The sequence below is a fragment of the Ceratotherium simum genome, chromosome 27 (genome assembly GCF_057802395.1).
Source record: "Ceratotherium simum simum isolate JZ-2026a chromosome 27, ASM5780239v1, whole genome shotgun sequence".
NCBI lineage: Eukaryota > Metazoa > Chordata > Mammalia > Perissodactyla > Rhinocerotidae > Ceratotherium > Ceratotherium simum.
The window spans coordinates 4,548,708-4,685,324 of record NC_141926.1 but is presented as its reverse complement, the minus strand read 5'-3'; the positions used below and the strand labels follow the sequence as shown (position 1 = coordinate 4,685,324).

The following is a 136,617-nucleotide window of genomic DNA, read 5'->3' as shown; positions in this document are numbered from 1 at the left end:
GGAGTCAGGATCTGGAACCCTGAGACTGGGAGCTGGCTCATCAAAGGGTCATCAGCCATTGGGGGAAGGGGGACCCAGGGACAGTGCCCCAGGGTGAAGCCCCCACACTGGCATCAAGGTGCAGTCGCCCTGCAGGAGGCTGGAGGAAAGGCTATGTCACAATAGGGACCACCGGGTGTGGCCGGGGCCGGGGGAGGTGCGGTGTTGTTGCCAGGCAACCAGTCCCTGTGTCCCATGCCTCCCCATCCCCAAGCTGGGGTCTTGCACATTGACACATGCTTGAGCTGTAGGGTCCAGCACTGCTTGGGGCTACCACAGTGGGCCTCAGATCATGGTCCAACTGGCAGTAACCCCACGAGGCCTTTGGGAGGCTGATCCTAGCAGAGCAGCCTTGAGCTATTGGCTCTCTGGGCTCAGAGGAGATGGGGATCAGGCAACAGAGAATCAGGAACAAGCAGCCTTGAAATAGAACTGAAAGTGGGGCTGGAATTTCGACAGTGAGAAGAGTGTCCTACCATCTCTCTGATGGTCACAAGGCATGCAGGGCTGGGGCTCAGGCCTGTCTCTCCAGGTTCCCTCCAAGGCCCACAGACAGGCTGAGTTGCCACTAGGCAGTGGCACCCTAGGAGTACTAGTTTTGTATGAAAGGCATCGTGTTTCAGAATTTGTTTCCCGTTCGGTTCAGCCCTAGTGCTTGCCCTTAGGGCCTAGGCTTGTTCTATGCTATTTTACCTGTATTCATTTCCATAGCATCACAGACCAGGCGGCTTAAACAACAGAACCTTATTATCTCACAGTTCCGGAGCCAGAAGCCCAAAATCAAGGTGTCAGCAGGGCAGTGTTCCCTCTGGAGGCTCTAGGGGAGGATCCTTCCTCGCCTCTTCTAGCTTCTGTGGGTGCCAGCTATCCTTGGCTTGCGGCTGCATCACTCCAGTCTCTGCCCCCGTCGTCACATGGCCTCCTCCCTGTGTCTCCTCTGTGTCTTCATCTCTTTCTCTCCTTATAAGGACACCAGTCATTAATTAGACACCACCCTACTCCAGTCTGACCTCAACTTGATGACATCTGCAAAGACCCTATTTCCAAATAAGGTCACATTCACGGGTATGGGGGAGTTAGGACTTCAACATATCTTTTTGGGGAATGCAATCCAACCCACAACAATGTTTCTCCTGAAAACCTCTAAAAATTATAGGGAGGTATTTTCCCTTCGGGCACTTGAAATAATAGATTTTTTAAAAAATGTATTTCACAAATAAGCTTTGGGTGACAACTGAAGCAGGTGTTAAAATAAGTGGAGTGTCGGCCGCGACTGCATGAGGTTTCATTAATAGTTCGGGAGAATGAAGAATTAAAGCCATCTGTATGTGCATAGAAACTTCCGATATTTTGACTTTATGGGACTCATTCATTTGTTCATTCAACAGTATTTATTGCATCCTAGGATCCATGAGAGGTAGAGCGGGATATAAGGACCTGGTCCTCGCCCTGCCATCATCTCCGTGGAATCGCTGGTCCTCGGCCAGCTATGGAATGCTGTTTCCCTGAGCCTCGCCCACTCTTTCCATCTCACTCTGCTCCAGCTTCGGGTCTGGCTTGAACTCGCGCTAAGCTTCTTTCTCCTCTAAACCCCCCATTTTCTGCTCCGAATCAGCATGGCTTCCCACACCCTTCTCCCCATACCCAGGAGGGAGGCCCGCATGATTTGAGCTTCTGTCTGCGTCCTGCTTGTGGCCGAACCTGGCGAAGCCTCCGTGATTATCGATCCCCACTCTGGGTGGACGGGACAGCCGTCCTCAACGTTGTTCCTTGGACATACTCACCGATGGTGGTTACACAAGCTACCCACGCCCACAGGTGACCCAGGTATCGACAAAATTCAAAATCTTTGTGAAGGGAAAAATAGTCAGTGTCATGTGAATAATGAAATGTTAGTCATTTAAAAATCTCAAATGAGTGCCATTTTATAAGAAAAATAATATTAGTCAGGGTTTTCCAGAGAAATAGAATCAACAGGATGTGTGTGTGTGTATATATATATATAGAGAGAGAGAGAGAGAGAGAGACAGAGAGAGACGAAGACATAGAAAGAGAGAGAGAGAGAAATATTTATTTTAAGGAATTATCTTATGCAATTACAGGGGCTGGCAAGTCCAAAATCTGCAGGGTGGGCCAGCAGGCTGGGGACTCAAGGAAGAGTTGCAGTTTGAGCCAAGTCTGCCTTTTGGCAGCATTCCTTCTTCTTCAGGGGAAGTCAGTCTGTTTTCTTTCAGGCCTTCAACTGATTGGATGAGACCCACCCAGGTTATGGAGGGCAATCTGCTTTACTCAAATTCTACTGAGTAAATGTTAATCTCATCTAAAAAATGCCTTCTCAGAAACATGTTGAGTAACAGTTGACCAAATATCTGGGCACCATAGCTTAGCTAAGTTGACACATAAAATCAACCATCTGGCCTGGTGGCGTAGTGGTTCAGTTTGTGCACTCTGCTTCGGCGGCCCAGGGTTCGCAGGTTCGGATCCTGGGGGTGGACCTAGTCACTGTTTATCAAGCCATGCTGTAGCAGTGTCCCATATAAAGTAGAGGAAGATGGGCACAGATATTAGCCCAGGGCCAATCTTCCTCAGCAAAAAGAGGAGAATTGGCAATAGATGTTAGCTCAGGGCTAATCTTCCTCACCAAAAATAAATAAATAAATAAAATTAACCATCACATATGACTAATCTATTTTTTAATGTACTTTCATTTTTAAAAATGAGTTAAGTTTTCATAAGCCTCCAAATTAAAATGAACAATGTGAGAATGAGAATAAATAAACCTTACCATGAAAGACGATGATATGTGGGTTTCTCAGACTTTAAGATGTGGTGACCATGCACTGCACAAGGGTCCCACCAGCCTTTGATGCAGCAGTTGTAAATCTGTGTCATCATCAAGGGCACACTCATGTCTGCAGTCCCTCTTATGTCCAAGTTATTGGGCGTATACGTTATTTATGCCTTCTTCATTTATCTTTGTGTTTTTCCTTACTATTTTTTTCCCTGTTGAGGATAAAAATAAAATGGAATTAATGATAATATCTCAGTTCATAAGCACTGCAATGACTTAAAGTGCCACAGGTGTTAATGACATGCTGGTGCACTGGACATGTCTGCCACTGGGCCGGATGCCCGACAGATCAGAATCAGAGAGCACCTGGGGCTGTTGACTCTGGGGGCTGGAACATCCCTGGGTGTAGGGGGCCGTCCTGTGCATTGTGGGATGTTGAGCAGCATCCCTGGCCCTGGACCCGCTAGATGTCAGTAGCAATCCCCCCTAGTTGTGACAACCAAAATCATCTCCAGACGTAGCCCAATGTCCCCGGTGTGGGAGGTGGAGCAAAGTTGCCCCCAGCTGAGAAGCACTGGCCCAGAGCATGGGATGTGGGCAGCGGGACCCAGGCTGCCTAGGGGGTGGACAGAGCCTGGGGGTCACCCCAGGCTGAAGCTGGAAGGCGGCACAGACTCTGCACAGAGAAAAGACAGCGACCTTGGCAGAGAGTAGCAGCCGCGGCACATGCGGACCGGAGCCTGGGGGCAGTGTGGCGTGTCGCTTTCATGCCGGGAGCCTGTATGCCGTCCCAGAGGTCTGCTGTCGTCCATCTGGGCCCAGCCCGGCACTTCCCGTCCCGCGCCTAAGGCCCAGTTGCCATCACTGCCATAAGAATTTGGTTAAGACCAGCTAAAATCCGGCCACTGCTGAGGGCCCAGCTCCTGGGAGGCTTCAGGTTGGGGGATTCTAAATGTGCTGGCTGCACGGTCACCCCGCTTTCCCAACCCAAGGGAGCAAGTGAAGTCACAATTGGAGAGTTGCTTTACTGAATCCTCCTGCAACGTCGATGAGAGGACTTGACATACCTCACAACTATCCACGCACCCAGAGCACTGGGATCCTTGACTCTAGGAAGCCTTCTCACGCTGGCCGTGTGTGTCCTACTGAAGCTCAGGGCTCCCCGGGGCATCATTAGAGGCCACGGGCAGGAAAATGATTAGAACCCACAGGTGGAGATGCCGCCCACATATGCCCCACCCCCCCACTCATCAGCAGCTGGGATAAGAAAATGCAGACCTGCAGTTTCTAAAAATGAGCTGAGCAGACACTTCACCAAAGAAGAGAGGCAGACCCCACATAAATACGTGAAAAGATGCTCAACATCGTTAGTCCTTGGGGAAATGAAAATTAGAACAATAATGCGATACCACTACACACTTATGAGAATGGCTAAAATTAAAACTACTGACAGCATCAAATGTCAGCAGGGATGCAGAGCAACTGGAACCCTCATCCGCTGCTAGTGGGAATGGAAAATGGTGCAGCCACTTGGGAAGACAGTTTGGCAGTTTCTCATACATATCTTTCCTCCGTGACCCCACAGTGTCGCTCCTAGGTATTTACCCAAGAGAAGAGAAAACATCTAGCAGCTTTATCACCCAAACTGGGAAGAACCCAAATGGCCATCACCTAGTGCTTGGATAAGGAAACAGTACCGTGTGCACACAATGGAATACTTCTCAGCAATAAATTCCTGACACAAGAACGTGGAGGACCTCAGGAGCATTACGCTAAGTTAAAGAAGCCAGACACTAAAAGCGACGTACTGTATGACTGTAGTTATATGACATTCTGGTAAAGGCAAAACTACGGGGCCATAAATCAGGGGTGCTGAGAATGCGGAGGTGGTTGACAGTAAAGGGACGCAAGGGAGCTCTTTGGGGTGATGGGAATGTTCTATATCTGGATGCTGGTGGTGACAATATGACAGACTGTATTCTCAACACTATGGAGCTGTACACCTAAGAAGGGTGAATTTCACCTCCATACACCAGTCTTAAAGAGAAAATCAAAAAGAATGCAAAACAAGCTCTCCTCCAAAATGTTTGCAAGCTCGAGTTCACACGGTCCTGAGGTCTTCTGGAATCTTACTCTGCTCCCCTGAAAAGCCCTAAGGTGGACAGAATTTCAGAGCAATCCCACCTGAATCTTTGTTTCTGATTTTAGTTTTGAGGCATAACCCACGTGATCTCTTTGAAAATAAGAAGTAATACAGTCTCTGTGACTCTGCTGGCTTCCTTCCTGCCAGGATCACTCCTCCAGATCTTTGCTGAAACTTTAGTACAGACACTTTATTTTTCTATAAACAAGGATATTAGGAAACAATATTTTTGGCAAGTGTTGCTTGTGGAGACTTGTTTTCTTTGGAATAGTTCTATAAGCAGAAATGCGAATGGTGAAATCAGTCACTAGTTTTGATGAATACTTTTGAAGTGAAGAGTCACAACTTTGACCAATGCTGTGATATTTATACATCTTGAAATAAAATGTTAGTTAGAAAACTATATCCATTGGGAGACCACATTCAACACTGAGCCCTCAGAACGGGGAGCATCTACTTTTTCTGGGGTCTGCTAGAGTTCCCCATTCTGTGCCTCTGGCCTCTCACTATCACATGGCCCATCCTCAGCCTGTGGCCCTGCAGAACTGCGCTGTACTGTTGTGCAGTCTGTGCACTGCATAAAGGCTCCAAGGGAAGGGCAGCGGCTTTTCCTAATCTGCACAAAGCATCATTATAGGCCAGGAGTGGTCAGTAAACAAAAGTGTTCTAGAAGGTAGGAGTGATCCATAGTGTCCAGTGCTGCAGAATCAAGAAAGAGGCTGACTGAGAATTGAGCACTGCATTAAGCAATGGGGTCGTCCTTAGTGACCTTGAGATTGATTTGGGAGGAGCGGTGGAGGCGGCAGCCTGATTAAGTTGGTTCAAGAATGGGAGGAAAGGAGTTAGGACAGCAAGAATGTGTGTGTGTGTGTGTTGGGCAGGACTGAGAGAGAAAGCAGGACGGTGTCCAGACAGTATGTGAATTCTCAAGTTTTGTGGTTTTACACATGGGAAAGAGTCTAACTTTGGGTGATTATTTTTAAATGAAACAGCACACGAGAAAGCACTTAGGGCTGTGCTGGGCACATCTGAAGGCTCAACTGACATGAGCTATCATTACGATAAGCACACTAGCAGGAATGTGCGCTGCTCCCATCTTGCTTACATGCTGCAGAGAACTAGAAGCCCTCTGCGTTCCTTCTCCACACTCCTTGTCTCTTGCTCTTCCCTTGGGCCCACAGCCATGGGTGTGGCTTTCAGCTTTGAAGAGAGAAACCTCTGTTCTTCCAGAGCCACCTAAGTATGGACTAGGGGAGGCAGAGATCCCAGAACTGGAGGAGGTGGACGGTCTGAGGACTTGGGCGGTCTGACAGGCGGGCTGAGACGCTGTATGAGGCAAGAGAATTCTAGTCCCGCTGGTTTAAGGACGGGACGAAATCTCCCAGGAAGACTAAGTGGGGCACAAGAGACTTGGGCACCCCCATTGATGCAGGACGATTTAAGAGTTCAAGCATTCTGAGAAAGCGCCCATGGTCCTGGCTCATGGACTTCCTCGTCTCCATCCCCCACCCTCGCTTCTTTAGTTACTGGGTATGTGGGGCAACCATGAACTCTGAACACACTATCCCCTGACCCCTTTACAGGTTGAAGACGTCCTTGACGACATTGTCTCCGCTCGCCCTCTGTTTCCAGACATGACGAATGTCCTGTGCACGAGGGTGTGCGATGCACGACTACTGGGATTATTTTTGCCTATTTATTCATCATTAAACATCTTTTACCATTTTAACCGTGCAGGCTTAAAAAATCTTTTTTTATAGAATAATTGTCTGAGCCCAGAAGAGCCAGTGGTGTTACTCATTGTCACCGAAACCCAGATGGTATTTTTGTTCTATGCTCAAATTGGCTTCTGCATTTCTTTCCAGGCCCTGTAAGCGCCTTAAAATTTCCATTTATCGGGTCAAGCTGTTCTGTAATCAACCAGAAAGTGCAGCGCACACGTATTTCTTAGTCTATTCCAAACTGACAGAGATAGAAGATTTTTTAAAGAGGCTATATAAATTTATATATATTTTAAGAAGGGGAAAGAGAGAAACCCTCTGCTGATACTCCCATTATAGCTCATATTTAGTAAATAGTTTGCAGATGGCCGAGGAGAATGGAAGACGCTGTGTCTGGCTAAATCGAGACTAGAGCCGCGAGTCTTGGCCTTCCCTGAGGGCAGGGCAGGGACAGGGCCCTGGGTGGAACACGGTGGGTGTGGACTCCTGGATCAGAAGGGCACAGTTGTACCCCGTAAGGCTGGTTAGCAAATCAGTTCCTCTTGGTTCCCAAGAAGAAGTCATAGGACTTGGGAGACAGAAAGGGACTTAGACCGTCTTCTGGTTCAATCTGTCCACGTTTCAGATGGTGAGCCCAGTGCACACAGCCTGGGGGCAGCGTTAGAATCAGAACTCAGACCTCTGACTCCAGGCTCTGTGCCCCAAGCGTAGGAAAGCCTGGAGAGAGCTCTCTGCCTGTCTCCAGTCTTCTGGGGGACATGCTCTTCTGTCCTGCGATGAAGCAGTCAGTGACAGGTCTGCAGCAGGGCCTTCTCACGGGAAGGTGAACTTGGATGTAGGACCACCGCGCTCCGCGAGCGGGCTGACCTTGTCCTGTAGCTAGCTTTTCCTTCCCCGGCTCTGGATGTCTCTGCAGACACTGGGCCTGGTGCCACCTGGCCCCAAAGTCGTGAAGCGCAGAACATTTTCCCTTACCTACAATACGGCTTCCAACCATTTCCTTCCCACATTTGCAACGCATAGAATGGTAGCATGATTCCATGTTGCAACCTTTGGTTTCCGGTCTCCAGGGCCTGCACAGGTGAGTCGTGTCCCTATTCCTGTCAACTTGGAGGTCAGCTGCTGGCTGGCTTTGTATAAGAAAGCACACAAGATGCAAACTGCTGCAGACCTGGGGCTGCGGCTGATGTGCAAGTCTTACCAGGAAGCTGAAACTCAAGATTGAAACTGAAACTTCAGAATAGATACATGGTCTAAAATGGGAGCTCCCATACTCATCTAGGAAATGACAAATTCTCTAAAACTAGTTCATTTGTTTTTCCAGAAACACCAAAAACCTGGTAGTGGAACGCAGTCACCTTTCGAGGCATTGAAGCTCTGCTTATTACAACTTCCAGGACCAATCATTTGAAACAGATATTAATAGACCTCTACTCTGGTGAAATAGACATGAGTAGAGGAAATGTTTGCAGAAATGTTGAAGGGTAGTCCCATTAAATTATTAGCATTGTCTTAAATAGAGATGGTGACAGTGGTCAGGCTTTGAGAGTATTATAGGCTGAATTATGTCCCCCCCCAATTCATATGTTGAAGCTCCTGACCCCCAATACCTCAGAGTGTGATCTTATTTGGAGATAAGGTCTTTAAAGAGGTGATTAAGTTGAAATGACATCATTAGGGTGGGTCCTACTCCAATCTGACTGCTGTCCTTATGAGAGGAGATCAGGACACAGACACACACAGAGGGACGACCATGTGAGGACACAGGGACGTCTACACACCAAGGAGAGAGGCCTCAGGGGAACCAGCCCTCCCACACCTTGATCTGGGACATCCAGCCTCCAGAACGGTGAGGAAATAAACGTCTGTTTAAGCCACCCAGTGTGTGGTATTTTGTCGCAGCAGCCTGAGCTGACCAATATAGGGGTAAGGCAGTCAGAAGCAGCATTTGACTTCAATTAAAACTCCTAAAAATGCTGCCACCTCCAAGCCCAGGGTGACAAGCACAAAGAGAGTGCTGATGAATGCCTGGTCACTGCTGATTGGTCAACAGGTGGGGCCAGGGATGCAGAAACCACATCACTGCCAGAAAAAGACAAGGTCCACTTTGCAATGCCCCTCCCCGTCTGCCTTGTTCCTATCAACCCCTCCTACGCCCGGGAAACGGCTCTCATCTCCAACCGTGACCTGACTCTCTTCAAACATTAACTGTGGACGTAAAGTGGGAGAACTGCCATGATGATGATGGCCTACAAAGACTTTCTTTCCAACAGGGTGATAAGTACGTGGGAGAGATTGCTGGTACCCACCCCCAACATTCACCATCCCCTTCTTCTGAGTAATAGAACTCCAATTTTATTTGGGGTGGCAACACGTGCAGCTAAAAGATTGCCTTTTCCAGCCACTTGGCCCTCATGTGATGTTTTGCCAAAGAGATGTCCATGGAAATGTGTTGTGAGAATTCTGGAAAGCCTCCTTCAAAGGGAGGAGGCACTTCTCTCACATCCTCCTGCTTTTTTCTTTCCATTGCCTGGAATGTGGCTGCCACAGCTGGAGGTCCAGCAGCCATCTTGTTCCATGAGTAGACTCAGACGAAGCCACACATGGCAAAAGAGAAAAATACAAGAAGGATGGGAGTCTGATGACCTTATGAAGCTGCCATATGTGCCCTGGAATGTTTGCTTTCAGACTTCTTTTATCTGTGAGAACTCAACCTTGATGTGTTTAAGCCACTGTAGTCAGATCTTTGCTATAGTCAGTGGAACCTAATCCTAACATTTTCCATGGATCAAGATCAAATGAAGACACCTTTGTACAAAGAGGTCTAAAAAAGTACATGGGCATACATCTGGTGACACCTGCTTTTCTGCTAGCCCTGTGGGGTCTGAGAAGTGTGGAGCTAAATGGGTCTGGCGAACTCAGATAGACGGGCTGTCCTCCTTGTCCCCACGCTTATGACCTTGCTTTCTCCCCGTCCACAATGGAAACAAAAGCCCTTGGTAAACTCCTCTGTCAGCAACTCTGGAGCCCCCGGCCCCACTGGCATCAGGGGCAGCCCTCCTGAACCCAGGCAGCTGTGGGCCCTGGAAGCGGCGAGGAGGGCTGTGCTGGGGACACGGTGAGCAGCTTTTTCCTCTCCTCTGTGTTTTCTTTTCTAGGCTTTCGCTCCGTCTTAATCCACGTTAGCATTTCCATGTGTTTTCTCTGTAAAACGAGTGACTTTGGAAGTCAGCTGGAGCTTGGCAGATTGGAAGAATAAGTGTGGGGAAGGAAGGGTGAGACCTGGGTCAAACTAGACCTGGGAGGGGCCGGGGTCCAGGGCCTCAGCATGGATTGCGGGTCAGCCTGCGGTGGGGTGGGGTGTCGAAGAGACCCCGAGGGCATCCCAGAGGGTCAGCAGTGCCAGAGCGGTGACCCCAGTGGGCACTCAGGAAGTGTTGCTGATTCACTGAAGGTGCTTGTGGTTGATCCGGACGACCTATTTCAAAATAGCAACCTGACCAGGCGCAGCCCGGCGGCCTCCCGCCGCCCCCAAGGACGCTCCCCTCCCCTCTCTGAGGGGTTGGAACGCTTACACATGCGGCCAGGACCTGGAGGCGGAGTTAACCCAGAGACTGCTCCGGTCTGGCCACGCCCCGGGGCGGGGATTTAAGAGGTGTGGTGCTGGGAGGTAGTTCTCGCCTCAGGGTTTCCTTGGGGGGTCCGTGTCCTGGTTGAGGCTCAGCACTGGGGGACTGGCTCTATCTCCCATCCCATCCAGCCCAGAACAAATCTGATCCCATGCGTGCCCCGGGCTGATCCAAGCGCGAAGCTCTTCGGCTCTCGGGTGTTCCCAGGACTGGTGTAACCTGAAAGGCAGGTGCTCTCCTCCACGGCAGTGGCCCACTCTGAACCTGCCTTCGTCTCCAGGAGGGCGGCTGGGGTGGAACCCTCCTTTACCCAGCCTCTTCCTCGCTCCTGTGTGCGGACCCACGCTGCTTCAGACTCGCCACCTGGGCCTTCGGGTCAAAGCTCATTTTAAAACGCAGAGCCCCACGAATGACCAGATAGCACTGGTTTGCAGAGTTAAAAACTTTTTTTTTTAAATTTATGCATAGTTTATTTTAGCCTGCTGAGCAGTCGCGGGAACGGAGATGGAGCCCGGAACCTCCTCTGCCCTACGGCCAGGGCAGCAGCTCCCTCCTGCAGCCGTTCTCAGTCTCATCTCCGCAGTGATTAGAATCGCCTGGGGAGATTTCCAAAAGCCCGATGCCCAGGCTGCACCCCGGACCAATCTTCACTGTGGGCAGCAGCTCCCAGCGACCCAGGGCTGGGGGCCCCTCCTGGACGGTGGTACAGGGCACAGCCGAGGTGGGTGGGCGTTGGAGCAGCTGCCCCGCTAGCAGCTCGCAAAGCCCTCCCTTTCGAGGGGCCCAGCCTGTGGGCCAATCTGGGGTCTCTGCTGATGAGCAAGCTCGGGCAAGTCCTTGTTCTGAGCGGGGGTCCTCACCTGTCCCCTGGGAAGACAAGAGTCCCTCACAGGCTTACTGTGAAGACCCAGCGCGAGAAGAGCTGGGGGGATGTGCAGATGGTGCGAAGATGCTGCTTCTAGTGTGACCCTGACCTTGCTGCAGGGGGAAGGCAGGGGCATCGGAGAGTGACGCCCCCCGGGCTCCCACCTCCCTCACCCTCCAATCTTCTCATAGACTCTGGCTCCTTGCAGCATGGTTTTTTTCTTCAAAGGATTCTCAATATTATCTCTCTCCAGGTCCCTTTATTCAGGCCGTCGCCTTGCCCCATGAACTTCCCCAAGTCTCTCAGCTCTCTCCTTTCTATGCTCCACCCCCATCTGACATTTCCCATTTCCTGAACTTGGGTTTTCTGCTTTCTTTAGGGCCTTCCCCACAGGCTTTCTTGTCCAGATGAAGTTGCCAGTTCGTTTTAATTACCCTGTTTTTTTCCAGGGTGTTTCTAGTCACTAGAACTTTCTTCCTCCAGTTCCAAACCTCTGCCTGATCTGACTTTGGTTTTCCCCTGCAGGGTTCCATTGGGAGTGCTAAAATACCCACCATGGGCCATGACCTGGTTGGGGCAGTTCACTGAATGGTCCTCAGAACCCACCGTCCGCTGTCCCTTCCTTTCTTCGTAACCCCAGGGGACCTTCGGGGGCCAGACACAGTCAATGCCATGCGTGTGTGTGCATGTCTGTGTGTGCACGTGTGTATCATTTGCACACAGTGAGTTGCTTCTCCTCTTTCATCTGCCAGTGTTTTATTCCCAGTGGGCCGGACGTGGCACAGTTTTAGGTAAGATGCCCACCCATTTCCCAGCGAGAGAACAGAAGAAGGAATATGTTGATTTCAGTGGGATTTGGTCTGAGAAAGCACAAGTGAGAATTTTACATTACTCTGCAGGGAAAGGTTTTGCTCCAAGAATTTTATAATGATAGTGTTTGGGTGTGGGCATTACGCCCAGCAACACAAATCACGGTGCTGGGATCAGGGGTTATGAAAACTGGTTCTTGAGTTTATAGATGCTCGCACTGGTGAATGGCCAGATTCCACGGCACGAGGCAACGAGAGCCTCGCCTTTGTGGTATGAGTTACAGAGTCATGGCACCGTGGAGGCCCGCGGCGGCTGCCGTCCTCCCCCTGGGCCTCTTGCAGTCCTGGGCTGGCGGCTGGCGGTGCGGTGGGCTGGATGGACTCACCCCAGGGTTCTCAGGGCCAGTGAGACAAAGTTCACGGCTTGACCCCCTAGGAAGACTGGACCTGTTGAAACCCTTACACAGGATTTGATGCACAGGCCATCAGCGGTGGGAACTGGGCCCAGCTTCTCTCCTCTCGAGGCCCAGCATGTCCTCAGACCATAGACTAAGCAGGGCACTGCTGCCCATAATTTCCAAAGATGGAAGCCTTGGGGTGCTTCACGGGGAACTCGGGTGCTCACTGCAGCTCCTGCCTGGGAAGACAGAGAAGGGGAACCAATGGCACCACCCTAGAGCTGGTTCATAGTGGGGCAAAGGTCTTTCCGTGCTGCAGCCAAACACAATTCTTTAGTGAGGAAGCAGAACTCTAGAAATGGGGGCTGTAGCCCTCTCCTCAAGAGTTGGGAACAACCCACATGTCCCTCAACAGGTGAATGCGAAAACACAGTGTGCTCCATCCACATGGTGGACTAGTGTCCGTCATACACAGGGACAAAGTACAAGTACCTGCAACACCATGGGTGCACCTTGAAGACATTCTGCTCAGTGAAAGGAGCCAGACACAAAAGGCCACAGACTGTGTGATCCCATTTATGTGAAAGGTCCAGAGTAGGCAAATCCACAGAGACAGAACATAGATTGGTGGTTGCCCGGGGCTGGAGGGGGAAGGGGAGGCTGGGAGGACTGGGGAGGTGATAGCTAAAGGGTACAGGGTATTTTTGGGGGGGATGGTGGAAATGAGTGATCTAAAAATGATTGTGGTAATGGATGCACAACTCTGTGAATACACTAAAAATGATTGGATTTTACATTTTAAGTGGGTGAATTGCATGGCATGTGTGTTATCTTCCAATAAAGCTGTTACAACGACAAAAAAGAAATAAACAAAAGTGAGCCAGCTCAGGTATACTGTCCAGGTGTCGCCAGGCTGACTTCAAAGCCTGCCTGCTTCCTGGACCTCCCACCACCGCCCTCCCTCTCCGCCTCTGTTCTATTTTAGAACATGTTGGCCCTACCGGTTAAATTCTTGTGCTGCTGTTCAGTCTCGAGTCACCCACGAGGCCCGACTGCAAAGCCTCTTCCTGGTCGAAGTGGTGGAGTAGGAGGCCCCGAATCACTGGGAGCAGATCAAAGGTCTGTGAGCAGAGTTGCTGCCAGGTACTTGAGTGTTGCACAACTGAATAAATGAGTAATGGGAACATAAACAGACACAGCAGCTCAGCACCCAGGTTGGTTAGGAACGTGAATCTGCATGCCAACAAGCTTCATCTTGAACTGACATTAAGCGTTGTCAATCACTGCCATTCTCCGCGTAAATCTCATTCTTTCCATTTGGAGCCACGTACTCCGGATCTTAGAGCATGGAAACAGGCGTGATCGCTCTAAATGCTGGTAGGATACTAGAGTCCTCCTCGAATGGGATATTAGTCCTTTCACAATGATATTTGGAGAGATGATGGCCCAGTAGGTTGAGATGACCTTCCAGAATGTGTCTCCAAAATTCTGCCTCTATCCAAACTGGAAAACCCAGGCTATTTGCTGGCTAAACCATGGAGCTGATTCTCAATTCTGCATAGCAACCCACCTACTGTCCCCTTCCTTCCCTCTGGTGTGGGGCTTCCCCCTGCTGAGGCTCTGCTCTGGCTGTGATGACTTGCCTCTCCTTGGGTTCACCTGCCACACCTCCTCTCAGCCCCCTAATATCAGAGCCGGATGCAAGCTTTCCACTGCTTTCTCTGCTCTGCTCTCTTGAGAACAAGGACACACGCCACTTCTCATTCTTAAGGGCTCTGGTGGACAGAATAATGGCTCCCCCAAAAGAGGTTCACGTCCTAATCCCCAGAACCAATGAATATGTTCCCTTCCATGGCAAAAGGGACTTTGCGGATGTGATTAAGTTAAGGATCTTCAGAGGGGAAGATTATCCTGGAGCGTCCAGGTGGGCCCTAAATGTGATCGCTAGGTCCTTACAAGGGAAACAGGGAGGAAGGAGGGTCTGAGAAGGAGATGTATTGACGGAAGCAGAGATCAAGGAGAAGAGGCTGTGCTTGAAGATGGAGAAAGGGCCAGAAACCGAGGAATGCAGACGGCCTCTAGGAGCTGGAAAAGGCAAGGAAATGAATTCTCTCTTAGACCTTCTGGAAGGAATGCAGCCCCACCAACACCTTGATTTTAAACTTCTGACTTCCAGTACTTTAAGATAATAAATTTGTATTGTTTTAAGGCACTAAATTTATGGTAATTGTTACAGCAGTGGCAGGAAACGGATACACAGGTTTTACTATTGGCCAAGGCGGGAAACAGGCAAGACTGAACAAAAAAGGGAGTTGTAAGAAATCCTAAAATTGCTCGTTCTCACGGATGCTGGAATTCTGCAGTATAAACAGGCCCAGGTCTGTTTTCCCATGGCTTCTTCTCTGATTCTTAAAGCTCGTCCAAGGAGTTTCCCAATTCTTGCAGAGCGGTCAGTCTTGCCCAACCCTGGCCAGGTCGGAGCTTGGGCCAGGCGGCCTGAACTTGACCGCAGTGCAGCCTGGACTGGGTGGCCTCGCCACCTCTTCGGGTGGAATTCTCAGGCTCATCATTACCTGTCCTGAGTGTGACACTCCCAGGCCCTGAGACTCTGGGCTCTCCCAAGCCTTCCTAGGGTGTCATAGCTCCAGCCCCTGGAGGCCCGCCTGGTCTTCTGGATTTCCTAGGCAGCCCGGGGCCTCCTCTGTGGGTTTCAGGCAGCTCTGCTGTTACCTGTGGCTCTGGCCTTGGAGAGGGTCCCTCCCTCTGCATGGTTCCATGTGCCTAGAGTACACACATCAGCTGGATAAGGAGGCTGGTCCTTGCCTTAGCTAAGGCTCAGCTTTGCTATCTACGTCCTAAGCCGATATCCTGGCAAAGCATCTCCCTGGCCCGTGGGTGATGGAGCAGGAGACCAGCCGCCTTAAAACTCCCTCCAGCCACCAGACTCCTGCCCCTTCTTGCTTCAAAGCCGACACTTCTGAGTTCTTTTCTCTCTTCACAGTTGCTTTGAGGTCTCAAGTCATTTGACACCCCAGTCTGATGAGTGCGGGACGAAGCCCTCCCGGCTCAGAGGATTAGCAGCGTCTGTGGCCTCACATCCAGTTTGACTCATTCTTGTACCATTCACCAGATGTTTTGTTGACTGCCTGCTTGGTACCAGGGGCGGGGAGTCTGTGGTTGTTCTGGCTTTCAGGAAGTTCCCAGTCTCGTGGAGAAAGATGATTATCAAATATGACATTATGCAAATCTTTAATTCCATTGTGAAGGGGGTATGCTGAGAAAGTTTGAGTTGTTACAGCTGGACCTCATCTGGCCTCAGAGCCAGAGAAAGCATCTGAAAGTAACACTTAGGCTAAGAGTTTAAAGTTGAGTAGCTGTGAAGGGGAGTGTGTGTGTGTGTGTGTGTGTGTGTGTGTGTGTGGAAGGTGGTGGATTCCAAATATGTTTGAAAGGAACAGCATTCGTTCACTCATTCATTTATTCACTTGGGAAATACTTACGGCGCACCTCGATGCCAGGCCAGAGGATGGAGTGTCTGGTGCGTGGAGTAGCCGTGTGCAGCGTGGACCGTGAGGCAGCGGACTTCGGCAAGTGGCCACTCACGTCCAGAGGGGAGGGAAGGTAGGAGCTTGGGTCAGAGTGATGTCGGGGAGAGCAGAGGCCGGGTCAGAAGAGGATTCAGGATGCTGAATCTCCCTGAACTGGAGTCTGATGGAAAATGAGGGATGAAGGCACCTGGAAGGTCATGGTGACCGCTTCCCCATCTCCAGGATGAACACCCAGTGGATTGTAGGGTCCTCTAAGGAGGGGAGTGGGTGCAGAGAAGAGGCGAGTTGTGGGGGGTGGGAACCATGGTTCCACTTTGGACACATGCACACCTGTCCCGGGCACAGGCCCCCAGAGGTGGGATGAGGCCGGGAGGAGAGGGAAAGCAGTAGGGAATGCAAGCCTTTCCGGAGACCCTGATGGGACTGTTTTGCAGTCCCATGAATCTTTAAACCCACACACAAACGAACGCTCTGCAGTTTGCAGAGGACGGAACCAAGTGTTGTTCCTTCTGCTGGAGGCTGTTGGTGCCCCAGCCTTGTCCCCGGGGTCCACTCCCCCAGAAACCCCTGGTTGCTTGGTGGAACTGCGGTGCATGCCAACGGGTTCTGCCTGCGTCTGTCTTCCAAGGTCCAGGACGTTCTCTGGCCTTGGGCATGAGCCTATCCTGCTCATGGGACGGGCTGAAGGACGATGAGGCAAGGTCCCGAGAATGACCCTCAACTGATGGGGACGGGAGTTGGAGAAATGCCTCAGCTCCCTCTTGTCTCATTGGGGCAATTCTGCGGTGTGTTCTGCCTGGTCTCTCAGCGGAGCCCCAGAGGGACTGACCCTCGTTGAAGTCCCTGTCCTCCCCCTCCCCTGTGCTTCCTGGGACCACCACCCAAACCAACTGATTGCATGCAGATCCTTGTCTTTGGGATATATGAGGGAAGACAAACTCAGGTATTAATGAAAGTTCTTGTATACTATGGTCAGTGATGTGTATTTCCTTGGAAAATTGATAAGGGTGCGTTATATCCATTTAACTGAAAAATTAATAAGGGCACATTATTTTTTAGATTGAGAAAATATTATCCGAGGAGTAATGCTCTGTGATACATTTCATTCCATCATAAAGAGTCCAATTTATTCATTGTGATCTTTGGATAATAAAACATCTGCAGCTAGGTTTTCCTGACATTTAAAAACCTGTTTCTAAATTAATTTGCCCTGCAAAATCGACGCATAACTGCCTCTTGCCATCTGACTCTGATTAAGTGTGAGGGGACGGGGGGATCAACCCAGCAGGGCTGCATTTGGGGCGAGGTGATCTTCCTAATGTGTTTTGAATCACTGTGGAGGAACCATCGGGTCGGCAGCGCCTGCTCCAAAAGTCAGCTCTGATCTTCCCACTGGGAACACGACTTTTCCCTCCATCACATCCAGCTGATCTTTCCTGCAGGGTGAGATCCAAAACTGATAAAAACACTTTGGGAGCTGCTGATGTCGCAAAGCAGGTGCCCTTGAGCATCCTGTACCCTTGAGCCCGCAGCTGGGAATCCATATACGATGAGCCTCAGAGTTGTTTCAATGGGCAGCAGTGGTGAAGCCAGAAGGTAGATGCTTTGCTGTGACCCAGCTCAGAGCCAAGGACCGGCGGAGACTCTGTTCTCAGTCAACCTTCCTTCTGACACTCTAGGTTGAGACGTAATTGAAACCCAAAGCAGAATTAAGCATAAGGAGCTGGACGTGCCGTAATTCATTATATATTTCGCCTGGTGTGTTTATTGATTGACCCCGGCTTGCCTGGCTGGCTAGGTGGGTCCCTGCTGGCCCCTTGGTGCTCACTTGTGCTGCCTGAGCACAAGGCAGGAGCTCACCCCACGAGGAGTCCCAAGTGGGCTGTGTGGGTGGCAGTGGAGTCAGGGTTCTAGAAAGCAGTACAATATTTCAGAGCATCAGTTAGGGGACGATCATCCTCATCCTCCTCCCCTCCAAGACTGATCCCTCCCTCAGGTGCTCTGGACTGCTGTGGTCTAAGGGGTCAGAAGACCAGGGTCGTAACCTCCCCGTCCTAGAAACCATGGGCTGCATGGTCTCTTGGGGAAATGTGTGAGTCACGGGACATCCGCCGACAATGGTAGCTGAGGCGCACGTGGCGTTCTAACCTCCCAGCTATCGGTTGTCACCGCGGTATCTACTGTAATACCATCATTAGTATTTCGAACAGCATTAACAATGATAATAATAATGAAAAGCACTTTGCACTTTACAAAGTCTTCTCACATCTGTGGTTTCATTTGATCCTGACAAGGACGTGGGAGTCACGTATTTTTCTTTACCCTCATTTTACCTACGAGGAAGCAGAACTCAGGGAACTTAGGTGCTGCCAACCATGTGGTAAACGATGAAGCTGGGACTCGTCGGACCTTCCAGCGTCAACGTCTGACTCTGGCTGGGTTTGATGACAGTGGCCCAGAGAAGGGGATGCACGGGAAGGTAGGCACACAGGCCAGCCCCAACAGCTCCATTTGTGAGTTCTGTCTGGTCCCTAAGAACCAAGGGCATCATTTATCATACGCCTTGAGATCCCACTGCCTTTTCATTCAAGGCTCAAAAATAGCCCCTTCTATCTCATTCCTTTCAGTAGGGGACTTCCATCCCACCTTTTGTATACTGTTTCACTCTCCTCCCCAGCCAGCCTGCCGCTGCTTGTAGTCTTCTGGGCATCTCCTTCCAACCTCAGCTCAACCCCAGGCATCCCCTGTGTTGTGGCTTTGACCTCCGGAATAGGCTTCTTCAAGAGCAGGCAGTCCCCGACAATGGAAATGCACATAAAGAACTGGACGCCCAAGATTTCGCCATCACACGGATTCTGCCTTCCTGCTATGGTCCAAATGTTTGTGTCCCCCCAAAATTCACGTGTTGAAATCCTAATGCCTGATGTGATGGCATTAGGAGGCAGGGCCTTTGGGAGATGATTAGGTCATGAGAGCAAAGCCTTCGTGAATGGGATTAGTGTCTTTATAGAAGAGACCCCACAGAGCTCCCTGGCCCCTTCCACCATGTGAGCACATGGCAAGAAGACGCCGTCTGTGAACCAGGACCCTCACCAGACACTGAATCTGCTGGTGCCTTGATTCTGGAATTCCAGCCTCCAGAACTGTGAGGAGTAAATGTCTGTTGTTTATAAGCTGCCCTGTCTCTCGTATTTCGTTACAGCAGTCCAAGCGGGCTAAGATGGGCTTGTTTATGTTTTCAGCCTGGCGTGCTTGGTGGGAGAGAGGAGAAAGAATTGATTTCATGCGTTGATAATCCATTGCATAAGATAGCGCTATTTTCTTCTTTTCCTCTCTCTAACTTTAAGGGGCTCTTCTTGGTCTTGAGGCCTGGAATTTGTGTACACACACCTGAGCCCAGCCTTTCTCTGGCTCAACCTCTGCTTTCATTTGCCCTGTGGGCCGTCGGCCCTGGCTTCATCCCCACCCCCATTCCTGTCTCCCTCTGCCGGGGGCTGAGCCACGCAGACCTGTCTCCTGTCCACTTTGGGCCATCTCCATGCTGCCCTGGGCCCTCTGGGGTCTTGGTCCCACCCGTTTCAGGGTTTGTGGGTGCAGAGTCCTCTAGGGGCCTGGCCAGGCAGGGGCAGTGGGAGGGGTGTGGATGGAGTGAAGGAAACGCTGGGAAGACCTTCCCTTGACCTCTCAGTTGTCCAGGCCCTGGGACCGGCCAGCTGGACGTGGATCGACTACCTTTAGTTCCTTTAGCCTCTCGTGAGGGAGGTTATCCCTAAATGATGTGTGTGTGTGTGTATGTGTGTTTGTTTATGTGTGCAAGTACATGTATGCATATTCATGTGCGTATATGTACACGTATGTGTCTGTGTATGCGAGTATATGTGTGTGCATACATAAGTGCACACGGATGTGTTTGTGTATGTACATGCATGTATGTGTACGTGTGTATGTGTGCATGCATGTGTATATGTATATATGTGCGAGTGTGTACGCATACATACATGTATGTGTGTTTGTGTGTGTGTGGCATTACTAAGAATTTTCCCACATTAAGACTTTCAGAATCCGTGGATCCCAAGTGTTCCTGCTTTTATTATCATCCCCTTTCCCTGCCCCCTCATCGCCCCCTCCCCCCCAGAGAAATCCCCTTTCCCTGCCGTCTGTTTCAAGACAACTGAATCCCCGTGGTCCCTGGAGTCCGCCAGTGAGGGCTGGTGTCCGTCATGGCGCAGAATGAACCTCAGGTGCCTCGTAGGAGCACAGGCCTGAACAGGTGGAAGGACTGAGAATTCAAAATCAGCTTTGTTAGTGTTGAAAATGGAATTCAGATACAGCCAGCTCTTCTCAATTGTTGGGATTTGTGGAGAGAGTACGGCCCAGGTACAATACCGACGTGTGTGTGAATGTGGTCTTCTCCCCAGTGGTTCTGCATTTCTAACCATATCTGACGGACGCTGAGACAGCCTCTATTTGTCCTCCCGGAACACCCCAAGAGGGAGGCGCGCACAGGCATACGGAGGCGGGGGACGTTTCTGCTCAATGTGTGACACGGAGGCACAGGGCAGTGTAAGCTGGTTTGGAAGCAGATGGGCCAGAGTTACCTCCTGCAGAGTTATGAATGAGTGAGTACAGTGGCCACTGGTTTCTGGAAGGATCAGAAGTGGCTGTCTCCCCAAGGGAAGTAGGGACACTAACGGATAAGGATTGGAGGTGCTTGCTTCCTATGCAGATCTTGATTTTATTTAGGCAGCATTCTTCATTCCTGCCCCAGCTTCTCAAAGGGTTCAGAGGTGAGGTGGCTCCATTATCGCAGTCGGGTGACTTTAGTAGGTGTGGGGACCCTTTTATTCCTACATGACTGCAGTCTCCAGGTCCACCTTTGCCTAAACCACAGGGAGGCCAGCTGCCCGCCAAGTCTGCAAGTGTTATCTTGTGGGCTTCCTGGTCATTCTTCTAGAACTGAGGCCGACCTCTGCTCAGCATGTACCCCATCTCCCAGCCAGGGACGGGATGGATGGCTCCAGAAGAAACATCTGCTTCCTTAATTCAGCATCATTTTCCGACAGAGATCCTCATCGATGACGGCCTCTCTGTGTGTCCCAAAGCGCAAAGGAAAATGAACAGCAGACTCCAGGACAGGGCAGTCTAGGGGAATCATAGCCTTTAAAATTTGTCTTTAAAACAATAAGGCGGGATTTAGAAATGGGCAATGGACTATTCCATGTTTATTTGAAGTATGACGGAATCTTTAATGGCAGTATTTATTCAAAACCTGTCTCAGTGAAAAAAAATATTTGGTTTACCAGTGGCTGTGCTGGGTGAGGAAGAATTCTGGGAAACCAAAATTGAGTTTAAGCATCTCTAGTCCAAACAGTTGGGGAGCCACTGGTTTCCATGGCTGTCGGGGAACTGGATGACCTCATTGTGTTAAATCCACTGTGACCGTGTGGCAGGATGCTTTCTACGCTGGGGGAGAGATTCTCACAGCTTCTCATCCACAGGAAAGATACCCACTGCCCGTGTTAGAATTTAGAAGGTAAGTAAGCAATATCAAGATATCCTATTAGATCTTGGGAACTTTATTGTGGCTGAATGGAATTTATTTTAAGATTCTGAAGTCATCACCTCCGTTCTTTATTTTCTGAGCAATGTGCCCTGTCCTGGAGACAGAAAAGCCTCCCTCCGGCGTTAGGTCATTACCACAAAGCCCAGATGAAAACCAGGTGCGAGGTCATGGGCTGGAGGCTGCCAAGGGCAGATTCGTAGCCTAGCAGCAGACACTTAGTGGCAGATCCAGCGCCCGGGCTGCACCACTATACTTACTGCTTTACTTGTACTTTAGCATACAAGGTGCTGGGCTGTGAGGGGGTAAGGTCCGGGAGAACAGAGCTATAAAAATGCTCAGGCAGAGAGCAGCCGCTGTGTCCTGTGGGAGTTCGGGGAGACAATCTGATTGTTTTCTTTCTTCCACAGTAACAGTGGGGAGGTCGGGTTGCTCTGGCAACTTGCTTGAGGGTATCTGACTAACCTCTTCTGTAACTGGCCTCTTCCTCCTCGCTGCTTGCCTGATGTCAGAGACAGACAGCAGAGGCGGAGGGAGTGTGCATTGGGAACCTCTGCGTTCAGACCTGTGGCTGACCTTCTCATTAGCAGCGGGCTGATGTCCTTGACTAAAACTTTTGTCACCTTTTTCTTTCTTTCCAAAGCAAGCATACCCTAAACCCACTGCTTCTCAAACATTTGTGCGCACACATGACCCGGAGGACTTGTAAAACCTCGGATTCTGATTCAGTCAGTCTGGGGCCAGCCCAGGAGACAGCGTGACTAACAAGTTCCCTGTGATGCCACTGCCACTGGTCTGGGGACCACACTTTGAGTCGCCAGGCTCTAAGCCTTCTTTGACTCTGAGAGAGACTTGTAGAACTGGCTCCTCCGTAGCACCATATTGCACCCACATTGGGTACTGGGCGCACCCTCATTGGGTACTGGGAAACACTTTTCCACAATCATGATAGGTCAGCATATGACACAACCTCCCTGGCCCAGGTAATGGCATGAACGTGGATGGACGGTGAGGTCCTATTTGTGAGAAGCCCAGGAAAGACCAGCTCACCCATCAGCCAGGAAGATGTGGTTAGGAGATTGTGAGATCCGGGAGAAGAGAAGGCCATGGACAGAAACTGGACTCAGAAGGCAGAATAAGGAGCTCTGTGTATGGAGGGTGGAGGACAGCAGGGTCCAACTCGAAAAGGAAGAGTGATGGGTGGCTTAGGGGAGTGGAGAGGGGCCTGGATGAACTCATGGCTGAGCCCTGAGAACCAGGCAGAGACGACCCTGCTTCCTTGGAGACTCAAGGAGTCTCAATTTGAACTGTCACCACTGTACTCTGGGGCGTAGGATGGGGCTGGTGAAGAATGGAGCAGAAATAGGGCAGGATTATGAAATGAGCAGGCCTGATTAGTGAGTGAAGCTGCGTCAGACTAGTTGGAAGGTGAGTGGGTACCTGTGTTTAGAGGTGGGCCTCGCGACTGGTTTTCCTCATGCTGGAGTTCTGCTTGAGCAGGGTAATTACAGGACAGCTGGCGGGGAGAAGGAGCGTGGAAGATGGGGCTCAGAGCCTGGATCTCTGGAGGAGAAATTCTGGGGGCTTTGTGCAGGGAGCTACCAGCTGTGGAATCCAGGGGAACCCACCGTGGCTTTGGAGGGTTGAACTCCACTGGGCTCCCAACCAAATTTCTATTGTTTATAAGCCAGTCTATGGTATTCTGTTATAACAGCCTGAATGGAGTAAGACACTCTGTCTATATATATCTTCTCATATGTATATATATAATCTCTTTCTGTATATACACCTTTTCATATATATAGTATCTCTGTCTATGTATCTATATTTTCACATATATGCAAGACATCCCCTTACATCACCAGAGTACATTTATCAAAATCAGGAGACTTAACATTACTCTATCTTAGTCTCTACTCCACAGTCCGTATTCAAACATGATGCCCTTTTTTTTTTAAGTTAAAAACATGTAGATCTGGTTAACATTTGTCGTGCATATCTGATACTGTTCAGTTACCACTTCCACCTCAATACTTTTGAGCAAATAAGAATGCTGGTAGGTAGTTCCCATGAGCAGGATGACGTGAATGAGACAGCTGTGTTACCATGTCTTCCCGGTGCTTCAATACTACTGTTTGGTCCATTGTCATCATCCTCACAAGGCCTTCCCCAGGGTGAATAACCGAGGCTCTCTTGGCCTGTTTCTATTCCATTGAAAGGTCTAGAAGGTCTGGGAAACTTTCAGATAATTACCTGTCCAGAGATTACTTCCTTTGGGGAACAGAGGGACACTTTTCTGGGGGAGGTGTAGCCACGGATAATGAGTAAAAATGAAATTCTACCAATGAGCTAAACTTTTTTGTGGTTTATAAAATATATAAGGCCCTTTATTGTTACTTTTTTCCTGGTCCAAGGTCCTCTTCAGGATCACAGGGAATCAATTAGTTGTCATCATCATAATGATATGGGGAAAAGTATTATTTTCACTTTCTTTAGTAAAGAAAAGTATAAAACTAGAGCCAATGGCATAAATGTTGCTTTCATTTAAAGGGTTGGAATCCTCAAATCCTTTCCGTGAATCAGCAAACAAAATCCCCAAAAAATCGACCTGGGCCAACCTCCCGTGCTGACCTCTGGGGAGCAGGGGCCACAGGGGCCTGCCACAGGGCCAGGTGTGCAGCCTACGAAGCACAGTTGTCCTGACCCCGGCCTGTCCTGAGTCTGTTATTTAGACGGCACCGCTTGGTTCTCCACTCTTGAATGTGGTTTTAGACGCTGCTTTTGTGTTAAAAGGTGGTTTTAACATTTCTCAGTTTCAGCATTTCTGGCCACGCTCTTCGATATTGAATTTAATTACAAATTTTGCCCTGGCTGTGAAGGAATGAAAACTTCCCAGCTAAGTTAAAGCCGGGTTTCAACTCGATCAGCCTGCTTTCCCTAAGTGAATAACAATTCTTTGTTCGGAGCGATGTCGGTCACCCCCAGCCTCAAAGCCCTTTTGAGGGTGGCTTTATCTCCGCGGGCCTGAGCGGTGCAGATAAGGGGCGGGAGAGGTGAGGGTGCCATGGTGCCTGGCCACGATCTTTAGGCCCCGAGCCAGGGCGGGATTTAGACCAGAGCTGACCCACCTCAGGCTGAGACCTCCACGTCCCAGCCTCCAGCAGGTGAGACCTGCTAAGGACCACAAGCAAAATGCAGCCACGCTTTTAGCTTCACTTTTATCTGAAAATCTTTTTAATGTTTATTATGCTTTTTACCTAACAGCAAAATGTCCAGGACCCTACTCTCTCAAGTTAACCAAACCTGGCCTGGGTCACACGTTTGATTTTTGACACAGGTGTTGGAGGTGATCTCCCTTCCTAAATGTGCTTTGATAGTGGTGATAAAAGCAAGCATTTCTACAATGCCTGTTCTCATTTGCAGGAGAGGAAGGTGAAGCTCACAGTTTGTCTGAGGTGGCCCAGCTGGTAAGGGGCAGAGCCAGGCTGTTTCAGAGGCCAATTCAGAGGTCAGTTCCTCAGAGATCATCACCTCAGAGATCACCACCTTCGCGGTCACCACTTTTGAGGTCACTGTCTCAGAGCTCATTACCTCAGAGTTCACCACATCGGAGTTCACCACCTTCGAGGTCACTACCTCAGAGGTCATTGGCCCAGATGTTACCACGTCAGAGTTCACCACCTCAGAGGTCATTACCTCAGAGTTCACCACCTCAGAGGTTATCAGCCCAGAGGTCAACAGCTCAGAAGGCCTCACCTCAGTAGTCACCAGCTCAGAGGTCACCACGGTCCGACTGGTTACAGAGGGCTGCCAGGGTGCCGTGTGGACCCCAGAATCGGTTCCTAGCAGGAGCTCTCAGGCAGTGGTGAGTGTCCACACAGCCCTCTGCACTGGGCGACCACCACATCAGCCCTGATCTTCCAGGCGCCATCCTGCTCTGGTCCCTTTGTTGATTAACCACTGACAGCTTCCAAAACAACACTCCCTGGCGTCTACTTTTCTGTAAAAAGCACCCGATTCCCTGTTGAGGCAGGATGGGGGGCTGGAATCAGACGATCTGAGTTTGAACCCTCCTTTTCTACAGGAAACGGGTACAGTAACACCTTTTCCTCTCAGTTCATACAGCTGTTTCCAGAACACTTGAAGTCACGTGTGTAAAGGCAGCAGTCCTACAGCCTGGATCTTAATAGGTGCCCACTAAACCTGATGAAGACATATATGAGAGGAAAATGGAAGCATTTGTAAGCTGTAGAGCTGCCCACGCGAAGGGTTCCTTGTCATTGATACAGGGAGCAATGGCTTCCCAGGAGCCAACATTTTATCCCGAACTTTTTATTATGAAAATTTTCAAGGGCCGGCTCCATGGCTTAGCGGTTAAGTGCACACGCTCCGCTACTGGCGGCCTGGGTTCGGATCACCGACGCGCACTGATGCACCACTTCTCCGGCCATGCTAAGGCCGCGTCCCACATACAGCAACTAGAAGGATGTGCAGCTATGACATACAACTATCTGCTGGGGCTTTGGGGAAAAAAAAAAGGAGGAGGATTGGCAGTAGATGTTAGCTCAGAGCTGGTCTTCCTCAGCAAAAAGAGGAGGATTAGCATGGATGGTTAGCTCAGGGCTGATCTTCCTCACAGAAAAAAAAAAAAAGAAAATTTTCAAACACACAGAAAAGTTGAAACAAATTGCGATAGATCCTGCGAGTGGCATTGGCTGTCCTCACCGTCTCACACGTCCACCCAGCTGTCCGCCCCAGTCCTTCGACTGTGCTACCTTGTTTCTGATGCATCTCAGAGTAACATGCAGACCCCTGTGCATTTCCCCCTAGAGACTTCACCGGGCATGTCATTAGGGTTCAACAGTTGTTTGCAGAGTTGTTTACACTTCTTTTGTGTTTTGAGGTAAAATTCAGATACCGTGAAATACACAGACGTCAAGTGTACATTCACTGAGTTCTGATGAATGTATAAACCTCTATCGAGGGACAGAATGCCAGCAGAGCTCCGGAAAATTCCGTAACACTCCTTCCCAAGTAGAGCCCATGCTCTCCCTTCAGAAGTAACCATGGTGGGCCGGCCCCATGGCTTAGCGGTTAAGTGTGTGCGCTCTGCTACTGGAGGCCCAGGTTCGGATCCCAGGCGCGCACCAACGCACCGCTTCTCTGGCCATGCTGAGGCCGCGTCCCACGTACAGCAACTAGAAGGATGTGCAACTACGACGTACAGCTATCTACTGGGGCTTTGAGGCAAAGAAAAGGAGGAGGATTGGCAATAGATGTTAGCTCAGAGCTGGTCTTCCTCAGCAAAAAAAGAGGAGGATTAGCATGGATGTTAGCTCAGGGCTGATCTTCCTCAAAAAAAAAAAAAAAGAAGTAACCATGCTTTGATTTTTTTATCCATAGATTTGTTTAGCCAGTTCTAGAGCTTTTATATATAAATGGAATCATATGGTGTGTACTATCTGGCTTCTTCCATTCAGCAGCATGTTTTTGATGATTCATTGACAGTTCATTTATTTTTATTACTAAGTAGTATTCCATTATAGAAATACACTACCATTTGCTTATCTACCCCCCTGTTAAGGGACCCTTAGGTTGTTTCCAGTTTTTGGCTATTATGAATACAGCTGCAGTGAACAATCAAGAACACACCTTTTTGTGGACATATGCTTTCATTCATCTTGGATAAATATATGGGATTGGAATTGATTGGAATTGCTGGGTCTCGGGTGGGTGTTTAGTTTTATAAAAATCTTTCAGACGCTTTTCCTAAGTGGTTGCACCATTCTACACTTCCCCAACAATGTTTGTGAGCTCTGGTTGTTCCACATCCCTGTCAGCATTTGGTGCTGTCTTTTTAAACGTTAGCCACTCTGGAGGGCAACTTCAATAACCTTTCAAAAAACCCAATGTCATATTCTGTTTTGTCTCCATCCATATTTGAAGGCCTGTTAAAGTTTATCCAAGTCAATAGATCCGAGCCAGTTCTCCAAAGTCGTGTAGAATCTAACGTTTATCTTTGTTGCTGCTGCGACCCCCGGCTGGCCCTTCTCTGCTTTCAGGCACGGGTTTCGGCTTGTCATCTCCCCGACTGTTTCCAGGAGAGGATCAGGGATCGGGGTTCACATCTCGATGTGAATGAGTTTGCCATTGGCTTGTTTCTCTCGAGAGGAGTGCTGTCAGTGCTTTAGTAAGAATTCCATTAATTCTCCATTTGACAGATTAGGAAACTGAGGCCAGCTGGCTGAGCTGCTAAGCAGCCCAGCCAAGGCTTGAGCCTGAGCTGACTCCAGAGCCTGGCTTCTCCCGTCAAACCATGTGGCCCACAAGCAGTTCTTCTGATAGTTCCTCAGGCCTTGAAGCACCTGGGGTCGGAGGCTTTTATCGAGAACTCCGTGTCTTTCTCTCACTCAGCCCTCAGAAAAACTTCCAAGCAGAGTGGTAGCGTCCTTAGGAAGACGTCAAAGAGAGGTGTCCAAGGGCCACTCCTGACCATCGTGAGCAGATGTCAAGGCAGAAGACCTGCGTGGCTGGTGTGTGGAGGATGCGGGCTCAAATGGAGTACTTACCATGTGTTCACTCTGCCCCTGGCTGGCCCCCAGGCCCCTCTCACATTCTTTAAGGTTCTGGCCTGAAAGGCTTCTGGATGTGGTGGAGCTGTGGAGATAGTCCCAGCCCACCCAGCTCCTTATTCCAGCAGGAGTGGAGGCTCGTGGTGCCTAATAGGCCCGGCCTCTTTCCCAGGCCAAGGCCTGAGCCCAGGCAGCCCTCCTTCCTGAAAGCCAGAGTGGCCACAGGAGGATGTCTTTGACCTCTGTATATTCTTAAGTGATCCGAGTTCAGATTATTGCACTCTTTCCATCCTCTTTTCCTAAACTTCCTTCCCACTCTGTGGACAAATCCACTTTTCCCTTCAGGGACTTTCCCATGGATCAGTCTGCCCCCACTGCCCCAAGCAAGACCTCAGCTTGTCCCAGATAGCACAGGGCCTGCCTTCACAATACTCCAGCTCATAGGACCTACATGGGCCTTTTGTCTGCTTGAACATTCCCGGTGTTAGGGAGCTCGTTACCACACGAGGCAGCCATCTGCCTGTAGTGAGCCGAAATCTACCTGAGGATAACCTCCAGCCATCGTTGCTTGTTCTAATTTTTGGCTTTCTATCAAATAAATATGTGCTTCTTCCTCATGACAGACCTTCAAACACTTGACATTGGCTATCATTCCTGCCTTCAGTCTTCTCTAGGAGAACTATTCCCAGACCTTCTCTGCCCACACTCTCTGCCCTTCACAGCACACACACGTTTCATCAACATTTTCTCTTCCCGTATAGACGTCAAACTGGTGTGGCCCTATGAACCCAAGAGGATCTGAATTCTAGCTGGCGTTGGCCAGAGTAGAAACAGCTAGGAGTGGGCGTCCAGGGTGGAATGGGGGACAGTGTAACGTTTCGGTAGCAGAAGGTGGGCCCGGCCTTATGGTGCCCTCCCCCTACACCACATGTGCACTGAGAGATCTGGCTCTCTTGGGGTGGAATGAGTGGTGAGGGGCCAGTGGGGATTGTGAGCCTGGGCCAGCAGGAGGATGCCAGAGAGCTCAGAACTGAGGGGAGGACCCCCAAGAAAGGGTAGAGAGAGACTTTAGTACCTGCCTCACAGCCCTGCCCAGGGTGTCATGGAACCAGCACACTGAGAGGACTGCCCATGGCACAGATGGAACAACGTGGAACACTCCTGGAGCAGGAAGTCGCATTACTTGGGACTGCAGGGCTGAGGAGGCCACATGCAGCCATGGAAGGGGCCTTGGCCCTGCTTGCCTCTCTTTTGTCTTTGGGGTTTCGGGTTGCAGGTGGTGGGAGGGTCTCATTCTGGCTCCTCCATACAGACAGAGATAAGGCTCGAGGTCAAAGTCACAGACATTCTCTGCTGGAACTCCAAACACACGAGGCTGTGAAACATCTGCGGTCCAAGGCCAGAGTTGGACTCACCAATGAAGCCAGTGGGGGAGGCACTGTGAGGAATAGAGTAAAAGCGTGAGAAGATAGCCCTGACTTTGAGGAAATCACCATCTGAGATTTCTTCCTCCCTCCCTCCCTTACTTCCCTCTTCCCTCCCTTAATCCTTCTCTTCCCTCTTCCCTCCCATGCTTCTAAGAAAGAGTATTTCCAAGAGGATAAGTTGGGTGACCAAAGGCCGTTTTATTCCTATTTACAAAAATTGAGAGAAGGAGAATTTGAAATTTTTGTGCATCACTGGATTCACGGAAGGCCCCGGAGGGTGTGCCTGTATCCCTTGGTTGACAGGTGGACACACAGGCCCTGCGTGGTTGTGTCTCTGATTTAAGCCCCTTCAGGCTGTGGCCAGACCTAGTCTGCCCGGGTTGGTCCTGTCCCCAGGCCATGCTGGCTTGCTCCAGGCACTTATGGATGACACGCTGCTCTCCCCGTTTGGCTCACAGGCTCGGAGAAAGACAGGCCAGAGGGAGAGGAGATACCTCTGGAAGGTATCTGGAAGGAGGCTGGAAGTCCAGTCAGAGCCTGATTTCTGAAGACCTCATACCATCCCCTGTTCCAGCCCAGGCCGGCCCAACTGCTTCCTCATCTAATTTTCTCAAAATACTTTGGGAAATCTTGAGGGCAAATCACATAAAATTTTGCACCGGTTGTCTCTTCTAGATGCTTCATCTTTTGTGAGCAAACAATCTCAGCGGGAGAACAGCTCCCTTCTTTGTGGCTTGCCTCTGCACGAGTATTAAAACAGGCATCCGCATTAAGATGTCTGCAGACGAAGAACAAGTGGAGAATTGGGCACCGGTCCTGCCTGAGGATTTCGTTCTTTTCCATTTGTAATAGTGTCCTGTGGCTACCACACCAAATTACCAAACAATTTGTGGCTTAAAACAAGAGAGATTTATTGTCTCACAGCCTGGCAGTCGGGAGTCTGAAATCAAGATGTCGGCAGAGCCACGCTCCCTCTGAAGGCTCCAGGGGAGGACCGTCCCTGCCTGTTCCAGCTGTTCCAGCTCCCGGTGCTGCCAGCATCCTTGGTGTTCCTTGGCTTGTAGCTGCACCTGTCCAATTCTGCCTCCTCTGTGTATCCTCTTCTGTCCCTTAGAAGGACAATCTCATTGGATCCAGGGCCCACCCTTACCTAAACTATATCTGCAAAGACCCTGCACACGAATTGTGGGGGGACACTATTCCACCTAGGACAACTACTATCTTTGGTGATCATCTCTTCCTTGTCCAAGTGCCCCCAGTTCCTTTGCTTCTCAGTCCCTCTGTTGAGACACTTACATGGGGAGCTGGCCCCAGATGCCACGTATATCGTTTCTCCCTAACTCATTCAGCACATTCCCTGGAAGTCGCGCTGGAAACGCTGCATTGTCTTTTTCCTTCTGGGATGGAAAAACGTTCTCCGTGGCTCCGCCAGCCAGTGAGGCATTCCAAGCTGGTCTTTCCATTTGGGCTTTCTCATCTGTCTATCTTTTATTTATACTAGCCCCAAACCACTGAACGCTGCTCGGTAAACACTCATTCATTTGCTCTGCAAAAGCTGGGATTGGAATCCCAGGCCCTCCCTTCCCAAGAAAAGCCTCAGGAAAGTGCTGGGGCACTGGTGGACTTTCTTCACGTACTTTGAGGTTTTCTGAAAGGGTATGTTTTTCCTAACATCACTTCCAACGTATTTCTTAACACAAACCTCCTAACCTTTGGAAAATAGGACAGAAGTTACTCATCTGGAAGGAAGTTCCCAGTTGTGAGAACCCACTACACACCCTCTGGGGTGATTGTGGTTGCCTTGTTTACAGCCCCCGGGAAGCCATTGCCCGGCTCGGGGCTGAGTTTCCAGCAGAGATTTCTGCATTATGTTATGTTGCTGTTACGGGTTTAAACGCCCGCCACAATATTCCAACAGGTCTTCTTGATTGCCAGAAAAAGCCCCCTTGTAGTGCTCACCCTGACTCAGGGTTCTCACAACGCTGGCCCGTCTGCACCCCTGGAAAATCAGTACAGTAGTGCTGATGAGGCGGAAAGGCCTGATTCCAAGCCACCCTTTGTCCTGTGGTGCAATACTGAGTCTTCTTGGTCAGTGATTTGGAAAGTGGTCGGATTCAGAGGGAACGGCCGCCTCTATAAGAAATTAAATACATAGTGATATTACATATAAATATATTTCTAAGGCCAAGTGCACAACTGGGCGTTAGTTTCTCATCTGGAAACGACTTCCTCCCACTCTTGATTCCTGCTCCAGGAAGCGGGTGAAGAAGGCGGCCGAGAAAGTCACTTTCCCCATTTGTGACCTTCTTGGAAAAGGGGATGCAACCAGCCTGAGCCTTGAACTCCGGAGTGAAGCATTTTCCTGACGGTCTGAACACCAGAGAGGTCGTGTCTATTCTGGGAAGCGTGGCTGTGGTTCTGTTAGGTCGTCTGTTTTACTGAAAATAAGGTGCCCTCGGGGTAGAGTGTGGGGGAAGGCCAGCCGTGGGGACCCCTCTTCAGCGGGCTGGTCTCGGTGATTCCCTAATGTGCCTGTGGGCTGACCCAAGGTCGTTCGGTCAACAAGCACTTATTGAGCACCTACTGTATGCCAGACCCTGGGCTGGGTACCAGGAGGAGGTGGTCTCAGCCATGATTTCTCCTGTTGTGTTGCCCACCGTCTGTCAGGGGAGAGAAGACCTTCACTCACACGGATATAAGGGATAAAGGGGCCAAAAACGCCAGAGGGGAGAGGGATGGGGCAGCGCAGGCAGGAAGGCACGGGAGGAATCAGTGCCGATTGGGCCAATACTTGTTTCCTTGCTGGTCCCACCCTGACCTGATGGCCCTGGTGTCCTTCCCGAGCAATAGCTCTCCAAGCCAGGCCCAACGGTGACACCTGAGCTTGGCCTCTGACCAGTTCCTGTCACCCAGCTCTACCCCCATTTATGTCCTGGTGTGGTGATCTGCTCACGGACCCCCTCTGTCCCACGATGGCCCTTGGTGTTTCTCTTCTAGGGTCAAGAGTCTCTGGGTCCAGGGCCAGCCCTGCCACCCCTGGCAGACCTCCCTGAGGCCACCCACCTGACCCCCTGCCCTGGCTCCCTGTCTGTGGCATCGTGTGCTCATGATCCATGCTGTCCTGGCCACCACAGTCACCTGCTTGCCTCAACCTTGACTGGCTACTGCAGGACCCCCTTGGAAGGCCCAACCTGGCCCAAACTGAGCATTCCCTGTCTACCACTAATGGCGACAGCTTTCCCAGCACCAGCCAGCTCCCATCTGGGTCCAGGGTAGGTCCACCTCTAGGCCAGGCCCTCACTGCCTGCCTGTCTATCCCTAGACAACGGGTGGCAGGAGTCTTTTCGGCCAGCAGGTCCCACGCACGGACAGTGACTGTAGTCGACATTGCACAGCCCTTTCCAGCACACAAGGTCATCTCATGATCACTCTTGTACTTGATCTTCATAAGGAGGAAGCAAGGACACAAGCTCAAGGAAGCACTGATCGTGTGCTAGGGTCTCTGAGCCAGCTGGTTCATAGGGCCACCTGTGAGGAGGTGTATTGCTCCCTGTATGCAGATGAGGACACAGCCCAAGGCCCTCAAGGCTGCTTAGAAAGGGAGTGGTGATGTAGGGTTGGAGCTGGATCCATGAGGCCCACAGGCTCATGGAAGGTTCTTCCTCACCTTCTTCCCTGGTGGCCAGTGGGTCCCACTCTTTCCACATCCTATTCTCCTGTTTACTCCTCAGCTGAAGACACTCACTTACGAAGGGAGCCATGCTCCGAAGCTGTAATCTCAGACACAGAGGCTGGAGGTGTGGCAGTGGGGCTCTGTGGGTGTGGCCCTGGTGGGGTAGATGGGGTGTGGGTGGGGGAGCCCCCCCTGCTTCTGGCAGCTTCACCCAATGCCAGCTTCTCCTCGTCACAGCACTCTAGATAAGGCTTTCTAGGGCTTAACAGCCCTCATTATCTGACCCAAATACCTCCTGCTGAAATTGAAGTCGACCTCTGCGGACTCAGCCCTGAATGATATGGAGACCCCGTCACATACCCCTGTGGGGGTCAGCACCTTGCACGCAGGTACGGGAGGTGACCGAGGCCCGCTCACAGGCGCTCCGCTTCAATGCCCACTTCAAGAGAGGTGCAGCCCTCAGATGCCACTCTGTCCTGGGCTACGGCTGGAAGGATGGAGGGACGTGACTGGGTGGGGCCACATCTTGCACGCTCTGAGCCTCAGGGTCCCTCCCCTCCACCAATTCCTTGGAGGAACCAAACTCCTGCTCCTAGAGCCTTTGCAGGCTGTGCCCTCTCCCTTCTGGTCTCGGCTTTCATCCACGGACCCTATTGTCATGATGTAATTAGCTGTGAAATTACGTTTAATATCAGTCTTCTCCATTGCACTCTCTGTTAGATTTCTAGGGCAGCCGTAACAAAGTACCACAAACTGGGGGGCTTAGAACAACAGAAATTTGTTTTCTCACAGTTCTGGAGGCCAGAAGTCCAAAATGAAGGCGTCGGCAAGGCCGACCCTTCTGGGGCGCCACAATCCGTGGCATCCTGTGGCTGGGGGATGCCAGCACTCCAGCTGTCATCATTCCAGTCTCTGCCTCTGTCGTTACATGCCCTTCTCTCTCTGTGTGTCTCTATCCCGATTCCCTCTATAAGGACAGCAGTCCTATTGGATTTAGGGTCCACTCTAAGCCAGGATAACCTCATCTTAATTAAATTACACCTGCAAAGACCTTATTCCACATGTACCAGGAGGTAGGGCTTGAACATATCTTTTTTTAGGGGGGAGGACATAATTTAACCCACAATAGACTTGAAGGCTTTCTGGGTCAGCTCTGTCCACGGCTGGAACCCCGGGGTGGTCCTGGAAGGCAAGTGTGAATGTCTGTGGAAAGAATGAATGGACAGGCGGAGAGCTGACTCTGTAAACAGGTTGGAAATGAGAAGACCTGGGCATCCCAGGGAAGTCCGATTTGTGCTGACGATTTCTCTCTCTCTTCCTCTCCTTTCTGGTATGTTTGGTTCTTCTCAAACATGAGTTCTCTGTATCAGCATCTCCTCCCCTCCTCCATTCTTACTTCCTGTTTCCTGCCTCTCATCTGAGCTGTTTCAGAGGTTGAAACCGTCAGGGCTGGACATGCCCACTAGAGAAAGCTCACTTCTCCCAAGTAAGAAGCAGCGACGTTGCTGTCTCCTGTGCTCTGACCCCACACATGACCCCAGCAGCTTCCTGTGTCACCCAGGGGCTGCTGGGGATGTGGGCCCTTGAAAACTGCTGGCAGGCGAGCTCCCTGGTTGTGATGCAGACCCGCCTTGCTCCCTTGGAGGCGAGGCAGTGTCTTCTCGTGTCCTGTTTTGTTTCCACTTGTCTGCAGGGCAAAATCCTACGTAATGGCACCTTGAGAGGCTGGCTCTGGCTCTGATCTTGGGGGCTTTCTCCTCCGCCCAGGAGGCTCTGAGCTCATGTCTGACCGTGTCTCAGAGAACCAGCAAGATTGATAGTGCTGGGTGGGTACCATCATCAAGGTTCCTTGAGTTACGCTGTCTCGGTCAGCTGAGGCTGCCGTCACAAAATGTCACAGACCGCAGACTTAAACAACAGACGTTTCTTTTCTCACAGTTCTCGAGGCTAGAAGTCCAAGATCAAGGTCCAGCAGGGTCGGTTTCTGGTGAGGACTCTTCTTAGCTTGCAGACGGCCACCTTCTCGCCGTGTCCTCACGTGGCAGAGAGAGAGCGTGAGAGGGCAAGAGGGAGAGCTCTGGCATCTCTTATAAGGACACTAATCCTATCAGATTAGGACCCTGCTCTTACGACCTCATTAACCTTAATTACTTCCCTACTCCAAACACAGCCACACCGGGGTTAGGGCTTCAACCTATGAATTTTGAGGGGACACAAACATTTAGTCCACAACATACACACTAGTTTTTTCAGGACAAATCTCCTTTTCCCACGTGAAGCCCCAAAAGAAATGCTACCACGTACAACTGGCTGAGGCTGTGACAGGCTGAGAGGCAGAGAGGGCCCTGGACGACCCGATGCTGGGTGCCGGGTGTTCTGGCGCTTTCCCCCTTGGCCCTGCTAAGGCTTCCGTGCTGAACACCAGGACTATCCAGCTGGGATAAAGGGCTCAGGACCAAAACAGTGCTCTCTAAAAACCACTCACTGTAGACGATACAAGAGACAGAGAATGCTGGGAGAATTTCCAAGTGGAAGCGGGAAGCTTTGCGAAGAATCGAGAGAGGGCTGTGCAGGGCCAGCGAGTGCGGGCACCTGGTGGGCAGCCCCTGCAGGGGAACCACCCAGAGGTGGCTGAGATAATACAGCCAAACCCCAAGCACAACTCCCTCATGCAAGAGGAGGGGAAAGGTACTTTTCAGTGGGATGGAAGTGTTAGAGACCTAGTAGATCAAAGGGAGGGACCTTCCTAGGGAGGCTGGCAGAGAAAGGATGTGGGCTGAGCCATCAACGGAACCACCAAGGGATCTGACTTGTCTGTCACCTTTGCAGACATTCCCAAAGGCCTTCCTGGGGCTCAAAAACTGCAGAAACCCCGCCCCCCCCACCCCCCCACCCCCACCCCCCGGCTCAGAAGGCATGGAAACCTGGCCATGTTATTTTACACTGATATGTGCACATCCTCAAAGGACCAATCTACGTGTCCACCCACAGATCCCACATGTACTGAGTGCCTCTCATTGATCATCCCAAATAAACTCTGATGGAACTGGGGGGGCTTGTGGGGAGAAGCAGGGAGGGGCAGAGGACAAAGTGGGTGGTGGGAAGAGCGTCACTGGGGGTCCGATGAAAGGTGAGTGAGTTTCCGCCTCTGACCCACGGGGTATATGTGTGTCCTGGGGCCCTTGTAACCATGCCCCACAGGCTGGGTGGCTTACAACAAATGAAATGTGCTCTCTTGCATTTCTGGAGGCCGGAGTCTGAAGGCAAGATGCTGGCAGGGTTGGTTCCCTCCGGAGGCTCAGAGGGAGAATCCTTCCTTGCCTAGTCTGATTTCTGGAGTTGCTGCCAACCCTCGGGGTTCCTTGGCTTGTAGACACATCGCTCCAATCTCTGCCTCTGTCTTCCCATGGCCTTCCCCTCTGTGTGTCTCCAATTTTCCTCTCCCGTCTCTTATAAGGACACCAATGATTAGAAGCAGGACTCACTCTAAACCAGATGATCTCAATCCAAGATCCTTATGTTAATTACATCTGCGAAGACTCTATTTCCAATAAGGTCACATTCACAGGTACCAGGGGTTAGGGCTTGGACATATCTTTTTAGGGGTTGCCATTGAACCCATTACATGGGGGACCTTGGTTGCAGGCACCTTACTTCCATTTCTTCTTTGGCAAATTGTCCAGGCTCTGGGCTGGTTGAGGGGTTTCAATCTTGTGGCCCCTTGAAATTTCCCCAGGTCCCTTAAAGAAAGAGGGTCCCGATCCTCCTCGAGAGGTTCTAAGTCCCTTTCCTGGGCTGGGGGTGGGCACTGGTATTTCTTAAAGAGCTTCCCAGCAGTTGACAAACTCATCCTGGTTTTCGTGGGACTTTCCTGGTGTTTGTAGTGCAAGTCCCACATCCTGAGAAATGACTCCATCCTGGGCAAACCGGGACAGCTGGTCACTCTCTCCTAAGGGCAGGCAGGGGTGAAAGCCATTGGACTCGACCTCCCTGGAGGGGCCCGTGTGCCTCTGAGGCTCTGGGGGAGGGGCACTGAGGAGCCACGGTGAAGGTCACCCCAACCTGCCACTTGCTTGCTCCTTGCCTCTGCCCCCAGTGGTGGCTTTGCGCAAGGTGGAGGGTGTGTGCACAACCTGCCTCTGAGTGCTGTAATTAAAGCCAGATATCCTTTCAGAGTGGCCTGGTGTGGAGCAGAATGTACCGCCTGGCACAGGACACTTGCCCCCAGACCACCCTTTCTCCTGTGCCCCCTCTTCTCCCCTAGTTTCTGGGCCCCTTCCTCCGTACTCCACTTCCCTGACGGGGTCTGAGATGCTCAGAATGTTCCTCAGCATCTTGAGGGCACAGCCAAGGGCAGCTGTGGGCCACAGCCTATCAAGCTGGGCACAGCGATGAGCTCTGGTCACACTGGCTGAAGCAGTGGTTTCTGGACCCCACTCCCCAGCGCCTAGCCCCGGAGGAGGACAAGGAGAGGGAGGGGCAAACTGTTTCACAGAAGGGGAACTGTGAACGGGAAGAATGAACCACCTAGGAATCCTCTGGAGGGTTACCACAGGGGTCATAAAGGCTGGAGATTTTCGTAGATGGGGTCACTCTGTATAACCGGCTGGGGCTTGCTGCTGTGGAAGTGGGGTCCGACGACCCTCCTGGCTGCCCTCTGAGGCACAGAGGCTGCATAAGGCAGCCTCATTCCTCGGGGCCCAGGATCTTCCAGAAGGCACCGTAAGGACAGCGTGACTCGATTTGTGTCCTGGAAAGAAAGTGTGTCCAGATCAACAGGATTCGGGTTTTGAGGATCATTTACTTCTCCTTGGAGAGAGAATGATGTGGTTTTCTTTCCGTCTTCCTTCCTTCTGTTTTCTGGGATGTACAAGTATGGGGGTGTGGGGTGAGGGGAGAGAGGCACCACCTCCAGGCCAGACCTTCGATTATTCATCTTCCTCACAATTTTTTCCTTTATAATTCACTGCATTCCAAACCAACCATCATCCTTGCTCAGAGACAAACAAATCCGACAGAAGTCGATACACAGAGTCGATGAGAAATCGTGTTTGTGGCCGTATCTATAAGAAAGAGAACACTGTACACCTCTATTCCTCAGTCTCTGATTTTAGAGCTTGGGTCAGTGATAATGTTAATTCTATATGAGAACCACATTTAATTGATAGAATTACGACCCCATGCTTTTCCATCCCTATAAGCAGTTTAGCACAAGGTCTGCCAGCTAAGAAGATGCTGGTGGTCTGGGGTGGAGGGGGGACCCCTGTCCCATTGGATGCAGCAGCCATGCAGGGCCACACCTCCCAAGACATTCTAGATAGTCAACATCTGTTCTCTATTGTCCTTCCTAGGATATTTGTGCTTATCAATTATTCTTGAACAATTCTTGGTTCAGAGAAAAACCATGAGCCATAGCTCGTGTTGGTTTTCACTTCGTTTAGTCTTCCGCATGCTTTCTGAAAGTTTGTACTGACCACTCAAAGCTAAAATTAGGAAATGCAAATGGGTGAGTGTGATGGTGAATGTCATGTTCACCTTGGCGGGGCTATGGGGCGCCCCTTTGGTCAGACATTATTCTGGGTGTGTCTATGAGGGTGTTCCCCGATAAGATTAACATTTGAATCGGAGGACTGAGTAAAGCAGACTGCCCTCCCCGATGGAGGTGCGCCTCGTCCCATTGGTTGAAGACTTGAATAGAACAAAGGCTGACCTTTCCAGAGTAAGAGAGAATTCCTCCTGCCTAACCGCCTTTGGACTGGGACGTCAACTTTTTCCTGCCTTTGGACTCAAACTGGGACTCCTGGGTCTGGAGCCTGCTGGCCTTCAGACTGGAGCTTCACCAGCGACTCTCCTAGTTCTCAGACCTTCACAACCAGACTGGAACCACACCATCGGCTGTTCTGGGTCTGCAACTTGCTGACTCACCTCAAAGATCTCCCATCATTGTGTGAACCAATTCCTCACAATAAATCTCTTCCTATGTATTTATATCCATATATCTCCTATTGCTTCTGTTTCTCTCGAGAACCCTGACAAATAGAGTGTGTCTGAGAATTTAAAAATTATTTATTGTGTTTATTGAACCAATTGTTCCCTAGTCTTAATTTCTAAAATCCTTGGTGGGGAGGGGCTGCACATGTTTTCTCTTTCCCTCTTAGAAATGAAAGCCTGACTCAGATTAGCAATAAATAACTGTTGTGATTCGCTTTTATCTCCAACCCCGACCCTTGGTGGGAAGACGCCCTGCCTTGGGACAATGGTGTTTTCCAGGAGTGACTGCGTTACTGCAGCTGACCTACGATGGGACGGGATAGGCCTGCAAGAGTCCCCTCTGCTTTAGGCATCACTGATGCGGAATCCTCCAGCAGAAAGATTCTTAATATGTCACCCTGTAGACTTGTTCTTATTATTGTGATGTGGTTCAGATTATGCTGATCTTGCTTCATTACTTCAGATCCACATGATGACATCCATCTCGGACAGTCCCGATGGTTCTAGAAGTGCTGTGTTTCAACCTGTCCTGAGAGAGACAATCCAGTCATGATATGTTGGTGCTGATGGGGGACCAAACTCGTCATCTTCCCCCTGTGTGGAGTCAAGGGCCTGAAGTCCAGAGGACTGAGGACTGCCCAACTCACGCAGACAGGCCAGAGTCCAGTCTAGAACCTGGGATACCCTAGTATTCTTTTTGCTAGGCCATGCTGCCCTCCACTACCAGGTTCTAAGACCCTGATTTGAACGTATTTTTTTTCTGCACTTGCATTAGCTTCTCTACGAGAACCACTAATTCTTTATCATAACACTATTTATTAGGACCAGTGTCACGCTTGGTCACGGTCTTTGTGCTCTTGTTAATAGATTCTAAAACTCATCCGTAGTGCTCAGAAGCTCAGGAAGGCTTCCAGTCCAGTCTTATCCGGATAAGCCCCCTGCAGACTACTTCATGACATTTGTACTGTAAAGACAAATACAAATTAAAAATAAGAGGTGTAATTCTCCCTATGGAAAATCAGGGAAGAGATTTCCCTCCCCTCTTTTTTTCTAACATATACTTTAGAAAACTTGCAATTGTAAGTACTTTCTCCTCTCTTTGCAATGTATGTAAATCCTTTTGAAGACTAAGTTGGCATTTTGTTGGCTTTATGACCTAAGAGTGTCTTTCTCAAGGCTCCCGGGAGCATCTCTTTGCAATGCAGACATCAAAGGAGATGGCGCCCCATCTCCCAGTTTCTGTGGGAGGGTGGGAGCCTAACTTAGGTAGGCACCTTGCTCTAATTTGCCAAACTACCTTCTGTCATAGAGATATGAGAAGTTTATTTTTCCTGTGGATAAAGCCCATAAACTAACCCAATGGTCATCCTGATACAGGGTGAGTTTAGGATGAACTGTGTGTGACCAGCAGTGTTGGCAAGTCCTCTTACTTGGACACTGGTTATCATTTATCTCGAGAGACTGTATGTAATGGGTGGTGTCTGCTTGGTTATAGAAAAGGTGAGATTTCTGTCTATAATCTCTTAGCGGGTTGCCTGTGGTGCACATCACATTCTGGTTTAATGCTCATTCCATGATAAAAGTGTTTTCTTTCTCTTCTACCTCTGTTGAGTGGTTTTCTGGGGTGGGAGAAGATTTTGTGTTTCATTAAATTTCGCCAATAATACCTTTTCTACATTTAATGATGATAGAAGATGGATATCTTAAAAGTGCTCTGTAGTTCTAGAAGGCTTTCCCATACATCGTTTTATTTGGTTCTCACAAAATCAGGAGGCATCAACACACTACTACATTAGAAGGCACAAATATTCCCATTCTTTAGATTGAGAAACTGAGGCACAGAGAGGTGCAGTGTTGCCCCTGGTAACCCATCTGTTTGTTGGCAGAGCGAGGAGGGACCCAGGACGTCTGGCTTCTCGTCCAGGGCTTTTCTCAGGACCCCATTGCGAGTGGCACAGCATATAAGAACAAGCTAGGATATGCATGGTCATCTGTCCTCCCAGTCTCCGAGGCACCTGTGGCATAGCAGAGGCCTGGGCCCCTGCAACCCCGCCTAGCAGCCCTCCTGATGCAAGTGTACCTCTGGCTGCCCAGGGCACCTGTGCAGGAAAGTCTCACTTCTCCTCACCATCCAGCCTGCTCTGGCTTGAACTCGAGGAGGCAGAGTGTCCAGCACGCTCCTCGGGGCTTGGAGACAACATCCCGACACAGCGCTACACCCTCTCTTTCCGTCCAGCCTCGCTTGGAGGACAAGTTTTCAGAGTGGAATGTGATAAAAGGGTGGAAAAAATCATCTATGCTGTGATTTTATAATGGTGAGGATTTGCACAGCTAAACATAAAAAGAAAAAAGACAAGGATAAAAAGTGTGTGTGTTGGGGGGGGAGATGAGTGTGGGGAAGGACGATGAAGAACCACCACACCGAAAGACAGAAAAAAGGAGCCCTGAGAACTGTCCGGAGGAGTTTGAGGGGCTGTCAGTGGAAGCATGATGCAACTTGGTTGTCTAGTTGGAGAGAGGACCAGGACCCATGGCATGGTGGTTCCAGCAGGGAGGTCAACCTGGATTTGCTGTCAGGAGGAATTTTCTGGCAGCATCCACCGTGCAGAGGGCTGCTTCACACAAGATCACATCCTCCGGTATCTACAAGGATTTCGTCAGTGTCCTCAAGCTTCTGTGTGCATCTGAGCAAACTCCCTGGGGCCCATCCCCTAGCAGCCTAAGAAGTTTGGGGTGAGGCTGGGAAGGGACCTGCATTTCCAATAAGCGCCCTCCCAATGATTCCAATGCGAGCGGTCCTCACCACACCTGAGAAACCCTGCTTCAGGTAACCGCAGCTGTTGGAGAGACGCCTGGATCGGGTCAGAAGCTGGACCAGGTTACTTAAGTTATCTTCCAAACCCAACACTTTTACTACTTTATAAAGCTCCTCTCAGCATGACATCCATCACAGCTAGTGCACCCTGGGAATAACCCCGGCCCTGCCGGCTCATTAGAGATAGGCACCTCCCTATCCCATCTCCAGCATCGTCCTCACCAATTGGCAGTGAACAGAGCAGTCAGCAGACCCCACGCTGCCCTGTCCAGAGCCCCCCAGTTCCCACATGCACCTGCAGCCAGGACACCAGGTGGAGGTCTCACTGTGGGTCCCCACTCCCCCAGGACAGCCCTCGGATGTGTGTTTCTGCCACCCACGCCAATTCCTGTGCTATCCTCCCCCAGCCTGAGGCCAGGTAAGGCAGAAGAGCGCACAGCCCCTCCCAGCCCGCTCTATGCAAGTGTATGTGAATGTCTGCACGTATACACGCACATATAAGTGTGAGTGTGCATATGTGAGTGAATGTGTGAGTGTGCACGTGTGAGTGTGGACACGTGTGAGCATGTGTGAATGTGTATCCATATGAGAGTGTGCATGCATACATGAGTGTGTGTGAATGAGTGCGTGTCCGTGTATCCTTAAATCCAGCACTGCACTCCGGTGGCTTCCCTGCATCCCCAGTTTGGGCACCGTGTTGGGCAAGACGCTGGATTTTCTGCAGAGGTCTGCTCTCCTGGGGCTCTCTGCTGGATGGACCTGTGGCTGGCCACTCCCTGGAAGTCACGGACACATGAACCCCCACTGAGTTATAGCGCATGGTTACTTTCTCCTCAAAGTGTTTACATGGAAAATGCAAATGTGGAAAATCCCTGTGGCTGTCATGCAGAAAAATATGCATAAATAATAACAGGAGGAAAATACCTCACTGTGGATTAAATTGAAAAGACACACATGGTTATTCTTCTTGTGCCTGCATGAAAGGGAGGTTGAGAGAGGACCAAGCTAGAAACAAACTGTCGACTTTGAAGCTTTTTTTTTATCACATGAGTTTTAACATTAAAAGAGAAAGCATGTTATGACAATATTTTATGGACAATTCCAAATTAGCATGAAGCTCTCAGCTGGTAAAATGTCTTGACTTTGCTCCCCTCTTTTGGAGCCTGTGGCTGGATGTTCTCCTGGTTGGGACTGTGACCAGAGAGGGAGTGGATTGGAGTTCGAAGAACGTGGGCCTCAAGGTTGAGTCTCCCACAAACTGGCTGTGTGGCCTCTCTGACCCTCAGTTTCTTTATCTGTACTATGGGGATAAGGGACCTACATCAGAGGGTGGTTGTGAGGATGATAGAAAATGGTGCACAGGGCCAATTTTGAGTTTTAAAATGTAATATTGTCCTTGATTTCACCTTCATATTTTATAGAAAAGTTCATACATTATAGTAGCAAAAGTTCTAAGAGATGAAATAATAGAAAGTTATAATACATCTTGCGTTTTTAAATGTTCAGATTTACTTAAACCATAATGCTTTTTCTATCTATTCTGTTTGTGCCAATTAAATTTTATTTTCCTGAATACTATATTATAGCTTTAAAATGTATTCTTTTCTTATTGAAACTTTATTTTTTATCTATATTTTTAACTTTATTTTATTTTTATACAGCACAGTTGATGAGTTAATCCTGCACTATCGATTTTCTGTAACGGGTGCTGTCTTGCAGGAGACTCACGTCGAGCCCCTTAACTGCGTGATTATTTCCAGCTCCTTTTTCTGTATTCTTGTCCTGGCATCTGTCGTTTAGTCATTAGCCATGTGAACACAGCAGTGAATCATCTTAGCGGTAATCTACCGAGAATAAAGGATGTCTCAACGTTGATGCGAGCGTTAGGCTAGAAGGTCCCTTCTGGGAGAACTGTTTTGTATTTCAAACACAAGGGAATTGTACTTCTGAACATACAGCCAAGGTGGGTCTTTGTTACCCTATTTGAAAATTTTCTCAGTCAAACCAATGAGATCTTCATCTAATGTTAAAAATTGTTGTGTTGAACAAAGACAACCCAACAGAAGCCTAAGAAGGGATCGTCAACTAGAAAGTATTTGATACAAAATTTAAAAATTCATTTCACATACAGTATGATGGCTACCGAAATAAACATAAACCGGCTATCATCTACCACCCCTACAATGTTTTCTCTTATTCCCGTGGCCCTTTCCCGATAGGGCCCGCTTTTATATAACTGTACAGCGTCGTCGTCTTCACGGAGAAGGAACTGCCTGAGGGCTGTTGCGACTTCACGTTGTGAAGTATTGTTTCACACTGCTAAAAGTCTTCATGGAGAGCACGTCAATGTCTGTGTGATGTTCCATCCAGATGCTCTGAACTATTTATTTCCCATTCTCCCATGATGGTTAGCTTCTATGCTCCTCCATTTTAAATCCTGACAGGTAATGAACATCTCTGAGACTGCGGCTTCATGGCCTCGGACCCATGCTCAGGAGGGGTCACTGGTCAAGGTGTCTGAACATTTCTGTGGCTTTTGATCTCCATTGTTCGATTGTGTGAGGGATGCTTTTCTGAATCTGAGTGTCTCTTTGACTTGCCGCTGTCTTCCCCTGCCAGTTCGGAACGATAAGGTAAGAGAATACTCTGTACTTGATGGAGGACGTCAGATTCGGGTCTGAAATGTGTTTTCTGCGTAACAACCAGATGGAACCCAGCGATGCGGGCTGGCCACTGGGGGTTCACCTTTCCTGAAAGATGCCATCTGCTTGGAGCAAGAATGGGCTGTGACACGTGGGTGCCCCGAGGGATACCGCTGTGGCAATGACGGGCGTTAACGAGCAGGCATAAGGGACTGCTCCCAGCCAGCGCTCCTTCTGAAGCCATTGCCACCGTGAGCGGCACAGGGAACAGAAGGGCCCTTTCTCCGGGCCCAGGCGGCCCAGGCTCCTTTGTGCTGGTGCTCAGGAGAGACCCAGAGCTGCACCGCCACCGCCCGACCATGCTCAGGACCCTTGGGCTGGCCCTGCTGGCTCTGGTCAGCGCCATGGGCCCGAGCCAGGCCAGTGGCTTCACAGGTGAGGGGTCTGGGCTCGGCGTGGGCGATGTTGGAGGAGCAGGGGGCTCCCTGGGAGCGGGTCTCATGAGAGACGGCAGCTGCCCCGCCGAGACCTGGGCAGGCAGAGCCGTACCTGCTTTGAGAGGTGGCATCTGTTGCTTCTGGGCCAAACTTTCTCATAACCACAAAAGAGGTGGTATGTGTGCCTCTGATCACCTGGGGGTCGATGGGGTTCAGATATAGATTCTGAGTTGGCAGATCTGGGGTGGGGCCTAGACTCTGCATTTCTGCTGCGGGTGTGGTTGCTGCAGGTCCACAGGCCACACCGAGAGCCGAGGGCTCCCCAAACCTTGGCGCAGTCGAGTCCTCAACTTACAGATAAGGAGAGGGAGGCCGGGAGCGGTCAGGGACTCATCCATAGCCACACAGCTGGCCAAGGGCAGAGTTACCACCAGGGCGACGCCTGCTGTTGCCCCTGGCCAGGCAGGCAGCTTTCCCTCACCTGGGGCTCTGCCAGGCCCCGGTTCCCTCATCAGTAAACGAGGGTGAAAGCAGCCAATAGGGAGTGAGGGACCGAGCGAGGGCACCTGTCCAAAGCCTTCGAGAGACACATGGCCAGCTGCCAAAATCACCATGGATTTCAGAGAATTGAGATTGCAAACCTTTTTAATCATTTTCCTCTTAAAATCTGTCTTATTCAGTTGGGAATTTAAACAAATTCCTTCTGTTCCTCCAATCAACCTCAGTTTTGTACTGGCTTAAAGTTTTTTTCACCTATCAGTGGGATTTTGGTTTAATTGTGATTTTTTTTTTTACTTGATTTTTCCTTCGGAACGGGTAATGTGTAAATCTCACAGCTCAGTCACAGAAAGAATGGGAAGATGGCGAAGCTAGAGGAGAGCACAGGAGGTATTTCATGAGCCCCGCCGTCGTACACCTGAGGACATGGGGAACAGAATCTCTGTGATTCGTCAGGGCTGCACATCTCCTTGCTCTCATGTGCCAGGAACTGTGTTTACAGGCATAACGTCATTGTATCCTCCACAACCCCAGGGCACAGCCAGTATTTTATAAATGGCAAGACAGGGGCACTGAGAGGCAGGAAACATGCTCAGAATCACACAGCTGGGGTTTGTGAAGCTGCTGTGACCGTGGGTCTGCCTGACCCCAAAACCCATGCTCCCTCCAGGACGTTAAGATTTCCCACCTCTGGGACTAGAACCCAGGACCCCTGACTCCCATGCTGACGGCTCTTGAAAGGATTTGTTGAGTGGCAGGATCTGCTAAAAGGTTTCTACTCTGGGCTCTGCCAAGGAGCCAGGCTCGGAGAGGAGCCAGTGGCCCCCAGTAGAGTGGAAAAACAAAGCAAAACGAGCAGATCCCAAGAGCAGTTTCAGGGGAGATGTGCGTGTGTGTGCGGTGTGTGTGCAGGCGGGCTCTGCTAATGACCAGTGGGACCTTGTCACCATCAGATGGAGCCCGGGGGCTCTCTAGAGACAGGGAAGTGTAACCTTTGTTAACGTGGCTCGCATCTCATCTTAGGTTAAAACGAAAAACAAAACCTAGATCCACCTCTCCAAATTCCCAGTGCAGGAGTCCTCGGGCTGGTCTAGATCACTCCCCTAGGGATCACGTTCACTGTGGCCGTTTTCTCCGGCCCCTCACCCAAGTCACCTCTAAGGTCTGGGCCAAGCTACCCTGGCCTCAGAATCTTGCCCCATCCCACATAACCAGGGGCCTCCCATTCCTTTCCAAGGCTTATGTAACCCACGTCTTTGGTGAAGATGGGCAGCAGGTTGTCCCCATTCCCAGAGGCCCTGCTGCCCTACAGTGGTGACAGGGAGGCAGCCAGGGGCTCTCGTGGCTGTGGAGTGGGCTCACTCTGGGGTGGTGGGATTCAGCACCGTACTCTACCCAGAGGAAGGCTGCGGGCTTTCCTGTCAGCCTGGGCTTGAGGGCTGGCTCTGCCCCGTTTCTTCCTGGTTGGGGGGATGGAGGTCACCAGCCCCCTGAGTCTCGCTGTCTGCACACTTGTGGGGTGCTGTGAGGCCAAAGCAAGGAATTTTGAGGGGTGCTGTCCTGGTGTTGGGGATGAAGATGATTTCTGCTGCTGTCTCTGAGTTCCTCCACAGAAATCCAGCTTCTTCTTGAGGGGTATACACTATAATATTGATCCCCTACCCATAATCTAGTAAAGCTTAGAGCTCACAGGTTGAGTATCTGAAGATGTAAACTATATTCAAACCATCATTCATCCTACGCTGAGGGCCGTGAGTACACAGAGCCCCGTGCTGGGTGCTGAGGTGGGGGCCACCCCATGGTCCCTGTGTTAGTTCCCCATGGCTGCCATGACAAAGTACTACAGACTGGGGGGCTTAAACAGTAAAGATTTATTGTCTCACAGTCTGGAGGCCAGAAGTCCAAGATCAAGGTGTCAGCAGGGTTGGTTCCTCCTGAGGGCCATGAGTGAGAATCTGTCCCATGCTCTCTCCCAGGTTCTGGTGGTTTGCTGGCAATCTTCGGGATTCCTTGGCTTGTAGAAGCATCACCCCAATCTCTGCCTTCATCTTCACATGGTGTTCACCCCGTGTGCATTCCTGTCTCTGTGTGCAAATTTGCCCTTCTGTAAGGATTAGGGGCTACCCTGCTCTGTATAACCTCATCTTAACTAATTACATTTGCAAAAATGCTGTTTCCAAATAAGGTCACATTCTGACGTTCTAGGGGTTAGGATTTCAACATGCGAATTTTGGGTGGGTGGATGGGGACACAATTCAGCCTACACTGGTCCCTGCTACATGAGGCAACAGAGGCTCCCTGGGCAGATGGGACACCCCAAAACCCCATGGGGGGTGGTCCATGACAAAGAGGCACAGGGCTGGTGAAGGTAGTGGGTGCCACGGGGTCTTGAGAACTGAGTGATCCTGCTGATGAAGGGGCCGTGGGAGTCTATACACAGGAACCAGGCTCCAGGTGAGAGATGCATAGGGCCTGATAAGGCCAGCTGGATGTCATCCTATGGCGGGACACTGTGTCCTCATCTCCCGATGACGACAGTAACAGTGGGACTGAACTTTACCAGCTATGAACTTCGCACGTGTCTTGAGATAGTTGTTTACTTATCTTCCATCCCATTCCCAAAAAGGGTGTCATTGCCATGCTTGCCCGGCACATAGTAGGTCTTCAGTATACATTGACTGAGGGAATTGCTACATATTCATTTCACGTGTGCAAACCTGAGGCTCATGGGGATTAGGAGATGTGCACAAGGTCCTCCAGCCTGCAGAGTCAGAGAACCCGGAGCAGACAGCGGGGCCACGAGCCCCACACGTTGACTCCTCCGTGTCTTCCTTCAGTGTGCTGTCAGACCCCGGGCTGCGGGAAGCGGGGTTGGGACCAGCGGCATCTCCACGCTCTTTAGAGAATTTCGTAGCACGCAGGTCTCTGTTTATGCATTATTCCTTCAAGTTTACGCTACTGCATTGACTTCTTGGATTCAGGCTTGTGGGCAGACACCGAGGGGTCTGCGCAAGGGCGAGAGGTCTCATTCCACTTGCTCTCGCAGAAGCCGGGGACTCGTAGAGAACCCCTCGTATTGATTTGATGCTGGTGTTTGCTCCTTCTTGGGTTCCTCCATCCTCCCTCTCTCCCACATAGAAAAAGGCCTCTCCTTGCTGAGCTACCAGCTGTGCAACTACAGCGTGACCCAAAACGTCCAGAAAGTGGAGGCCGTCCAGACTTCCCACCTGACCTACGCCCCCTGTGGCGGGTGGATCCCGTGGAGGCGGTGCCCCAAGACCGTTTACAGGACCCGGTACCTGGCAGTGGAGGCTCCCGTGTCGAGGAACGTGACCGACTGCTGCGAGGGCTACGAGCAGCTGGGCCTCTACTGCGTCCTGCGTGAGTCCAGGGCGGCTGGGGGGGCTGGGGCCTCCCTCCCTCACGCCCTCTCCCTGGGATGCCTGATGAGTCTTTGGATAGTCACCGTTCAGGCCCTTTAGTCCTGAACTTACTAGATCCTTCTGGAACACTGGTCCTCAACCTTGAGCGTGCATCAGGATGGTCTGGAGGGCTTGTCCAAGCACAGATCACTGGCCCCACCCCCAGATTTCAGATCCAATGGGTCAGGGGTGAAGTTCAAGTTCCCAGGGGGTACTGATGCTGCTGGCCCGGGGGCCCCACTTTGAGAACCTCTGTTTTGGGGCAGTGGCTTTCAGGCCTGACTGCACATTGAAGGCCCCTGGGCAGCTTTAAAAACGCTGATGCTTGGTTCTCGCCGTCAGAGATTGTGGTGGAATTGGCGTGGGGCATAGTTTGGGCATCGGGATTTTTTTTGAAGCTCCCCGAGGGATTCTAATATACAGCTGAGTGTGAGAAGCAGCATTGCAATCTCTTCTATATTGGTAGCCAATCTTTTCTTTTTAAAAGCTGTAGTGGAATGCTTTCTTCAACCGAAATCCTAATCTCAACTCCTATATGTGAAAGAGACGGAGGGGTCCCCTTGGCTCCCCCTAACCGCCCGGAGCCCCCAGGTCCTCTCACTTCCTCTGTGTGGGTTGAAAGATGCTTGGGGCGGTTAGCAGGGTGGTGTAGCCGTGCTGGCCGGTGCCTGAGGCCAGGTTATGGGCGGTGCGGGGGTTCAGCGCTCAGCCTCATGACACGAAGAGAACTTTCCGGAAGACTTCTTCCAGGGGAAAAGATGCAGGCTTGTATGCGTATGTGAGTGTGTGCGTGGGTGGCGGTGATTGTTAAATTTGAGTCAATACCAGATCTAAAATGAGTTTTTGAGCATCAGAAGGTCCCCCTGCCCCCACCCCCGTGGAGGGGAAGTGGGGAGGGTGTGGCGCCAGCGAGGTGTCAGCCAGGGCCACCCTGAGATGTGAGGGCCGCTGCCTTCAGAGTGCAGAGAGCACCAGCTCGGAGGGGTGTGGGAGGGGTTCCCACGTGGGCCATCCCCGGGGCCCGAGGCTAGGACTGCAGCAGGCTATGGTGTGGACACCGCACACCAGGGGTGCTGGCCCCTCCCCACACCAGGGGCTACAGGATGTAGTCTTGGGTGGTCAGTGCAGACCCTTCAGAAGGCCGTGTCTGCGTGGTGCACTGACTCACCCCCAGCAGGAGCCATCTCACAGAGGACAGGGTTGCTGACACTTTGCCCTGACCACTTCAGAGGACCGGGCACAGAGATGCCCTCACGGCTCAGGGTTGGGCAGGTCACGGGAGTACCTCTTCCTGGAGGGCTGAAATGACACAACTACCACCACCAAGAAAGCCTAGAATAGGCCCAGCTGACCTCAGGCCCCAGGGCTCAGTGCCTGTGGTGAGTTCCTGTTGTTCCCTAAAGGGGCACTTGTCCTGGCGGTCCTGCCCAGGTCCTGCCAGGTCTAAGGAGTCCCTTCCCTTGCTGACAACTGCCCCTTTCTGCTTTCCCCATTTCCAAGGGGCACATGCACGGAGGGTTAGCCAGCTGAGTGGCTGTCCCCACCCTGGGAGCACCTCCCCTCCTGGGGACTGGGGGGGTCCCATTGCTGTGGGGGGCTTGGGGCCCACAGTGTCTTGATTTGGAGAGTCAGAACCCAGTGGTAGAAAGAGGAGGCCGCTTTGCCCTGTCCGTCTTCACCTGTGAAGGCCACACCCTTCCCACATGCTGGCTGTTGTGGGGACTAGTGAAGTCACACATCCAGAGGGCCAGAGGAGGCCCCCAGGGCAGGCTGAGCCACACCAGCCCCGCCCATGCTGACTGGTCACCTCTCTGTAAGGGCTGCCGCCCTGCTGTTCTGAACAAGTAATTCCCACCAGAGGGAAGACCTGGAGGGCTGGCGGCCCCTCCCTGCCACCTGCTCGTCTGTCTTCCCCTCAACAAACCAGCCACCAGGAATGCCTCTCATGGGACATCCGCCCCACGTTTAGTGTTGGTGCCTTTAGTTAGGAACTCACCGGCGGGGAGAGGGCCAGAACATTCTCGTTGGCGAGTCCCGTGGGCAGGACTGCCATGGGGACTGCAGGGAGTGGTGTGGCTGGTGAGGGAACGTGGGGATGTGGTGGGGGACTTGCTGGGAGCAAGGGAAGGAGGACTCACCGTGAAGGCCCGAGGACCCTCAGAGGCGGCTGAGTTGGGGTGGGGGGTCCACGGTACCCCGGGCCTTAGAAGGGTCACTCTCATAGTGGTGTGGAGAGGAGGCAGACGGGAGCCAGAAGGAAGGAGAGACAGAGGGAAAGGGGCCTTGGTTGAGCGTGTCCTTTGGGACAGGCCAGCTGGGGAGATTCCTGTCACTAATGGACCTGAACAACCCCCCGTCTGCAGACAGCAGCACAGAAGAGGCAGGGTGACTTGACCAAGGTGGCACAGACTTGGGCCTGGGTCTCGCTGACCCCTGTCAGGTTCAGTTTGTGGCATCTGAGGAAGGTAGCCGTGGCGGGGTGGGGGAGGAACAGTGATAAGGAAGGTTCAGGGCACTGAGCACGCTGGACTCTCCCTCAGGAAAGTCCCTGCTTGGTGCCAGGGCCCGGCTTAGCACTGCGGCTGCTGCAGGGGCCTCGTGACACCACCAGCGGGGCAGCAGCCCTCCTGCCGCCCTGTGGGGGCCGAGGGTGAGGCCTCGGCCCGCATCCCGCCTCCATGTTCAGGGCGTCACGTTGGTCGCTGGAAACGGCTCGTGGTGGAAGTGTTTACACCCTGGGTATTAGCAGCACGACCTTTTCACCCTTGTGTGGGTCCTTTGATCAAAGCGTGTTCAGAGATGCCTCGTGACAGGCTTGCTCTTTGGAACCGGAAGTGAGGAGTCTCTGTAAGTGATCTGCTGAGCCCCGAGGTCTGATTTGCACAGAATGAGGCTGGGGCCAAAGCCTGAAGTGGTAGCCCTGGGGAGCAGCCTGGGAATCGGGGAGCAGAGGAGGGCAGAAGTTACTCTTTCCTCCATGGCAGGGCCTCCAGGTTGCCGAGCGTGGGCTCAGAGGTCTTATCCTCAGAGCAGTGAAACCTCAGACTCGCTTCCTCCTTTGTCCTCCCACTCAACAACCAAGTATCTAAAAGGGGAAGAGAGTTACAAGAGCACATGTGATATTTCTTTCAGTCTAGATGACTTTTTCAATTTTTTCAAGTCCAACATTTGGAAAGCAACGATAAGTCATAGATTATTTTATTTAAATGTTCTTTTTAAATAGCATTGCAAAAATGGATACACGAGCCGTGCCAAAAATTTGGAAACAGAAAAGAACAAAGAGAAATCAACCATAAGCCTGCCGCCCGAGGATAGCCACGGTTCACGTTTTCTTCTAGTTTTCATTCAGGGCAGACTTTTGACAAAAGCACGGTCACCCTGTTGGAGATGATTTGTAGCACACTTTTACCGCTTAGCCGTTTATCTGGAACATCTTTCATGTCAATAAATATTATTCTACAGCAGGATTTAACAGCCACATGGCATTACCTCATATGGATGTATCAGCATTAAGCAATCTCCCACTGCTTAGTCGTTGCCAATTTTTCACTATTATAAATAATGCCACGATGAGTATCATATGATACAAACACTGCTACGCACAAGTTGGATTATTCACTCAGGGTGAATTCCTAGGAGTGGAGCACAGTGTCTCAGCTGATGCTCACCAGCTGCAGTGACACCCTGGTTTCTGTGCACCCCGTCTTCTCCATACGCTCATCATCTTGGCAAGCTCTGCCTCAAGGAAGCCCAGGGCCCCCTGGACCAGGAGACCGCCCCAAACTTCCCATCTCCCCCTGCTGATGACCAGGGCCCCTTTGAGGAAGGAGGACGCCTCCGAGGAAGGAGGGGGGCGGGAATGATTGTTCCAGAGCAGATCAGATTCCTCAGCCCCAGAGAGACTCCGGCGCTGTTGCTCAGACAGAAATCCGCGTTGTCTTGTTGAACCGTGACTAACCTTAGGTTGCCAGGCACTGGGCAGTCTTGTTTCGTTGTTTGTGTTGAGCTAGTGGAAGGAGAAGCAGACTTTTGACTTGCTACCAAGTTGGAATTGTTGACTGTTCTCTGGGGCTCACAGCAAGCCGGCCGGCCCCGAGGGACGGAGGGGATTCCCAGCAGGGTCCAAATTAAGATGAACTTTAACTTGAAAGCACTTCTGTTGTGATCGGGCAACCATTTTTGGAAGCCAGTTTTTCTTGGTGGCTTACATTTTCCTTTCATTTAAATAAATCTTTTAGTACAAGATAGTTTTAGATTTACAGGCAATTGTAATTCCCATATACCCTCACTGGCTTCCCCTAATCTCAGCGTCTTACAAGGTACGTTTGTCCCAGCTCAGGACCCAGCTTTGGTGCATTACTGTTAATTCAACTCCACACCCTATTTGGATTTGACTTTTTTTCCTAACGTCAGTTTCCGTCCCCGGAGCCCACCTTACACTTAGTCCCATGTTTCCTTAGGGAAACGTTCCTTGAGGCCATTGGTTTTTACGATGGGAGAGAAAGCAAAGACCTTTCCATCCTTGATTGGTAGCCCTTCGGGGATGCTGGCATTTCCATCCCAGTGTGGCTCTCTCGGGCTGTACCACATGCCCATTTCTCATGCCCTGAAAGCCAGTCCCTGTGTGGCAACTTCTCTGGGACTTTAGATGTCAGAATAGCCACCTGGATGACTGGGAGATGGAGAGGGAGCCAAGGACAGAGTGGAAAGGAGAATGTTATTGAGAGTGAACTTCAAGTCCAGGCCCAGCAATGTGAATCACAGCAAGACGGCGGCCCCGCTTCCGTGACAAGATTGCTAATGCAGACTCTCCTTTGGCAGTTTTGGCTTTCTCTTCTCTTCCTTAGCTGATGCAGCCGCCCTTGGTGATGTGTCCCAGGAGGGGCCACCACCTTCTTTCTGGCTGTGGAGTGTTCTGCAGAGACCGTGGGGGACCCCAGAGGGCCATCCCCATGACTGCATCCCCTTGGGGCTTCTCTTCCACTTGGCGACCCCATGAGTCCACCCAAGGGGCTAATCTTCCCCACCTTTGGGGGTATGTTTCCAGAGCTTGGCTACCAGCCAGCATCATCTGACTTTCCTGGAGTTTGAGGGGCCTGGAACTGCACTTCTGAACATCCTGTAGGCACAAAGCTTTAAATGAATCTGGGCATGCACCAATGGGTTTGAGTGCCACCCAAGGGGACACTGCGCCTCACCCAGGGCAGTTGGCAGGAAGGCTGTGAGCTCACTGAAGCCCTTCCTTGGACGCTTATCCTGGGGTCTCATCTTCCTCTGCCTCTCTCCCTGCTGCCCTCAGCCTCCCTGAGCTCACGGCTCCTCGTCTTCCTGCCATCCCTTGCTGCCCTGAGCCCAGCTCCACCTCTGGGTGCGCACAGACCCACAGGTTCTCCCGGGGCAGTCCACCCTGCGGCCTGCGATGCTCTGCTTCGAGAGTTTCTGGGCAGCATTGGCCTGCTCTCCAGCCATCTCCTGAGCAGAGCATCTCCCTCAAAAGCAGCACACTCCGCTTCCCCGGGTTCAGTTTCCTCTCTTCTTCTTGTGCTGTCCTATAGCCCAGAATGCCAGCACCTGGCCTCCTGGCCAGTCCCTTTGGAACCCACATTGTCTTGGATAGTTCCAGCCCTTTCTCAGATCTCTAAACGCCCTTTTCTTCAGGAGCACACCCATGCCTCCCCCAGCTCCCTGGCTGGGGTTTGGGGCACCAGGACCCCCGTGTCTCCCGTGGTGACTCCAACCACGCCTGGCCACACGTCCCTCATCCTCTTTGCCTCCTGCAGGAGCTCGCCTGCATTTCTGCATGTCCTCCACGAGCTGTGTCACACGGAGCACGTTGTGAACGGTGCCCCCTGGAGCTGTGCAGCGGACCTCACTCCCAGTTGACCAGGGAGGGGGCAGTGCCATGCTGCCCACCTCTCCATGTGCATGTCCAACAGCCAAGCCAAACTTCACATTTGCATGGCCAAACTCTACTCCACGCCAGGCCGTTTTTCCTGAAGCGTCCCCAACTCAGGAACGGTGCCAGTGGATGTCCAGGCCTGACGCTGTGGAGCCTTCTTGAAGCTTCTCTTTCTTTTACACGCCCATGCCATCTGTCAGCACGTCCTGATGCTTCCAGTTAAATACACCCAGGATCTGAGGCTTCCTGTGCCTCCGCCCATCACTCTGGTCCAGCATCCGCCGTCTCTCACCTGGACCATCACAATAAGCTTTCAGCTGCCCGCCCACCCTCCCCAGCAGCCAAAGTGTGCCCTGAACGTCCCCAGGGAAGTCAGGGAAGCAGGACACAGCAGGGGAAGGAGCAGAGGAAGAGGTATTGGCCGCTGGGAGGGAAGGGAGTTTGCAAAACTCCAGGTACCTGGGGCTTTTCATACGGGGTGAGGCAGCTCCAGCCCCCACGGACCACCTGAGGGTCAAGGGAGATGGGGACGCAGAGCTGGTTAGAGTAACCCGGGGGTCTGGGCAGGGCGCCCCTTCACCACGTGACTGCCCCAAACTCCCAGGGCCCCCACCTCGACTCGGTAAGGGTTTCTCTGTGGTCCTATGCCCCTGCTTGCCCACTTGGCCCACCCCAGGCCCTCAGGGCTACTCTCTCCATTGGATAGTCAAGCACACTCCTGCTTCGTGAGGATATGTTGAGGTCTGCAGGGCTGCCCTCCGCCCTGGGCCCCGCAGAGGCACCCCTCCAGGGTGGCCTTCCCTGCACACCTGCCCCCCGGGCCCTGCTTTCTTCCCTGTGGCTCTCATCCTGTCTGACCTACAGGTCTACTTGCATATGGCCTCTGTCCACTGGAATCTAAGTGTCCTGAAGGCAGGGACTTTGCCTCTGGCCCACTGCTGTGTCCCAAGCACCTAGCACCAAGACTGGTACATAGTGGGTACTCAGTATATATTGAATGAATGAATGAGTGAGTGAGTGAGTGAGACATCAGGACACTGAGCATCAAAGGGGCCTCTAAGGGCTGGTAGAGCCCCTCTGCCTGGACTCCTAAGGCCTAGAAGAAAGGGGACACCCAGGACCCCAGCAGAAGATGCCCTCCTTCCAGGAAAGGTGGTCAGAGTATATTAAAGTCAAAGCGAACGCACTGATGGCTGTTCTGCAGGATGTGCACGGCACTGCCCAGGCCTGGACACGGCCCTGGAGCAGCCACACTGCGCCCCCCAGAGCCGCAGATGGATCCAGTGCCAGGAGACATCCAGAGGCCCTGCCTGCACGGCTCATCAGGGGTTTTATTGACAACATCATTAATTGCTAATCACTCCCCCTTTCCCCCAGCCCTGAATCGGTCCCAGGAGTTTGCATCTAGACCAGGGGCCTGCCCAGCCGTGGGGCTGGAAGCGTCCACCTCGCCATGCACCCTGGACGCCGACTGTCCTGGACTTCAGAAGTGCTGCCCCTCGTCGGGGGGCCACCATTGCGTGTCCCCTGTGCCTCGAGGTAGGGCTGAGGGCCTCTCTCACCCGGGACCTGCAGCACAGGTGCTGTCCCAGTAGCCAGCCGATCATGGGGTGGGGGTCAGGCTCTGATCTGGGTAAGGTGGGGGAGTAGTGGGTTCTGGAACCAGCAGCCTGGTTTCACACGGAGCACATAGCTGTGTGCACAGGCAGATTCCACTCCTGGGCAACGTCTTTGTCTAAATCTGGTTGCTGAAATCTCAGGGGGAAAAGAGTGTTCACAAGTGCCCTGACGAGAGGAGACGTTCCTGGTAGAGTGATGACCCAAATTGCCCAAGTTCATCTGGGGAAGCCCTAGGAGCTCTGGGCGGAGCCTGTGGGAAGCTGAACTGTGTCGTAGTGGGGAGACGTAAGGCTGGCTGCTCCTGAAGCCCCACAGGGACCCCAGATCCTTGTCAGCACCTGTTTGATGGGTCCATGGCCTGGCCCTCAGTGCACGCCTGTCTGGTCTGGGAAGCTCTGCTCTTGACCGTGGGCTGCCCCCAGGAGAACGGGTTGGTTAAGGTTCAGAGCTAGGGAAAAAAAATATGTCGTGTGCAATATATATTTTACTAGAAGTATAGTATATGCTCTATTAGTATAGTTTAAAGTAATAGTATAAGCAGTATGAAGTATTATTATATATAATATACTAATTATACTGTTATACTATACACATTATATAATAATAGATATAATACACAGTATTATCTAACATATGTTATATACAATATTATATAGTATATATAGGATTATATCTATGATGACAGAAACGAGGGGCAGGAGGTGTGGCCCTTTATGAGACCTCTGTTGGCCCACCCTCTCTGGGCCTGTTGCTCATCAGCATGCGCCCCCCTGCAGCCCCAGAGAGGAACCTGGCCAGATTCTGGTACAACGTGACCGTCCTGGTGAAAATGGACTTCAGGGAACTCCAGCAGGTGGACCCCCGGCTCCTGAACCACATGCGCCTCCTGCACTCCATGGTAGGTGGGGAGGAGAGCGAGCCCGCAGGCCGCCCAGGCTGACACAGGTGGGGGTCATGGGGTGGGAACTAGGGGCTGGGGAGGAGTTCCACAAGTGACCCCAAAACGAGGACTCTGAACCAAATGTGAGTTCTTAATTAAATAAAACAGCTTTAAAGAGGTATTATTTATGTGCAATAAAACACACCCGTGGAAGAGTGTGGTATGATGTGTTTTGGGGTGCATAGCATTGTGAGCCCCATCCCAGCACTGTATAGAGCCTAGAACCCCTAATCTTTTACCTGTCTGTTGCTTAATCAAGACGGTGCCCCAGTGTAGACGGCCTGGGCCGCAGCACTGTGCCCTCACTAGCCTCACCCCCAGGTCCCTGAGGTTCTAGCTCCACGGAGGAATTCTGCAGGTGTCCCGGGCTGTGCTGGGATGGGGACTCTGGACAGGGGTCCTCCACCTCGGCACTGTGGATCTTTGGGGCTGCATGGCTCTTTGTTTTGGGGCCACCCGTCATCAAGGATTTGCACAGCATTCCTGGCCTCTGTACACAAGGAGCCAGAAACATGCCCGGCTGTGACAACCAAAATGGCCACATGTCCCCTGAGGGGCGACACGGCCCCTGGAGGAAGCCCCTGCAGTAGACACAGCTCACGCTTTCTGACCCCTCAGCAGGCTGTCCCCACGTGCTGGGGAACCCAGCGGTGGACAGGGCGATGTTCATCATCGCCGTACAGTGGCCTGTCCAGGGTGGCTTCACAGGCGAGTGACCCATGCAGCCACCCCCTGCTCAGAAGGGCCCACACTTGGTTTAATGCTCTGCTGTTGCCTCTGGAAATGCTTAACGCTTTTTGAACAAGGGGCCCCACATTTTCCTTCTGCACTGGGCCTCGCACAGTGCGCAGCTGGTCCCGCCTGACCTTCAGATCCCGTAGCTGTGTCCCACGTGTGACTGGGTGTCATGATGTCAGACCCAGAGCAGGCCCTCCTTAGTGCTTAGACCAGCCGGCCGGGCAGGCCTGGAACAGATGGCACACATATGCACCTTGCTCTGGGCGGTACAGTAAAGCGGCTAGAGAAGTATTCCGAAACATTATCTTCACGAAGCAGCCTCTTTGACTGCCCTAGCTGGAAGTGATTTTTGTCTTTTCTTAGCTTGTTGGAGGGGGGTCCAGGCTGCCCAATTGGCCAGTAAGAACATGGCTCTGGAGCCAGACTGCCGGGATTCAAATCCCAGTGCTGCCACTCATCAGCTGTGTGACCTTGGGCAAGTTACTTAACCTCTCTGTGCCTTAGATACCTCTTCTATTAAATAGGAATAATCATAATCCTACCCGAGACGTTGGCTGTGAGGTTTAAATAATACAGGAAAAAAGCTTAAAACCGTGTTGACATGTGTAGGTTCTGAGTTGCTGTGGTTGTTGGTATTTTAAATATTATCGTCCCGTGTCAACCTGTGGTCTCTTCATGAGTGTGTAGGTTTTCTTTCTCCAGAAGGCAGATGGTTACCTCCCGGCAGGAGGGGCCTGCCCATCACAGGTTCTTGATGGCAGTGGTGCTGGGCTCCCTGACTCAGGGGTCCCACGAGGCCAGGGTTGGCTCTCTGCCCTCCTCCTAAATTGTGACCTGTTTCTCCCCCCGTGAAGGGGGTCGTGACTGCCGAGGAGGAGACGGACCCCAGCGCCCCCCAAACCGCCTTTTGGGTTCCCCGCGGAGACTTGGGGTTTGTTGGCAGAGCCTGCTTTGTGACGCGGTTCTGCCAGGTGGTCACGCCAATTTGCCTGGCTTCTCAAGGCAAATGATATCTTGAGATTTTGAGATATTCGGCTGGAGCAAAAAGAATTCATATGAAATGAGAAAAAGAATCATTAAACCTCACACAAAAAAATCCAACATGCACAACGTGAGGCCATGGCTCTGACGTCCATTTCTCTAATTCCAGATCTAATTCTCCGTCATCAGCTGTGAGGGTGGAGACTGGGGGACCTTGGGGTTGGCCGGTGTTTTTTCCTGGGCCTCTGAAACAAAGCACCACAGGCGGGGGGCTTTCACGACAGACATTTATTCTCAAGTTCTGGAGGCTGGAAGTCTGAGATGGAGGTGTGGGCAGGGCTGGTTCCTCCGAGGGCTGCGAGGGACTGGTCTGTCCCAGGCCTCTCTCTTTGGCTCACAGGCGGCCGTCTTCTCCCCGTGTCCTCACATCGTTCCTTCCATCACTGTCTGTCTCGTATCCAAATTTCTTCCCTGTGCAAGGACACCAGTCATACTGGACAGAGGCCCACCCTAATGACCTCATCCCCACTAATTACTTCTGCAATGATTCTATTTCCAAATAAGGTCACATTCTGAGGTCCTGGGGGTGAGGACTTCAACATAGGAATTTTGGGGGGGGGCACAATTCATCTCCTAACAACTGGTGTTACAAAGTATTTATAATCTGGTTTGCAGGACTTTTATTGGGATGATGACAGATGTAAAAATATTGCAGAGGTTCTTTTCTGCACAGCAGAACGGGGTGTGCGTGTGTGTGTGTGTGTGTGTACAACTGATTTTAACTTCTCTGGGTCTCAGTCTCCCCGTCTGTCCGATGGGGTGCCCTTCCACTGCGTGACGCTCTGACTCGGGCTTCACAGGTCACCAGCGCCCTGCGGCCGATGGACTCCGCTGTCCACCACCTACAATCAGCCAGTGGGGACACCTCGACCACTGTGTCTCAGCTGCTGCTGGGCCTGCCGCAGCCCGTGCCTGTGGCCGACGTCTCCGCAAGGTTGGACAGCATCGTGGAGCGCGTCTACGAAGTTATCAACATCCGGGTGCAAGGTAGTGCTTCCCTGCGTCCTCCCCTTGGGGGCAGGGGCTGCAGGAGTGGAAGAATAATCCAGCTCATTCTGGCCCAAACCAAGTCTAAACTCCAAGTTCTGAGGCAAGGATTTTGAGAACTGCTTTTGCCCCAACATCACCTTCGCCTCCTCTTAAGCCCCGGTCGCCTCCACACCACCTTTTGTCCAGGTTCTCTTTCTATCCAGGTGGGCGCTGCAGAACAGAGCCCAGAGCAACTCAGGAAGAACTTGCTTCTCCAGTTCTTGGGTTCCCAGATTTCCATCTTGACTCTTTCCCACCCTCGCCAAGGACATCCTTGTACCTAGAAGGCTCTGTCAGCAGAATTCCTACCAAGTTGACCTAAGAATTGTACTGAGTTGACTTTGGTAAAGCACACAGGTGCGGCCTTGTTTCTAGAAGAAATTACCTAATCTTTCTTCTGCTTCTCTTTTTTTGTCTATGTAAGGGGTCGGCAAACTTTTTCGGGAAAAGGCCAGACAGTAAACGTTATTGGCCATGGGCCACATGGCCTCTGTCTCAACCGCTCAGCTCTGCCATGTGGCATGAGAGCAGCTGTGGACAGCGTGTGAGCAGATGGCTGGGCTCTAGCAGAACTTGCTTTCCCACAGCAGGAGGCAGCTGAAGTTTGCTGCTCCCTGGGCTGTGGGAGGATGGCTGCTTTGCTGGTGAAGATCCTTCTGCGATGCTGAAGGTCACACATAATGGTGCCAGGGTCTGGACCCAGCAAAAGCTCTAGTGGTTGCATTTAATTCCCTTCAAAATCCACAAATGCCCTTGAAGACCAAACTGAGCAGTGCCAATAAGAGAAGCACGTGCCTCGTCTGTTCTGCCAAGGCCATCCATCCAGAAAGCACAAGAGCTCATCTGTAGGGGAACGCATTGGTGTATTACTCAAGGCAGCCAGAGAGAAGGCACAGATGGGAACATGGGCCATCTCAGTGGGAGGGCAGTAGAGGGAATCTGTTAGGGGACGAGGCTTTGATTGGGCGGTTTGGGGGAGCGTCTAAGGAAGTGGGGCTTTGCTCTAGATTGGATGCTGTCAGAAAGCAGGGGCAATTCCACGATTGAGAGTCCCAATGAATCTTGTCTAGAGGGAGGGAACACTAGCACGAAGGTAAGCTATAGTTGGCAAAGAACTAATCGTTACTCATTTTGGCCGAGAGAGGGGAGTGGTATTTTGTGGGTGACACGGTGGCCTTCTTTCTGTCTGGCTTAGATAAAACCACGAAGTGGCCCTGCTTTCTCCCTTTATCCTGGTCACGGAGTAGCCTGGTCTGAGTTGGCGTTCTGTGAGCTTGTTTCTGTCTGATAGGACAGTATGGGGCCCCGCCGGGAGTACCAAGCCCACTTCTGACATCAGGGCCACCCTGTTCTCTTTCTCAGTCCAGAAAACTGCTCGTCCTCGAGGTTAACTCTTGGGTGGGATGTTTGGACTCCATCATTTCATGACCCTTCAGACTCAATACAGCCCCAAAGCAGTTGGCTCAGGCAACAGCAGCCCCCCAAGTGCCCGTGACGGCTGCAAGGGGAGTGAGCCACGTGCCCTGGGACATGGGCCAGCAGCTCAAATGAAGGAGGCCAGTGGGCCAGTGGGCTCCCTAAGACAGGGCTCCAGGAGGGCCCTGGGGACTGCAGCCCAGTCCTCTTGCTCAGCTCATGTGACACATGTGTGGAGGTTAACGAGAATGACCAAGAGGTTACGACTCACCTGTTCTCCTTCCCAATAGACACAAATGAATGTTTCTACGACGAACTCAACACCTGCTCTGGAAGGGAGCTGTGTCTAAACACAGAGGGCTCATACCAGTGCCTCTGTCACCTGGAGTCACCGACCTCGTCTCCCCAGAGGCTGAACCGCACGTGTGAAGGTAAGCGACTGGCCTCTCCCAGATGGCACAGGAATGGCTTAAGGATCCTTTCTGGCCACAGGGTCCACAGACCACAGAGACCCTTTCTTCTTGCAAAGAGGGAACGGCTGGCTCATGGGCGGGGAAGAGTCACTTAGTTCTTGCTAGCATCCTTGATCTCACAGCAGGCTATTCCTGCATTCATTCTTAGATTTAGCCAATGTCGATTTATGTGCCATTCACTGTGCTAGATGCTGGTGATAGAAACATGCGTGAATAGGTTGTATCTTTGCTCTCGGGAAACCCATAGAGAACACACCAGAGGCTCACCAGGCATGGTATGTAAGGAGGATGCCTGTATAATTTATTGTTTAAATCAGGACCCCTTTGAGAGTGAAAAGGATGTGATTATAATGCTTACACTGGGACCACAGGAATACCCTGGACTATTCTCAGGATTACCAATCAATTAGACGCAGGAGAGGAAGGGGGAAATACGGCCGCATGCAGATATCTTGTTGGACAATTGACTAGACGGTGATTCCTGAATGAGTTGGGGGAGACTAGGGTTATTTTTATTGTTTTTGACAAGAACAGTTTAAATTGAGATGGAGTAGAGATGCCAGGATGCTGATCGAGTTGGGAATTTGGTGCTGGAGCTCAGGGGCTGGGCTGCATATGTCAATTTGGGGTCATCAGCGTCCAAGTGGCATTTAAACTATGGGCCTGGTTGAGAGAAGGGCCCCTGATATTTAGAAGTCAGTACAGGAGGTGGGGCTTGCAAAGGAGACAGAGTGAGGTGGGAAGAAGGGCTGGAAGGACAGCATCCAGGAGTCAAAAATGGGCAATCCTATACAGACGTTTATTATGAGGAGGCTCCGAGAAGTCCAGCAGAACCTGGAGGAGCTGTGGACGCCCAGGTGGCTCTCGTTAAGAGACGGGCGATGCCGAAGCATGTTTGTGTGTGATGAGAGAGACCCTGGCTAATTCTTGCAGCTCTAGGACCTGGTTCAAACCTTCTGTCCTTTGGGAAGCTGCCCTTGGACATCTCCTCTCCCCTCATCCCCAGCTGGGGATGACAGTCACCTGCAGTTGCTCTGGTGGCCAGCGTGTGGCTCAGGGGAAGCAGCCTGCAGGGCTCTCTGCAGGTGGGCGAGGCCACAGGTGCAGGCACCTGGCTGCCAGCTGGGATGGTGAGCAGGAGATGAGCAGACGGAACTTTCAGCTTGCATGGACGGGGCAGTGAGAGTCAGGTTAGCGTTCATTCATTCACTCACGAGACACATTTTAATGGGTGCCAGCTATGTGCCACATACTGTTCTAACTGGGATTCCTCTGGTGTCCAAGAGTCCTTGCTCCCTTGGAACTCACATTTCAACGGGGAAAGACAACAAAAATGTGGACAAATATGAGATATGGAGTGATGGTTCGGCTACGAAGAAAAGTGATGTAGGAGAGGGATGGGTGGAGTGGGGCCTGGGTGTACTGTTTTAGGTGTGGTGGTCAGGGCAGGCCCCCCAGACTGGGTGACCTTTGAGCAGAGAACAGAGAGGAGTTGGGGAGAGACCCATGAGGCCGTCTGGGGGATGAGCTGACAAGGAAGAAGGAGGAGTGTGGTGGGCTGAATAATGGCTTCCAAAGATGTCCACATCCTAACCCAGGACCTGTCGTTATGTTACCTTACACAGCAGAAGGGACTTTGCAGATGGGATTAGGCTAAAGATCTTGAGATGGGGAGATGATCCTGGATAATCCAGGTGGGCTCAAAGTCATCCCAAGGGGCCTCCAAAGAGGGAGCCAGGAGGGTCAGAGTCAGAGAGAGAAGACGTGACGAGGGAAGCAGACAGGGGAGAAGATGCTGCCCCACTGGCTGTGAAGGTGGAGACGTGACCACCAGCCACAGGATGTGGGTGCCTCTAGAGACTGGAAAAGGAAGGAAATGGATTCTCCCTCAGAGCCTCCAGAAGGAACGCAGTCCTGCCAACACGATTTCAGACTTCTGACCTCCAGAACTGTGCGAGTCAATTTCTCTTGTTTTAAGCCACTAAATTTGGGATGACTTGTTACAGCAGCCGCGGGAAACTAGTACAAAGAGTCAAGTCAGGGCCGTGCTTGGTGGAATCCAGGAACCAGGCGGCTGGTGGGGACGGAGCTGAGAGGAGGGGTTCGGAGACAAGGGGTGAACCAGGCAGTGCCCACATGTGCAGACGTGGTAAGGCCACGGGGATTTTTAACTTTTTATTCTAGAAAGTTGTAGACAAACACAAACACAGAGGGAAGAGTGTAATGAATCATACAAAGATCCCCTCATGCTTCATCTCTGTCCTCATCTGCTCTCCCCTCCCCTAGCCCCATTATTTTGAAATCCCCTTCATCACATCACTTCATCTGTCAATATTTCAGAATGTACCTCTAAGAGGTAAGAAAAACATGTTTAAAAAACCCCACAGCACCGTATCATCATCCCTTAAAAAAACAAAGCAGTAATTCCTTCATATCGTCCAACAGCCAGTCTGTTGAAATTTCTAATTGTCTCATCATTATCATAAATTTTTAACATTTGTTTGACCTGCAGTTTAAATCAGGTCCAACAATTCATGATGATATCTCTTAAGTTATTATATTTTTTAATCTGGAGGCTGCCCCTCCATCTCTCTGCCTCCTCCTGTAATTGGTGGAGCATCTGGCTCCCCTTTACTCAGCCAAGATTCCCATGGGCTGGATCTGCCCATTAGCATCCGGGGTCCCCATTACCATGTCCCCTTCTCTGATTGTCTATAAACTGCAGTTGGCTCTGGGGCAGACCCCTCCCTTTAATGGTGCCTGACCCTTGAGTATCTGGTGAAGCCAATGGATCCCTTCACAGAATGTTCCCAAACACATAGAATAGACAGTCATGTGCCACATAATGACATTTCGGTCAACCTCAGACCTCATATACAACGGTGGTCCCGTAAGATTAGTATCACATAGCCTAGGTGCATAGTCGGCCATACCATCTAGGTTTATGTTAGTACGCTCTGCGATGTTCGCACAACAGCGAAATCGCCTAACGGCGCATTTCTCAGAACGTAGCCCTGTCATTAAGCAACGCATGACTTATAGGATGACAGAGCAAACCGCTAGACTGAGACACAGTTATCAAAATCTTACGGGGCAATGCTGTCCCCTCCCACATCCTTTGGTCAACTGTCCATCACTGGACTTGGCAGGTCTGTGCCCCGCCCTCCAGCCCTCACTCCCTCACCCATCAGGGGAGGGGGCATGTGTGTGGCATCACGTCCCAGAGTTTCCTGAGGGGTCCAGCTCTAGCCGCCTACTCTGGCACCATCTGAATAGCATAACCTTCACTGTTACCTTCCTGTCCCTGTGCCACCTCCTTCTTCCCAAATTTCCCAAACAAACTACCTGCTTTGGAATCCTCATCTCAAGGCCTGCTTCCGGGAGAACCCAGACTGAGTTGTAATCTATGTGCGTCATTTATTAAATCACAAAATTTAGCAGTGGGAGTGATGAGCACAGATGATACTCTGTGAAGTGCCACCTTGTCCTGTGGTCTGAGACTATCTGTGATTTCTGTGAGTACCAAAGTCACAATCAAAGGAAAGGCTAAGTTTTAGTTAGAGGTCTGTGACAGTAGAGATTATTTTCTAAATTTTTGGACCCCTGGTGTCTGCCTGTGGTCTCCTACCTGGGCTAAGAACCCCTAACGTAGAGGCGCCATCAGACTCGGATTCAGAGCCGACTGCCTTTTTGGCAAGACTCCTTCATACTCCATAGGGGGTGTCCTATGTCCCACTGTCCCTCTTTTTGTGGCTTTAGCGGCAGGTGACGAGCTGTGAGGACTTTTGGGGGTCTGTGCTCTGAGTAAGACGGGGCTCCGGAGCGCACCCGGCAGCAGGCCGTGTGACCTGACGCACCTGTGCTGAGGTGTGCGCAGGTGCGCTCTGCTGCTGGGTGGAGAATAGACTAGAGGGGTAGAGGCGGACCCGCAATCCAATCTCTCCTTCCTTAGTGACAGACCTGGATTGAGTTTTGTGTGGAAATGTGCCCGGCTGAAAAGACTACCTTTCCCCACCCCCCTTGCAGAAGGGGTGTCTGTATGACTCACCTTAGCCAATGAGATAGAGTGGAAGTTTCCAGGAGAGTCGGGAACACTGCTTGAGGGTTGCAGGCCCTGCTGAGACCAGGCTGGGCGTGGAACTGTGATGGCCGAGGCCCTATTGGCCATCTGAGCCATGTGGTGACCTTGAGGATGGGGCCCCCACACAAGGGATGGAAGACCAAAGATGGGGAAGGAGCCTGGGCCTGAGGCACCACAGACGTTCTCTATGTGACAGGCACACCTGACGGGGTCGAGCCCCATTATGTGGGGTTTCCTATTATGTGTAGCAGCTGATCCCAATCTAACTGACTTGGGGCAAGACAGGAAGCAGGGAGAATTCAGGCAGGGTCTCCGGGAGCAGGCAGGGTGGTAGGACAGTGGGAGGGGAGGTCCATCCGATAGGCAGACACTAGGCACCTCAGGACAACTGCGTGCAAACTACTGGCAGGGGGTTGGCAGGAGAGGAGGCCGCAGGACAGGAATCTGCTGGACTCAGCACCTTGTGTCACATAGTTCAGCAGAGAGGCACATACAGCTTATTCAATTTGGCCGCTAAAAGTTCTCTTGTCATTCCAGAATCTGCTTTATTACTTCGACAACAAACAACAGTGGAAGGATAAGTCACCCCTGGTCTCAGCACCCCAGCAAATTATTTTATTTTTCCTTGTCCTCACCCAGGTTTTTACCCTATTTAAATCCTGCTATATATGCAGTTTTGTACTCTGCTATCTTCTCTCACTGTCACGTCATATAAAGGTTTCCAAGAGGCAACCTGGTCTTCATAATTATGATTTTCAAGGGTTAAGTAGGAATGGTATTCTACAACAATGACGTAATGCTCTTAGCTATTTCTCTCGTGGGGGCATTTAGGTCATGTCCAACATCCTGCTGTGAAAACTAGAACTTCCATTAACATTGTGAAGTGGTTATGGAGAATATTGCTATAACTGAATTTGAATTAAAAATAATTTAATTCGCATGTCCTTTCCCCTTTAAAGGAACATAACAGTGAGGACCCTCCCTTTGTTCATGATAATAACACAGCCAAGAGCTCTGTGAACTCACCGGGCTCTGTTCTAAGCACTTTATGGTATCACCTCATTTAATCCTTAGAACAACCCGGGAGGCAGCTGCTCTTATTGTGCTCATTTCTCAGAAGAGAAAGCTGAGGCAAAGGAAGGTAACATACTTGCACAAGGTCCCAAAGCTGGTTCTATACAGATAAACGCGATCCACGCTGTTAGTTACTCCCCATGCGTTAGCCTGAGCCACGTCCCTAGCAGCACTCGGGTGGGTGGGGGGAACCATTGCGATCATGGATTATCTAGTCCCATTCCAAAGCCAGCACATTGCATCCTCCAGAGGCTGCTGTTTGTCACGGGGTTGTGCAGCCCAGTGGCCATGCCCTTTCCTCTCCCATCCGTGCACAGAATCCAGAGTTGATTAGATTTCTAGAGCAGTGGAAATTTTTCTTTGGTGATCCGGAACCCGACCAGGATAAGGAGTCTCAGGTTCTTATTTACTGACTCTTCTCACTCTGTTGTGGGCGAGTGGTGGAGGGGGCTGCTTCCCAGCACCACTTGAGGACTGGGAGGGACCCAGGGTCAGTCCTCGCCACTGGAATGTTCTACCTCCCCCAGGATGAAGTTCCTTGTCTCCTGGTCACTGCCAATGAGTCCTTGAACTTGGCAAATAGTCGGCACTGAACAAATATTTGTTATCCATGAATGAAAAGGGATGTTTGAGGCGGGGCTGTTGCTAGGTTCTCTGGATGTTTAAAAAAAAACGCACCTACCAGCCCCGCCTCTGGCAACAAGACGCTCCTCTACTAGCCTCATGACTTGGAGAGTCTGATACAACCGGGCACCACCCTCCACACACAAATGTCCCCACAAGCTTTGCGCAAAAGCCCCCTGCCGACTGTCCTAGGTCTGCTGGACTGTGGCCTCCAGGGGGAGGGTCCTGTCCCGTCGATGAGAATAGAAGGTAGTTATGGAAACTACACGGGTCAGTCATCTGAAAACATATTAGACTCTATTCACAGTTAGGAATGTTGTCAGCCGACTCTGTCGTGATGAGTTGCAAGATTCCTTCAAGATAAAGGGCAGCTCGACAGCTAAACATGATCGGGAAAGCTGCACCACCCCGCCGTCACTTCTAATAAGGCAGGAAAGACAAATCAGTGTTTCCAGATCAGAAATTTAGAGTGAATTCCAACGGCATATTGCTAAGGGAAACAGCATGTGTTTTAAATTTAGAAGCTAATATAAATGAGCAATCTGCTGGAATGGCTGAGAGGTACAAACCCGTGGAAAATACAGCACCAATTTCAGAGGCTTTTCTTGTGAAGTTAGTCACCCAGTTAATGACACGCAGGGCAGCTGGATTCTTGCACAAAACAAAACCCCTAAGAAATAGCGCACGGTTCACGCTTAACGTTCCGGGAAGGCATTCTGCTTTTAGGATGGAGTGGCACTGTCTTCAAGGGTTATCCTACCTCCCTCCATCATGGTCCCCTTCCCAGCTGCAACCTAATAGCTATTCAGCTCCATAAAGGAACGACTCCTGAACTGTGGCTTGGCGAGGGCAGGGCTGCCCACTGGGAGGCCGCCAGGCCTGGCGAGAAGCAGCTGTTCAAGTTCATTCCTTATCTCCCATCAGATTTTCCACAGCTGAATGCTCAGAATCTTGGCTCAAATCCTCAGCGTTTCTACCTTTACAAGGGTCAGGTGTCAGGCTGACAAGCCCGAGGGAAAGAGGAACAGAACCTGATCCGGAGAGACGGTGGGGAAGGAGGCGTCCCCAACAGCATCCTCTCCCATCCCCAACCCCGTGTCCTCCAGCAGACACGGGTCAGGGCCGCGCGGAAGAAACCAGGGCCCAGACTCGCAGACTCGGGGAGCCGCAGGTGCTTAACCGAGATAACAGTCAAGGCCTGGGTTTAGTTCCCAGCTGTAGGATGGGGAGCGCCCCAGGATGGCGGCCCCTCGGGTCATACACAGAGTCAAGAATTGAGTGTTATTTTCTAGGGCCACTCTAAGAGGGATGTTGAAAAGCTAAACGGCAAGCAGAGGGTGTCCCGGCCAATAAGAACTAAAATTCAAGTTAGAAGGAAGACAGAGGGTAAACTGACAGTTTAAAATGTCTCAAGCTCTGTCCTGCAGAAGAGGGATTGGCCTTCGTGTGTTACAAGTTGGCCGATTTTGCAGCAGCACAGAGAACTTTCCAACCGGTTGTGCTGTTCAGCCAGCAGCTGCCTTGAAAACTAGTTAAAGAAGAGCCGGGAGGTGGATGCGTTTCCCGCTGCTGCTGTGACAAAGCAGCACAAACCGGGGGATTAAAACAACAGAAATTTATTCTTTCACAGTCCTGGAGGGCAGAAGTTTGAAATTGTTATCACTGGGCCCAAATCAAGGTGTTGGCAGGACCCTGTTTCCTCCAGAGGCGCTAGGGGAGGGTCCGTGCTTGCCTCTCCCACCTTCTGGCGGCTGAACGTACTCCTCGGCTTGTGGCCCCGTCACTCCAATCTTCAAGGCCAACGTCTTCAATTCTCTCTCTGCTCCATCTCCACCTTGCCTTCTCCTCTGTGTGTGTGTGTCAAATCTTCTGATTCTCTCTTATAAGGATTGCATTTAGGGCTAACCTGGATAATCCAGGATAATCTCATCTCAAGATCCTTAACTTAATCACACCTGCAAAGACCTTTTTTCCAAATAAGTTCACATTCACAGGTTCCAGGAATTAGGAGCCTCTTGGCAGCCAAGGCAAAAAGGGAAATGGGTTGAATTGTACCGGTTTTTATTTTTTACTGGAAGAAAGCGTACACCTTTGTCTGGAAAGACAGAATTTTTTCATGATGCTAGAAAGCGTATATCCTATAAATCCTTACATTAGGGGCTTTGGGAAACTTCAGACTCTTTCTAATTCTTTTTTCTTTGCTATGGTTTTGTAAAAGATTTTTAAAAATCTCATGGCTTGTTTTTTATAGAACTCAAATTCTGGTGTGAAAATTATGGTGCCTGGATTGAGGCCCACTCTACTTTTTATATAATTCATGTTGCCCGGATGCCTACTGTAAGCCAGAAAAAGAGATTTAATTCTATTCAAGTATTAGAACATATATTGGTTGTTATGTTAGAGTATTGATCCCTGAGGCATGGATTTCAATATGAAAACATAAGAAGCCTCAGCCTGACTCCTGGGTCCTGCTTCCCTGTGGGGCCATTGTTTCAGAGTAATGTTAGCCGACGGCAGAAGTCCGTGTGCAGAAGATCAAGTGTGTGTGAATCATAACAGCCAGGGCCCTCTGACTTTGTGTTGAGGCAAAATTTGTAAATGTAGCGCAGAAACATCACACCATGGATTAATCTGCTCCGGCTGCCATAATAACGTACCACAGGCTGGGCGGCTTAAACAACAGACGTTTATCTTCTCACAGCTCTGGAGGCTGAAGTCTGAGATCCAGGTGTGGGCAAGGCTGTCCTCCTGAGGCCTCTCTCCATGGCTTGTAGACGGTGTAGATGGTATCTTCTCCCTGTGTCCTAGCACGGCCGTCCCTCTGTGTGCTTACAAGGACATCAGTCAGATTGGATTACGGCCCACCCTAGTGACTTCACTTTAACTTAATTACTTCTTTAAAGACCCCATCTCCAAATACAGTCACACTCTGAGGTGCTGGGAGTTAGGAATCCAATGTAGGAATTTTAGGGGGACACAGTCCAGCCCATAACACATCACAAGGGCCACAGCTACAAAACAACGCTGGTTGTTTCCATATCTTGACGATTGTAAATAATGCTGCAATGAACATGGGGCTGCATACATCTTTTCGAGATAGTAATTTCCTTTCCTTCGGATATACACCCAGAAGTGGAATTGCTGGATCGTATGGTAGTTCTATTTTTAATCTTTTGAGGCCCCTCCATACTATTTTCCATGGTGGCTGTACCAGTTTACACTCCGGCCAACAGTGCACAAGGGTTCCCTTTTCTCCACATCCTCGCCAACACTTATCTCTTGTCTTTTTGATGGGAGTGAGGTGATATCTCATTGTGGTTTTGATTTCCATTTCGCCGATGATTAGTGGTGTTGAGCACCTCTTCATGTACCTGTTGGCCATTTGTATGTTTTCTTCGAAGAAATATCTATTCAAGTCCTTTGCCCATTTTTTAATCGGATTACTTATTTTTTTGCCATTGAGTTGTGTGTCTCCCATATCTATTTTGGATATTAACTGCCTATCAGATATATGATTTGCAAATATTTTCTCCCATTCTGTAAGTTGCCTTTGCATCTTGTTGGTGGTTTCCTTTGCCGTGCAGAAGGATTTTAGTTTCTGTAACCCCACGTGTTGATTTTGGCTTTTGTTGCCTCTCTCTGACCTTTTCCACATGATCCTCACTCTCTGCTCTCGTAGATTGCCCCCCCATCAGAGACTACATGATCCTCAACGTCACCAGCAGCAGCTTTCAAGTGTCTTGGAGTTTAAATTCTACCCAGAGCCGCACCTTCCATGTGCAGGTTTACAAGGGTGAGGAGCTGCTCAGGAGTGTCAGGACCACGGGGACAACGCTGGAGGTGGCGGGGCTGGAGGCTGGGGTGCTCTACGGGGTGAAGACCAGCTACGGGGCGTGTGGGGCCCATGTCACCGCAGTGCTGACCGTCAGAACCGGTAAGGCCACTCACCCGAGATCCACACGTTGCCTGTGAATTTATCTTTCTGTCTCATTTCTATTGGCCCCAGGGATTCAAACCATTGTTCTCCCCGTAATCAGGGCTGGGATAGTCATGGACCTGGCCCCACCCTTCCTGATGGGCAGTGGGAGCGCTGTGTGCCCTCCGACAGTGCCACGGTGGTTTTAGCCTTCACAGGCTCCCCTCAGTCACCTGCATCTTGTCCTGTTGGGGCTTACTCTGACACCTGAGATGATGCGGGCTCCGTGGGATCCCATCTTTCTGTAGTTTGAAGGACTTAAAAAGCAATCAGATAGAGCGAGGCAAAAGGTGTAACAAAGCAGAACATGGCAGCAATTTACAAGCATTGAAAGACCTTAATTCCACAGGGCTGAGTCTATAACTCCCCCAAACCAAAGACCCGAGCATCACGTAAAATCTTCATGGAGCGAGCCTCATCTCTCATGCAATATGCTAGAAAAGCTAACACAATGCCCACTGTATCTGTGCCGTGAAGAAAATTTTCCCCAAAACAAACAGGACATAGGCATGAACTGGGAATTCCGATGTCCAGAAGGCAGCTGGCGTGGCCCCTGTGTCTCTGCCAGGTGGCCGACTTTGGCCCCACCTCGTGAGTCAATCTCCCCTCTGCCTGGTCTTATGGTACCCGGGTGGTGTAGACCGCCGGTCAGTTTCGCCCCAGATGGCGGGAGTTCTCTCCTAGGCTGGCCTCTGGACGGACGTGGAAGTGTGGGTGGGGGACGGTAGAGCTCCAAGACATTCTGGTCCACGGACCAGAGCAGGTGGGAGCCCCAACCTGGGGGTTCAGAGTGTGCAGAGTGCAGAAATCGCTGCATAAAAGACCGTCTGGGGGTCTGTCTCGTGAGGGATGGAGTGAGCAGGTCTTTAATGACATAGCCTGCACCCTGTATGAACTGATCTCTTCAGAAACGTCAGATCACAGCAGGATCTGCTGTGGATGTTATTCTCTGTAATGGAGGACGTTATGTTCCCACGTCCCTTCTTGAGTCTTTCCAGCTTCACTTACTTCCAAAGAAAAGGCCATCTCCCTTGTAGGTGACCAACTCTACCTGTTTGCCTGAGACAGAGGAGGTTCTTGAGAGATGGGACTTTTGGCACAAAAACCTAAAAAGTCTGAGCAAATAGTGACGAGTTGGTCACCTGAGTGTTGGGGGCCTGGGTGGGGCCGGCATGAGGAGCTGGCTGGGCCGTGGTTGAGAATGGGCAAAGGACACAGCAGCCACACTGCATGAGGGACTACTGAGTTGTACCAGTTGAATCCCAGTCCTGCTGGTGTGGACCGTGTGTGACATTTGCACCTGGTTCCGTGGATGTCCCCGCCCTGACTGTAAAAGTGTGTGGCTATGTTGAGAGTTCCCTTCCCTCTAGCGCAGAGGAAAATATTCCTTACACTGACTTCCCCCATTTGGCTACCCAATCTAAGACTCATGCCTCAATCTAATTTTTAAAAAATTTCCCCTAAAAAGGACAGGCTTTATGGAAAACATTGACAGAAAAGCACATGACTTTCGATCACCAGAGTTCGGTGAACTTGCGTTCTTGTGTCTCAGATGCCCAGGTGTTCGAAGTCACAGTGAGGATCCTGAACCACGACGTGACGGAGAAGCTGCTGGACCGCAGCAGCCCCGAGTACCAGGACTTTTCTCGACAACTGCTCCACGAGGTAAAGCAAGGGCACAGACATGGGGAACTTTCTTGGGTGTCCCGAGCAAGAAACCCACATCAGCCAGCCACGCCGGCTGAGCTCCTTCTCCGTGACTACGGCACAGTGCGTGCGACACAGGCTTTGGGGGCCAGCCCAGACCCCACAGTAGTTGCTCAGATGCTTTCTCCTCCTTTATGAGGCACTTAATCTAGATTTGGGGCCAAACCGTCTTTGAGATACTTACCTTAGATTCAAATGGGCTGGACCAGTTGATGGTACAGCTGGGTTTTCTGTCAAACCTTCCACCTGGAGGACCTGGGTGATCTGTGTTCCTGCTTTGCAGCGGCTTCAAACTGAGGGAGCACTGACCAGTAATCACAGCATCCATTCCTCCCCGCGGCTAAAGGGAGACAGCAGCACGAAACCTGGGAGAACCAGGTCAATGGCAAATACTATCTCTCCTCGGATAATGAACTGGAGAAAAAAGTGACCTGCTAAACTGTCAAGAACTGAGAAGGGTCTGAGATTTTGCCTTTCTTGCAAACTAAGAAGTTAACGTGTTCCTGTTGCAGGGATGTGGGCAGAAGACACAAGCTGCCTGGGTCGGAGACAAAGGACTTTGTTACTCACAGCACAGCAGGCAGCATGAGCATCACTTTCGTTCCAGTTTCCCTTCTGGCCCCCAAGTCCCACGGGGTGATGTGGAGGGGCCTGGGTGGGTGATGCACACTTGGTGGGTCTGAGGAACCTCAAAATTAGGGAAGCTGAATATTTTGTAATGGACTGCAAGTAAACCAGCCACAACCCTGCTCCAGAAAGAGACATTCTCTTTATTATATCAGACAGTGAACAGGTCTGCCCTTTGCTCTAGAGGAGGCCACTATCTTCCTCTCTCCTAAGGCTGTTCATCATACAAACGTCTTGGAAAGATATTCTGGAACAAAAGGGCAGTTAGCGCTTCTGCTCGTAAGATGTGTAGAAATGAGAGAGACTGAAGGAGGGTTACCTCTCAATGTTCACCTGCAGGGAGAATCAATTTTTGAAATTTCTTAGAGAATTCTCTCTCCTCTCCGTGGTATTCACGTGTGTGCAGGAATGGAGTGGCAGGGAGGTGGGGCAAGGTCACGTCTCCCTGGCTGGGGTGTGGGTGTTCCTGAGCACCTGGCTCTGCCTGTGTGTGTCCTGGGGGACACAGCCCAGTAAGGGGGATACAGCTCCAAATAGCCACAGGATTGCTCCTCGGTGGTCTCTCTTGGTCAGTCAGTCAACCCATCAGTCAATCCAACAGTCTCTCTGTCTGTCTCTCGCACTTACAAATTACCTTCACACTGAGGTTCAGGGCACCAGAGTGGATTACGCATCTAACATTCCCCAACTGGGAGCCTGATTATAGTGATCAGTTCCCCTGTCCCAGGGAAGGCCCAGTTGGGATGCAGCGAGCCAGGGGAGCATCTCTGCTTGCCCTGGATGGTTGGTTGCTGGGCACCTCCTCTGGGTCATGGAGGCAACACATGGATTCTGTGTATCATCCATCAGTCACAGCCGGGATCCCGCTTAACAGTTTTGAAGATGTTGATGGAAAGATCTGCTCTGTCTGAGTGGTTGTTGCCTCTTGTCGGCTAGGTTGAAAGCTCCTTTCCACCGGCGGTTTCTGACCTGTACAGAAGAGGGAAGCTAAGGATGCAGATTGCGTCCCTCCAGGCTGGGAGCGTGGTGGTGAAGCTCAGACTGACAGTCCAGGACCCCGAGTTCCCCGTGGGCATCTCCACACTGGCCCCCATGCTCCCGCCTCTGCTGGCAAGCACGGTGTTCCAGATGGACCAGCAGGGGACGCTAGTGCAAGGTGGGTCCTCCCCTCGCCCTGAGGTGCCGCCGTGACGCCCTCCAAAGTCCAGGCTACGTTATTTTGGGTCAACATTTACTTTATTCCAAAAGACAGATAAAGCAAATGAAATTGAAATCCTTATTCTGTGTTCCTCCACAGGAGCTGGGGGCCTAGGGCTGAGCCCCCTGCATCCCACAGCTCCTGGTTCTAGATGGACCACAGAGCCCCGGGGGGCCTATTCCCTTGGATGGGGTCTCTCGCTGCCGCAGGCCCGGAACGCAGGGTGGAAGTGGGCTGGAGGATGCCGAGGGGGAAGAGGACTGGCAGCTCACTGTGTGTGTCAGGGCCCAGGCACCGCCCAGCCGCTGTGTGACTCGCAGGCGTGTGGATCTATTTCATTGGCTCAAACATTATGTAATTTTTCTTGGTGTTGCTTTGAGGCAGGAAGCCACAGATTGGAGGCAGGAGGAGGGAGACAGAGAGATAGAGATGGGGGGCCTGGGGAGAAGACAGGGAGGTGAGGGAGAGATAGAGAGAGCCATAGACATAGAGATAGAGAGAGATGGGGGAGGGGAGAGGTGAGAGAGACAGACTCAGAGACAGAGATAGAGACAGAGAGAGACAGAGACAGAGAGAGACAGAGACATAGAGACAGAGAGAGAGATGTGGGAGGGAGAGGGAACTGAGGGAGGTGAGAGAGAGAGAGAAACAGAGAGACAGACAGAGACAGAGTATGCTGATGTGGAAGGAAGGTTTGTTTGTTCTTTTAATATATACTTTATTTATTTATTTGTTTATTCATTAAAAATTTTTTTTTTATTTATGTATTTTTGCTGGGAAAGATTTGCCCTGAGCTAACATCTGTTGCCAATCTTCCTCTCTTTATTTTTTTTCCCTCCCCAAAGCCCCAGTACATAGTTGTATATTCTAGTTGTAAGTCCTTCTAGTTCTTCTCTGTGAGCCACCACCACAGCACAGCCACTGACAGTGGTGTGGTTCTGTGACTGGGAAACGAACCCGGGCCACCAAAGTGGTGAAAACACTGAACTTTAACCGCTAGGCCATCAGGGCTGCCTCTGGAAGGAAGGTTTTGCCATTCAAACGCAGGACAGTGAGGGTACCCACAGTCTCTGCACCTATGAGCCTTGGGGCTCCATCTGTGGAATGGACGTCCCTCTGACCCACAGGGGAGCTGGTTCTGAGAGTGAGCTCTGTCATCTCCTTTGAGCTCAGTCAAGTGCTGGTTTGCTGTCCCAGCCTATCCCCACTCAAGAATGCAGGGAAGCCCTCGGAGGTGTCACACTTGAAGTAACATCTGGAAAACACCTGCCTGCTTAGCCTGGGGGTCACTCATCCCATCAGGGATGGAGATAGCAGTGGCCCTCTGCACCTGGTAGGTCCCACCTGCCCAGGCCCAGGGACTAAGTGCCAGGCAGACACTGGACACCATGTGAGTGCGTCCTCGGAGTGTGCCCCCAGGGCCCACCTGAGACCAAATCTGAGCAATTTTCAGGTGGTCCAGGCAGCCCTTCTGCATGAGGTCCCATCCATGTCTCCGGGCACCAGGGCTTAGGTTATTCCAGATCTTTATCAGAGGATGCTGTGTGTTGAATGGTGGCCCCCGCAAAGATATGCCCACCCAGAACTTCAGAATGTGACCTTATTTGGAAGAAGGGTCTCTGTAGATGAAATTAAGGTAAAGATCTGAGATCATCCTGGATCCAAGTGGGCCCTAAATCCAGTGATGAGCGTCCTAAGAAGAGACAGAAAAGGAGAAGACATGGAGACACCAAGACAGAAGCAGAGACTGGAGGGAGGCAGCCGAAAACCAGGGGATGCCTGGAGGCCCTTGAAGTTGGAAGAGGAAGGAATGTTTTTCCCCAGAGCCCCAGAAGGAGCACGGCCCTGGCGACACCTTGATTTTGGACTTGGGCCTCTAGAACTGTGAGAGAATGACTTCATTTGTTTTAAGCCAGCTTAAAAATTGCGGTAATTTGTTGTGGCAGCCTCAGAAAACTCACCCCGAGGAGGAAGCAGTGTCATGTATTGCTAACGTTCTAGGTTTCTCGACAAATGCTTGTGAAGTATCCCCCTGAAGTTCCAGAAGCCCCCTCAGAAGTTAAGTGCCCTGACAGGCTCTCGCCCTGCAGTGACCCTAACAAAGAGAGGGACTGTTTGCTCAACATTTTGGAGCTGAGAGGGGCTGTGGGAAGGCCCCCTGTGCCAGGGACCCAGAGATGAGGAGGCCTCGGGCTGTTGATTGACGTGAGAGGAGGCCCTGCCTTGTACCAAGTCTTCTGATCCAGGTACCGCTGGCTTCTGACACCAGAGCCGCAGGAGAGTCCCCGGGCCACAGCCCCCATGTGGGGAGGCCCACAGGCCTGAGCCATGGGGGGGGAAGGCTCTTGCCTCCTGAGAGCCCCTAGCCCTGTGGGCCGGGGACCTGGAGAAGCACATTCATCGCCATTCTGCAGAATCAACAAAGTGTAATGTGAAGAGAGATCCTTTTCTCTGTGGCTCTCCCAGAAATGATATGGTGGCGTCCTCGGAGCATTCCTGGATTATTCGGGAGCGCTTGCCTCCCGTGAGTCAACATGTCCCAGCAGCGGGGGGTCACGTCGTCATGACCTCATCTTCTCCCTGTGGCCCGTCCGTCATGGGGTCATCGGGTGGCCACATGTCCTGGTCTTCCTCCAGGAGGGCGTGCCCCGTGCATTGGGAGACTGGATGCTGAGCAGCGTCCTGGTTCTATGAGCCACGCCCTCCTGAGTCCTGCCCAGCTAGCCCTGCAGGAGGAGGCCTGACGTGGCGGGTAGTTCACGGCTGCAGGGAGCTAGCATGGGTTGGATCCCAGCTCTGACACTCACTCGTGGTGGGACCCTGGACGAGTGACGTCACCTCCCTGGGCCTCAGTGTGCTAGTCTGGGAGAGGAAGAGATTATAACGACCTCCCACCTCCTGGTCTGTTGAGTAAATGAAGGAAGATGCAGGTATGATTTAGCGCCGTGCCTGGCACACGTCCAACAGCACCTCCCACATCTCAGGTTAACTCTTTTCCAGGCTCAGCTTTCGTATCTCGGATGAGTGCTCCAGCTGGGAAGGTCCTCCGGGGTGCCCTGGGCCCCACTGGTCCTCCTCACTGGGGCTCCTCTCCTGCTCCCTTCCCGTCGCCCCCCTTGGCTCTCCTGCCCTGCCTCTCCCCTTCCTTAGGATCTGCTCTCGGGAAGGACCATCCTGCTCATTTGCTCTCGAGTGAAGATGACCAGCTAGCCTTCTGCATTGCCTCTTCCGTGGAGCCTCTGGGCTTCAGTGTTCCGTGTGGACGTTAGCCAAATGGGGCTCTGGCGATGGCATTGTTCTGTGTGAGGAGTCCTCTTGGGTCTTCTGGTGTCTCTGGGGTCACCACAGTGCCGGCTGGACAGCTACCTCCTCCTGTGGGCATCAGGACAGGCCTAACCGTGCTGCCCAAAGCTCCCTGTCGGCCGCATGCTCCCGACAGCATTGCAGCCATATGGGCCCTTGCTGTCCTCTAAGCAGGCAGTGACAGAAGGGATGTGAGCAGAGGGAGCCTGGCCCTGGGACTGTCACCGTCCACCTGGCCTGCTGGCTGGGCCAACACGCTATGTGGACTATCTTTCTTTAGATTCGATGGCGGCTGCCCTTTGTCCAGCCTCTGTGTGTGGTGCCATTAGATTCAGGTTCTCTGTGCCCCTCTTTTCCCTCGAGTGTGAATCTGATGCTGGCCCCCAGGAGACAGGAGGGCTCTGGCCCGGGCTTCACCTCCGAAGGGCACCCCCAGCCCCAAGACAGCCTAGGGCCTGCTGAGGAGGGCGCCCCTTGCTGGGACCTGGCAGCCTGTTCTTGGGCCTCCCTGATTTGTTCCTAAGGCCAGCTCAGGTGTGGGGCACCTGGACCAGGAGTCACAGACCAGGACAGGAGGGCTGTCTCCCTCCTCTGGGAGGTGGGCCACACCCTTGTCCCAACTGCAGGGCCGGCAGGAGCAGAGGGCAGCCCCCTGCACGGGGCTCCTGCCTGCGCCCTCGTCTGGCAAGCCCAGGAGGTGCAGAGGCCACCTGGCAGCCCTCACTGCTTGCAGACCTGCCTCCTCCCTCTGAACTGGAGACCACCTGGCCTCTGGCTTTAATACAAGACCAAATAAAGCTGTCTGTGCCTCCTCCAGGCTGGCTGTGAGCTGTGTGCTGGGGGGATCAAGGGCTAGGTGAGTCACCACAGCTAAAAGTAGCCGCCAGGTGCTCAGCGGTCTGGGCCTGGGTCTCAGCTGGGACCTCTGCTCTCCTCATGACCCCGCTGCCCGGCCAGCCTGGGCTCAATCCCGGCCTCCAGCTCCCCGGCACCCCTCGAGCTGCCTGCAGGCTGGAGGTCGGGCAGGGCTCCAGGAAGATCTGGGGGCCAGACCAGCAGTGCCCTGTCTGCAAAGGAGCCCTGGGCGGGGTTGGGGGTGGAGGGGAACCAAGTAAGGGGGGTATAACTTGCATCAGCTGATCAGCCTGCTGGTCTCAGGGGAGCTGCTTCCGTGAAGGTCACAGAAGAAAAACTGAAAACCACAAAAGGAGCCTAGAGCACTTGGCTGCAGTTTTCTCTGCATGAAACCAAACTTGTCCCTTATCTTGACTTAAATCCCGGCCAAGCCTGGCTCCTCTGGCTCACGGGACGTGGATCGGGCACTTCAACCTGCAGGTCTAGGAAAGCATTAGCAGAGGGGCCTTGTGACTGGGTCTCGCAGCCCACCCCACACTGGAAATCGAGCCCCCTTCTCAGCGTCCCAGCTCCCCCCCTAGCAGAGGTGACTCTGTTCAGAGCCACCTGCTCACCTGGGGCTGGGATGGGACAGGCAGTGACCCAAAGAGCAGGCTCTGGGCTGGAGGATGGAATTCTAGGGGCATGGGAACACTGCCCCCGACACCAGCTCCTCCCAGCCTGAAATACAGCTCGAGATGTTTATTCCTCAAGATTAATCATGCTCGTTGCAGGTAGCACTTTATCGATCAGTTGCGTGTCAAAATGCATGAGCCCATCAGATTTTTCGTGGAGCAGGTGCAGGAGTGGGCGTGGCTGTCACCCCGGGGACCAGGAGAGAGGAGAGCAGAGGGCGGGAGATAGAGAAGGGAACGGTGTCCTGATGAAGATCGTTTCCCAGTTTGGCCTAACGCTAGTCCTGGCTGCCGCTGATTGGAAATTGCGGGGTAGTATTGGGCGTGGGCGGGTGAACAAGGACTGGGGGACTTTGAGGGGATTCACAGGGGTGAGGGGAATCACCTAACACTCTTCGGACTCGGGGAGGAGATGCTCAAGGGCCATTCCTGTCCTTGTCTGAACACCCGGACACTCTAAGATGACTCGGAAAGCCAGACGCCTTCCGGCTCAGTTATTTTTCTTTGTTGAAACGCTGAGTATTTGGGGATGTTGGCACATGAGAGATAAGGGAAGGCATCCTGATTTTGGGGTCTAGGAACAAAGAATAGACAGAGAGGAATATATTCACATTTCTGGGTGCTAATACCTCTAAAAGGACCAACATTCCCTAATCTTTGCCCCCAAATCAGGCAGCCGATGGTGAAGGTCGGTGCAGGCAGATCTTAGCTGGTTGCCTTGGTTCACGTAGAAGCTTCCGGGGAGGGCTCCATGCAGGGCCTCCTCCGGACTGCTGGACGCCAAGGCACTCCTCTGACTCCCAGCCTCGACTCTCCGGCCGTTCATTGCACAACGGTCAAGAAGTTCTGTGCTCTGAGTGGCCTCAGGCCGTTCTCTCACTGGCACCTGTCTGTCTCTCCTGCCCACAGATTGGGACGAGTGTGCCGACAGCCTGGAGCACGACTGCTCGCCGGCCGCTGAGTGCGTCAACCTCGAGGGCTCCTACACCTGCCGGTGCCGGACGGCCAGGGACGCCAACCCTTCCCGCGCGGGCCGGGCCTGTGAGGGTGCGCCCCATCTCCCCACCCCCCACTCCGGGCCATGCCCCCTCCCTGGGAACCCGGGGCGGGGCAGGGCTGACTTCTCCATCAGGGCACAGTGCCAAGGGCCCATCATACTCTTACGGGCCCACGGAAATGTTTTAATTTGAATTTCTTTTAAAATCAAAAGAAAGAAACTAATATAATAATGGTGAACATATAATAATGACTCTAGCCTTTATACCAATGCAGTTTTAAAATACGACTTTTAATTTTCTTATGGACGAAGGGGTCCACATAAGTCATGGTGCAGCCCCCTGAGGGGGTCCCTTCCTGGGTGGCCTGCAGCCCGAGTGTGTGGCAGCCCAGGTGAGCGTGGAGAAGGCCTGACATGGGGCCTCTGAGCCCCAGTCCTGGCACGTCTCTGTTTTGGGGGAGCCAGTTCTGATTGGTTGGTTGGGGCTCGCTGGAGTGCTGACTTGAGAAGCAGGAGGAGGCAACATATAGACTTAGAGTCCTGAGATGGACTAGCAGTGTCTGCCCTGGACGCAGCTGGGCGGTGGAGGCGCTTAGCCACCTGTTTGGCGTCGCAGCTGCGGCCTTCTGGTTGGAAGCAGCAGCAGAGAATTATTCCTGGGGGACCTCTACTCCTTACCCACATTGTCCTGCCTCCTGATATCCACCCCGCTTCTCGTCTCCCATTCTTTTTCTTATCCATGTGATGTCCAGCAGGCTGATGGCAGCTACCAGCACCAAGCCCCATACTGAGCTCAGATTTGGGGAAATTGCCCCATTTTCCCAAAGGCCTGATGGATTCATCTGAGGCCTGCAGGAAGCACGCCCTGCATTAATGTCCTGGTTCTGCAGCCACCCAGGTGGAGCCCCACTCTCGGGTCCCAGCCTCCTCATTTAACTAATGGAGAGGCACTGCCTTGCCCTCTGCGAGTGTGCTTGGGAGACTGCAAACACAGGCCCCACTGCACATTCAGATTCACCAACGGAGATGGCCTGGGACCCCACTTGGGGGCCACCTGGGGGGGCTCTTGCTTGTGGGTGGCACCTGGTGGGCTTTGCTCAGGCGTTTCTGGACCAGAGGCCCCATCTGAGAGTGGTTGTGTCTTGGCAGGTGACGTGGTGAGCCCCACGGGAGGTGTGCTGTCTCCAGCCGCAAGGGTAACAGCTCCAGCTCTCGGCATGGAAACAACAGCCCTTGGCCTGGAGACCCACACCTTGTCACCCAACCCCCAGCACCCATGGGGCACCACCCCTGCAACAGGCCAGGCCTGGACCCCAGGGCCCCCGCCCAGCAGAGGGGGCATAAGCGTGGTCGAGCAGAACAGGAACAGCACAGGGCAGGATGTGGAGGAGGCGTTCAGTGTGGCCCAAGGCCTGGGGACAGGCCAGTGGACGGCCAGCTGGGCTCCCGGACCAACCCACAGCTCCCTTCCCCGGGCCACAGACAGCCCTCTGGACCCCACTGGATGGTTATCGAGAAACTCCACCATGGAGTCGTCCTTCTGGCCCACTCCTACCAAGGGCCCCACAGGCCACGTCGTGTGGCACACCAGCCTTCCCACTCAGGACACACTGCCAGCACATCTGGACCCCACGCAGCAGCAGAACTCAGACCCTGGACCCTCCGGCTCCCCAGACCTGCCTTCAGCCCCCACCTCTGTGTCTCTGAAGACCCTGGCCTGTGGTGAGTGCCTGGAATGGGGCATCTTGGGGGACATGTAACCTGAGGCCCGAGAGCACTGGGAGCCACATGGTCTGTATGAATTCCAGTTGTCTGGAAGTCACCAGGAAGTTGTCTGGGACTCACTGAGTTCCAGTCACTGGAAGGCCTTTTAGACACATTTGGGTGGATTTCTCATTTCATGGCTCCACAAACTGGGGTGCTGGGCAGCTCTGTCCCTCGGTGGCTGGCTTCTGGTCTTGTTAGGATGAGAACTTGGTCTCCGTGCTTTCTCTCTAGTCCTTCCCTCCCCCCTTCCTAAGCCCCTCTGTCTGCCAACAGCGGGAGCAGGAAGTCAGGCGTCGGGAGGAGCCTGTGGGGTGCGTGTGTTGCATTAAGCAGTGGGGCACATCCCCCAGCAGTGTTGGGCACCCCAACATTTCTACACATCCCCAGCAGTGCAGTAACCCCCAGCCGTGCTGATCCCCGGCCATGCTGACGCCCATCCCCCAGCCGTGCTGCACCCCCAGCAATTCCACATGACATTCTACGCGCGGGGGTTTATCTACTGCCAAAGTCCCCGGGGGACGCCTCAGGAGACAGGCAGCAGCCACGTGTGGGAAACGGGCCTGGCTGTGCCGTTCCTGCAGAGGGAGGCCACGCTGGCTTCTCTCTGAGAGCTTGCTGGGCTATAGCCTGACCCTGGATTGCATCCAAATGGAACTAGCTATTTAATGGAGCTCCATCGACGCGTTTCCTCTGCTGAACGGTGCAGGTTCCAAGACTGAACTCTTAAGTCCACGTGAGCCAGGACTGTCAAGCGCCCCCGGGTCGCCCTGCAAGAACAGCTCTGTAGCCAGCAATGGCCACCCACGCTGACCCCTCGGGGAGTCCACCCAGAACCTGCTCAAGAGGCCTTCATTTTGGGAAGTCCAGGGACCTCAGGGGCAGAAAGAAAACCAAACCAGAAGGGGCAGGGCAGCTGTCCTAGGACCAGGCTCAGGAGGGGCGTCCAGGGACCCTGCACCCACGTGTGCTGCTTACAGCAGGGGGACTTCGTAGGACTTCCCTGGGCTGGCGCCCCCTGAGGACGTCTCGCGTCCCCGAGCGGTGTGTTTCATTTTAGCCTCCGTTGAGGCGTCTCCTGTCCTTTCTTCTTGGAAGGGCTTCACTGATTTTAATCTCAGTGTTTACATCCCCTTCCCAGTTCCCGCCCCCATCGGAAGGGTCACGGTCTCCAACGTGACCAGCACCAGCTTCCGCGTGGCATGGGCGGCGGATCTCGCCCTGCGCCCCACTTTCCAGCTCACCCTGACGTCCACACGGAGCCCCTCGGTGCACCTGGAGACCCAGGATGCAAGTCTGGTGCTGTCGGGGCTGGAGCCCGGCGTCTTGTATCTGGTCGAGATAGTGGCCAAAGTATGTGAGAGAGAAAGTGCCAGAGCTCGCCTGAGAGTGAGGACAGGTAAGGGGTTTAATGCTCACCGCCGTTTGTTCTTAAAGGGCGGAGAGAAGTATAAAAAGATTTTTGGTGGGTTAAGGTTTAAAGAGCTGGATGTGCTTGCGGGCGCTGGGTTTCTGTTTTCTTCTTAGCATAGGAACGCCTGGCTCACTTCATTCCATACACGGCTGGCATGTGAAGGCTGGACAGGAGGTGGCTCATTTCAGGGAAGGTGTTGGGCAGATGGTGGGCAAAGAGGTGGCAAAGCGCTCCAGACTCTGCCAGCAGGGGCTGCAGACGCTTGCTCCCTGTGTCCCCTTGTGTTCATGGCAGGAAAAGGCATGTGTGCTGGTCCACTGAGTGTCATCCATTCCCTCTGATTGTCCTCACTCTCAGTGGACTCGTCTTTGGCTTCAGGAAAGACCACAATAGACCGTCAGACGGCCGACCTATGAATGGCCTACAGAGCCTGGGGCCGCAGAGAAAAAAGGATAGTAATAGAATTAAATGAGGAATCAAACGTAGACTCTGGTAAAGTGGAGCAGATCCTTGTCAATAGTTATTCATTCGGATAAAATTCACCTTTTCTCCACATTAGCGTTTGTCATCTGGATATTTTCCTGAATGTCTAACTTACCTGGACAGCCAAGGGTACACCTGATGTTGCAGATGAGTCCTCAGATCTTGGGCAGCTGTCCAAGAGCTGATAGAGGTGGTCCCCAAGGTGGGGTGCACACCCCTTGGGGGATGGCTTTTGGGGGACCGTCAGAAAAGTGTAGAACTTCTGTTTATATACTTTGAAGTACTGATTAGCTGTGGACTGGGAGATTAGAGAGAAGATGGTGTGCAATGATGCTACTGAGCAAGTTCACGGCGAGCTGGAGAAGGGGAGGTCACTGTTGGCTGGTCCGTCCTGTAGGGTGGCCCCTGAGTCTGAGAGCCGGTGCTGGGCTTTCAACGCTTTCGATGTAAATCTGGCCTCTGAAGGCCTCACCCACTCCTGGATGGAGGGGTTGCCTGTGGGCGTGTGAGCCCGTGCCTGAGGTGGGTCCACATCGGCTCTCACCTGTGCACCTGTCCTTTGCACCTGTCCTGTGCACCTGTCCTGCTCCTGATGACTTTCAGATCAGGTCACATGCTCCAGCTGCCGTGAGTCTGGACAGATGGCCCCCAGGCTCAGTGACAGCAGTGACCCCAAGGACATGGGTTTGGGGTTCGTCCAGGAATGCACAGTGGGACAGGTCTGTGGTTTGCCATACGCCTGGGCAACAAGCTCCTGGGGGTGACACTCTCTGCCCCTGACAGGACAACCTTGTCCTTCTCTTTCGCTCACTGCCCAGAACGGCTGGCAGGCAGCAGATGCTTCACAAGCATCTGGTGAAGGACCGAAGGAGATTTGAGACAGCTGCCGTGCCGGAAGCCAGGATGCGGCCGGGCGATGTTCCTGGACTACATTCTTGCACCGTGTACTCCTAGAAGCCCTACGGTGCAGAGAGATGGAACAGACCAGCGCAAATCAGGGACCACCCTTAAAACGCAGAGAGGCAGGGCTGTAGGGGAGGAAGAAGAGCTGAGTGTATCAGGACCTCTGGACGCCATCGTGGGCCGTGGGCTCTGAGCAGAGGCAGGGCGACCCTATGTCCTGGTTTGCCTGGGACAGCCCGGTGTTCATCTGTGACCCTGGAAAATTACCGAGTAGAACCTCCGTGAGCTCTCAAAGTTGTCCGGGCTTGCTGCCAGATTACCTGGCCACCCTGTGCACAGACAATGGCACAGGGAGGGGCAGAGAGGTGCATGGGCTGAGCTGGTTCCACGGCCTCTGGAAGGTTCTCCTTCTGTGCCCAGGCTTTGTCCCAGCATCCTCTGGAATCTGGTGGGCTGTGTGTGCCGGGCACTGTTCCTTCTTTCTAGAGCGCAGTCAGCCTCGGTTTGATGTTCTTCCAACATAAACATACTACTATTAAGATAGAGATGGTCATCTGTTGCCTGGTACATTACCATTTCAAGAATGTTTATTCTCCATCCCGCAGCGGCCCAGAAACTCAATGGGAAAGTCAGAATCGCAAATGTCGGGTACGTAGAATCCTTCCGCAATGCAAGCAGTAAGGAGTATCGGGACTTCCTAGAGCTGTTCTTTAGGATGGTAAGTGATGAAATCGGTTCTTATTTCCTTTTGGCATGTGAAGGAGGGAGGCGGGTAGTATCCTAGTGGCAGCCAACTGAGACTTCAACCTGTAGGTGCTACGGGTTCCTCATTGTGGAGGAAGCTGGGACTCCAGCTCTGGCATGGTGCCTGCGCAACGCTGGATCTACCATTAAATAGACGCGTCAGGCCGTGGCCGACACGCCTTCTCCTCTGCCACATCCTCGCTTCACATTGTTTCCTGTTCAGAGAAACTTCTTTATTGATATGGAACCCATGGGGGAGAAAGTCCCTGCCCTGCCTTAAAAAAAATTGAGATCTATTTCACATACCATAAAACACACTTGTAAAGTGCACAATTCAGTGGTTTAGACTGTATTTGCAAAATTGTGCAACTGTCACCACCATTTAATTCCAGAACATTTTCATCGCCCCAAAAAGAAACCCTGCACCCATTAGCAGTCACTCTCCATTCCCCTGCCACCCCCAACAGCTTCTGACAACCACTAATGTGCTTTCTGTCTCTATGAATGTGCCTGTTCTGGATATTTCATAGAAATGGAATCGTACAATATGTGACCTTTCGTGTCTGGCCTCTTTCACTGAGCCTAATGTCTTCAAGGTTCATCCATGTTGTAGCATGTGTCAGTACCTCATTCTTGTTGATGGCTGGATAATATTCCATGTATGGATAGACCACATTTTGTTTGTCCATTCATTCATTGATGGACATTTGGGTTGCTTCCACTTTTTGGCTATTGTGAATAATGCTGCTGTGATCCCTGCCTTAAAAAAAGTATTTTTTGTATTCTTGCTTGTGCTTCCCTCTGCCATCCCATTCTTTGGGATGATATATTGTTACGATTTAGTAAGGGGGCGATAACAAGATTCTTTTTTGATGAAGGTTAGTTTACCCTTTGATGAATGAAGAATGCACTTGTCAATCTGGTGATCTTGTTTGCGTAGTGGATCTCTCTTACATTTTAGCTTTTTTACCTTATTCTGGGAGTTTGAGACACAGAATAGAGAGAGGTTGGCAGCGCCACCTAGAGGTCGAGTGATAGCATGATGGCGCCTTAGCAATGCAGGCGGCCCTGCGGTTGATTCTGTTCAACCCTATCAGCCTTACTCACTGATGAAACGGACCACGTACCCTCCAGGAACTGTCCTATTGGGGCTTCTGGGGATCTGGGGTCCTGCCTTGTTTATTCCAGGGTCCCCAGCTCCCGGCCCAGTGCGTGGATTCAAGAGCTGTTGAGGGTTTTATTCACAAGTGTGTGACCATCTTCTTTAGGTGAAATGTTACCCATGATATTAAGCAACAAGCGCTGAAATCAGTCTACAAAGCTCTCGTGGTCACATGGAGCAGCTCCATTTTCATTTCCCGATTAATCTTTCCTCTTCAAACCATTTCCTCTTTTGCCTCTTTTTGGGGACAATTTTTTTGTTTGTCTAGAATTTCAGAATAGCAAACAATTGTGCAACTTATCACATGTGTAGGACTTGAAGACAAATTTGGGGAGGTCATGGGTTAATGTTGCACCTTGTTCCTTCTCACTTCCTAGCAAGGGGTCTGGAACTTTGCTTTGAAGTTGGTTTGAAATGTAACCCAAGGCAACTTTAATCCAAGCCTATGACAGAGCCCTCTCTGGAAGTCCCAGAGAGAAAAAGAGACAGAGGGAGAGACAGAAAAGATCCAACTATTAAAACGGTAATGATGTCAGCCATGTGATGTGAGACAGGCAGCTCTAGGGTCTCTGAGAGTCTGCAGCCTCTGATAAGCAACAAAAGATTTGCTCCTGTCGGCTGTCACAAGGCTGGGAAGTGGACCCATGAGCCTGTGCCTTGAGCCACCGCATCTCACTGAGTTCAGATGAAGACGAGGTCTTCTCTGTGAGGGCAACCCCTAGAGGCACACTTTTCCATAGATTTGCGTTACATGGACTTCGGTCTTGTTATAAGATGGAGTGTCTTTCTGGGCATTTTGGACACGGTGGGTTAGAACAGAAGAATATAGTATGTGATGCAGGATTCTGTCCAAAGTGACAGAAGGAAAAACAAGGGTTTTAGAGGTGGGAACTGCCTGTCCCACTAGGGATGCTCACAGGAAGCAGTTTTCAGAAAGGTGGGGAAGAAGAATGGAAGGGGAATGTTCTGTGGTATCAGAAGCAAAAGGATTGTTCTAGAAAAAATGAAGCGAGGGATGTGGTGTCCCTCTCCATGACCACTCGTTCAGCCGCCGCCCTCCGTGGCCCTGAGCTAAGAGTAGCAGATTCTAAATGCCGTTGTGAGCCCTCTACCAAGTTATAAGCCACATAGCCCTGTACTGATTGGCTGGTTGGGGGGACGGGGCTCTTCTCAGCATCTCAGAACCCATGGGCAGTTGCACTGGGCTTGGGGACTCGGTAGACAGGAACGGGCCCAGGGCTGACCTGTGGCTTTGACCTTTTGCCACAGCCAGGCTTGCGGCTGGCTGGAATCCCAGGAGGAGCCACCTCAGGACACCTGTCCCCCGTTTCCTCTCTCAGGGCGGCTCTTCTCACGTGCTCTGTTTCTCCAAAGGTGCGGAATTCCTTGCCGGCCACCATGCGTGGACACCTGGACGCCGGCGGGGTGCAGGTGGAGGTGATCAGCATCACCAACGGCAGTGTCGTGGTGGAGTTTAATCTGCTGATCGTCATAGACGTGGATGTCCGGGAGGTGTCTGCCGCGTTCCTCGCCGCCTTCCAGAACGCCTCTCTGCTGGAGGTGGTCGGAGGAGACACCTTCATACAGGGTACGCGGGGCTCGGGCCCCGATGGAGACTCACTGCGTTCCAAAATGAGAGGCAGCGAGAGCCCAGCTACTCCTTCCCTCTCGTTCCATGTGCCTCTTCTTAAGGGCTGCCCCTGCGGGAGATGAAAATGTGAGACAGATGGGACCCGCACCTCTCTTATCGCGACTATGGTTTTTTTTAAAGGGTTATGGGTTGAAAACATCTTCGGGTGAACCCACAAGATTCCTAGAGATGCTGCTTCATTTTTGAGGGCTGTGTCCCGCCCTGCTCCTCCTCTGATGCCTGTTTCGATGGGCTGAGGGCAGATATGTCCCTCTCTGCAGCTAAACTTCCTCCCAAGCAGTTTCCAAGGAGATCCTAGTAAAAATGATTGAAAAGAAAAGTGGAGAAAAAAGGCTGTTTAGATTCTTTTCTCACATTGTATTGGTCAGCTCGGGCTGCCATAACAAAACACCACAGCCTGGGGGCTTACACAGTAGACATTTAGTTCTCACTGTTCTGGAGGCTGGAAGTCCGAGATCAAGGTGCCAGCCTACTCGGTTTCTAGTGAGGGCTTGCTTCCTCACGTGTAGACACTGGCTTCACTCCCATCCCCTCGGGGCGCTGCCCTGTCTGTTGAACTCTCCGGAACTGCTGGTCTCTGTTCTCATTTGATAATTTTCAACCTTGCTCCCTGGGCGCACCTCCCCGCAGGCTGTCTGTGAACGGCCGCCCGCCGTGCCTCTCTCCCCCGCAGTCCGCAAGCCCCAGTGACGCTCTCCTGTTCTCTGTTCCGTGTGTCTCACAGATTACGACGAGTGTGAGAAGGGAGAGGACGACTGTGAACCGGGCACGTCCTGTCGCAACACCCTCGGGTCTTTCACTTGCAGCTGCTCAGGAGGCGCCCCCGACTTCCCTGTGGAATATTCTGGAAGACCCTGTGAAGGTAATCTTCTCATAGGCCCTTTTCTGGAATGCTGTTGGATAATCTGTTCTTTTAAGGATGTTTGTTGACAAAGTGCTTCTTTTCCAAATGAAGTCAGCATGTTTTTATGTCCTGGGCAAGTTTCCTAACGTGTGTGTGTGTACATGCACATGTGTGTGCACGTGTGTGTCTCTGTGTGTACACGCACGTGTGTGTGCCCATGTGTGGGTATGACGTGTGTGTTCATGCATGTGTATGTGCACGCATGTGTGTACGTGTGTGTGCATTCATGTCCCTTCACACTCTTCCATGGATCTTCCGGGTGGTACCTCATATCTCCAAGTGTTCTTCTGATGCCCGGGATGAGACAATACACACATAAACTCAGGTGTGTCGTCTCAGATGACCCCTGCCATCCAGGGCTCTGTGGTCAAGTGGAGGGAGACAGACGTTTATACCAGTAAATATAGACTATGGAATGTCAACGGGGAATGTGGAACGTGCTCTGCGGAGGTGGAAGCAGGAGGCTCGGAGGAGACTATGTTGTCTGAGCCCCATGAGTGTGGAGGGAGGGCTTCCACGGAAGAGAAGTCTTTGAGCTGGTCATAAAGGACAGCTAAGACAGCACTGGGCGGAGGATGCTGCAGTGGGGCAGGGTGTGGTGGGTGAGTGCGATGGCGAGAACAGAGCTGTGGAAGGCGGGCATGGTCCAGGCGCACAGTGTGGGCTGGCTGCAGTGTGGGGGCCTGCAGGAGGTGGGTGGGAGAGGGCGGGAGGCAGGCTGCCCAGAGGCGGGTGAAGCCAGTTGAGAAGGCTGTGCACACCATGAAGAGGGATTTGGATGGACTGCATCCTGGAGACAGGGCAGCTAGGTGAGGAGGAGAGCCCTGGATGAGCCCCACCTTGAGACAAGAGAAGGCAGAGGCCAGGGTGGCGGGCAATGGAGCTGGGCTGTAAGGAGGGCCCAGGGAGCGGGCCGAGGTGGGTCTGGAGTCTGCTTCATGCAGACTGGGGAGTGGGCCCTCGGAGACGGGTGGACGCTGTCGCAGAGCCTCCTTGTTCTTCCAGAGGTTGAAACCGAGAGTGCTTTGGGGGACGTAGGAAGCTGGAGTAGGCGCTGGGGACTCAAGGATCCTGAGAGTACCCATCATTAACACATCTCAGGGAATAGGCTCAGGGCCCCCGGGGGTAGACGACTTGTCCTGAGTCCACAGCTTGGCACACGCCCAGCGCCGGCCTGGGAGAGGCTGGGAGGGCAGAGGACCTCTCGATCCCCGGGGAGCCAAGCCAGGCCCAGCTACCTGGGCTGGCAGGAATGTGTAACACGTGCGTGTGTGCGGCTGTGGCTTGAATGTGCAACCCAGGTGTGTGCCCCTGCAAGGTGCAGAGCAGTTCCCATCCGCTCCTGGCCCCCGGCCCTCCCATGGCAGTCCCTAAACACAGACCTACCCTTTGCCTTTGTCTCCTTGTGCCTTGCAGGTGACCCTCCTGGCAACGCCACCCAGGTCCCTGGCCCAGAGCAGCTCCCCACCCCAGCAGGCACTAGGGTGGCCTCTGTGCCGGGTGCCAACCTGACCCCCCAGGGCCTGCCCCGGCGGCTGAACCTGACCGGAGCGGTCAGGGTGCTCTGCGAGATTGAGAAGGTGGCTATCGCCATCCAGAGGCGCTTCCTGCAGCAGGAGTCCATCCCTGAGTCCTCCCTGTACCTGGGACACCCGTCCTGCAACGTGAGCGACGCCAACAGCACGCACGTACTCCTGGTGGCAGGGTGGAGCGAGTGCGGGACCGTCGTGCAAAGCGTAAGGCCTGGGCAGCCAGGCTGGGGACGCACACGAGGTGCAGGGGGCATTGATCTCCACATGGGGAGGATCTCCACATGGGGAGGATCTCCACATGGGGCGGGTCCACATCTAGCCGGGATCAGGAAAGACTGCATGGTGAGGTCTCTGACTCTAAGTGGGGGACGCAGCAAAGAGTCAGGATAGGGTTGAGTTCTCACTGGGGACCAGGCTACACCCAGAACGAAGAGGGAGCCCTGCAGGGATTCTGCTGCAGAGGGCCTGGGGTACGTCTCAGAGTCGGGTTCAAAAACTCCTCCCAGTGATTCTGAAGCACAGGCAGGATGAGAGCCAGGGGGAGAGAAGGGGCAGGAAAGCTCAGAGCCTGTATTCGAAGGTGAGTGTGTGTGAGAACGTGCATATGTGCACACGTGCAGGTGAGAGTGTGTGTGTGTGTGTGTGTGTGCGCGCGCATGCGCATGCACATTGGCGAGGAAGTGGCGTGACATTATCAGAAGTACCTGGCCAGAGGGATTGTGATCCTATCAAAAACTCTCTTTATTCCAGAGTCTTTCCTCTGGCACGGAGGGAAGGCCAGTATGGGAGTGGGACTGTCCTGGCCTGGAGGCGTTCGCATGTCATGTGCAGAGCGGGTCTCTGGAGCTTCAGCCCACTCGGTGACTCTGGGCAGGTGGTCCCGGCCCACGTTGAGCATCTCTGGTTCCCAGCATTCCCCCACATGGTGGGCTGACCTGGCTCCTTCTTCACAGGGTGTCTCTAGGTCACAGTTAACGCTCCCACATCCCCTCTCTCCTCCCTCCCCCCTACACTTGGCCCACTGAGCGCCAAGGCTCAGTCTTCAGGGCCATGCCAGGCACACAGGAGGCTGGAGAGAAAACCAGCACCTTCCATAAGTTCAGCCAGCTCTGGGCACTGAGGGGAGCAGAAGCAGCACTGGGCTAGGTTGTCCCCCGGGGAAATAGGGGGTAGGGGGTTGGGTTCACCCTGGAGGACTTATTGGCTCCTGGTGGGGGAGAGAGCCTTCTTTCTGGAAGGACCATGAGTGTACCCAGGGGACATGTGGCAGTGGCCAGATTAGGGAGGTCAGAAAGCCAGGGGGAGGAGTTACAAGGTAGAGGATGTCCAGGGGGCCTGGCTGGGTGGGGTGGCTGGGCCCTGGGTGGGTGGGTGGGCGGCAGGAGGGGGCAGGGTCCAGTGTAGGAGATGGGACTGGAGGAGGGTCTCAGCAGGGGGCCTGGCTGTGGCAATGGGGGCAGGGAGGTTGTCCTCTTCCAGGGAGCTGGGCTGCTGGGCAGGGACTCAGGGGCCTGGACCTCCACCCTGTGGTTCTCAGGTCCGAGTTAGGGGGCTGCAGGGCTCATAGAACCTAAATGAAAGATGCTATAAATGAGACGGCAGCTCCTGGCTGATGCTGGTGATCAGCACAGCCGGGCTGTTCCCGAGGGTGAGTCAGCCTCTCCTACGGGGTCGGGCGGGGGAGCCCAGAGACGAGGCTGCAGATGTCAGCTCTCTCCCTCTGTTTTTCTGAGCTAGACAAACACCTGGTTTAGCAATTGAATTCAGTGGGGTTCAGGGTGCATTCAGAGCAAAGGGAAATTCGTCTCTTCTGAGTCATCCAAGCTCTGGAATCCACAGGATCTCTTTGACTTTTTGACATTTGTCAGAAACTAAGATTCCCACAGAGACTTATTTATACAAATGCAACGGATTACGTACAGTTGGCAGGTTCTGTCTCTCTCTTTCTCACTCTCTTTTTTGTTGAGTAGTTTACATTTTATTGACCTCCCAGTTTTTTAAAAAAGCTAAATTTAAGGTCACACCTCTAATATATAAATTTCAGGTCACACCTCTGTATATAGTTTGATGTCCTATATAGGGATGGTGCAGAGTTTACTATGAAGAGATACAGACTAGTCCACACCCCAAAAGATTCACCAGAGTGCAGAGTCGTCTTCATAAATCCATATAAAATGCTTGTGAAGATAGAAGGGGACTGTCCAGGTCTCCTGAGATGCTTTCCATAGTGATTCAAGGCACAAAATGGACACCATCGTGAACACGCATGTTCTAGACTTTGTGCCTCTAAAATGGCTCGTCAGAGATTTGGTTTCATGACTGTTATAAAACTTCATGTACTGAATGAGATTCTGCCTCTTAGCCAAAAAAAACTGCAGACGCTGTAAGCGTCGTGTAGATAATTTACTCCATAATATGGATATGCAAATATGAGCCCTTTATTTTAAGAAGCAAACACAGAAGGGAGGTGTAAATTCACAAGTGTTTAAAGGCTCCCGTTCTGGATAATTCAATTAAGAACCTACACAAGTTTGTTCCCAGAAGCTAAGGCATCACCATCTCCACTAAGGAAAATGAGTTCTAGAAATTAATATGGTTTTCAATAATTCTGTTTTCACTATCTATATGAAAACCTAGAGAGACCAATGATGTCCAATAGCTAAAGATTCTGATGCAATTACCTTCACCCGTGTTTGTCCAGGTCTGTTTAATACTCACACAAGGAAAGTACACTCACTCTATAGTTTCTTACAAAGTAGCAAGGAAGGAGTGGATGCCGAAGCTGCAGAAGTAGACAGAGAATTGAGAACCTCCTTCTCTTCTGTGACTTCCACTTCAGAACCATCAGAAAGCAGCATTTCCCCTCACACTCCTCTGAGCTTTGCCCTCCATGCGACATTTTGTTCCCAAACCCACCGACGTCAATGCCTGTTTGCCCACTGGAGTCCTTGTTTCTGTCAGATTCCCGGGTCCCGTTAGTGTTGTTAGTCTCGGAAGTTCCCTTTTCAGCAAACGCTGTGCTGGCAGCTTTAATCAGAAGCTGTGCCCTGTAGCTCAGTCTGCTTTGCTCTTTTCTCCTCCAAGAAGTCCAATAGCTTCTACATTTTTTTGTTGTTGCTGTTCAAAACTTTACTTGGCTGTGCATTTCCCCCCACTCTAATCGACACTTCTTTGTTGGCATAATTTTCTTCTCATTTGTTGGTCTGGCTTACCTATTTCACACAAAATTTCCCTTCTCTGGTTCTAATCGGTTAAGGTCGGGGTGACTGGAACAGAAGCAGTGCGCCCACCGCCAATTGTGATGTCACTGTGCATCGCAACCGCGGAGTCCGTAGCTGCCCTCGGTGGGCCCTGTGCTCTGTTCTAGTGACATTTTAGCAGGCGTCAGTAAAGGGGTGTTGATCTTGGCCAGTCCACCCCCTTGACCACCACACTCCAAGCCACCAGCTGGCAAAGCGCTTCAAATGAATAGTTGTAACTTCGGACCTTTTGTCGAACAAAAGGCTGTGTTCGGCTTCAGTGTCATGATGGCAATTTTCACAGACATTTTTATCCTCTCCTACAGCCCTCTCCAAATTGTGAAATTGCCCATCTCAGGGTCTTTGTCTCTATTTTTGGCTCTGGAGAAATTTTAGAAGTTTCTTCTGCTTTGGAAAGCCCATCTTTTTGTTCTGGTGCACTGCTGTCTGCAAACCTTCTCTTCTTTCCACTGATCTTTCACATTCCCAGCAACCAGTCCCTAATACCCGCTCACCTTGGAGTCAGTTCTCTGCAGCTCAAAACCTATCCCCACCTTGTCTATGGGCTTAACTCCACTGACATTAACCTGGAGCCTCGAGTCCACAACCTAGGTCATGTTTGCGTGTCATGCTCCCCAAGCCCTGTTCAAGATCGCATGCCTTTTCTTTAGGTTGCCCTCTGGATCCTGGGCTCGTCGCTACTTTCCCCAACCACAGAATTTAGAAAGAACGCTGGTTTGGTTAGTCATAGACTTTAACCAAGTCATTTTAACTCCTGACTTCTTCAGTGAGGGCCTTGCACACTCACGTTAGATATGCACTTGGGGTTATTTGGGGGAAATCTGATCCATTATTTTCGGTATCAGCTGATCTGGTTAGTCTCTGGTTCTCTTACAATGAAGAGAATAGGAAATGGGTGAGCAGGGGTCAGGACTTGACACTCTCTCTGCTCATTTATGTTGGGGAAAAAATCACCGGGGTTTTCATGTTTTGGGGGATACACTTTAGAAAAGACCCCCCAACCCTGCACCTAGAGCTGTGGTCAGCAGCCGTGTCGGGGGCCCTGCCGGGGCCCAGGAGCTCACTCACACCCCGTTTGTGTTCAGAACATGACGAATACGGTGGTGAGGACCACGCTGAGGAATGACCTGTCCCCAGAGGGCATCATCCACCACCTGAAGATCCTGAGCCCCATCCACTGTGCCTTCCAGAACGATCTTCTGACCTCATCGGGCTACACCCCGGAGTGGGGGTGAGTGGAGAGGCCTCTCCTCATCTCTCTGTAGCTCGCGTTCCTCTCGAGAGCCTTCACTTTGGGGTTTCTTTAGGGTTTCAATCACTGGAGGACCTTTTTGAGAGACTGCATATACAAATGGACAATGGCAAAGACTTGATGTATAACTGACAGCTTCCCTAATTTTTACCACTGCTTCTAGTTTAAGACCAACCAGAGAAAGCCAGATATGCTCCCTAACCAATCACATAGGACACCCTGCTTCTAGTGAGCCACCCACAGTGTCCCCATGGCAACCCCTCCATCAGGGCACCCCTGAGCCTCCCTTTTCCACTATGAAGCTGCCCCCTCCTCAGCCCGCCTTTGAGTTCCCACCAGACGTGAGTGATGGGCTGACTCCCGCTATAGCCAGCTGAGAATAAACAGCCTCTGCTCGTTCTCACCCCGGGGGGCTGGGGTTCCTCCTTTATTTCCACACTGCTTTGGAGTTGCTTTCTGGGGAGGACTGAGAATGAGAGGCGTCACAGAAGCGACCCTCCTGCAAACCGCTCCTCTTGCAGGGTTTACACCATCATCGAGGACCTCCACGGAGCTGGAAATTTTGTCACCAAAATGCAGTTATTTATCGGAGACTCTCCAATACCTCGCAATTACAGCGTGTCTGCCAGCGACGACGTCAAGATCGAAGTGGGGCTCTACAAACAGAAGAGCAACCTCAAGGTGGTCCTGACCGAGTGCTGGGCCACGCCGTCCAGCAACGCCAGGGACCCGGTCATGTTTGGCTTCATTAACAACAGGTAGGGGCTCCTGTGGGCGCTGGGCGCCACCGCCCCCTTGCTGGGTAGCCCACTTTGGGATTCTGACTTCCAGTCACGCACGGATATGGACCCGGGTTTTAGGTAACGCCCCCTAAAGAGACTCTCTCCTCTTGGGAATTGGAGAGCTAGCCTCCTTGCCTCCCATGGAGCCTGGTGGGGATGCTCCGAGTGCAGTCAGATGTATCATAAGGAAACTCATCTGGGGAGAAGGACAGGAGGACTTATAACCAATGAGTCACCTTCTCTCCCTTCCAGCTGCCCCATCCCCAATACACACACGAACGTGATCGAGAACGGGAACTCCACCAAGGCCCAGTTTAAGCTGAAAATCTTTTCCTTCATCAACAACTCCATCGTCTACCTGCACTGCAAGCTTCGCATTTGCATGGAATCCCCCGGAACCACGTGCAAAATAGTAGGTGTTCTGGCGTTCTGAACTTCTGTCTGGGTTCACGTTCCTCGTTGCTACGAGGAGGGTTGCTCCATTATCAGAAGCCTGGGGCTCTGGAGGCTCCGGGGCCCGACCTCGGGGAGGAGACACTGGTGCCTACAGACTTGGTCCCTAAAAGACGGGAAATGAGGTTTCAACAGCAGACAGCCCGTGGGTGGGGGATGGATGTAATTGGATGGCTCACCTAAGTGCTTCTTGAGGCCATTCTGTCTACTGACCGTCATGTCAGAACTTCCTTGCCAAGATGCTGGAGAGGTGTTTAATGCATATTCAGGTGTAAAAATGTAAAAATGTTAATTTGGCATTATTTTTAGCAACATCGATGGAACACTACTGAATCCTAGCCACTGTGATATTTAACGAAGATTCTTTTCCTTCCCTGTGTTCGTCCTCCATCTTGGGATCATGAATAATTTTACGTTCTCATTTCCTCAAACTTTTGAATTTGACACATGCTTTGCAGGCCTGAGGTTTGAAAGCTGTTCATACCAGAGACACGTATGTGAAGTGACTGTCACGTGTTGTCTGGGCCTGAGGACGGCGTTGAGAGCTCTGCTAGCCTCTGGTTACTACTGCACGTTCTCTCTCCTTTGGGGGGTAAGCTTGTCCCCATCCTCATAGGACTCCTCAGCTGTCCTGGGACCAGCCTCCTAGCATCAGTGGGACGTGCAGAGGAGAAGAAACCCAACGACCACCGATTTTGTTGATGTCACTTTTTCTCAAACAGCAGGTCTTCCAGAACAATGGGACAAAAGGAACACAGAGTCCTGATGACTGCCCCTTAAATGTGCAGGTGGCCCTCACCTGGTCCCATGAGCCCCACGGAAATGCTAGGAGTGTTAACAGCCATAACTACCTCTGCAGGGAGCTGCCAGTTCCCAAATTCCTTACCACGTGGCTTTACGTATTTCTTTCCAAGTTCCTTTAGGAGGGCGTCGTATGGTTTCCTGGGGCTGCCCTAACAAAGTACCACAGACCACGTGGCTTAAACAACAGAAATTGATTCTCTCCAAGTTCTGGAGGCTGGAAGTCCGAGATCAGGGTGTTGACAGAGTTGGGTCCCTCTGAGAGCTGGGCGGGAGTATCTGCTCCATCCTCTCTCCTTGGCTCATAGACGGCCGTCTTCTCCCTGTGTCTCTTCACATCATCTTCCTCTGTGCATATCTGTGTCTGTGTTCAAACGTCCCCTTTGTATAAGGACGCAGTCATATTGCATTAGGACCCACCCTAATGACCTCATCTTAACTTGATCATCTGCAAAGACCCCATCTCCAAAAAAGATCACATCCATAGGTCCTGGGGGTCAGGACTCCTACGTCTTTTTGGGGGGTGGAATGCAACCCAGAGCAGGTCTGTAGGAAGCAGATTCCATCATGTCACTGAACCTTTCTGTAAGGCAAAGGGGTTGAAAGGAGCGAATGGCAGCAACAGGCTGTGGAGAACGCAAGGTGATTCTGAGAGCTGTGACTGAGACGTGACCCCCGCTTGGCCAAGGTGCCAGTGCAAGTGACTGGAGACAGCTCACGGGGCTGCTACATCTCGCTGCTCTCGCGGACCTCACTTCCTCTGACCCTCCTGTGGCCCAGCTCTCCCTCCCGTCCCACTGGGCCATCCCAACTGGCAGAACCCTGTGGTCCAGGCAGTCCAGGCCCCTCCAGCCCTCCCCACCCCCCACCGTCTGAGCTCATCCAGCTGGATAAAATGTATGAATCAGAGTACCGTCTCTGATAGCAAGTAAATTTCTCATAAACATTGTTCAACTAATTTGAAGTTTCTCTCCTTCCAAAACAACAGAATTGCAATGACTTTCGGTCACCGAGAAATGGTGAGACATTCATAACACACCAGACGTCCTGGGGACCCCTCATACGGGCTGAAGGTGAGTTGATGACGTGGTTTAGACAACTGAGGAAAAGATGCAACCAATTCCATTTCACCAGCATGTGAACCAAAAAGCCACATGGAACTCAGAAGAGTTTCCCACAAGACTCGTAATAGTAGAAATAATGATGGCTAACACTCATTGACAGCCCCAACTTTCCAGCGTTGCGTTAATTTCTTTACACGCAGAACGTGATTTCTTCCTCCCAGAAGCTCTGTGAAGGAGGGTCTGTGATTATCCCCGTGTTGCAGATGAAAAGGCTGAGGCTTCAGCAACTTGGCACATGTTTAAATAATGCAATATTTGGGCTGCGTCACCTGAAACCAGTAAAGCTTCTTGACCCTGGATAAACACATTGACTGGGTTGTTAACAAGGAAGGAACTCAGGCTGCAGCCAGGTCAAATTCTGTATGTTAATGTAAGTGCCAGAGTGCATGTATGTGCCAGTGTGCACGCACATGAGAAAGCGGTTTTATTCTGGGCTCTGCTAAATCAGAAGATGCAAAAAATGGCGTTGCTGTTCTGCCTCAGTATAAAATTTTCCTTAAGTCAATTACATTCCATGTATTTTCAAAGCTCCCCATCAATTTTGCAGGAAAACGTTTTATTTTCTTTGAGATCTATCCTATTGTTTTGGGAAAAAAAATGGTTTGGGGAAATTGTGTGCTCTGGGTATTAAGACAGAAACTGCTAGCTGTACCCCAATGTCTGTCCTCCTCTTCTTCCATAGTAATAGAATCCCCAGTTTTTAGCTGGCACCTGGCCACTAGGAATAAAAACTGTAATTCCCAACCAACCTGGCAGCTAAGTGCGGCCATGTGAGTAAGTTCTGGCCAATGAGATGCAAATAGGAATGAGATGCAAATAGGAATGTCAGGGGACAACTTTTTAAGTGGTGGCCTCCTTAAAAATGCCTGGTGCCCATCCTCTACCCCTTTCTTCTTTGTCATTTCCCCATCCTGCGGCCTGACATGCAGGAGAGACGGCTGCAGCCAGCCGCCATCTTGAACCTTGAGGACCATGGCACGGGATCTGGAAGGAGCCCGGTTCCCAAGGACACCGTGAAGCAAAGCTGCAGGGCCAAGCCCGGGCTCTGACATCCAATTTTTATGCTGGAAAGAAATAAAATTCCATTTTCTTTGTCACTGTACTTTGGGTTTTTCTCTTTCTTGCAGCTAAACCTAAGCCTGGTTGATTTTCCTTTTTTGTTGTTTTTCTTCCTAACTCTGATGGCCCTCCTTGCCTCTCTGTATTTCCCTGTACAAGAACTTCTGGGTTTTGGATGCTAGGTATGAGCTGGGATGTGAGTGCTGATCAGGACTTTGGAAGGAAGCTGGGCAACAGGAGGAGAGAGGGCTGCTTGGCCAGTGATTCTCAACTGCTGGGTTCTCATTCAAAGCATTTGGGAAATTTAAAAAATCACAGATCCCAGGCCACACCCCATGCCCACTAACTCAGAGTCTCTGGAGCTGGGTTCTAGGCCATGGTGTGTGCACCGGTCCTCAGGTGATTGCTGGCCTCAGCCCTGGGACAGCATGCTTTTCTGACGTCTTTCATTTTCTTAAATTTCTGAGGAGAACTTGCATGGGGGCCCTAATATGAAATAGAATATATATGAGTTTCATTCTCATTTATAGAAATGGAATCTTCTATCTATTCATAGATATTACAGAAAATGTCAAAAATAGAGCGGAAAAAGCACTGGGCTTGGAGTTAGGAGACCTGAGCTTGAATATAGGCTCTTGTACTTATGAGCCACGAGGTCTTGCAGAAACTTACTGAATCTTCTGAATCCTATCCATCCATCCATCATTCCTCCATCCATCCACTCATCTATTCATTCATCCACCCACCTCCCCCTCTATCTATCCATCCATCCATCCATCCATCCATGCATCCATCATTCCTCCATCCATCCACTCATCCATCCATTCATCCACCCACCTCCCCTCTATCTATCCATCCATCCATCCATCCATCCATGCATCCATCATTCCTCCATCCATCCACTAATCCATCCATTCATCCACCCACCTCCCCCTCTATCCATCCATCCATCCATCCATGCCTCCATCATTCCTCCATACACCCACTTATTCATTATTTCATCTGTCGGCTATGTGTCAAGAACTCTGATTTTTCTCTGCAACATAGGAGTTATAACAACTGCTGTACATACCTTACAAGGTTGTTGTGAATGCCTAATAAGATGACAGTAAATAACAATCCTTTGTGAGACTAAGATATGTGATGCTGGAACTAGGCTGCCTGGATTCAAAACCTGGCACTGACTTTGGGTCTGCTACATTGTGCCTCATTTCCCTCATCTATAAAATGGTAATAATAATAATAATAATAATAATAATAATAATAATAATAGTTCCTACTTCATACAGAGCCTTGTCTATAGAAATTGCTGGATAAGTGTTAGTTATCCTCTGTAACTGGCAGAGCACTGTGCTAATGTAGCGATTGCAGAGAACACCAAATATATTAGGGTGTACATGGTTAGATTCAATAATAAGGATTATAATTATTTACTTTGTTCATCATTCTTTCTTACTGTATTATTAGCTTTTGTTTGCTCCATAACTGTGTCATACAAATATACAGAAAAATCATTTAGAAACATGGAATCTCCCAATTGGTGGGGACTTGACTGCATTTTAATAGTGTATATTAACAGAAAGACTGTTGGAGACTGCAGAGGGAGAAGAGGCTGGCAGACAAGTCCCTTCAGGATCTTGTCTCTGCCCCCTCCCACTGTGCACACCATGCTCTGCCCCCTCCCACCGTGCGTCCACGCTCTACCCCTGCCACCGTGCACCCACGCTCATCATATTGAGATAACTCATCATTTCTCATTCATTAGAGTTTCTCTGCATGAAGAGTTAGAGAAAGTTTGACGCCAATGTCCATGGGATGCTCAAATGTCCCAACAGGAAGGGTCTGGAACAATTACTGAGGCTGCTCAGAAGTGAGGACCCTAGGGGTCCCCAGATAGCGGCTGGGCTGGGACTCAGACCCCTGGAAGGGGCCATTTCCCTGCTCCTGGATTATACGCATGACAGCAGATCCTCCATCACTTTCCCTCACGAGCTGTGTTCCCTTCACAGAAGCAGTGACAGGTCAGCATCTTTGCAAAAGGACTATGTGTGCATCCCCTGAGGCGATCATCGTCACCGCCCTGCACGTGGGTGTGGGCTGCTCAAGCTATCCTAGTGGAGGGCCAGTTGTTTTTTATTTAAATTTCTGACCCATCACAGACTGACAGGTGGTCCAACTGTGCATGACCAGCACACAGCTCATATGCCACATGAGTGGTCTCACCTGGACAGGTAGATGCCCTGTTCAGGGAGACACCCTCACAGATGGGACAGGTCACATTGCGACACATGCTCACTCTCCGTTCGTAACTATCTCATGTGGACCAGTAACGGTCCTGGACAAGGGTGACCAGTCAGTGGACACCCCTGGCATGTGGACCCCACTTGGAGCAGCCCTGAGTCAGTGGGTCGGTTAGGAGAATTTGGCTGCAGGTGAAAGAGACTCAGCCGGAGAGGCAACAACCAAATGGGGTCATTTGTCTCCGGAGCTGGCAGTCTGGGGCTGGTCTGGGCTCCATGGTGCTGGCAGGGGCCCATCTCTTCTGTTTTTCTGCTTCAGCATCCTCAGTGCGGGCAGCCGGCTTGTGCTCACAGGATGGCCCCTCACCTGAGGCAGAGGAGGAGAGGGAAGGCCCCACTATAGTGCCACCTGGAGGCTGGATTTAGAGACCAGCAATGAAGGAGTTGTCAGGGAAGCTGGCTGCCCAGAGTCTGGGTGCCTCAGGTTCCTTGGGAGGTTGCGGCTGCTCCAGCAACTGTCCCCAGTGTCCCCATCCCAGTGTGCCCCTCCCTCTGGAGGAGGGCGTTGCCCAGGTTACAGCTGGCTCACCATCCAGGCAGCCTGGAGGGAGCCCCCAGTGCCATTGTTCGCTGGACCGCTTTGCTGACTGCCCATGCCTGTGCCACGCCCTGGGAGACCCAGGGTAGCGTCCACTTGGGCAACCGCCCAGGGAAACAGGATCTCGAGTGCCCATTGTAGCCCAGGAAGGTTCTTTCCTAACCAGACCTTCCTGATAAGCGGAGGTGGACACCCTGAGATGCAGGGAGACTGGAGGGAAATGCACGTGATGCCGGATACACCTTGCCTCCTGCTGTGCTCTGTAGCATGTCACCCCCACTCACGCTGTGCTCCACTGCACCTGCCTTCTTCCTGGAGGTGGGCAGGTCTCTCCCCTGGGGGACGGGGGTAGGCCAGAGGGCCGGCTGGTGGCCTCCTCCTTTCTCAGGCGGCACAGTTTTCCCCTGTGGTAACTGAGGTGAAATTCACCTAACGTAAGTTAACCATTTAAAAATAAACAATTCAGCGGCATTTAGCACATTCACAACGTTGTACAACCACCACCTCTATCTAGTTTCAAAACATTTTCATCACCCCAAAAGCAACTCTGTACCCATTAGGATTCACTCCCCATCCCCTTCCTCCAGTTCCCCAAAGCAAGAAAGGTCCGCTATCTGTCTCTGGTTTTTCCTATTCCGGATAGGTCTTATATCCTTAGATCCTATAAATAGGATCATGCTCTGTGTGGTCTTTTGTGCTGGCTTCTTTCACTCAGCATGATGTTTTCAAGGTTCATCCATGTCGTAGTGTATATCAGAACTCCATTCCTTTTTATGGCTGAATAATATTCCATTGTGGGGATAGAGTACAATTTGTTTATCCATCATCCACAGATGGACACTTGGATTGTTTCCACCTTTTGGCTGTTGTGAATAATGCTGCTATGAACATAGTGTACGTGTATTTATTTGAGTCCCTATTTCCGACTCTTTTGGGTCCACGCTGTCCTGTGTTTTATTGCCCCCTTGCTCCTCTGTGCTGTAGAATGTGCAGGCCCAGTGTGTCTCCATGTGGGGAGTCCAGCTGAGCTCCTCACCTCCCCTTGGAGGGCCTGCTGCTCCCACACGGCCTCCCCATCTCGGCCAGAACACTTGTCGTGCTGAGTTGTCCTGGCTGCTGCGCTCTCCCAGGCTTGGGACACCTGTCTTGTCACCTTTGGGAACCCACAGGTACACGGGAACACCCTCGGGGCCTCACTGCCATGGTGCTTCAGATCTGTCACATCCAGATAACAATGTTATGAAGCAGCCACGTGTGGAGAGCTTGCTGTACTGGGGATTCTGTCCTGAGCCCTCCGCTCCACACTCACAACAACGTTCCGATGCTGGGACCACAGGCTGTACCAGGCCCATGGAGACGTGTTCCTCCGGGTGCGGGCAGACCTCCCACCTTGTGCCTGCCTTGTCCCCTGCAGGCAAGACTCCACGTGCGGAACCAGGCCTGGGAGCTGGGTACCTCGTCCTCATCGTGGTGGCTGTCTTTGCCCTGGTGACAGGGGCAGCCGCCCTGCTCGTCGTGCGCTACCAGAGAATGACCGGCAAGTACAACGTCAGAGCCCAGTCGGATAACTTCAGCTACCAGGTGTTCTACGAATAGGAGGCCCCACAGCCCTGAAGGTGGGTGAGGAACCAGCCGCGTCTGACGCACACATCCTGCCTTCGCCACCGACGGTGACCGCACCGTGCGTCCTGGCAGCTTTGGCAAAGAGTAGATTTGTGGGTGTCAGCATTTCGTACCCCCAGTGGAGATGCATCCTTCCCTCCTGAAAAGCAACCAGGAACAGTCAGAGAGGGGGACACGGACGATTAGTGGGTTAGCAACAGGATTCTATTGATTTACCCAACCACGGGCCCCACGGAACCAGTGGCAGTGCAGCAGGGTGAGAGCGGGCCCCCGCGGCCCCTCAAATCCCAGATCTCCCCCTCCGCTTATGGGCGGTCCTGGGCGAGGCCCTGAGCCCTTGGGGCTCATTTGCAGAAGCGGGTGTGTGATAGCAGTACCACCGCACAGAGGGCTTGTGAGAATCAGACGAGGAAACGCATGAAGGGCCCTGACACGGCATCTGGCACCTTCAGGGCTGAGTGATCCCAATGATTATTCTCAGTCCCATGTCCCGGAAACCTCGTCCTCTCTGCCACCCATCGCTGGTGTCCTGGGTGCTGTAATGGGCACACGTCACTGCACTGCTCTAACCAGCATCCGTGATTTTAAACATTTGAACCTCGAGTGTGAAGATGCTTTTCTGAGCTGTCTGAGAAGCGTGTGGACTTCTTTCTGGGCCTGAATGTAGCTCACCACGGATGAACCACACGCGTTTTAGAGTGCAGTATTGCTCGTATAAACCTGACAATACTGTGGGAAATGCCAAGACGGTTGTTTTTGTAAAGGTTTGAGATTAAAAAGAAGAAGAAAAGAAATGATCACGGGCCACGTTTGGCAGCTTTTCGTGATTGCTGCCTCCAAACGCTGCCAGAGGTGGGCAGGGAGGGACAGAGCAGCCTGAGATTGGCCCTGGGCCCCGGGGCTATGACAAGGTGTCCTGGGTTCCGCCCCCCACCTGTGCTTCTTTCTCTGCACCTCTCACCTCCTAAGGGGTTCCCTCACCCAACCAGGCCACAGCCACTGCGGATCCCACTCCTCTGTGCCTTCTGGGAGTGGCTGCCCTTATATTTGGGGTACAAACTCTCACTGTCCAGCAGAATAGAAGGCCCGTCCTCAGGGTTGGTGGTAGCCCTTCACTACCCACACTCCCCGGGGTTTTTCTGCATGAATCTCTCCTTTCCTGCATGCAAACTGACCCAGACGACCTCCTTCTCCATGCAGGTAGCCATGAATTGAGCTCAGTTCTTAATTTATCAAGCATTGATGGGAGCCTCCTCTGTCCCACATCCAGAGCTCGGATGAGCCCCAGAGATGATGGAAACACAGCCTCTGCCTGCTGCCAGGAAGCCAGTTGTCTGCATAGTTGTCAGGCAAGCAACGTCTCCAGGCGAGTGAGAGGAGCTGCTGGAGAAGTGGGCAGGGTGCCGGGGATGCCCAGAGCTCCAGACACAGGGATCTTCACACCAAGCACAAAGGCAGCCCTGCCATCACCCAAATCACCTCCACACCCCAGAGCTCCCAGACTCTTTACCATCCTAACTGGTCCAAATGGCCCTTTCTGGTTTTGCTCACCATTGACATCTATCACTTACCACCCAATAACCATCCATCCATCCATCCATCCATCCATCCATCCATCCATCCATCCATCCATCAATCCTTCCAGTCATTCATCCATCCATCTTTCTATTCATCCGTCCGTCCCTCCATCCACCCATCCATCCATCTACCCATCCATCCATCCATCCATCCATCCACCATCCATCCACCCACCCATCCATCCATCCACTCATCCATCCATCCATCCATCCATCCATCCGTCTACCCACCCATCCATCAATCCTTCCAGTCATTCATCCATCCATCTTCATATTCATTCACCCATCCATCCATCCATCCATCCATCCATCCTTTCATTTGACACTCTATCAAATACATAATATTTCACATTTTTGAAGATATTTGATAGTGCACATAAGTTCTTTTAAAAATAGGTCAGTCATAAATATATTGCTAATGTTGTTTTCAGTAGACATGCATGCTCTTTCACTTTTACACAGCAGTGACTCAAAGGCATTCAATTAATACGAAAATCTTTATGATAAGTAGAAATAACATAATATACGTATACATATATATATATATCACTATTTTATATTTTTCCAAGCATTTTCACAGCCTTTTAAAAAAATGATCTTACCACTGGGGAGGTACTGGGTACCTACTACACAATGGGAAACCAGAGAAGGAATGAGGGAGTTATTTAAATAATGTCATGAAATGAATTAAAGAGGAAATGGGTCTAGAATTGAAGTATTTTAGTCTAGAATTTTCTCCATTACACCATGTTAACAGTTAATGCTTTTTACTTTACTTAAAACAAATTGAATCGTATTTGATAGCTAACACTTGAAAGTACAGTGTTTTCACTTAATGAACTTGGACAGAATTATAATATAGTCTTAATTTTTAATTCATGAGATTAATTTGTTAAATAACATTAACTGCTATTAATACAGAACATTCGGGATATGTGAGTATTTCTATTTATTGGATATTCTCAGAGTCAGTAAAGAATTGCAATATGTAATACTGTGGATAACCGATTTTGAACAAGTAGAATAAATTGCATATGACATTGAAACGTGGCTGTGCTGGCTGCTCTGCTTGGTTCAGTTCACATCACATGCTCCCTGAGCATCCACTGAGGGCTGGGTGCTGTGCTGTGCATTCTGGGCAGACCAAGAAGGCGTCTCTGGCTCTTCTTGAGCTGCATCCATTTGTTCTGATATCAGCTCAGGACCTATCACTTACTTTTCCTGAAGAAGCGACAATAACCATTCAATAAATCCAGGTTTTTGCCCCATGACTGTGCGGCTCTTTGGATTTCAGATAAAGTAGTTGACATGCATTTTAAAACTCCATCTTTAAAACTCCATCTACAGTTTTCACGTAATCTCAATAAATGCTGTTCCCATTCATTTGTGTTTTCTGTAATAATGAAAATTTGGTCTCCCCTATTCTTCCCTCCCCTACCCCAGTCTCTTCTATGACAAATATTTCCTGAACACACACTGTGCACCAGGCCCTGGGCTCAGTGCTGCCGATGAAATTGGGAGAGAGGCAGACTGAGCCCTGCCCTCGTAGAGCACATGGTGTTGTGGGGAAGAAGGACACCCAAATCAATAGATGGTCGGAACCATGATAAGTGCTGAGAGGGACAAGCACATGTGTGCTGTGAGGTACTTCTGACCTGGCCCATCCATCCACTCATCTAACCTTCCACCCATTCTCCTCTCCACTCACCCATCCATCCACTCAACCATCCATCCATCCATCCATCCACTCACTCATCCATCCATCCATCTATCTACTCAACCATCCACCCACCCATCCATCCATCCATCCATCCATCCATCCATCCATCCATCCATCCATCCACTCAACCGTGAATCCACACATCCATGCATCCACTCAACCATCCATCCACCCATCCACTCAACCACTCATCTACCCATCCATTCATCCATCCACCCATCCATTCATCCATCCACCTGCCCACTCAACCATCCATCCATCCATCCATCCATCCATCCATCCATCCATCCACCCACCCATCCATCCATCCACCCAAGCATCTCTCCACCCATCCATCCATCCACCCAAGCATCTCTCCATCCATCTGATCATTCATTCATTCATCCATCCATCCATCTAACCAAGGAATGTATATTGAGTTCCACTTCTTATGCTGATGTTAGGAAGACAAAAAGAATGAGGTACTCAAGAATTAAAAATCATCTGGAGAAAAGCCCCTGTAGATACTACATGTAGTAAAGTCAAGGAGGCCAAGGAGGGAGGGAGAGAGAGAAACAGAATGATGCACGCGTGTGCATGTGGGCTTGCATGTGCACATGTGCATGTGGTACTTCTACTGGAGGGTTCTGGGATGCTGCTATGTCAGGCTGCCGTGTAGGAATATACCCAGTCTGTGTATTGCTTGTAGTTGAAATCCTCTAATCCTAGGCTCTTTCTGCTCAAGGAATTGCATTAAATTCCTTTTGGCTCAAGGAATTGCATTAAATTCCTTTTGGCTCAAGGAATTAAATCCAAAACATATTGAAACAGAAGGAGAAAGAGGGATCCAGGGTCCCTTTCCTTTGCAGATAAGCAAACTGAGGCCAAAATTTTAAATTACTGGTCCAAGCAGCTCAGAATGGAAACCCAGACCTTCTCCCTCCTAGTTCAGGCTCTTCCTGCTACTCCAGGGAAGACCTGGTTGGTTTACTGTTGAGAAACGGGAGGGATGGCCTTTGAGGAGATATGGAGAGACTGCCTGGGTGCTCTCCGAGGCTGGTGAGCCTAGGTCTGCTGAGGTCCTGGGTCCCTGGCAGTTCTCACATTCAGACACTGCCCAAGCCCCAAGTCTTCCTGGCCCAGCATCCCAGGCTGTGATCCCCTCTGGAGTGGAGGGTCTGATGGAGACGAGAGTCACCTGTGCTTCCCCGCGCCCTCTGGATCAGGCTGCACCGCCCCATATTGACCACCAGGTGGCGCTGCAGACCAGGGCGGGAGGTCCCCTCGTTCCCGCAGCAACCCCAGCCCTGCTTCTCATGTTTCTTTCGCAAGATTTGAGCCTCTTACCTGCAAACAAAGGGGAATCTGAAATCCTTCTGTGGGGCTTGGGGTCTCAGGACAGGCGTCTACTGAGGTGGGGCCCTGGGGGCCCTGGAAACAGCTCAGGAAACGACTCCGGGCTTTCAGGAACAGACCGGCACCTTCAGAACAAGGAATTGTTAGATGCGCTGGCCAGTGGGGCTTGTGGCAAAGCCTGGTGGACTCTGCTTTCCCACCCGACTCCCCGAGGGAGGGAGAGGCCTTCTTTCCCCTCCCTCTCTGCTTCTGGGAGGAAAAGGGCAGCCACAGCAGGAAACTGTCTATGTGCAATGGGACCCCCTGGGAATGACCGTGCGTGGCCGGCTTCCCTGAAGAAGGTCTACGGGAGGGGGCAGCTCTTGCAGCGGGTTCTCAGGTTTGAGCAGAGCCGGAGATCTGGCAACTAGAGGAGGAGAGCGTTTGTGTCGCAGAGTGTTAGTGCTCTCGGCCTGCACACCTGTCAGCATCTTGGTGGGTCTAAGGGCTGGGGAAGTTTTATGGGCAGGCAGGGAGGGAGGCAGGCAGGCGTGGAGGGGAACCATGGCCTGCAGGGTGGCCCCACGACTGCAGACGTCGGACCTTGGTTGGGTGGGGAAGGGGCATTCCCATCATCGGGGACTTCAGAGTCTCAGTTTGGGAGATCCTGGACACCAAAGTGACTATGATGGAAGAAAGTGATGGTAAGGGTTCCGCTTGGGGGGTTCCTTAACCCGGGAAATATCTAGAGTTTCCACCCCACAAGGTACCGTGTGACTGTGGGAATGAGGGTGGTGTCGACATTAGAGGCCCAGCTCTGCTATGCAGGGCATGTCACCATTCTCTGAGCCTCAGTTTCTTCGCCTGTGAAGTGGGGAGGGTACTAGTGTTGGTTAGGGAGCTTTGGGCTACAAGTGATGGAAACACCGACTCCAACAGGCTTTAACAATAAAGACAATTTTTGACCTCTTGCAAATAAAAAGTCCAAGGCAGGGTGGGCTGCAGGCAAAGCTTGCTCCTGCAGTTCTCCAGGACCCAAGTTTTCTCCATCTTTTTGCTCTCCTTCCGTGGTCTCAGCTTCAACCACAAGTTCCCTCCTAGTCCCCCCATAGCTGTGAGCAGTAATCAGTGTTCCTTCACACAGGTCTAGCAGGAGAAAGAAGGTGTCTTCCCCAATTATTGATCAAAGTGGCTGAGACAATCTCTTGGTTGAAACAAGCTGGGTTGTGTCCCCAGCCCTGAGCCAATCACTCCGGCCAGGAGGGTGTCCTGAGCCGACCGCTGAGGCCTGGGCACGGGCCTGCCCTGGAGCCACTTCCATCGAGGGGGATGGCATCATGCTGGCCAGTTTCAGCCAGCTGGAGGCCATGGGAAACCAACACACCCAGGAAAGAGATGGCTCCATGTTTCAGGGTCACACTGCCCAGGCCCGGGCAAGGAGGAGAGGCTCGAGATGTTTTGAATGAGTCTGTATTGATGTTTGCTTCTCTGCCTCGCTCTGGGCTGGCCCGGCTCCAGGTCCGTGGGCTCTATCTCCCAGGATGTTTTCTGGGAACCAGGGAAGAATACCCCAGCCTTGTCAAATAATTCCTCGAGAATGCTCTTAGAGGGCAAGCGACACCTTCTTATTGGGTTGTTCCCGCAGGAAGGGCTCTGATTCCCACTTAGAAGGGCCCCCAAGGATGGAGGCGGGGCAGAGGTTGAGGGGTATGTGCCGGGGGGCTCTGGGAGAGCCTGGGGTGGTCTACCTGAGTTATCTTTTGAGCTCTGCCGTTGGCAGCTGAGAGAGACGCAGAGGAAGTCACGTACTTTTAGGGTCGGGCCTCTGGCACTCATCGTCAGAGTCGGGCAATGATGGTGCTTGCAGAATGCTCACCACGAGCCCCCGAGGGCTGGGAGCTGGACCCACACGCCCATTTCTCAGTGCGGCCGTCTTGGGAGGCAAGCGTCAGCATCCCCAGGCCGCAGGAAGAAAACGGAGACCCTGAGACATTGACAACTTCCCTCAATTAAACAGTAAGTGCAGGAGCTGGACCTCAGCCCAGGGCTGTCCACAGCCACGGCCATCGCACCATTTCCCAAAGCCGGGACTGCAAAGTGCAAGTTCCACGGGCATTGTTGGCTGTTTAGGGAGAAGAGGGTTTGTGTTCTAACACACGTGAGAAAGGCTGGCTGAACAAGGCCGCACGGGTGTGCTGTGACCTCTCAGCCGCTTGGCTCCGTGGTGGACTGGGCCTCCACCCCAGGCCTGGCCATGCCGTGACCTTGACCTTCACTTCCTTTCTCTGCAAAGAGAAGTTTCGATGATGCAGGGCAGCGGTGGAGAATATTAAAGACATGACACGGGGTGACTGGGATGCCTGGCCCCCCAGGCGGGGCTGGGTACAGGTCGGCCCCCCCAGGGTGGGCCTGGGCGGGGTTGGGGGGGTCACCACCCGGTGTGACCTTACAAAACCATGGGACGGAACCCTCCCAACAACAATCCCCAGTCTCTCTCTGAGCTGGCCATCGGGGGCCATCCCTGCTGGGACTTCCTCTCCTGGGACCCCCAGTCACCTGGCCCCAGTGGGGAGCCCTGGTCATGGAGATGGGCGGCCCGGGGAGGAAGCCAGCCCTGGAGCCCTGGCTGAAGAGGGAGGGGCACCTTGCTGCTCATACCAGCTACGAGGCCGCATCACCGTGGTGGCTGGCGTGGCGCTGGCTCCCTTTGTCCCCCACTGTGCTCTGGAGCTGCCTCACACCCCCTGGCCCGGCCGGCTCACCCTCCCTCAGGAAGGAATTGGCTCACGCAGCACCCGGAGCGAATCGGCCTTTCTCGGAGAAGGTCAGCTCTTTGCCGAGGGCAGGCCTCTCTCCTGTTCTCTCCACCGCTCACTTGATCCAGAACCACGACAACCTAACGTCCTCCAGTCGGTCTTCCCCACCCCAGCAGCGCACGCCGTGTCTGAATCCAGTCTCTGACAGAAGCCCTCCGTCCTCTTGGGGGCCTGGCCAGCTCACAGCAAGAGGTCACATCCAGGGGGCTCCCTTTCTCTCTCCCAGGAAGGCTCATATAGCCCTTTAGATTCACAGGGGCTGGCACCAAGGACCCCGTTGCATCCTCCAGGAGCCTTCTCGGCAGCTAGTTCATTACGGAAGCTGATCCTGCTGTTTCCTCCTCGCAGCAGCAGGACCAGGGACTGTCTCTGGACAGCCCCAGGTGCCTGGATGACCGGGAGGATGACCCGGCTTCTCAGGTCCGCACAGAGCTTTCGCCCACTTCCCACCCCCCCACCTGGAAGCGGGCAGGTGTCGGGTATGGAAAAGACAGTGATGCCTCCAAGCGTGCAGGGTCCTCTCCGCTGGTGCCTCCTTTCCTGCCTTGCCCCAGCCGGGCTGACTCCTGCCGGTGGGAAGGGGCTGAGATGGAGGCTGGGGGAGAGGGGGCCTCAGGATCAAGGTCACTGCTCGGTCTTGTCCTCCCTTTGCCCTGGCTTCTTGGCTTTCAGCTCCTGAGGTTTGCTGGCTCTGCACCTGCCCTGCACCTGCCTGGGGCTGACCCGTGCCCGGCAGGGGACTGTGGTGTCCCGAAGGCCACTGTGCACAGAGAACACCTTCACCTCTACCTGAAAATTAATACATAATTTACAGAAGTTTATTTTTAAAAGACAATTTATTTTCCTCAAGTGATTCAACTTATGAATCTTGTTTATTTATTTTGCATACGTCTGGGAATTTCTAACAGTCACCTTCAAGGGAACCTCCTGAGTTTGGTAAAGTCAAGTGATAAAAACCCTTGTAACCAAGCAATCGGGATAATTAAATTCTGTCGGACATTTTAAACAATATTTACAAATTTAATCTACTTGATTTCTTCCTAAGGTGCTTCAACCTTGTAGCCCATACTTTGGAGAACTCTAGAGAAGAAAACCGAACTTAGAAACACGGTGCTCGCAGCTTCTAGTGGATATTCCGATTCTGTTTATATGTTGCGTGCATTTCTCTTACACCTTCAACGTGGATTCACCAGCCCATAAGCAGCAGCACATTTTAAACTAGAATCAGCTATTCTGAGGGATCAGCTAGAAAAAGCTCTGCTGTGGGTGCCTCTTTCTCTTAAACATTGCAAACACTTTAAAACACAAACGCAGAATGATCTGAACTACTCAGACCCCAGCTCCCCCACTCAACGTCACACTGATGTGCTCGGCCCATGGCCCCTGCATAAATCCCACCATTGGCATGAACTATCAGGCAGGGCGCATGGCCCCAGGTGTACAGAGACACCTTATCAGGTTGGACATTCCCAGGACCCAGCAAGAACTGGCCCGTTTTTGGAAAGTGCAGGGTTTGGACATCCTGATCCCGCTGAGTTAACCCTTTGCTGCACGAGGACTGTGGTCTGGAAAGGAGAGAGTGTCAGGGTGCCTGAGGACCCCTCTGAGTACCCCTCCCTGCCTCCAGCTCTGATGTCCTCATAGAGCAGAGACATCACCCTGAGACCCAGGCAGGGCTGGGGAAAACGACCAGCACCGGCCGGAGGGGCGACGAGAGCTTGCAGTCAGGGAGAGGCGCCCTCAGTGGTTTTGGCTGCGTCGTATTTTGCACATCTCTCAAAGTGTTTATAAACATTCTTTTTAAAGGAGCAGAAATTGCCATCGGTTCAGCGAAATAAACATTTTGGTAACCATAGTGACTTGAGTGTTTCAGCACTGGGCAGAACAACCTCAGGCGGATGTGGGGGGTCCATACGTTCGTGCAGGCGTTTGATTCAAGCAGGAAGCGATCAGATCAAAAACCATCACAGCCTCTGGTGACCAGTATTTGCCATCTTCCTGCAGGATGTCTGTCCCGTTTCATAACCTTTGAAGTCCCAGGTGGTCTCTGTGGCCACGTCCGGCCCCCTGGGCCCAAGCTTTGACCATCTAGGACATGGGGCCAGAGTCCCGAGCACAGCACAGCCAGGCTTCCTTCCCCGCGGCCGGGCCCACCATCTATTTGGGTTTCTTTCTCAAAAAGTTGGTGCCAGGAAGCACAAGTATGGCAAAGTTCACCGGCTAAGTCTAGTCTGCTCTCTGTGGATTTTGTGATTAAAGAGAAAAAAAGAGAGAGAGAAAGAAGAACAATAACAAAACCCCAAAGAACCAAGAGGGAGAGGCAATATAATTAGCATACAGAATTTTCAGTGGAAAAGTACGCCCGAATCATCGACAACACACATCTCCACGAGTTTTGGTGCTGCGTTGTGAAAGGTATGAATAGGACCCGGCCACGTCACATCCAGGTGAGTTTAGGTGAGACAGAGGTGTAAGAGAGCCTCTGGGAGTGGATCTGAGTTCGGGCACCTAAGATGTCTACACTAAGATGCAACGTTGAGTCCCTTACACCCTCTGCCAGGAGATGGATGTGGGAGGGCGTTAAACATGTGGGGCAGAGACGCGATGGGACAGGGAACATGACAGAGGGAGCAGAGAGAACCTCTCACTCCCTAGGCATGAAGAGATCGTGATCCTGGGAGGAGAGAGGCGCCCAGGGCACAGCCAATGGCTGGTCCGAGGTTTAGGTCCATGTAGGCGCACATTGTCTGTGTGGGCTCAGGTGGGGTTGGTAGCATTAGAAGAAATGTTTTATGAAAATTCTGAGAATATTTAGAAAATCCAGACAATGAGATCCCACAGCCTTCTTCCTGTGGCTTTGCCCTTCTCATCCAATGCAGTCCAGAAGGTTCTGTGGCCTCCAATGAACAGACAGAGGGAGAGGCAAGAGGCTGGTCACTGGGAGGCTGCACCCACCAGGGCCGAGCCGAGAGGTGCTCACCGTCAGTGTCCCTTGGTGGTCATCGGGGGAGAGGGACGAGGTTGGCCTGAGGGAGGCCTGGAGAAAAGCGCAGGGCACTCATGTTCCTTCCCGTGAAGCGTTCTTACAGACGCCATGGAGACTGAGAACTTGAACCTGGGTGCAGGGCAGGGAGCTTGGCTTTCCTGGAGGCGCCGGGCGGGCAGGCGGGAGGAAGCCTTTCCTGGGTCTGAGTCTGGTGGGGGGAGCACTCAGGCTGTATCTCAGTCAGACTCCTTGGGCAGGGGTCCGGCCCAGCATCCTCATCTTTTGTGTGGGATGACACAGGAGCACTCTGAGCACGACTTGACCTGAGAAGGGTCTTCGCAAACTGTCACAAGCATCAGAACCACTGTGTTTGTGTGTTGGGGGGGTTGTATTGCAGATTCCCCATCCGCAGAGCTCTGAGTCAATAAACTGGAGGTAGCCTCATTTTTTATCCGCGTTTTTTCCAAGCTTCAGATGACCTCCCACAGAGCTCCGAGCACGGCTGAAATCTTTGCAGACTTCGAAATGCAAGACAGACCCTCATTGCTCCGGGTGGCTCAGGTTGGCGTGGGTCATAAATGCTGCCGAAGACTGGAATCGGAGGTCCCACTCTGAGGCCCCGATCCATGGATTGGTCTTCACGGGGCCGCTCTGGAGTAAATAGTGGAGCTTCAGATGAAGTAAATACTTGAGTACCTACTCTATGCAAAGCAAAGACAGATATTCTGGGGAGAGAAAGAGGAATAGACACTGCTTTGCCCCTGAGGACTTATGACCCAGTGGGGAGGATGGGCCAGGCAGAAGCCAGAACTCAGGTCAGAGCAGGAAATTGCCAAGGATAGGGGGCTGGTGGGGGCCGAGAGCCTGTCTCCAGCGTAAGCAGGCAGGGGGCACGTGCCCTGGGACCTGGCCCGGCCCTGCTGGGGCCGCTGCTTGGCCAGATCTTCCCTGCCCAATTCTGACCAGAGACCCTTCAAGCCCGAGCATTCTCTCTCCTCCGACATCCCACATGCACTCGGCACTTTGAGAAATGGCTGGTTTGAGGTTTCCCTCCTGGCTGCCCTGTAATTAGAATCCCACAGCACGCGGTAGCCACCTGCCCCATGACAGAGCCACCAGAAGACGTTTCTCTCCTCTTCCGCGGTGAGCCTCTGCACCCTCCACAGGCTGAAGAAATGAGAGGCCATGGGTGTCCCTGTGATTCTGGATGACGCGGACACTGTGCATGGGGTCCCGTGTGCACACCTCTAACCCTGTCACACCTCTAACCCTGCCCCAAATGTCAGACAGTCCAGCAGCTCGGGCAGCGCTGCCCAGCCCTCCGCCTCTCCAAATACAGCCTCGTCTTCTCCCTGAGGCCTGAACTTCCCTGGGGAAAACCATTCCCTGGCCAGCTGGTGCAGAGGCAGCCCCAGCTCCCAGCCCCTCACACTCGGGGTCAAGGGGCTTGTCCTCCGCCCACCCCTCCCAGCAGGGATCTGTCGGGGCATGCTGATGAGACTGGAGAGGGGGAGGCAGCAGGCAGGCGGGGGGAGGGGCAGGACGCAGAAAGAGGATCCTGGCACCCCAGCTCCCGACTTTGCCCTCAGTCTGCTCTGGGGCAGCAAGTCCATTCGGTGGATTTTTCTGACTCTGAGGCCCACACCTCTGAATCTGGAAGGACTTCGGGACGTCTGGCTCAGCTAGATGGTGAAGGATGAGGTCTGTTGAGGGGGTGTGGGGGGAACCTCAGAGACATGAACTAGTCATCCTGTTTCCTGATGTGTATTCCGCATGCATTTGTAAAATGCAATATGCTCGTCCCTGTCCCAGCCGCTGACGGCACTGACCCCTGCCCCACCTCCCTCCACCTGCTCTCAGGTGAGAACACTCGCCAGGCTGGAGGCAGGCACCTCCACATGAGCCAGCAACTGGAAACCCGAGATGTGGACTCTGGACTGGGAAGGCTGGGGGTGGGGCCTGACACTCCCGGTCCAGCTGTGGCCGAGCAAAGGGGCATTTTCTGCTCTGCTAATCTGTTTGAAGGACATAACGTCCAGCGACGGCTTTCTCCCAAGTCATTAAAGGACAAAGACAGACAAACACACCACCGACCCCGCTGGCACAGGGCCACGCCACGGTCAGGCAGCAGGCAGATTCTGCAGCCGCATCTGTTGGGAAACAAAGCACAGGATTCCTCGTCCCGAGGACGTGGGCTAGCTTTCAACTAAGTGCTGTTTCTAGAAAAAGAGAACCAGGCTTCCCACAGAAGCTGGTTCGTAAGGACGCACCCCTTCCCGCCTCTTGTTCCCGCAGCAGTAAAGATATCATGGCTCACTCACGGCCGTGCAGAGCGTCACTCTCACGTTCACAACCTTCTCTAACCCTCATGACAGCCTGCAGGGATCAAACTGCCGTCCTTAGTCCTCTTTAGGGAAGCTAAGTGACTGCCCAAGGCCCCGGCTAGGTCAGCCCAGGCCCCCGGCTGTTACCCACGTGGCGTTCACAGTGGTCAGGGAACCGGAGATGGAAATACGCAAGTTGTGTACTAGTTTCCTGTTGCTGCTGTAACAAATTACCACAAACTTCGTGGTTGAAAGCAACACAAATGTATTACCTTACTCTTCTGGAGGCTGGAAGTCTGACACCAGTCTCGGCTCAAATTGGGGTGTCAGCAGGGCTTGTTCCTCCTGGAGGGTCCGGGGCAGACTCTGTTTCTGGCCTTTTCCAGCTTCCAGAGGCCGCCCTCATTTCTTGGCTTGTGGTCCTTCCTCCCTCTTCAAAGGCAGGATGGTGGGTCGAGTCTTTCTCCCTTCATGTCACTCTGAGCTTCTCTTCTGTCTCCCTCTGCCACATTTAAGGATCCTGGTGATTACTTTCGGCCTGCCCGGATAATCCAGAATAAGGATTATTTTAATGCCTGTTTTAAGGCCAGCTGATTAGCAACTTCAATTCCATCTGCTTCCTTAATCCCTTTCGCCATGTAAGATAATATACATTCACAGGTTCCAGGATTGGGACCGGGAGACAGTTTCAGCTGGGGGAGGCACGTTCAGAGCTGTGCCCTCCATGGCCGGCTTTCACTCCGTAACTCGGACTGGCTACCCTTCCAAGGTCCAGGCTCTACTGCAGGGGTGAGCTGAGGCCAGCTTGTACTGGCTTTCCAGAGCTGAGTGTTAAACAGCTGTTTTTAATAAATTACATAGACATACAATTAAATAAATTATATTAAAACAAAGCTAACAAATGCTCAAAGCTCACCACTTCCTAATTATTTTACTGCATGTTACCATCATCTACGCTCAAGGTTACTTACCTCTTTCATATCTGAATGGCAGGAATCCTAGGTAACACTGCCTACCACACGTATCTTCCCAGCTCTGCGTTCAGCGACATCCTGGTGGCAGCTTGAAGTCACCCTTGGCGGGAGTACTTATACCACAGGAATCAGCAAATGCTACAAATCAGGCCTTCATTTCTTTTCTTTTCTTTCTTCTTCTTTTTTTTTTTGGTGAGGAAGATTAGCCCTGAGCTAACATCCGTTGCCAATCCTCCTCTTTTTGCTGAGGAAGATTGGCCCTGGGCTAACATCCTTGCCCAACTTCCTCTACTTTATATGTGGGACGCCTCCACAGCATGGTTTGACAAGGGGTGTGCAGGTCCATGCCTGGGATCTGAACCTGTGAACCCCGGGCTGCCAAAGCAGAGAACGTGGACTTCACCACTACGCCACTGGGCTGGCCCCAGGCCTTGATTTCTTTTTTTATTGGTTGTTTAGACTTAAGAAAGTGGTGGAGAAAATATTAGTAATGCAGGTTAACCTAAAAGTGTGTCACATTTGTAACTGTTAATAGTACAGAAAATTGTCAAATCATAATTGAACTGCAACTGTAGGTTGGCTACAAATACAAGAGTTTGGCAACAATCAATGAAAGCATTCAATGTGAATCAATTGGCTATACGGAATTTACAATAAAAAGTACCATCTATTTTATTATTATTTATAAACTACATGCTACACTCCCTGTCAATAAAATGGGGAATAAACTGATGTACAGATGTACGCACATCTGTCTTTTTGCAGAGAGCTTGTTGTTAAAGACTTGCCAGCACACCACTGCCTACCCCTCGCCCAGCCTCACCCCCCAGCACCTTGTGCTCTGTGCTCCTGCCCTCTGAACCCCTCACATTTTCCAGAGCCCTCCCTGCTGGTACACATGCTGTTTGCTCAGTGTGACATGACCCCACCCCACTCCACCCCTATCCCATGGCCCGGCAGATCCTGAAGGCACAGCCCAGGAGTGATCTTCCCCGGAGGCTGTTCTGGCCCCGGGTCGGGTGGAGTGCCCTCGTGTGTTCTCGTTACTCCGCCCCGTTCTCCCGTCTCGGCTCACAGCACGCCCCACGGAGTCAGGCTTGCTCCTCTGGCTTTACCACTGGCCCTGGCAGAGCAGAGTCTGCTCAGGTCCCACCATGTGAGAGCTCAGTCAACATCTGCGCAGCAGATGGGTAGAATATTCACGGAGGGAGCTGGAATTGTTCTCGACTGGCTGGGGCCTTTCCGTCTCTCCCAGGACACAAACGAAAGAGAGGAGGGAAGAGAGCACTGGGGCGGATGCAGTCCTGAGGAGAGCATGCTCCCAGCAGGTGGGCTCGTCTGGGCCCCCAATGGAGGGGCGTCGAGGAGTGTCCCCTACCAGGCCCTGTGTCTGGGGGGAGGGTCCCTCAACACCTTCTGCTCCAACACCTGGCATCCCTGACAAAGAGTTTCTCTATGCAGATACCCTGGGGTGGGGAGCCTGGGATTTAGGTAGATTAGCGTCCTCCCCAGAGGGATCCCTGGAGCTGAGATCCTGCACCAGGTGTGCTCGGAGGATAAACAGGAGCGAGGGTGATGCAGTTAATAGGGAGACGGCTCCCCAGGGAGCCCCCGGCACAGACCTGGAGGCTGTCTGTGTGGGTCCCCCCTTCTTCCACCCTAACAGGGCCTCAGCGGCAATGGAGGGAGGCGCCGATGGGAGACAACGCGGGCCTCCCCGGCTTCACGCTGGTGTGCAGCTATGATGGGTGGGATGATGGGGAGGATGCCAGGAGAGATGCCAAGTCAAGCAGTAGTAACAGTGGCAGCGCTGGTGGCATCTTGTAGCGCCAGGGCTGGGCTGGGCCCTTTCCTCATGCACAAGCCCGCGTGGGCAGCGCTTGGAATTACCCCATTTTACAGACGGGAGACTGAAATTGCACCTCGTGAATGTCAGCACCAGGACAGCCTCCTAGACCCAGGCCCTGAGACCACACAGAATACCCCCGACCACGGTCTTAAAATATTTGGCGCCATTTGCAAGTTACTCTCCTGGCTGGAGGCTGCAGAGCTCCCACAGGGGCGCCTGTCACGCCCTCTGTCCTCGCCCGTCCGGGGCTCCACACCGGTCCCTCTCCCACCCCCGGGTGGAGGCACCCAGCCTGGTGCCCTCGCTCGTTCTGCTTGGAGTTTAGAGTCAGCAGAAACCACCAGGAGCGCCCGGGAAAACTTACTGGCCTAGGAGACAGGAAGGAGAGGTGGGGGACAGAGGCCCACCGCAGAAGGACCTGCGGCCAGCCGCAGGCCACGGGCAGCGGGAGCTCCGCCGGCCCCGGCCCCACCGCTCTCTCCAGTCCTGCAGGATCCACCCGGCTTCCTTCACACGTCTCCCGGGTGTGGCGGGGTGACTGCGACCACCAGGAGCCACATTCTCCTACCACCCGAAGGAGTTTAAGCGTAGGGCAAGAAGAGCTCCGGGAGCAGCCCTGCCTGGGAACATCGCCAGGCTTTTCAATGGCTTTGCAAACATAGTTAGGATGGCTTCAGTGAGGGAAGGCACGGGCTTGAGGTGGGAACAACTCACGGGCAAGGGTCAGCCAGGGTGTTTGCTTATCTTAGCTCAGCAGGTTACACACCCACACTCACAGACACGCGCACACATGGGCACCTAGACACACACACACAGGCACACACAGAGACCCACACACAGACACACACACACACCCACACACAGACACACACACACAGGCACACGCACACATAGGCACCTAGACACACACACACACAGGCACACACAGAGACCCACACACAGGCACACACACACCCACACACAGAGACGCACACACAGAGACCCACACACAGACACACACACACACCCACACACAGACACACACACACAGGCACACGCACACATAGGCACCTAGACACACACACACACAGGCACACACAGAGACCCACACACAGGCACACACACACCCACACACAGAGACGCACACACAGGCACGCACACATAGGCACCTAGACACACACACACAGGCACACACAGAGACCCACACACAGGCACACACACACACCCACACACAGAGACCCACACACACGGACACACACACACTCACACACACAGACACACACAAACACACACAGACACACACACAGACGCACAGACACACACAGGCACACACAGGCACATTCACACACAGGCACACACACACAGACACACACAGAGACCCACACACAGACACACACACACTCTTACACACACAGACACACACACACAGACACACACACACAGACACACACACACAGGCACACAGATGCACACACACACACAGGCACACAGACGCACACACACACACAGGCACACACAGAGACCCACACACAGACACACACACTCACACACACAGGCACATTCACACACAGACACACACACTCACAAGGCACACAGACACATAGACTCGCACTCACACACAGGCACACAAACCGCCCCCAGTGGCCGTGACCGGGGCTGTGGTCTAAGGGCCGCCCTCCTTGCACAGCCTGCTCCTGTTTGCATGAACACTACCAGACATACCCGAGTTTTCAAAATATTTGTGGTTATAATCTCCTCTTCTCACTCCAACGGTCTCTAGGGGAAGACTCTATTATTCCCTATTTATTTTTCTGATGAAGAAATAGACTCGAGGAGAGCTCTGGGGAGGGGACAGGTAAGAAGAGATGGAAGGAGGGGCAAAGCAGGCACAGAGGGGAGGGGAGAGGAGCAGCAGGGGCAGGAGGAGGGGGCAGGGGCGGCTGCAGAGATGCAGGGGAAGATGGGAACGGAGGAGCAGCCGGGGATTCTATCAGTGGACTCGAGGCGAGGAGAGCCGGCGGGGTAGGAGTGAGTGGGCCGTGGGGACCTGAAGCAGAGGGATTGCTTCTCAGGGGGCCTGGCAGTGACGGGCAGAGCCAAACCAGCCGCCAAAGACGCGCCTGGTTTACAGGAAGACAACGAGCAGAGAGCAGGTCCTCAGACGGTGGGAAGGCAGGGTGGAGGAGAGGGCACTGAGGCAGCGGATGCTGCAGTAACGGGCTGTGGAGGGGCAATTCCTGGGCGGAGGGCACGAGCAGGGGGGCACTGCCAGCTTCGGAATGGAGAGGAAGCAGGTGGAGGAGGAAAACTGAGCGGAAATGTGTGGATTCAGCGGGGACAGCATGGTGCCAGGTGGAACAGCGGGACCTGGGGATGGAGCACGTGCTGGTGGCTCCCATCCCACTGCAGTGGGAGGTGAGGCCACCAGCTCAGAACGAGGGGCTGGCAGTGTGATGGGCAGTTAAGGACTGGGGCCTGATGACCATTTGAAAACACTTCTTATTTTGAGACAATTGTGGATGCACTTCAGTTATGAGAAGTAATTCAGGGAGATCTGACACACCCCCTCCCACTCCCCCAGTGCTAGCGTCTTGTGTGACTCCAGGACCCTGAATGTTTCCTTGCACCTGGGCTCCCTCAGGCACCAACCCCTCCCCCTCCCGCCCAGCCTCTCTTGGAGACCGTGTGCCCGACCTTCTTGCCCTTGGCTTCTACATCATCTTTCACCCAACCAGAAAACCTGGCCTACCAACCAGCAGACCCCCTGGGAGGACCCCTAACGGCCTGCGCTAGTTTCTTGTGACCTTCGGTACTAGGATGGAGCTAGCAATCAGCCAGGCTGGTCAGGTGTCTTTGGTTGTAAGCAACAGCGTATGGATCTGGCTGAGAAGCCAAGAGGACAGGACAGAGGAACTCATAGAACTGGTGGAACAGCCAAAGAACAAAATTCAGAGAGGATGGTCTCCAGGCAGTTCCAGGGGTCCAGATCACTGCCCCAGGGAAGAATTGCCTCCACCCCTCCATCACCCTGATCAAAGCCCCAGGCCAGAGAGTTCCATTGGCTGGGCTTGTGTCCAATCCCCACCCTGGGGCAGGGGCGGAGCTCTTTGATGGACAGACCCCTAAGCCTGCACACCGTGGTCAGTTGTCAAGGGCAGCCCTCCAAAGTCAGAGGGCTGTGGCCAGAGGAAGAGGGAACGAAAATGATTAGTTGGACTCCCCAGACCTCAGTTTAGTGTTGGGGAGAATTATAGGTGAAACCAGAGGCCAGAAGCTCCCACAATACTCAAATGAGAACCTTGGGGTGAAGAGGTGGTGGACAAACGTGTTTTTCAGAATGTCCTGGGATGGACATAGTCTGATGTTGTACAGACAAGCAGAGAGTGCTAGAAACATGTACAAATCTGAGAAAGAATTCTAGCTCCCCGGGATCATACTTAAAATTAAATCCACATTTAGTCCGTGTCTTGCTGTTGTAAAACTGAGTCACTATTAGCAAGAAGCTTCCGTGATATTCTATTTAAACTATGAGAGTTCATTTTATATAACACTTAACCTGAAGACTATGATGTTTGTTTTACTTATTTGTGCTGAGAAATTATATTTACTCACATTTTGTTCATCATAGGAAACTAGGTTTACTCACTGACCTTAATATTTAACTCACAGACGATCTTGTTTTAATAACCCAAGCAGCACGATAAAAGTATGGTTTTAGATTTTCTTTCAATAAGGAAAACATCTGTTTTTCTTATTACACAGAGAAAAAAATGCAGTAAAAATGTAAATGCTGATTAGGGCTGATGCACTTTTAAAATGCACTGCTAGACGTCTGGTTTAAAAATGGTGATCTGTCAGCATTCTCCTTCTCCCTGAGGAAGACCTGCAAAGAACAAGAAAAATGAGGACAGAAGTATAAACTATCTCTAATGAAAAGAGGCTGCAAGTGAGACCTCAAGCCATAACACAGGTGGAAGGGCTATCAAAAGCCAAGGTGTAGGAGAAATGGAGGGAGGATCCTGCAGCTGCAAGTTTTAGAAAAGGCCATGGAAGGACTCACTGCTAAGGCAAGATCTCTCGGATGGACAGGGGAGGTGAGGTCCACGTGCAGGCACAGGGAGCTTCCCCAAACTTGTTCTGGTTCTGAGAAGCAGAGCGCGTGGGGCTGAATGAGGATTTTCCCAGCAAACCACGCTCCTAGGAAGCTGTGTGTGGATGTCACATCTTCTTATGAAAAGAGAAAGCATAACCTACGAGAGAACTAAGATCAAACGCATGTCAGGTCATTTAATGAAAATGAGATAAATTTAACAGCTAAAAACCCAATTCTGGGGCCAACCCCGTGGCATAGTGGTTAAGTGCACGCGCTCCGCTGCTGGCGGCCCGGGTTCGGATCCCGGGCGCGCACCGAGGCACCGCTTGTCAGGACATGCTGTGGCGGCATCCCATACAAAGTGGAGGAAGCTAGGCACAGATGTTAGCCCAGGGCCAGTCTTCCTCAGCAAAAAAAAAAAAAAAGAGGATAATTGGCATGGATGTTAGCTCAGGGCTGATCTTCCTCACAAAAAAGCCCCCAAAAAACAAAAACAAAAACCCAATTCTGTGCCCTATCTAGGAGGCACCCCTAAGCCTGTGAGACCGTGGAAGGTTGAAAATCCAAAGGATGGGCGAAGGTCCAGTGGTTAATGTCAGGTGAGGCTGACTTTAGGTAGAAAGGCACTGAACACCAAGAAGGGTTCTTTAGAATAATGAAGAATGAAATTCACAACAAATATGTCCCAGCCATGAATACTTAAATATACCAGATCTGTTTCAACATGTACAGAGTAAAAATTACAGGAGATACAATGAGGTATATACAGGATCACGGTACTAATAGGAGACTTTTGTGAAAACTAATAGAAGACTTTTGTGACTCGTGTGGTTTGTTAACTTTTTTTTTGTATTTTCCCCAATATTTTACTATGAAAAATTCTCAAATACCCAGAAAAGTTGAAAGAATTGTACAATGAATACTCATATACCCACCCCCTAGATGAGGGGTCAGCCAACTCCGGCCCACTGGCTAAATCTCACCCATTGCTTGTTTCCGCATGGCCTCCAAGCTGAGCATGGCTTTACGATTTTAAATCGTTGAAGATTACGGGAAGAAAAATATTTCGTGACACACAAATATTATGTGAGATTCACATTTCAGTGTCCATAAATAAAGTTGTTTGAGCTCACGCATTCATTTACATGCTGTCCATGGCTGGTTTCTTGCACCAATGGACGAGGTGAATGGATGCGACAGAGACCATATGGCCTATAAGGTCTGAACTATTTACCATCTAGCCCTTTACAGAGAAAATTTCCTGACCCCTGCCTAGATTCTAAAATTAACGTTTTTCTGTAATTTCTTTTTCACACATCTGTCCATCCTCTATCCATCCATTAATCCACACCTTTTTGGGGGATGTCTTTTAAAGTTGTGGACATCAGTATGATTCACTCTTTAAATGCTTCAGCGTGCATATAATTAGTTAGAGTGCATTATTAGTTAGTTTATGGGGTTGTTTAAGTCAAAATTTACAACCAGCAAAATGCATAAGGTTTAAGTGTAATCAAACCGTGTATCAAGATAAAGAAAGTTCCTTCATGGCCTTTCCCAGGCCTGATTGCCCACTGAGGCAGCCAGAGTTCTAATTTGTTTCCACTATAGACTAGTTTTGCCAGGTCTAGACCTTCATATAAACAGAATTGCACAGTATGTGCACTTGCATGTAAAGGTTCTGTCACTCTGCATAATACATTGAGAGTCCCCCTGTTGCATGTAATGGTCGTGAAGACCGTTTTACTGAAGGGGATCATTCCATTGTATGAATATGCCACCGTTTGTTTATTTATTGTCCTGATGATGGACACCCAAGCTGATTCCAGTATTTCGCTATTATGGATAAAGCTACAGTTTCTGGAACAATCCTTTCGATGCTTTCACTTCTCTTGGGTAAATACCTAAGAGTGGAATGTTGGCTCATGGGGTGGGTGTATGTTTAGTTTTATGACACTGTCAGACGTTTTTCCAAAGTGGTTGTACCATTTTATTCCCAATGTCTGAGAGTTCTAGTTGTACCACATCTTTACTAACAATTGGTATTGTCACTTTTAATTTTAGCCATTCTGGTAGGTGTGCAATGATATCTTGTGATCTATTTGGGTTTTCCCAATTACTAATGCCGTTGAGTATTTTCATGTACTTTTTGGACGTTCATATATCTTCCTTCGTCAAATAAAAGATTAGATGGACTTTTGCCAGGTAAACATTTGTGTATCAACATTTATTTGCTCACGGATGAACATTATAAGGTTAATGATTCAGTATTGTGTATATTTTTTGATCATGACGTAATTAAACTCTTTAAAAATTTTACTTTATTGAGGTATAATTTACATAGCCAACAATACACCCATTTTAAGTGTATACCCAGTAACAATGATGTGAGGTAAGGTTTGAGATTCATTTTTTTTTCTCATATGAACATCCTGTGGTCCCAGCACCATTTGTTGGAAAGACTATCCCTTCCCCCATTGAATTACCTTGGCATCTTTGTTGACAATTAATTGACCATATGTGTGAGGGTATATTGCTGGCTTCTCCATTCTGTTCTGTGAATCTATATGTCTGTCTTTACATCAACACCACAAAGTAGTTTTCTGGTAAGTCTTAAAATCAAGTAATGTAAGTCCTCTAATTTTATTCATTTTCAAAAAATTTTTGGCTCTTCTAGGTCCTTTGCCTTTCCTTATGAAATTTTATAATCAGCTTGTCAATTTCTACAAAAAAAGACTGCTAGGATCTTTTGGAAGAGTCTATACAGAATTGATATGATTTCTTCCTAAAATGTTTAGTAGAATTCATCAATGAAGCCATCCGGGATTAGACTTTTCTTGAGGAAAGTTTTTAACTACAAATTCAATTTCTTTAATAGATACAGGGATATTCAGGTTATTTATTTATTTGAGTGAGCTTTGGTAGTTTGCATTTTTCAAGAAATTCGTTCATTTCAAGTAACTTGTCAAATGTATTGGCAGAAGTTGTTCATAATATTCCTTTACTATTCTCTTAATGTTTATAGTATCTATAGCGATCTCCTCTTTATAATTCCTAATACTGGTGATTTGTCTTTTCTTTTTTTTAATTTTTGATTTTTCTGGGTAGAAATTTATCAATTATATTGATCTCTTTAGAGAACTTAATTTTACTTTCATTAAATTTTCTTTTTTCTATTTTCTGTTTCATTGATTTCCACCTATTATTTCCTTCCTTCTTTATTTGGATTTAATTCACTGCTGTCTTTCTAGTTTCTCTGCAACTGAGATAATTGATTTGAGGCCTTTATCCTTTCCTCACATAAGCATTAAAAGCTATAACTTTCCTTTTAAGCACTACTTTAGGCACATTCCATAAATTTTGGTATGTTATGATTTCATTTTCATTCATTTCAAAATATTCTCTAATTTCTTTTGTGATTTCTCCTTTGGCCCATAGGTTATTTAGAAGCGTGTTATTTAATTTCCAAATATTTAGGAGATTTTCCACATATGTTTCTGTTATTGATTTCTAGTTTAATTCTTTTATAGTCAAAGAACAGACAGTACATCATTTGAATGACTTTACACTTATTATGACTTGTTTTATGGCCCAGGATATGGTCTCTCTGGGCAAATGTTCCATGTATACTTGAAAGGAATGTTTTGTAGTTGTTGGGTGGAGTGTCTACAACTGTAAATGAAGCAAGTTGGTTGACACTGTGCTCCTGAGTAAAGGTGACATTGTTACTAATTTTCTATCTACTTGTTCCAGCAATTATTGAGAGAGGAATATGTAAATGTCCAACTAAAATTGTTGATTTGTCTGTTACTCCTTTTAGGTCTGTCAGCATTTCCTTTATGTATTTTTGAAGCTCTGTAATTAGGTGCATATATGTTTAGGATTGTTATATCCTCATGATGAACTTATTCCTTTATCATTCTGAAATCTTCCTCTTCATCCCTGGTGATATTCCTTGTTCTGAATCTACTTTGTCTGATACTAATATAGCTGGTCCAGCTAATCTCATGCCTAGTATGTGCATGGTGTATTTATTTCCATTTCTTTACCTTGAATCTATCTGTGTCATCATATTTAAAGCAGGTTTCTTGTAGACAACCTCTGTTCAGTTTCTGCTTTTTGGTCCGCTTGGACAATCTCTGCCTTTTAATTGCAGTGCTTAGCCCATTTATATTCGAGATAATTTGGGGCATGGTGGGTTTAAATCTATCACCTTGTTCCTTTTTTCTCTTTTTCCTCCTGTAGTTAGAACAACTGAGGATCAAGTATTTTTTTTATTGCGGTAAAATACACATAATGCGCATTTTAAATTGAGTACTTTTTTGTATTCCTTTTTATCTCTACTTTGGCTTATTAGTTACATGTCATTGTTTTGCTGTGAGTGGTCACTGTATTGTTTTTTTAGTGTTATGCACTATTGCATCTTTAACTTCTCCCAATCTACTGTCATCACATCACACCACCTCACCTAAAGAGTGTGAGAACCTTGCAACTGTAACTCTGTACTTTTCTTTTCCCCTTCCCTTCCTTTGTAATATTGTTTTCTTACATTTCACTTGTACACATGTTAGGAATCCCACAACACGTGGTCATCATTTTTTAAATCTGGTCTGTTAAAATCACAATTTAAAGAAAAATAATCTTCATATAAAAATACCATTAACATAAAATGCCGAAGTAACACAAGTGCACTGCCTCTTCCTCTTGCTTCCAGAGTGGACTGTTTGTACTGAGATTGCAGCATTTTTTACACTGTTTTTATTTATTTGTCTTTCTCTCACATTAGACAATAAAGTCCTTGAGAGCTGAAACAATATCTATTCATCTTGTAACCTTCGCACAGTGCCAGGAGCTCAGAGGAGTTCAACAAATGTTGAGCCACTCACTCATTTCCTGACTACCCAACCGACTGACTTACTGATTGGCGGCTGACATACAAATACTAAACACAGACAGAACACGCTCTAGCGGGCAGACTAGAGTTGCACATGGCCTCCTAATCACTTTCATATGTACCTTCTCCCCTCTGTTCTCACTCTCACCATCAACCTGCCATTCAAAATTTGACAGGCAGGAAGAGGAAAACATGGACTTCCAAAGCTCCCTTCAAAGAGACATGACCTTAAAAGGTGACAGATTAGGACTCAGGGTGGAATCTGACTTTGGCTGCCTTCCAGGAGCTGTTGGGTGTGCCCTGTTGGGTATGTCATTGTTTCTGGAGGCTTCAGATGTGCTTGGTTGGGAACAAATGTGACTGCGGGTGGGGTCTGGGAGTGGAGAATGGGGCACTTCTGGATTGTGCTCTAGCTGTCCTGGAAAGTGGTCTAGAGCCCTGTGCTTGCTACTAGAGTCTTTGTGGACCTGATTGCTTCTGATCTCATCGGGGAAACTGAGGCAGCTAAGCAGTGTCATCAAATGCAAAGAATTCTCTGTAACTGAACTACAGCATTGACTGCTTAGTAATGCAGATGTTATAATTATCTGGGATGTGGAAATTTCACGCCTGCAGCTTTGAAGTGAAGGACTGAACAATTGCTAAAGTGGTTGGGCAGCTCAGGAATAGTTACAGCCAGCTCATAATGGGCAACAGTGAGTTCTGAAAATGGAGATGTGGAAACATTTCTCTTCTAGCATTTTGAATTCAGAACAATCAGAGCATTATGGATTTTACTCTGCTTTGCTGACCTTTCTCTAATGTTCTAATCCTTGAAGTGTTAAGAGGCTTATAGAAATGTTCACAATGTGCTTTAAAAAAATTTCTACATAAATAAATAAAAAACCAAAAAATAATATTTCCCCCTTCCTGCTAGTTTTACCCTTCTGTTATAGGAGAGAAGTTATTTCAAAGAGGAATCTTTAATGCCTACATAAAAATTTTTAAAAAGCTAAAGAATTTTCTTTTTAATGTAAAATTAAAATTAAGTTCAACAATCTTCTTGTTTCATCTTTTATTTATTTAGCACTACGTATTAAGAACTTCTTGATGGGTGAGGAGGCTAACATGCACCCATCACTGTGGTAGAAGGCAGATGGTGTTTCATGCCCCAAGACAGGTAGGGGACAGTTCCCCACAAATCATCACCCACTCTCTCTACACCTATTTTCCTCTTTCTCATGCACTTATGGATTAGCTATTAGTTTCCCTATTCACTGCACCACAGAACTGGAAAGGCCTTTGAGGATAAAGTACTGTGGTGGTTTTCAAACTTTTATTTTTAGCCAAGGAGCCTGCTGTCCGGGATTCAGATGGAAGAGGGGCTGCCTGGATGCAGGCAGGGACAGGAGACTTACAGCTCTGTCCCCTCCCCACCAGCCCACTGCCTGGTCCAAGCCTTGGACTGTGGCCAGTTTGACACCCACTGACCAAGCCCAATCTCTTCATTCATACATGGGGAAGTTGTGGCCCAGAGAGGCGCAGTGACTTGTCCAAGGTCCCACAGCCCCCAGCGGCAGAGCTGGCCCGGATATGGGGTCTTGTGACTCCTGGGCCGCTGTTGCCACATTCTCAGAGCTTTGTCCCTCTGTGGTGGCCAGAGGTGTGGGTGGGGAGACAAGGGGCTGCCTTAGGAAGTGACCTGCACCTCTGGGCATCTGGACAATGGCCTGGCGAGCTACAGGGGTGGTGACTGGCTGAGCTGGTGGCTGGGAGTCCCAGCACCTAAGGGACCTGTCTGAACCTGAAGGTTAGGCCAAGATCCAACAAAAAAGCCTGTTCTGGATCCATTTGGGCCCCAGCCAGCATGGAGAGCTGCCGGGTGTGTCTGGCAGGGGTACGGGGACCTCTAACCTAGAGACTGCATGGAGACATCAGAATCCAGGAGATCCCCCAGGAGGAATTGAGGTAGAGCTTGTTCCTCAGGAAATGTCCCGCATGGCTCATGGAGAAGAGAGGCAGCCCATCTGCCCCAGAAGAACTTTCCAGATCATCATCTAAGACACCAAGTGACTCCACCGCATACAACAGTGCCAACATCTCCTTTGCATTTAAAATGGCAGTCTACTGTTGGAACGTAGAGTTTTCTGAAACTATTCAGCCTGATTCAACAATTCAAAAACTGCTCCAAGAAAGTGAGCCAGGTGTTGTTTTAGAAATTCCATTAATTCTTCAAAAATGATAAGGTGCCATTCAGTAAATTACCACTCTCTAGTACTTCATGACATCCTCGCACCTGGGGAAGCTTCATCTCATAACTCTCTTGAAAATGTGTGTGTGAGAGAGACACAGATAGACAGAGAGATGCAGAGAGGGAGAGACGGAGAGAGGGAGAGAGGGAGAGGGTGTTTTGGGAAATAATGTATAAATGCAAAGGTTTGTCTGTACCTCTAAAATGTAGATCATTCCTCTCTCAACGGCCTGAATTAACAGCCAGTTCTATTTCTATTTTAGGCAACTATTAGCTGTAATTTCCTTAAAATGCCACTTTAAAAACCATTATCATGAAAGGCTGTGTAAGTCAGGACTCCCTCTGAGCTGCAACTACCCCAACCTAGCCTGAGCAAAATAGGGCATTCACCGGTTCCCGTAAATGGGAAATCCAGGAGCACATAGCAAGCCCTGGCAGGGCTGGAGTGACGTCATCTCTCAAAGGCACCCCCACGGCCAGGCAGGGGAGAAGGCTGGCAGAGCCTCGGCTCATACCAGTGGACACAGACAGCTTTCCCACAGCTCAGGGGCAGAGGCCCAGGCGGGGACTCTGGCCCAGCCCAAGTCACATGAGCATGCCCAAACCAATCACCATGGCCCAGAAGTAGAAGGCTCTGATTGGTCAGGACTGGACCACAGGTTAGCAAGGAGTCCGCCTTACCTGGGACAGGTGGAAAGGACTCCTCCCAGGACCAGGGGGCCGGTCAACTGAAAGAAAGGCTGGAAATTGCTGGACACACAAAACCCAGCAGAGTTAGACCCTGTTTTTCAGACCCCTGGTTTATCTCTTCAGTTACCTTGATGCTGATAGACCCACAGTAGCACATACTCGGCCACTCCAGTCCTTTCGGCAGCAAGGCAGGGTATCAGTGCAGACATGTATAAACATACATTGCGTTTCATTTTAAAACCTTGTTGCCTGTGTCTTTGGTGCTGGAGCTTTAACTGTATTTAGCTTTCAGTCTGGCTGCATTTATCGTATAGAGTCCACTTGTTCCGGCAATCCACTTCAAGCTTGACTTCAAGAATTCAGAGCGATTTCGCAACACCTCTAAGTAGGGAACTTGCAAAACTGGAATGTCTTTGCAGTTTTCACTTTTACACCTGCTGTCCTTGGCTGCTTCAATTCCCTAACACATCGACCTGAAGTTGCCAGAGAGGCCTTCTGCAGGGCACGCTGCGCGGATATTCCTGCTCTTCCTGGCAGTGTTCTTAAAAAATGTCTCTGTATTTTCCCAGTAGTTCTCAAGCACTTGGTTGCACGCCTTCATCCCAGGCCACCTGCCTACTGCAGAAAGCAGGCAACTTCTCACAGCCTCTTGGTAACTTGTGCCTTCTCTTAGCTGCCATTTAGATATTTTAATCTGATGGATTTTTATAAGAAATGACCTCAAATTGCAGTATTGAAGTTGGCTTTATAAAGCAGTGGCGAACTACTCTAGATCTTTAAAGCTGGGGACTCGATCCTTGGTCATTCGGCAATATTGCGCAGTGGCTTCTGCCCTGCACTGCTTTGGTAGAACTCAACTGTTAAGGAGCTCATAAAACTTGAGGTTGGGGACCAAGAATTCCACAGCCCTGGACTCCTCACAGTGCCTGCCTCACAGGATGACTTACATCAGAGCGGACGCTTGATAAACGACCTCAAGACCTATTTCCGCGTATACAAATGTGTCTTCTCCTTCCCATGTTCCACTCCCCAGCTCTGCACGTCGCCCTGATGCTCAGAGTCCCCCCCACACCGGCCGGCTCCTACACCCCGCAGCCCCCAGAGCCCATTGGGGGTTTGCTGACTGCCACACAGTCGCAGCAGGGGGACGATGGAACTGCTTCCACGTCTCTTTCTGGAATCTCAAAGTGGCGCCTACTTTAAGGTTCAACATCTGAATGTACAAAACCCAATGCTGAGCTGTCAATGCATTTCCTGGAAGAGCTCAGAGTTACTGGTGCCTTCTCTCCCAGGAGCGCTAGGCTCCCCCAAAGCTGAGAAAGATCACCAGGTAGCTGGGGAGACACACCCGAGTGTCCCTAAGAACTCACAGAGGAACAGGAGAAACGCCAGGTGATGTGCTTCATCTGTCAAATAAAGAGCCTGAGTATGATGACCACACGCTCCCTCCAGCTAAAGAGGCTGACTCTTGGGAGCACAGTGGACTTATGCAGGGTTAGGGAGGAACAATTCCTCCCTTATGCAATGCCGTTCACCCAAAATCCAATTCGACTTCTTAGAAACATGGATTTCCTTCAGCAAAATACCCTTGGTTTCCTTTTAGAAAACAGGCCATCTTTAAGTCATTAAAACTTTCTTGGAAACATTTTCGCGTGGTTGCACTGGATGCTTCGTGTTAGCATTACAGCTAAAAATACACCCACTGGTTTTCTCTCTACCTGCAATTTTGACATCACTTATATCGACACACACAAGAAACTGACATTTGATGGTTAGATCCTCTATTTGGATTAAACACTTGGGAAGGTTTTTTTTTTTTTTTTTTTTTTAAGTTATGAGACAATCATTAGAGTGAAAAAAAACTTAACTTATTAAAATGTCCAAGTGCCATCAGAGATGGATCACCACATACGATGATTCTCTTTATTTGAGAGGCGGGTGGCCCGATGGACAGAACCGGGCGCTGCCACGTGCTGACCACGTAGCCTGGACCACGTGCCTCGTTCCTGGAGCTTTAAAGGGACCAGGTTCTAGAGGACAGGAATCTTCACATTCACCAAATGCTCCCAAACTGCCCCACAAGCGGTTGTACGATTTTATGCGCCCCCCGAAAGTGTGTGAGTAGTCCTGTTCCTCCACATGCTTGGCGACTCTTGTTATCAGCCGACTTACAATGTTTGCAGTCCGACGGGTGTGAAATGTTAATCGTAGTTTTAATTTCTAGTTCCCTGTTGACTGACAATCTTGAGCATCTTTTCATGTGTTCAGTGGATGCTTGAGTTTCTTCTGTGAATTTCCTGTTTATCTACTTTACACATTTTAAATGTCAGGTTGTTTGGTTTTTTTGCTCTTAATTTGTAGGATTTCTTTATGTAGTTGAGATATTAAATCTTTGCAGTTGAGTTGCACATATATATTTTTTATTATCAAACATAGACTAGCGTCTTAAAATGAATTGTCTACCATGCTCTCTTTTTCTATTCTTTGAAACAATTTGTATAAGATGATGATGATCTATTTCTCGAAGATTTGATGAAATTCACCTGGAAATCTGTCTGGGGTGCCTCGGGAGGTGGGAGAATTTTGACTACCGATTCAGTTTATCTAAGGGTTATAGGTATATTCAGGCTTTTGTTTTCTTCTTGATTCAGTTTTGGTGATTTTTACTTTTCTAAAGATTATCCATTTCCTTGCTGTTTTCAGATTCATTGGCTAAAGTTATTCATAGTATCTCTTAAATGTGTTTTTAATTTTCACTGCAATTGAATCCCACTTTTCATTCCTATTAGTCATAATCTGTTCTCTTCCCCCTCCTCTCTCCCACACCCCCACTCTCTTCTATACCATTCTGCTAGAGGTTTGTCTATTTTCTTAGTTTTTAAAGAAAACCCACTTTGAAGGTTTTTGCTTCTAGAGGTGATATGCAATGTTACAAAATCATTTGTTCTTCTTAGCCATGTGTTCAAGTGGCGCTGGTGAGTCATAATTTCTATTGTAATTTCCTACCTCAAGAGTCGTTTAGGAGAGCATTTAAACTTTCTAAACACACTTTTGAAGTGTTTGTATTGTTGATTTGTAACTTAATTGCATTGAGGTCTGAGAACATGCACTGGATGATGGCAATTTTAAAAATTTGTTGAAACAAAAAAAAAACAAAACAAAAACCTTTGCTTATGGTTGATTAACTTAGTCCCATGTGCACTTGAAAGAATGCATGTTTTCTATTTCTTGGATGCTAATGTGACTGCTGTGGGCAGTGGGGGTCTTGACCCAGCTAGGACCTGTTGAGGAGGGCGTGGAATTGCCCCAGACTTCTCTGTCCAAGGAACGAAGGACAGGCCCCCGTTTCCCATCCTTCACCCTGTGGGTGAAGTTAGTCCCTGGGGTGTTAAGCTCCCGTACTTTGGGGCTGCTCAGGGCTGAGTGCTGAGTGGGAGCCTGCCTACATCCTACTTCCAAGGCACCAGAGGAGCAGGGGGCAGAACACAAGAGAGGTGGGGCCGGCCAGGCGTGAGGGGAGGCATCAGCCAGGAGGGAACGGAACCTCACGCGCCTGTTTGCCGAGGCCCCAGCTGGCGTCAGAGGGAAGCCGGCTGGATCTGAGCTGTGTACAGGCAACTGGTGCAGTTTGTTTCCTAATTTATTAATATCTGCTCTGCATTAATTACTTCCTTCCTCTCGTTCTGCTTGTTCTTTTTCTAACTCCTGCCGTTAGAAATATTTCATTATTATTTTAACCTCCCTTGTTTTCGAAGGTAAGCTTTTATTAAATATCTCTTGGAGAAACATTTTAGCTGCATCCCTCCAGATTTAAGATGCAGTAGTTCTAATGTGGTTGTTTAAAATATTTTCTAATTTCAACATAGTTTCTTTTTTGACCCTTGAGTTAGTTACAAGTGCATTTATTACTTCCCAAACATATGTCTCCCTCCTGCAAGTTATCTTTGTGGTTAATTACTCACTTAATTACGGGCAAAGAATGTGATGTTAATGAAACCAAATTGGAAATTTTTTGAGGCTTGCTCGGTGCCCCAGATTTAGGTAAATTTTTGTAAATGTCTGTGTGTGCCTGAGAAATACCTGTGTTCTCGCATGTCACAGGTGCCGCTAGTGTCCGTCTACGCCCCCCCCGGGAGCCTATCATTTTGGGATGTTCTCGCCAGCTTCCAACTA

General features: G+C 51.1%; 1 protein-coding gene and 1 pseudogene across 2 annotated transcripts; one reads left to right on the top strand and one right to left on the bottom strand.

Annotated features, from left to right (window-relative positions):
* The first annotated feature begins 44,982 nt into the window (after window positions 1-44,982).
* Window positions 44,983-104,974, top strand: UMODL1 (uromodulin like 1). 2 transcript variants are annotated; one of them, XM_004429625.3, is made up of 22 exons: window positions 44,983-45,058; window positions 48,697-48,939; window positions 56,257-56,418; window positions 57,276-57,397; window positions 60,019-60,205; window positions 61,954-62,094; window positions 71,595-71,849; window positions 73,444-73,556; window positions 75,162-75,381; window positions 81,165-81,302; window positions 82,402-82,645; window positions 82,769-82,974; window positions 84,158-84,415; window positions 86,422-86,534; window positions 89,097-89,310; window positions 90,098-90,235; window positions 91,694-92,013; window positions 96,155-96,300; window positions 96,843-97,079; window positions 97,356-97,515; window positions 99,346-99,430; window positions 104,793-104,974. In XM_004429625.3, the coding sequence occupies exons 1-22, from the start codon at window positions 44,983-44,985 to the stop codon at window positions 104,972-104,974; spliced, it is 3,960 nt and encodes a 1,319-aa protein (XP_004429682.2). The 2 variants fall into 2 exon arrangements, with proteins under 2 accessions (XP_004429682.2, XP_087273944.1); XM_087417818.1 differs by having other exon boundaries at window positions 82,402-82,974.
* LOC147913393 (ubiquitin carboxyl-terminal hydrolase 1 pseudogene) lies at window positions 94,548-96,035 on the bottom strand (annotated as a pseudogene).
* Window positions 104,975-136,617: the final 31,643 nt, after the last annotated feature.

Bases quoted from the DNA above. Each gene is read 5' to 3' on its own strand.
- UMODL1 (XM_087417818.1), top strand. From the start codon at position 44,983: ATGCTCAGGACCCTTGGGCTGGCCCTGCTGGCTCTGGTCAGCGCCATG. The intron at 48,940-56,256 runs GTGAGTCCAGGG...CCTTTCCCCCAG, and splicing joins GGGCCTCTACTGCGTCCTGC to CCCTGAATCGGTCCCAGGAG. The intron at 82,975-84,157 runs GTGAGTGCCTGG...TCCCCTTCCCAG, and splicing joins TCTGAAGACCCTGGCCTGTG to TTCCCGCCCCCATCGGAAGG.